This window comes from Dermacentor andersoni, chromosome 10 (genome assembly GCF_023375885.2).
Source record: "Dermacentor andersoni chromosome 10, qqDerAnde1_hic_scaffold, whole genome shotgun sequence".
NCBI lineage: Eukaryota > Metazoa > Arthropoda > Arachnida > Ixodida > Ixodidae > Dermacentor > Dermacentor andersoni.
The window spans coordinates 83,924,679-84,068,857 of NC_092823.1; the positions used below are offsets into that span (position 1 = coordinate 83,924,679).

Below are 144,179 nucleotides of genomic sequence, written 5' to 3' on the forward strand. Positions count from 1 at the left end.
TTACTCGATGAGACGGAATGAACTTGCATGAGAAATTGAAAGGCATAACTGTTTGATTACCAATTTTCATGGAATAAGAAAATATTCGATGTCAAGCTTGCCGTACAAATTCATTCTTGTTCCACCTACACGCGTATCAAAATGCCCTCGCATGCAATGAAGCATAAAAATAGCTCGAAGGGCAATGCGTTTCTTCGCAAACTTTGCGTATAAATATCTCGAAACTAGTGTCGTTCGCAGAATTTGTTCCAAGTGTTTACGTAAGCCTTGCTAACTCGCCGGCTACAATACGTAAATGTCAATGAGTCGTAAACTCACTATTAAGACGATATTTTTAAAGGAAATTCTACTAGTTGACTATGCATTTAAATATATTGTGCAACTAATGTCCGCCTCTTTGAGTAATCACCTAAATGAATATAATTTTGCAATCTGCCTCACGCAATATTTCTAATTTCCCTGAAATTAGGTTGACTGATGCGATTGTTATGTTTCTAGCTAAAGAAAACGTTGTTACCTCGCTGTGATTTCTTCTGCACAAATTCAGAGAGAGTGGGAAATCCGACTCACCTTGGTTCTTGCGCAGAGTGATACTTACAGTTTCGAATGAAACCATGTGCAACCTAATTACACCACTAATGAGTGTATGAAAGAATAGAAATTCTCAGTCCTTGAAGGCCGACTTTTATTACAAGGCTGTACAATAACGTATAATCGTGAATTAAAACGCTTGTCTTTCAATTCAAGCAGCCTAGAACAAAAAGGAATGTTTAGACCGCAACACTCCTCAGCAACTTTGTTTTATATTGGAAATGCCACCTTTGCTTAGAACGATGCCGCACCGACCAGCATAATAACGATTTGAATTCGGAAACTATTATGAAGAGCTTAAAGGGACACTAAAGCGAAACAATAAGTCAGTTTAGACTAATGAAGCATTGTTTGAGAACCCTGCAGGCAGTCATTAAAAAAGAAATAGTTTGATTATTAGATGAGAAAATGAAGGTCCAAGTATGCGTATTTGAATTTCGCGCCGAAACCCCAGCGCCGGTACGTCAGCGTGACGTCAGGGATTCCAAAGTATGTTTTCGCATTTGGGCCGCGTTGGCTGAGTAAAGGTTCCCGAAACTTGCCATGTTTATTAATTGGTCGCTTTAGAACACGATGTAGTCAATCTGTACCGCTATATATAATTAGTAGGCCCTAGAAGATGCTATCAAAATCGAAGACATCACAGCCCCCAGGTGCGGGAACTTCAGTAGGCGTCGCTACCCGTATTTCGATCTTGCGCTATTTCTGGCTTAGCAAACGTCTTATCGTTGTAAGAGTGGTGTGTTTGGTGTTGTAGAACGGTAATTTACTAATGCAGAAGAAATCTTTTTTCACTTTAGTGTCCCCTTAAGAGGAAGCTTTAGCTCGCGTGCTCCTATCTAAATACATGTAAAAGGAGAATTCGTTTTTCTCGGCAACCACTACACCAAATTTGACGAAGTTCGTTGCATTTAAAAGAAAAGCTTAAAATCTAGTGACTGTTGGTTTCCAATTATCGGTTTAGTTCTTGATTAAATATTGCCAAAAATCAAAAATTTTCAAAAAACGAAACTATCAAGTTTACAACTCCGTAACTCATTAGTGAAAAATGATACCACAATTCCGTAGACTGCATCTAATAGTACATATATAGCGGACAAAATTCATATGTTACACATGAATATATGAAAAATTTAGTAATAGGGAAATACAGCTTTTGCAAAATCCTTTTAACCAACGAAACAAATTCAAGTAAGATGTAAAATGACATATCGAATTTGTCAGCTTTGAATCATCTAATGGATGCCGCTTACAGAACCGCGATATCTGTTCTTGATGCAGAGCTATGAATTTGTAAACTTCGTGCTTCTATATTCTTCAAACGGTCGAATATTTGAAAATATTTTTAACAAGATTCAAGCCATAAATCGAAATTCCGCTTCCAACTGTCGCTAGAATTTAACTTTCTCTCTGAAATGCAACAAATTTCACTAAAATCGGTCCAGGGGTTATTTCAGAAAAACGTTTTTTGTTTTACATGTATTTGAATAAGCCGCGTCGGAGCTGGGCCCGAGCTAAAGCTTCCTCTTAAGCAGTGAATCAAGGAAGCGAGAACCATAACAGCAGTCTCTGTGCACGGCGTCATTGCCCCTAGCGATTACAGCGCGCCCACCGTGCCTTTTGCACACCTTCCTGCCACATCTCCGTCCGCCGCCTCACGCAACCGCGCACACTGACTACGAGTCATGAAGGAAGGAAAATCTAAAGAAGGGCCCTGACGTCACTCCTTGTGAAGCAAAGCAACGGCGGAAGTCGGCGTTACTCCGCCATTGTGTCGGGCCAGATTATCCTCTCTTGTTTACATTTCTCGCCTTCGGCGCGCTACCACGGACTGTTAGGATTAGGGGCTCCATCCCATCGCTCGTAATCAGTTGTCAAGATTGGAGTCCGGCATGAATTAGAAGGTAGCTGGCCCACGCCGTCGTCCAACTTATCCACGCTGAGGACGTTGATTAAGGGAAGGACTGCTTCTCATCGAGAACGATTTACAGTATTTACATGCAGTTCATCAGTCTAGCATGACTGCGAGAGAAAGTACGTCAGTCTAACACGACTGTTTGAGAGGGTGTCAGTCTAACATGGCTGCTTGAGAGATTCGAGCATCCGCACAACAGCGGTTTTTAAACACTCGGTCCCCCCTTGATTCCAAGGGGACGGAAACGTTCGTCCAGTCATTGTAAACAGGCCGCCTCTCCGCGGGACGGTTTACACACACACACACGCACACACACACACACAGGTTGACGGTCCGAAACCGACATCACACGAATTTCGTAGAACTCGGAGCGGACCCTCGCAGCGCAGCCCGGGTAGCCATTGTCCCGCGTCTTGGTCAGCACGTGGGAAGGGGCCTCCGTCGACGTTCCCGCGGCAAGTCCCCTACTCATAGCAGAACAGAGCGGCGTTGGTGGGTTCGGTAACAATAGTAGGCCCGCCGAACGAATTCAGTTATAATGGCGATTTAGTGACGCCGTGGCTAGAGGTTTGCGGCGGCGCTCCAGGAAAAGATAACGCCCGCGGTCGCAACTGGTTGGCAAAACTTGCACTGCAGCTGACCGTTCTTAACAGGACGCAACCACGCCGGGCCGCGTGCCGTAGCGTTCTGACTAACGGTCGAGTCGTGGTGAATTCCGTCGAGATAGAACCTATGGCAAGCCCATCATCAGTTTATGAGACAAACACGCATGCTGGTTCTGCATTCATCGGAATCGTTTTGCTTTACTCAACACGTTTTGGGCGGCGCCTTACAGCGGAGGTGTGACGAGCCACAGCGCACCTACGAACAGTCCGGCAGAGGAGAACGGCGTTACGCGTTTAAATACACCGACCGCGGCTGAGGTATATTGTTATCACGGTAGGTGAAGCATCACGGAAACAAAGTTCCGCGGTGCCGAATACTAAAAGCGTAGGGGTGCGGCTGGCGCGTTGACCGTGGCTGCGTGCGTGCAGGCATACGTTTTCCTGTAGAGCCTTGTTCACACTTGCTCCGTATCCACCAACCTTAGCTTCCCTGCACTGCTGGAGCACACAGATAAGATTACTGCAGTAAAGGTTGTTCGTCCCTTTATTGCTCACAGCAGCCGCTTGTTTCTCATCCTTCAACATGGCTGTTTTACGTGCCACAAATGCATCGTCCGTTGTCAAAAGCAGCAACACTGCACAGCTGTCACTGACCTGCAAGGTGCTTAGGACACATACTCTAAAGCACAGCCGTTTCCGTTTGTGATGACACGCTATAGCATGAATCCATCGAAGACGGAAAAAAAACTATCCCCACGTCGTCCTTCGTCCGTGGCATGGTTTACTGCGTTGTACGCGCGCTAGTTTCAGGCTTTTTACTTCTTCCAGTCCCACCTGACTGCAACAACAGCTGGGAGAGCAGAATCTACATAAAACAGCGGTAGAAAACACGGAGACTAACGCAATCCCGCACAGACGACGTCTTTGCCACAGCACTAAACCCACGGACCAACACGTGTGAGCGCACACAATCATAACAAAGCCGCCATTGTGGCCCGAGAACATGGCCGCTACAGCGAAGGGGAAAAAATAAATGAAAAAAAGAAAGCAGAAAATACCACGTGATTTCCTCCACCCTTTTCTCCTAGCGCGCGGAGGCGGTAGGGCCTCTTTCAGTCTTTTTTTTTTCCTTGCTCTACGCTACGAGTTCTTGCTTCGCAGCCACCATTTTTTTTACACCTTTTCCGGCGAGTTTGTTATAGGCTTGCCGCCAGAGACCCACTAGTCGCAGGCGTCAATTATCGAGGCTGGAAATAGGTTGGGAACTCGGACAGGCGATCAATATTTCCCACTCATCCGCGATCTCACGGTCCGCTGAGTGTCCAGGTCGTGTCGTCTGCTGCAGAATCCATCGTTCCCACAGCGCACGCAAATGAGCACTGAAGTGGCCAGCGGCAGGCTTCTTTGCGGACTCAAAACGGCTCTAAAGCCGACCATCGTAGCGGAAGAACAGAACACTGCTTTACAATGAAGTTACCCAGTCGAACTAATCTGTGTCGCGCGCTGGTTCAGTGCCAAGCCGAGCTCATTTTGCGGGCCAGATGGAAGCCCGAGAGGTCCATTCCCAGATTATTTGGCAGGTGGAAGTACGGGCTTGTCAAGACGTGAAAATGTTCGGTGTGCCTGTTAACTGGTTTTAAATCCAAGTATCGAAGTTGAAGTGCTGTTTAGATGAATAATGAAAAAAAAAAATAACCAGACTGGTTGTAACTGTTGTCAGAATATCGTGACAAAGCAGAAAATAAAAATGTACATTACCGATAAAATAAATTGGCGACTGCAATTTCCGAGTACTGTAGTTATGCGCGCTGCTTTTCTGCTGTGTACGTCTTCTGCTGGCGCAAACGTAACTACAAATGCTGCCCCAACTAAATGGACATGAGGTTTAGATTTGTGTGTAATGAAAACTACGACTGTCTGCTAGAAATTTTGTCCAGTGGCGCGTTGAGCTTAAGTACTTCCAACAACCATCTTTTTTAACATTTACGCAATTCATAGTTACGGGGTGACGAATGCGGCATCTAGAATGCTGGAGGATAATTTTGGAAACAGCAAAATGAAGAATTTTCGGTAAGCTAAGTATTGAGAGGTTGGTTCATGGGGCTGCTACGCACCGCGGTAATCTAGTGGGTATGGTGTTGTGCTGCTGAGGTCGAAGTCATGGGTTCGATCCCGCCCACGGCAGCCATCTTTCGATGGGAGTATAATATGGAAAACGCTCGTGTACTTAGTTTTGCATATGCTTGAGAACCACGAGATCGTAAAAATTAATCCGCAGTCCATCCCCCACTACGGCGTGCCTCAAACCAAAACCTGGTTTTCGAACGTAAAACCCCAGAACTAATGGTTTCTTTATTTAAATTTAGGGCAGCTGAAACAAAAAAAAGGTCAAGACAACGCCTTTGCGCTTCATTGCGCTTCGCCCGGGTTGTCCCTGTGTTTAAGAAAGGTGACCGGTTACATACACAGAATTATCGTCAGATATCGCTTTATATAATATATTGCTAATTGTACGCCCAATTTGTTGGAAAATATATCCTGCATTAACACAGCAACAACACAGCTTTCGAAAAGGGCATTCAACAACAACCCAACTAATAACAGCCGTTCATTGATTCGCTTTATCTATTGATCATAACGGCCAAATAGACGTGCTATTTCTTGATTTTAGTAAAGCTTTTGAGAAGGTGCCGAATGATAATCTAATTTTAAACCTTATCACCCTTGGCATCCCTGAAATCTTCATAAACTGAACTTTCGCATACCTGAATAACAGGAAGGCACACACTGACATAGGAGGACAACTTTCTGACGATCTCCCAGTCACCTCAGTGGTGTCACAGGGTAGTGTCCTGGGCGCCCTGGTCTTCTTGGCATACATTAACGATATTGTAAATGTAATAACTCTTGGTGTGCAGTTGCGACTGTTTGCAGATGTCTGCATTTTGTTCTAAGAAATGTGTAGTCCCGATGATCAAGTTGGGCTAAAAACAACCTTAATAACATGTTGAAGCGGTGGAAACAATGGGGAATGGCTCTTAACATAGGCAGAGCTGTATTGCTCCCTCTCACGAGTAAAAAAACATCTCGCGTCGTTTTCTTGCAGACTTGGTCCCTCGTCATTGAAAAAGTCATTATTACAAATATTTAGGTGTTGCATTAACAACTAACTTATCCTGGAATATACATGCTAATAATAGTTGTTCATCTGCCTTTCGAAAACTCTGTTTCACAAAACAAACTTAAAACCACCTCAAGCAATGATGAACTATGACAGTTGCTTGTTGGGCTATTTGGCGCATGGTTTTGCTAGGAGAATGCCAGCAAACTTGAAAAAAGAGAGAAGATTAGAGAGGCAGACATTGACAAAGCGACATGACGAGGTGGCATGACGACGTCTTCATGAATAAGCTTCAGTTGTTAGTCCAGACACCTCCCTTTCGCTTTGTCTATGTCTGCCTCTCAATTTTTTCCCTTTTTCAAGTTTGCTTGCACTCTCCTACCATGCTTCTAAACTGCTGTTAACCTTTGCTATTAATTATGCTATCATTTCTTAATAAGACCCAAAGTAGAATACACTATGCATACAGTGCACTATGAGACTAGCATAATCAATAAACAAGTACCTTGAAAGAACACATAGGAAATCAGTCCGGCTTGTTTGCAATAAATTCTCACGAACTGACTCTCCTCGGAAATAATGACGACCGATTAAATTCCCATTTTTCAAACCCGTCGAAAAGAGTTCAGAATTGATTTCCTTTCAGTGCTCGTTAACTACAAACTTCAGATAGAACCATGATCGTACATATCATCCTTACTAACCAGACCCGCAAGGCACCATCACGCTAACTCTCTAACACCTTATTTGGCTAGAACTGACACTTCTAACTGGTCTTATTTTTTACGAACGGTTTTAAAATGTAACGAATTGATCCTGGCGTCTTAGACTCTCCTATCGCACCAAAGTAGCACTGTCGCCCCATTCCACATCAGTGTCATTGCAGTGCTATTATTGCACTAATCTAGAAACACAATCCGTCGTTGTTTTGTATTCATTTGTATTGTAGTACATCTTATTACACTAATTTTGAAGCAGATTCGATTGTTATGTTGTGTTTTACCATCTATGTTATTACAGTAATCTGTAAACAGCTTCCATTTGTCGCTTTTAATTTATTGCTGCAGTTTTGAAACTGCCCCCCTGATTGGACCCAATGGTATGAATGAATAAATAAATAAATAAATAAATAAATAAATAAATAAATAAATAAATAAATAAATAAATATTTCGGTTTCATCGTTCGCCGGACGAAATGTGTAATTATGCAATATGTCAGATTCTAAAGTATAGGCTGCTGGGTAACACGTTACTGCTGCATTGCCGTAAAATGCTCAGTCAACAGTAGGATGGGCGTAAGAGAGACGAGCATAGGCGCTGGGCTTGCAAGTGAAAGTAACAATGAAGTACATCCATAAAATGTTCAGGTTGCTAGTCCCTCCTGCTAATACCACATTTAACAATTTTCAGCTAGAGAAGATAACTAAATTCTGGGGTTTTACGTGCTAGAACAACAATGTGATTAAGAGGCACGTTATAGTGGGGGAATCCGCTTTAATCTGGCCACCTGAGGTTTTTTAACGGACACCTAAATGTGAGTACACGAGCTCTTCAGCATTCCATCATCATGGAAATCCGGCCGCCATAGCCGGGATTGAACTCCCGACCTCCTGTGTAGCAGCGCAATGCCATAGTCAGTCAGCTACGTGCGGGTCTAGTTGCTTTATGTTAATTTTGAGAGAGCGCTGACTGGAAGGCCCCACACAAATAACAGAGACATAAATACAGGTACAGAGGACAAAGATTGGCTAGCGACGGTTTATTCCTTCATACGATGTCACATAAATGCAGCTGTAAAAATAAGGAAGGAAACAAGGAGGCAAAGAACCGGCGCTACTCATGCCCCAGAAGTGGTCGAAATAAACGTTATTGACCGAATTAAAGACAAGAAAAACGTTTTTTTGATTCGATGGTGATGGCTCCACTAGGTACAGAAAGATGGGTCAGTGCGCCATCGAAGAGTTCATATTCTGCACAAGTTGGTTTGATTGCCGGTGCGCAAGAGAATGATTTGGTCTAGAGGGGGATGTCGTTTTAACTCTTTCTTCCACTCCATTTAGGCGGCATTGCCACACGACAACAGGCAAAATCGTGGTCGTACGACATCACTGTTCACCCGGAAAGCACACGCCGATATCCTCAAAGCTCGCGAAACCGTCTGCTAAAGGCCCGACGTGTGTCTAGGACAGAGCACGCCTACACTGTTTACTAATCCTGCACGTCCAAAAGCAAATGCTCGAACTTGGTAACAGAAGGGATCAACATACATGTCAACAGCAATCCGCGAAGCTCTGATTAAACTGGATGTCCCACGTAACTTGAGCCATTCTATAAAAACATGCAAACGCCATGTAGCTGGATAGAACCATGGTAATGTTATTTGCCATCGCGTGGAGATAGTCAGATTTTTTTCATTCCGCCTAATTAAATCATTAGTCTGCGTTAATTAGTCAACTTTTCAAATATTATAATTAGGTGAAAAGTGTCCATATGAAAATTGTAGAGCAACATGAAAAGTTCCCCATAAAGCTTTCTGTTGTTCGAGACGTGCTACGTAGAAGTGTTTCTCCGAGCGTGAAAGAAGCCTGCGAATACACGCAAAGTGCCACGAGCGGCCAGTCGCGCGGCAATATTGCGTGTATTTGCGGCGACTCTGGCGACACTGGTCATCACGCCTACGACTCGTGGTAGCTGCCAGGGCATATCTAGCAGGAGTTACCTTGCTAGAGAAATTCAGTTCGCTCTAGCTTCCCGTGCTGCGCTGCGCCAACATGTCGCAGCCGCGTGTAGTTAGGACATCGTTCGAATAGTCTAAGCGAATAACTAAACCTTGTTGCACTTGTCAGTGCTTTTTCGAATGTTGCTTCCAATTTCGTTCAAGAACGGGGCCGCCAGCCAAACAGTAAGCCAACCAGTCAACCGGTCAGCAGATTGGTAAGCTCATAGGTATATAGTCAAACTTGACTTTAAATCTATATACCTATGACTTTGACTTTGAATCCATGTTTCGGTGGATTCGGAGCTATCTATTCAAAAGATCCTTCTTTGTGCACAGTGCAGATGGCCCAACTGCTGACCATTACACTTACCGTGGCGTCCCTCAGGGTGGGGTTCTTAGCCCCACTTTGTTCAACCTTGCAATCCTTGGCCTTGCCGACGTTCTACCACATACAGTAAACCTTTCCATATATGCTGACGACATATGCATATGGGCCTCTGCATTTACACGTCTCCAGGTGCGTGCACGGCTCCAAAAAGCAGTGACCCTAATATCATCGTACCTGCGTGCGCAAGGCCTCAGCATTTCGACCGAGAAGTGCGCCTTAGTCGCCTTTACCCACAAGCCCATGACCTGGTACCCCATTTCTATCGACCACCAACCAATTTCCTACGCAAAAACTCACCGATTCCTAGGCGTTATTATAGACAGAGACCTTTCATGGAGCCCCCACATCACATATTTGAAGAAGAGGCTTACTTCTATCTCCCATATACTAAGGTTTCTTGCCGGTAAAACGTGGGGCACATTCGTGGCATCTATGCTTCAACTATACAGGAGGATACTTGCGATACAGCACACCAGTGCTGTCCAATGCTAACAAAACTAACATCCATGTCCTACAGAGCATTCAAGGCCAAGCCCTTCGAACATGTCTGGGGCTACCTCGAAATGCTTCAACCGTGGCAACAATTGCCACCGCGAGAGACCACCCAATAAGGACTTATATAGATATCGACGCACTCCGGGTGCATGTTCGCCATATATCCAGAGTCCCTGACCACCATCTCGCTCGATTGCCTGAAAAAAGACCCAGGGCAGCGTTCTCCAGTTCAATTGCGGCTAACCGGCACTCTTTGTCTTTGAGGCACTCACCCGCAACAAGAACGCCATCCCCTATGTGGTGCTTGAAGAAGCCTCCTGTGTACCTTGCTGTTCCAGGAATAGTGAAGAAAGCTAGCCTGACGACCGCGGCTCTCAAGCAGATCACATTGGAACTTCTGCATTGTTCATAAGCTAACCGAATTCATGTTTACATGGATGGTTCCGTTTCGGAAAATTCTACGGGCGCCGTTGTTCTGCCATCTCTATCGGTCGTCATCAAGTTTAAGACATCACACGTAACGACATCTACAGGCTCTGAACTGGCCGCTCTTCGCGCTGCTGTCGAATACATTGAAGAAGAACCGCCCAACAAATGGGCAATATTTTGTGACTCGAAAGCAGCCCTCCAGAGCTTGAGAAGTTTACGACGTGGCAATTATGAACAGCTGGTGTCACAAATCAACGAAACCTGCCATTGTGCTTCTGAAAGAGGACATGATATCATATTTCAGTGGCTGCCGGGACATTGTGGCATCGTTGGTAATCACCTCGCCGATGACGCTGCCCGACGTGCCCAGGCTGGCTCACCGACACTCCTTATACCTTTATCCAGAGTCGACGCTGCCAGAGAGCTTCGCAGTCTTGCTCTTACAATCACGTTAGGTTGCTGGCATACACCTCAGAACTCTAAGTGTCGTTTACACAGCCTCGACCCATCACTGAAACTTACATTACCAGCGAACCTTCCACGACGTGACGCAACACTGCTTTGTCGGCTGTGGGTAGGAGTAGCATTCACCAACTCCTACAGCTATCGTATTGGAATGGCGGATTCACCAATGTGCGCTAAGTGCAAGTGTGAAGAGACCATCAGTCACCTTCTGTGCCACTGTTCTCGCTTCGATAATCAACGCGAGACTCTCCAGTGTACCTTAAATAGACTGGATGACAGGCCATTTACGGAAGCCAAGATCTTGGGAGCCTAGCCTCACAGTTCATTGGCCCAGAAAGCAGTTCGAGCGCTTTTTCGCTACCTGAGGGCAACAGACTTGAGTGCACGACTATAGACAACCTACACCTAAGTTCTCTCTCTCCCTCTTTCACTCCCCATTCCCCTCCCCACGTGTAGGGTAGCAAACTGGACTCAGTCTGGTTAATCTCCCTGCCTTTCCGTCTTCCCTTCTCTCTCTCTCTCTCTTGACTTTGAATCGGCGTGAAATCATTTGAAACTGTCCTACTTTGTCAGCCCACTGCACATTTAACTTTACGCTTCATTTTTTCCTATATCATCCAGAGAAGTGAGTAGAAGGGTTTCACCGTTTCTTGTGCCGCTGGTCATTTGTGGTTGTCCCCCTTATTGGGGGCAACCCTCTTGGTGGTTGCAACGCGCCCATATAATTTGTTTGCACTCCTCCTCGGTTATTTTCCCATTTACTTAAGCCTCATATTCGCTTTGTCTATATTTCTCTCTGGCGAGCATTCTCTTTGTGTTACGATTCCTGCTCTTGGGGCTCCTAGCTAAAGCCCCGTAGCTCTCTGGTCACTCCATGCCTCTGCCGAAATACTGCGCTCTTTTTTAGCGCGGCATTTAGTTGCCCGTTTGCAAATGCGTCTTCACTGCATCTGTTGCTTGGTTTGTATCGTCCGACATTTTGTTTTTCCGATAAGGCAGCCTGATTCTCCTGCACACTTTTGTTTCCTGACATGCTTGCTTTCTTTTCATTTACGTTTTGGGCTCGGTTGGTCCTCTGGCGTGATCCCTTGTCCGAAAAAGATAAACAGTATGCCTGCGAACACAACGTTTTCATTGGTTGTGGTGGTTCTGACGGTTTTGGTTCTCTTCCAAAGTTGGATGTCAGCCACATAGCCTATCCTTTAATCTTTCAGGCTTTTTCGCTCGACCAGATCTCTTCTACTTCGCTGCTCCAGCGCCTGCTTATGCTTCTGGGTTTTTCTTTTGCATAGATCGAGAGCGCTCGTCATTGTTTGTTTAGTGTTAACCAGTTATTTCAATACCCCTCAGGCTTGATGGTGGTACCTTGTTTGGTTGCCCCTTTCCTATCACAGGAACTCGATAGCACTATGCAACCGGCTTTTGGGTACGTTCATTATGCTGTGCTGGATACAACGCTTGGAAGTCTGTGTTGTTTCTTCTCGCCGAGCCATTCCGTTGTTTTAGTTTCACGGCTTTCTATTCCTAGCTGGAGTCTCGAGGATCCGTGTCCTCTCGATAGCAGTGGAGTATTGCATTGCAGAGATGAAACTAGGGTACGATTGTTTTGGTTCTGCAACTTTCTTTTGCGTGTGTTACTTTGCTGAAGCAATGGATCTTCCAGCTTCACCCACATACTGCATCCTCCTTATTACCACGTATTTGCTTTCGCGTCTGTTCGAAAACTTCTCCTATGGTTATTATCTTCAGTTTCGTTACACGCATAGTTGCTTTGGTTCTCTTCGCCAAATCCGCACACGAAGAGGATGTGGTGGATGGAGAGATGAAATCTCGCCACCTAGTTCACCATCACTAGAGGCTAGAAAACGTGCAAAGCCTTTTTTTTCCTTGTGTTCCTACCAGAGGAGATATGTTGCGGTGATCAGAGGAAGCACCCTTAGCTGGGACGCGTATATATAATGGGACAAAAAAAAAGGAAAGGCAGAGATAGTAAACACGTCAAGTTAGAAGAGGGATGAAGGGGTTTTTGGATTTGAAAGTAAGCAAATTAGTTGTAAAGGATAAGTTTGTAGGGAAGCTGAATGAACCCATTGGAAGAAAGCAAGTGTGACACACAATCGCGCCACCTACACACAAAGGACGGATGAACCAGTGAGTGGTTATTCACATTTCTTCCTTATTTTTTGTGTGTATGCATGTATAGTACAACGCGTGAGTGCTACAATGGCAGGCTTCCCGAGGATCGCAACAGCTCAAAATTGTACGTCTTATCTCGTTAAATAACAAATGCACATATCCGAAAGACAAAGAATGTGAAAGCGAAAAAAGTAATGAAAGCGGCACTAAGACACTAAAAAACTAGAAAATGACACGAGAGTCGCGCAACAACCCAAATGTCAAGCAAAACGATGACAGCTGCATCAAGGGGGAATTTGTAATAGAATTTTTTTTTCGAACAAGCATACAAGAAGGCCACTAATAATGCTCATAAATGCGACAACTGAGCTGGATGGTATAGAGCATCAGAGAGAAAGTCAAATCTCTACAGGACTAACAAACAAACCTACAAGAATCAGTGCAGCCAGCAGTGCCAAAGGTTAATATTTACTGGCACCTTCAATAGGCGCTATTGTGATAAAGCTGAAAAAAAGTTTTAGGTTGATACTAGGTGCTGCTATGAATAATAGGATAGGGCATTCCCGGCTTTCGTGTTTTAGTTTTGCATTGGAAGGAACGTTACCCCTAAACGGAGCTAAGTAGGATACGTGAACGCTGCGGTATTTGTTGAAGACGAACTTCGCACCGAAGCGCGGGATTTTTCACTGCAATCGCAGTTGAGTGCTTGAAACTGGCCTTGTCGATCCATCCTGTCCGTCTTTCCCGTTCGTCCGTGCATTCTGAAACGCTGAAGACGACTAACGTCGCCATGGACGACACACTACGATGATATTTTTTCTTGTCCAGAAGGCCACTTCATCATCACCAAGTTCACCGTTGCCACTGTGCGAAGAATACGGAACATCTGCACAACCACCTTCACTAGGACTTGAAATCACGCCAGGGAAACAACGAGCAGTTGGGAGTCTGGAGCGCTTACGGCGGAGCCGTCGAGCCACAGCAGTTTTCAAAAGATGAAGCGCCAAAAGTGACGGCACGCTAGGAAGGAACAAAGACAGGACAAGGCGCGACAAGACAAGACAGGACAGCAGTGCTGGGCATCTAGTGCCAGGCTTTGTGATCCACACAGTCTCCGTATGTAGCGGATTCTGTGAGTGCATTTGGAAGGCCAGAACGAGTAATCAAGTAGTGCGCCAGGATTACTTTATATGTCATCGCATTGAAGCTGTTTTTTGACAAGATGGCGGTGTGTTTGAAGGATACTGTTTGTTGTCAGGCTCTTGAAAAAAAAGCCTCGCGTCAGAAAGGACACGTACGTGAGAATGATGTTGATCAACCTAAAGCGTAGCCTATACACGCAGTAGAGGATGTGACAAGATTAAGGTTGTTGCTGCAAAATAACGTGGAAAGCATCCAAAACGTACATGGAAACAACAATGTCGCAGCGGCAAAGCCACTCTGTTTACACAGTAGCATGCAGTATTAAAATGCGCCTATGAGCTATATACGGTACTACTGGAAGTGTACTGCAATGTGCTTAAAAAATGAAACTGCTCAAATCTCGTATGTGCAACGATGCGATTTCACCCGTGACATTAGCTGTCGGAGACATTTTGGCCTCAGAGTCCTTGTCAAGGTGCCAGGCAGGGCCTTCAAAACGAGCCATTGAGTCCTAAAACTATATATCCTTCCTCAAAGCTACTGCTTCCTCACCTGCGACTCACATAATGTGCCGCAATTTAGAAATTGGTATAAAGAGACTTCAATTTTGAAAATCCCGGCCAGGGCGGCCGCATTTCGATGGAGGCGAAATGCGAAAACACCCGTGTACTTAGATTTAGGTGCGCGTTAAAGAACCGTAGGTGGTCGAAATTTCCGGAGTCCCCCACTACGGCGTGCCTCATAATCAGAAAGTGGTTTTCGCACGTAAAACCCCATAATTTAATTTAATTTTAATCAATTTTGAGGGTCATTTCAGATTCCGTGTTGCAGTCATGGCGGACAGTAGGCGCTTGGACGTTGTCCTTCTAAACGAAGGAAACAAAGAAATGTGCCATTGTTTTACACAAGACAAATAACAATGAACACGTCGCACAAAGATTATTTGATTCAAACACACACACACACACACACACACACACGCACACGCGCACGCACGCACGCACGCACGCACATAGTTACTTCGATTATACAGCCACATTCCATAATTACAATCTGAACAATTATACCTGCAGATTATACAAAAAGAAGTCAGATAATGGGAAGGCAGCACAATAAATAGTGTAAGCAGTACGGAAAAGCTCGGGCTCAGTCAATGTTCATAGCGAGCAAAGCTTTCTCGAGGTCTTCAGCACAAGCGACATCAGATGGCATGTTGTTCCAGTGAACAATTGTTCGAGGAAAAAAATAATATTTGAATGTGTTTGCCCTAGCAGTGTATGGGAGCAGGTTAAACACATGACGGCGCCTGGATGCGCGTTGTAAGAACGGCTGTGTGTAGCTCTGCGCAGGTATATTTACCTTCCTATTATAAATGGAATGCGAAAACTTCAGGCGCCTGATTTTGCGCCGATTTTCAAGCACGAGAATGCTATTTTCCTTCATTAACTTGGTAGCAGAATCTGTTGAACGAAGCGTTGAAAAACTAGAACGTACCACGCGTCTTTGAACCATCTCAATTTTTTTAATATAGTTTTTGTAGAAGGGGTCCCAAACCACTGATGCACATTCTAGCTTTGGTATAATGCACGTTACATATGCGAGCATTTTCAATTTCGGAAGTGCTTTTTTTTCAACTTGTGTCTCAGAAAACCAAGTTTTCGTGAAGCTGATGCGCAGACGTTTGTTGTATGCGCGGGCCATGAAAGCGTGTTAGTAATGGGTACTCCTAGGTATTTATATTCATTTAATTCATGCACTGCTGTTCCCTGTGCGCGGTAAGTAAACGTGAATGTTGTTTTTTCTTCGTCACGCGTTGAAGGACCGTTTTATCGGGGTTTAATACAATTGACGACAGGGTGAACCATTTACTAACTTTTGTTAGGGTGAAATCCAAGTCAACCTGATTTTGTTGACTGGTTACTTTCTTATATAGAACGCAGTCGTCAGCGAACAATCGGATATTAATATTAGAATAACCATCTATATGAAAACGCTTTTCTGAGTTAACCACTGTGCTGATTTTAATGAAATTTGTTGCATTTGAAAGAGGACCTTCGATACTATCGAATGTGAGAAACGGAATTTTGAATTAGTTCTGGCTGTTTTAAAGGAATTTTCGAAATTTGGTAAGCTTAAAGAAAATAAAAGCATGAAGCTTACAAATTCGCAGCTCTGGACCTAGAATAGATATAGCAGTTCTATAAACTGCATTCATGAGAGCATCCAAAGCGGAAAAATGAGATGAGTCGATTTATGTTTTATGGGAATTTCTTATATCGTTTACAAGTGTTTCGTAAAAGTACTGCATTGAAATTAGTGATAGTCTTGACAGTCATGTACAATATATCAATTTAGTCCACTTTACATGTACATTTAGGTGCAATAGACGAAACTGTGATGTCCTTTTTGATTGCTGAATTACAGATAGCTTCGTTTTGTAAAGATATGCCATTTTCGCCAATTTTTATTGAAATATCGACGACCTAAATAAAACATACGCAACCAATGGTGAATATGCTTTAAAGCTTGTTTTTTTTTAATGCAAGAAACCTCATCACATTTGATGCTGTGGTTGCTGAGAAAAAGGATTTCTCAGTTTCCATGTATTTAGATAGGACACCGGAGCTGAAGCTTTCTCAGCTTCGCGCAGCGCCTGCGAGAGACGCCGTCATGGACGGCTTTTGATTTTCACCTATCGATTTTGTTAAGGTAACCCCTAATATTTCCCTAGAAATGTTGCTTTCCGCGCTAATGGCCTACCGCAGCAGCTGCAAATCGAGAAAAGGTGTGCTTAGGTATTGAGATGGATACATGAAAATAGTTGGTTTTGCACCTTGGGGCAAAAGGTGTGACAATAATTGTGCAGACTGTCTCTTTGTCGTTGTCTATTAGCATGCTATGTCAGAAGCTGCTCACAATATCACGTCACATTTACTGGCCACTGGGCCAGGTAGACCATTGGGCATGAGATATGCAGTAGTTGCATTTAGTTGTCAAAGCACTGCCCTGTCACTGTTATTCACGTGCGTGAAATATGACCAAATACGACCAGTATTTAAGATTATTGTGCAGTAATACATGCATGATTTGTTTGCTCTCCATATGGTATACTATGTTGCCGTTCGGCCTTTATAATATAGCCGTGATGCAGACGAGCGGGTATCGAACGCCAAAAAGGCTGCCCACGTACTCAAAGGTCTCGCGCACGACTCCTCAAACTTGGTTGCATTCAAGAGTTGTGCGACTGTCGAGGACATCATTAAAAAAACGTTGGCAGTTCGATGAAAATGACTATTGGCACATGAGACAATTTGTTCGCATCCTCAATGTGCGAAAATCGGTGTCAGCCTCCGAAGAATGACACCGTAGGGTGCATTGTAATTAGTGTGATTAGTAATTAGTCCACGTCTGAAATTTCTGACCCATGCTTCACCCTGTGAGCACTCACCCAGTAAGACTGACGACTAAGCGTCTCGCTTATATGTGTAATCATGTGATAGTAGCCGGGTGCTGGCGCTGGCCTTAAGAACTACTGAACTTCCCTGCAACATTTGCCGAGATTCTCGCCTCATGTTGTACCACAGGGTTTCAGCTGAACTCTCTCAACAGCCAATTTATTTGTACGAAAATATGGCCTCCCTGTCAACGTACGTTATGCGTTATGGTTTTCTAACTTTAAGTTTTCTTTATATTTAAGTTAGTGCTGTACGGAGATTTCCATAGGTCTCACCTTTCCAAAAATGCCCGCATTTTTGCTCAAAAGCGTTGCATTTATGGCGAGTTGGTTGCACATGGTTCTTATTAGACTTTTTCTCGCACAAAGACAGGACGTCCAACGAAGAAGGGACACACAACATGTGCAAACTTCAACTGGCCTTTATTGTGACAGCGACATATATATACACTTCCACAATCAGAAAAAAGAACAGGATGGCAAGAAAACAAACAAATCACGTGAAAAACTGCATAGCCACATGTGCCGGTGAAACTAAATCTTGTCACTGTCATTCCTTTTCGCCATCCAGAAACGTCACTTCCTTATCACTTAATGCTACAGACGGGGCGCTAACACAACTCCGATCATGCCGAAGTATTTCTCTGTCTTCAACTATCTCCCTGGTTAACCGATTTATGTGACAAAATAATATCGTGCATATCTGCTGAACACGAGGTCGCGGGATCGAATCCCGGCCACGGCGGCCGCATTTCGATGGGGGCGAAATGCGAAAACACCCGTGTACTTAGATGTAGGTGCACGTTAAAGAACCCCAGATGGTCGAAATTTCCGGAGTCCCCCACTACGGCGTGCCTCATAATCAAAAAGTGGTTTTGGCACGTAAAACCCCACAATTTAATTTTAATATCGTGCATATGTTAAAGATAGGATAATAACCATTGCACGACTTGCAGTGTTCTACCATGTGGCCTTCGATGCCTTGCTTTACCTTGCGGCGATGTTCTGCTAGCCTCTCGTTTACGCATCGGCTGGTTTGGCCGATTGCCGCATGACAAAGGAACCCGATATACTACTGCTTCTTTGCATGCAACGAACTTGTCTTGATGCTTAATCATGCATTTTGGGTTCTCATTCTGAATCGGGCCGCTTTTCCTGCAAAGTCTTTCAAGTTTTTGGGGGAGCCGAAAACACGACTTTGACGTCAGAGCGACATCCTATCTTCTTTAGGTGATGTGAAATTTTATGGAAGTATGGAATGACAACCATTTGTTCTTTCCTTCTAGCTTCTGTCTACTTTGCTATTGCTGCGGCGCGTTGTTCTGTTTTCAACCTAGCCTCATTTTTCTTTTTGCGGCACATGCTTTCAGTGACTGCTACAACAACCTGTTTCGAGAAACCTGCCTCTTTCAACCGCAATACTTGCGAGTGAAAACGTTGCTTCATTACGTGATGACATGACTTTTCAAGCGCTTTCGACAAACATATTTGCGCAATATTTCCTTTAACCAATTTTGAGTGCACGGATGAAAATGAAAGCAGAGGCTTTTTTGTTCTGTGTTCATACATGCAACACGGGTGATTTGGTTCAAAGACAATTCTAATGTCGAGAAACTTGATGCTATTGCACGCACGCATTTTATGAGTTATACTCAAAGGTTCTAGACACCTTTCGAAACATGTTAACATATTTCCAATTTGTGCGTCAGTGTTCTTAAAAGTTCTGTCTAAAGCAACTAAAGATCATCCATTATTGACCACGGTGTTGTAAAAGGGTTTCGTTTCGTGGATGATTTTTCAATAAATGCTCTCTGAAAGCGCAATTGACGCAGAAAAGGCACGTCTGTAAAGTCAACCTGACCGTGGTTCGCCTTTTGTGATATTGCCATGAAATAGCATGGCTCCGAATATTCGTTGCGGCCCAGTCCCTTTTCATTGTTATTCGCGTTGTTTTTTCTAATGCAAGGAGTTGAACGTTTTAAAGTCAATATAGCAGTGAACGTGTGCCGCCGACAGTTTGCTTGGCCGCAGAAGCGATAAATGACGCAATGATGGTGCAGATTTGGCGCATGGATGGCAACAGGACACTGCGCTGCCGCCGAAGCAAGGAAGATTACGAAGGTGAACAGCAAGGGAGCTGCTCACGGAGCCGTGCCGATGGTGACGGGGCCATCGTGACGAAATCTGGGGCTGCGATATTGGAGGCTCAGGCGCGTTTTTTTTCTTTTTTTGCGTTGATTTCGCTTTCATATAGAGATAATGCTATAAATGCAGTGGCATTCGTTGTTGACTCATAGATTTAAATATGGTTTTCAATGAATTATATATCCTGTTAGCCTCGTGAGCAGATATAAGCAGAGAAATGCTCGCTCGCACGCACGCACGCACACACGCACACACACACACACAGATACTGCACATTTACAAGTGCTCACACATGCACACGCGCACAAAAATGTACGCATGCAGGCACATGAAAATACACGCACTCATGCGCACGCAGGCTCAAATACCGAGACATAAAAACGAGTGCATGCGCAAACGCAACTACACACGTATACACGCTCAAGGAGTGCACACGCATATACACCCTCTCCTGCTACCCCATAAACATATGTGCGTGCAAACCGACTGAATGATACTCGCTCTGAAATTGCCATTCTAACTCATGCTGCAATAAATCACCTTATGGTGTTAATTTAGAGCTTCTTCAAGTTGATGTGCCCTCACCCGAGAGAATGCAAAACCATTTGCTGATGTCGTGTCAGATAACCGCCAATCAACGACCACAACATTGCTTTAACGCTCTTCAAATGTTTCGAATAAGTGCCATAAATGCATATGTTGTTAGAAGGAACGATCCTTTCGGCACGGCCAGTTGAAACTTGTTTATACTCGACTGATTTACTGAAATAATGCTTTCTAAAATTTTGCCCATTCATTACGCATGTGTATTGCCTTGAAGTTCCACAGAATAGTGAAGGTGCAATCTCCAGAATTCCTGAGTGTGCCCATGCTACGCAGCACGATAGCTTTTTTTTTTCTTTTCTTGACTTAACACATATTCACGCATATCTTTGTTGTCCAAGGAATAAAATCCGACCACAAATGGGCGACATAACAAATGAGCGACGCATTGCTACCTTTTAGGAAGGAAAAATAGAAAATATAATATGTGAAGAGCACCACTGAAAATGCAAAAACTAAACGAAATCTTGAATTTAGTGTTGCTGCCATCTAGTGAGAGAATGTGGATGTAGATCCTATGTGGCTTCAAAAAAAAAACTTTGGCTGACGGCTTAGCTTGGTTAAGCCTGGAAGATTGCGAAAGCAATACCCTTGGCTGCGCCTTGGTTCGGCTGATGGTGTGGACATGGTTGCCCTTTGTTAAACTTATGGCTATACATCATCCGACATAGCGCAAGGCAGCGCGCCGACCACTGCGAGGAGCCGAGCTGTAGCCCCATTTATCCTCCTAGCGTGACGTCACACCAGCGAGCGCCCTCTCTCGGTAGCGCCGCAGCAGCGGCGCGCAAGGCTTCACTTCCGCCATCGATGCCGCGAGCTGGGGCCCCGTCTCTCGGTCTGGCGTGACGTCACACCAGCGAGTGCCCTCTCTCGGTAGCGCCGCAGCAGCGGCGCGCAAGGCTTCGCCTCCGCCATTGATGCCGCGAGCTGGGAAACCGTCTCTCGGCCTGGCGTGACGTCACACGGTCACGTGACGCACAGCTGTGTAAGGAGGCGCCACGACCACCGATGGGCCGAAAGTGCGAGCACTATTGCTTTCGCAATAAAAGTACCGTGCAGCACGGCATCGACCCGCTGCCAGCATGACGCGGGCGATAGGTACATGCAATTAAACCACTCGGCCACGGCTTCCGACGTTTCCGCAATGATACGCTTGGGTTTATCAAGTTACCACGTGAATTTGCTCGACTGTGTTTTATAAATCGCCTTTGGGAGCAGAGTTACGCCGTGTGTAGGGAGTCACGATAAGCATCAACCGAAAGCTAATTCTCCGGAGAACATACGCTGCAGTCGCTATTACGATAGCAGCCGTAGTTTTATCGCAGCTACCGTTTTCGTCTAGGAAATTGATTACAAATTTTCATCGTTTCCATAGGCTTCCATAGCTGAATTTTTAGCCGCGTTGGGAACAATATTCTAGCCTTTCACAGTATGATCACTATATTTGTCTGGTTTGGATTGTCTTCAAGAACAAGTCCGTGAACTGCCTTTTTCAATAATTTACCTGCCCTTCGAATTATTCGCAAAAAGCCCGCTCGTTTCATTAAAAACGCGCTAGCTTCGTGCCGCGGCCGTTTAGGGCGCTAGTTGATACGTGTCCAGAAAAGCTGGATATGTTTCACTGTGTATTATTTTTTCCTCACCAATCTCTTTCGGTCGGGTGGCGGTTCCGTGGGAAGCCATGGAGCTCGAATCAATTTAAAGCCTTGTTCTCCCAAACGGTCTTTACGATTGCCCTACAGATGTAGCAGGCATAGCCGTTTGTTTGATTAAGTGTGGACTACAAGGGAATGCGAGCTTCTATTTCATGAATTGATTCTCACGAAATCTTCCTAGAAGCAATGCAGTTTCGTAACAGCAGTGACATTGTTTTAGGCAGCAGGAGAAAGAAATAGGCTGCTATAGAAGAAACGCTGGAATTTTCCTTTATTGCTGGCGCCGGACGGTTGTGATACCAACACGAAGGCCTGCCGGTCAGTGAGAAATTGTTGCGACAAGTGAAAAGCTTCTGCGAATGCGGTCCTCGATCGGCGCAGTGCAAGCGCGAAGTTGTTTCGTAATTCGCAGAATTGGTCGACGGTCCTCAAAGTGTTCCCGCACACGGTTCTGCCATTGCGCAACAGCCCTGCTCGTCGCCGTTAACGACGTTGTCTCTCACGGCGGGCGACGCTTCGATCAATACTTTGCTGCCTGTACTGTCCACTCTTGTTTCCCTTTGTTGCGATTAGAAGACGGATGGTAGTGTGTTCGGCGGTGTCCCATCGACGCCCGCATGCGTTACCTCAGCAACACTGTTTATTTCGCCACTTCCCTCGTCTACCAGTTCAAGCTTGAATGGCGCAGCTTGCTCCTTGCGTAACTCTCAGTTCGCCATGCCATAAGGAGCTCATCCATTCTGCTTACACCCCCTTGCTCTTTCTTTCTCCGTCAGGTGTCAGGACATCTGTTTTCGAGCGAGGTTTCGCTTGGGGGTGAATGGGGGCGTGGGTGAAATTGTGTTACTATATACTTTCTACAAGCAAACGATACTTTTATACTGGTGACTATCTTTGTCAAGTTTTCAGATATATAGCGGGGCTGTAAAAAATGAATCCGTCAACAGTGTTTCTTTTCTAGTTGCTGTTTAAAGCTATACGATGGGTTTAAGGTAAATTATAACTGCTAGAAGGAAGGCAGTTTCCAGTTCCATCGTGATGTTATGTCATCTAGACATATTGCCTTGCGTTCTTCACGTATCCTAACATTGGGTTTTTATGACATGGTATCTTGTCTCTATTTTCTGACTTTTCCCAATGACAGTCTGCGCCTGCAGTTGAAAATGTGTTATGTTGCAATTATCTATGTGCCCTTACTGCAGCTCTGACAAACAGTCACAATTACCTTGCCATAAAGCGATTAACATAGGCCATGACAATGTATTTCAGTGGCTACTGGCTCACTGCAACTTTACTGGCAATGGAAGTGCCGGTAAAGCTGCCGGGTGGGGCACTCGGAGAAACTGAAACCACCTCGATTCGGTTGTTGAGAAAGGATGCAGCGCGGCACCTCAGCGCTCTTGCCCATACCATCGCACTACGACAGTAGAATACGCGAGCGTTCACCAAGAGGCGCCTATATGAGATGGACCAAGATGTGAAGTTAAAACTTTTACTCGATTTTACTACAGGAAAAAAAAAACGTTACCATGTCGCCTGTGACTAGCAGCCTGTTTAATGAATGCCTACTCATTCCTAATTGAAATGTGGAACGCGCACATTGCAACACGTGTGGCGTATGTGGACGTGACTGTCCAAAATATGGAGAAGAAAGGCTTGCCCTTCGGGCAGGTTTAGGGCACGCAGGTCACCGGGATTTCACGGAAGAGAAGATTACGAGAGAATGACCTCATGGGCACCTGCGATGTGCAAAGCTCTAAAGCACTGCCTCCGTTTTTGAGGTGCACCAGCCTTTATGACCGCTTGTGGCATACTGAACGATGAACGCTCCATTGTATGTGTGCCTGTGCAACGTATGAACTGTTCTCTTCTTCCGCTCTTTCACTTCCCTCTCCACCTACCGCAGGGCAGAGTGGCCTTAGGACCACGTTGACGGCGACGACGACGAAGTGTCCTGTGTGGAACGCTGCCTTTTTGTCTCTGAGAAATTGAAGCTACTTTGTGGGAGACGCCACTCCCTTAACTACGGCGATGGACGTGGAGTCGCCTGGAGAGGTTCCTGGTCCTTCTACGTCAACAGCGACCGCACCGAGAAAGCGGTCTAGTCACCCGAGTGACACCTACAGCGAGGACACTGTGATCTACTCAGGGACCAGTGATGAAACCTCGGATGACAGCGACTTCGTGCCCGTAGCGAAGCACAAAGCAAAGAGAAGACTCGTCAGGACGTCTCCTTCCACAAGTAAGGCAACTGTGATCCCGACGCGAAAGCTATCAGACCTCACCATTTTATTTGTGCCTGTGGCTTCTAGCGACAATCTAAACCGGATCAACCGCCAAGCCACATCTGTATCGCTCGAGGCACTTGTTCCGGGTCAGATCAAAGATATAAGGATTAACGCCCGTAAGAACATCCTCGCTATAGATGTCACAAACCGCAGCGCGCTAGACATACTGAGCAACGTTAAGGTGCTGGATAGCATCAACGTACGCTGCTATAAACAAGACCATCATGACACTACGGCCGGCGTTGTGTATGACGTGGATAATTCCATAAGCGATGCTGACCTGCACATACTCATCAAGCCGGCGACAGAGGGAATTGCCATATTGCAAGCCCGTCGCCTGGGAAACTCGCAGTGTGTCAAGTTAACTTTCAAAGGAGACAGCCTACCGTCCCACGTCAAGGTCGGTCACTTCCGACACATTGTACGGCCTTTTGTGCCAAAGCCGCTTCAGTGCAGGAAGTGTCAAAGGATAGGGCACGTTAGTGCAGTTTGCACAAACGCTGCCGTGTGCTCACGGTGCTCTGGGTCGCACAGCTCCGACGCCTGTCGTGCAGAAAACCAAAAGTGCGCCAATTGCCAGGGCTCTCACGGTGCAACTTCGAAGAATTGCCCACATGTGAAAAATGAGGCGAAAGTCTTGAGGCAAATGGTCAGGGATGGTTCCTCGCACAGGGAGGCTGCCGCTAAGGTGCGACGTCGACGTTCACGTCGCAGGAAGTCTAGGAAACCCACTGCTATTGCTAAGGATTCACCGTGTCCACTGACAGCCCAGAAACTTCCGCATACAACTAGCAATAGCAGCAATGAGATTCCTCAGCAGAAAGTCTCCAATATCATTGCCTCAAGCGAGGAGTGGTCGCCATTGCCACGGCTAGATCCACCAGCGGAGCGACAAGATGTAGCACGCTGGCCGAATCATGCTTCACCTTCTGGCAGCAACCAAGACAACGACAAACAAGTTGTCACCATGATAAGGGCCCTTATGAACACGCTACGAGCACTACTGACCGCCATACACACTCCGGCGGCTCGAGGCGCACTTCAAATACTGGATGCCCTGAATCCGGTACTGTCCGGTCTTGAGAAGCACCATGGCTGCTCCTCTACATTCCTTCCTTAAAGAGGTCAAGGAAGCGTCTATCTTCCAATGGAATGTCAGAGGCATTAAATCGCGCATTTCGGACTTTCGTCCGTTTGTTTTTAAGAACAAATTTCCAATAATCGTCATTTATGAACCAAACGTTGAGAGCGCCATCCGCCTATCAGGATATGAAGCTTTCATGTCTGCTACCTGTAGCGACCGCAGCAAAGTCATCGTTTATATCAGATGCGATTTCACATATGTTTTACACCCAGTGGCACCTGATGACGACAATCAGTATGTGTGTTTGACTATAAAATGCAAGAACATCGCACTCACGCTCATAGGTGCCTACATTTCACCTTCGAGTCGATTTGACAACGCCAGACTAGGTGCAATTTTAACAGCGACACCTGGACCATGGGTTATTACTGGCGACTTCAATGCGCATCATCCGCTATGGGGAAGCTTAAAGATGGACTGTCGAGGAAGACGTGTACTATCCTTCACGTCGGACCATGAGCTCTGCTGCCTAAATGATGGCAGTCCCACTTTTCTGCGGGGATTGACATACAGCAGCTGCCTGGACCTGACTTTTGTTTCAAGATGCCTCAGTGCCAGTGTGAAATGGTTCACGGACAACGAAACGCATGGTAGTGACCACGTTCCAACATATGTTAAAATCGACGGCATACGCAAGTCACACTCTACTACAGTTCTTCATCACATCGACTGGCCTAAATACACGTTGCTCATGGAGAAGAATTGCCAAGAGATCCAGGACTGTCTGCCTGGCAACATCGAGAAGCTAATTAACGCCGCTGCTCAAGAAGCCACAAGATCTTTTATGCCTATACCTAAATTTTCTGAATTCGAAGCAGAATTGGAGCGGCTTCGAGCAATCCGCCGTCGCGCGGAAAGAAGGTACAGGCGCACCAAGTCCATCTACGACCTAAGGGAGGCGAGACGCATACAGAAGAAGATCCAGCGTCGGATAGACTCCCTGCAGTCTCTAAGATGGAAAACATACTGTGATACCCTTGATCCGCATAAACCCCTGTCACATATATGGAGAACAGTGCGTGGTCTTTGAACATCACCGCAACAACGCCACCCCTTCAAACGCCTAGCTCTCTACCAAGATCGCAGAGAGATCGACGTAGCGGAAGACTTCTGTTTCAAGGTTGCTGGTCTACCGCCATCGTTCGCTACACGTGATCCCCGTGATGTTCCGATCTCGCGGGATTCTCGTATGGACAATCTGTTTTCCATCGAGGAGTTGCAGGCGGGGTTGGCAGCGTGCAGACGTTCCTCATCGCCTGGGCCTGACGGGGTGACATACGCAGCTCTTGGAAACCTCGGTCACACAGCCCGGCATGCACTTCTAGACGTGTACAACAATTCATGGCGTGAAGGAGAAGTTCCTGCTGCATGGAAGTCCAGCCGCCTTGTGCCTTTGCTTAAGCCAGGTAAATCACCCCTAGACGTGGCGTCTTATCGTCCCATTGCTCTGGCCAGTTGTCTAGGAAAGGTGATGGAGAGGATGGTGCTGACGCGTCTAGAGTGGTATCTAGAACATTACAAGTTATATCCTGACGCTATGGCAGGCTTTCGACGCGGACGCTCTTCTATAGACAACGTCATAGATCTTGTCTCGTCCGTTCAGCACGAAAAAAGCCTCAGAAGACTGTCAGCGGCGATGTTCCTGGATGTTAAAGGCGCATATGACAACGTAACCCATCAAGCCATCCTGGACGCCTTGGGCGATGTCGGCCTAGGCGGCCTTGTTTTTCGGTGGATATCTAGCTTCTTGAAGGACAGGTCATTCTTTGTGCAAACAGAGGACGGTGCGTCATCACAACGCAACACCTACCGAGGCGTACCACAAGGCGGAGTCTTGAGCCCCAGTCTGTTTAACCTGGTGCTCATGGACCTGGTTCATACCGTTCCCGAATCCGTCCGTGTGTCGATCTATGCAGACGATATATGCACTTGGTCATCAGGAGCGACGCGTCCTCAGGTGCGCGACAGACTTCAAAAAGCGGCCACACTAACATCAGGTTATCTTCGAGCACGAGGTCTGGAGCTGTCCTGCGAGAAGTGTTCTATAGTCGCTTTCACGCGTAAAGCAATGAAACCGTACGTTATCAGAATTAATGGACAGCCAATTGCCTACGAGAAGACGCACCGCTTTCTAGGAGTGATAATAGATCGAGACCTTTCCTGGAGTCCTCATATCTCCTACCTAAAAAGGAAATTAGTCATGATAACCCACGTGCTCAGATTTCTTGCGGGAAAGTCATGGGGTGCTTCTGTGAGTGCGATGCTCCAACTCTATAACGCACTGTTCCTCGGTCTCCTGCGCTATAGCTTACCTGTACTGGGTGGGACCGGCAAGACCAACCTCCGTGCCCTCCAATCTGTACAAGCTCAAGCTCTGTGAATTTGCCTTGGTCTTCCCAGATGTGCGTCCACGGCAGTAACAATAGCCATCGCGCATGACCACCCTATCAACACGTATCTTCAAGTCGACACTTTAAGGATGCATATCAGGCACTTCGCCCGACTTCCATCGCATCATCTCGCCTCCCTTCCTGCCGCTCGACCTCGTTCAGCGTTTAGCAAGATTATTGCCGCCAACCATGGAATTTTACCGTCAAACTTCACGCCTGCAGCACGACCATCTCAACCGCTGTGGTGCCTCCATCCACTCCAGGCTCTTCTTGTTATTCCCGGTATCAAAAGGAAAACGGAGATGTCAACTTTCGCCCTCAAACAAACCATGCTTTCAGTGCTACATGAAAAGCACAGAGGACGCATCCACGTTTACACGGATGGTTCTGTCTCCTCTGATAGTTCAGCTGGAGCAGTGGTGATTCCAGCAGAGTGCGTCACCCTCAAGTTCAAGACATCTCACATTACATCATCGACGGCTGCAGAACTCGCAGCTATCCGTGCTGCTCTGGAGTTTATTGTTCACAAATCATCACATTCATGGTCCATCTTATGTGACTCAAAGGCAGCTCTTCAGTGTCTGATGTCCCCTTTCAACCATGGACCAAATGAGCAACTAGTCGCAGACATCCGACTACTCCACCATCACGCAATCAACAAGGGGCACAACATCATCTACCAGTGGATACCGGGTCACTGCGGAATTTCAGGAAATGACAGTGCGGATGACGCTGCCCGGTCGGTTCATGGTGGTGCCCAGATTATACCCATACCGCTGTCAAGAACAGATGCAGCCACAAGACTTCGCTTCCTCGCCCGCGAGCTTACACAGAATCTGTGCAACACCAGTGAATTCACGAACGCACGTCTCCACAAATTGGATCCACGTCTGCAACTCCGCCTACCACCAGGGTTGCCACGAGCGGAAGCAACACTTCTGTGCCGCCTGTGGCTCGGCGTGGCCTTCACGAACTCCTATTCATTCCGCATTGGAATGGCCGACAGCCCTACTTGTGACACCTGCGGCTGCGAGGACACGATTGAACACCTCGTTTGTGACTGTCCCCGTTACGCAGTGCAAAGAAAAGTGCTCGTGACTGCTCTCGCAAAACTGGACAATCGCCCCTTTACAGAGGAAAAAGCTCTAGGACATTGGTCCAGACGGGCTTCGGCACTCAAGGCCTTAAGGGCTTTGTTGAAGTTTTTAAGGACATGCGAATTGTGCGACCGCCTTTGAACGTTGTAGCGCGTAGTTTCGCGTTACTGTGTGAATTTTCTTTTTTCAATTTTTTCCCTCTTCTTCTTCTGTCTCATTTTATTCCCTTCAGCCCTTTCCCCAGCACAGGGTAGCCAGCCGGTACTTACACTGGCTAACCTCCCTGTCTTTCCTCTCCTTTGTCTCCTCCTTACTGCCTTTCCCTGATGACTTCTCTTTATCCTTCTCTTTCTCGAACAATAAAAACATCCTCGGACTGAAGTGGCAGTTCTACTAGCTTAAATGAATAACTTTAAAGAACAATTATGACTTGGAACCCATGATACATTTAGAGACTTCCACGTGACCTTAAACACTACATCAAATATTGTTATGTAGGAGACTGCGAGACTATTTTAATGTCTCTGCACAGATTTTTCTAAGCACCTAACGCAGGAATGCTGCATGAGAATCTGAAATATCATGCAGACTGCATGCAGCAGCGCATACGCGTAATTCAGACGAGCTGCACGCCACACCATCCTTCAATTGACAAGCAAAACAACGAAAACGCGCCAGGTTGGCTTAGTCCTCTGTGATGTCGCTCTAACTCCCGGCGCATCTACTTTACGAATCCATAAACCTAGCAGACGGCAAGCGAATTGCAACACGAACGGGGTTGGGCGAAGGATAATCGGTCCGCAGCACACCTTTCGATCAATCTTATGGTACTGCGCAGGATGCGAGACTGATGCCGGCATCTCGCAGCGAGCAACGCAGTTACTGAAGACTCGCTTTGCAAGTACTCTTGTCTGCGATGCATAAGCAGTGGCCAACGTGCATTAATTAAGTAGGCTGAAATGACTCCAGCAGCATCAAGATTCTCGTGATTGCCTAAATGACGTTCATTTTTTAAAAAAAAGGAAGTTCATCGTCAAAGAAGTTAAGATGCGTACGTCACTTGTTGGACGCAATGCCTCAATTGTGATTTATGGTTTTTGCGGTTCCCCCTTTTTATTATTTGTGACAACTTTTCATTGCCTTTAGTGTGGCCACTCCACCTTGTGGGTGTGATCCATGCGTTGATGCCACGACAGCTGCATTCACAACACTGGTTACTGCGCACTTTCACTGCCCTCGTCCTATGCTTGTACCGAAAACCACACACTCGGGCGCGTACCTACACCATAGAGTAATATAGTAAATGTAAAGAGTGGACACTCCCGTAGGCGCCCGCGGCCGACTTTGGCCCTCAGCACACCTAGCGGAATTGATGAAATCCATCAGCCTCCAAGATGGTCGCCGCACGCCGCCGAATCTTGGAAGCCATGATTTAAGTTTTTTTTTTTTTTTTCGACCCATACCATTGCTTAATCGAGTGATTTCATGCAGTCGCTTGTGCCGCTGTTTATATGTTGCGATGACGAACTCGCGAAAATGTTTCCCTTGATGTTAGTTTTATTTAAATTTATATTTGCTGTGTCAAGCTGTCACTTAGTGCAACATTCATGCCAACTGTTGAGGAAGTAGAACTTTATCGATTGTGATATTGTACGTCTAGTAACTCACGCCAAAAAGTCTATCGTAAATAAATGTGCCATGTTCCTAAAATATAAATAAACCTTCTGCACAGCCAAGAACACGAAAATAGCGGACGACAATTTATTGCAGCAAGATTGTAAGAGGTAGGTACATGAAGACGGGAAGAAACTGTGAAATACAAAAAAAAATACGGATGTCACACGGCGCACTTTGAATAGTGATCAAGCCCGATCCGATTTGAATTTCTCGGTCGCGATTGGTTCTTTGCGCAAGCTGTGTGAGGGAGTCAATCGAAGCCTAGAATTTAGATCCGGATCGGGCTTGATCGTGATCGAAACTGCTCGTGAGACACCGGTATAATGGAGAATAGTTGGGAATTAATGGCGTGATGGCAATGCCTTTACACAAGCAAAACACATACAAGACGTGTTGCAACTATCAAGATAATAAAAAAACCGCACAGACACGCCAGCAATTAATTTGCTCAAAATGGGATTTAAAAGGGAAAAAAATATGACACTTTTTCTTGTACCTCTGCGAAGGGAGGGTGAATTAAGTAGCAAAATTCTGTGAATGGTTCGGTGCCAAAATAAAATGGCTACAAAAATAATTGGGCGTGCACCAACATCCTCATCTCGAATGTGCAAGCAACTGCGTCCGTCATTAAACAGCTGCAATTAAGCATTCTGCTTTGAGGGTCTTCACCTGCTCACTTCGAAGCCTTGCAATCGTCTTCTGATACTTGGAAATTTGCCCTTGAATATGCACGATGTCCTTTGGCTGTAGAGTGCATTTTGAGGAAATAGTGGAGATTCCTGCAACACGTAGAACGACAGGCAGAAGGTAAGCAAAACTGGAGCCTTCAAAGCTTTAGAATGTAGATGCAGCGTTCCTTTGTGTAATGCATATTTTTCTGATCTAAGGTCAAGAGAGCACTGTTATAAATGCTAAGAAACAAGGAACTTTCTACGGGAAGGACTCCATACACAATTAAAATATGAAAACACGTATCTTCAGCTCAATGCAAAACAGCTAACAATGCTCGAGCGCACATAACCTGCTACAGAGGTTGAGGGAGCGTGTATTATTGCCATACTTCAATTATTGCACGTGTACCGCTTTAGAAATAGCGACATTTCTTTTGCAAAAGTGGAGCACCGTACTTTTTCAGAAGCCGCTGCGCGTAACCTAAAGCTGTGTGCACCGAACGACATGTGTTGATAGGCGGCATTTCTTAACGAATCATTTTATTTTCCAATTTCGTCATTGTATCGAACGTGCCTCGCAGCTCGGACGCTGCCGCTTTGCTGTTATCGCTAGCATCACTGCTCATTGCTGCGCATAAAAAAAAAGAATGCGAAATGAAAGTCAGCGTAGCAAATGGGCAGCAGCTGTTTATGGCTTCAAGGCCGCCGTCACTCGTTAATGCGGCCAACAGTGACGTAACGGAATACGAAGAGAATAAGTCTTTGACAACGCGCAAAAGAACTTCCTGTGCCCTTACCACGAAACGGCGACGAATCAGTAAGGTCAGACGCTGGCAGAATAACCCAACAGCGATCTTTGGGCGAATTTTACAGAAAGAACCCGACGACGGCACCTGACCAGGGTTCGCATGTGTTGAGTCGTGCCGCCTGTCAAGCTGCTAGCCTCAGCCGCAGACACAGCCACATTTTTCCTGATGTGCTCTGCCACCTAGCGGAATCGGCGAAGCTCCATAGCTCTGCCATAGAGTAACATAGCAAACGACCAGAGTGGGCAATCGAGCCGCTTCGCGGCCGAGCTATGGAGCTTCGCCGAATCCGCTAGGTGGCAGAGCACATCAAGAAAAATGCGGCTGTGGCTGCGGCTAGCAGCTTCTTTATTCTTTATTCTATGGCACGACCACGGGGCACGATCCAACACGTGCGAAGTCTGGTCAAGCCGCGCCGCCGAGCTCTTTCTGTAAAATGCACCTGAGGTTCGTTGTCGGGTTCTTCTGCCAGCGTCTGCTTCGTCTCCGTTTCATGGTAAGGCCACAGCAAGTTCTTCCGCACGTTGTTAACGACTTATTCTCCTCGCATTTCATTATCTCACTGTTAGCCGCATGAACGAGTGACGGCGGCTTTGCAGCCATGAACAGCTGCTGCCCATTTGCTACGCTGACTTTCGTTTCGCATTCTCCTTTTTTTATGCGCAGCAATGAGCGGTGATGCTAGCGATAACAGCGACGCGGCAGAGTCTGAGCTGCGAGGCGCGTGGGATACAAAGACGAAGTTAGAAAATAAAATAAAGTGGTACGTTAAGAAATGCGGCCTATGAAGACATGCCGTTTGGGGCAGAGAGCTTTATGTTACGCACAGCAAATGCTGAAAAAGGTCTAGTGCTCTACTTTTGCAAAAGAAATGTAGCTATTTCTAAAGCGGTACACATACAATGTTTGCAGTATGGCAATAATGCGCTCTCTCTCAACCTCTGTAGTAGGCTATGTGCGCTCGAGCGTTGTTAGTTAGCTGTTCTGCATTGGGCTGAAAATACGTGTTCTCATGTTTTAATTGTGTATGGAGTCGTTACCATAGAAAGTTCCTTGTTTCTTGGCATTTATAACAGAGCTTCCTTAACCAAAACATACGCATTACATGAAGGAACGCAGTATGTCCATTATAAAGCTTTCCATGCTCCAGTATTGCTCATACGAAGGAACGTAGCGTCTGCATTCTATAGCTTTGAAGACTCCAGTATTGCTTACCTTCTGTCTGTCATCCTACGTATTGCAGGAATCTCCACGATTTCGTCACGATACACTGTACACCTAAAGGACATCATGCATACTCAAGGGCAAAAATTCAAGTATCAGAAGGCAATTGGAAGGCTTCGAAGACAGCAGGTGAGACTCCTGACAGAAAGTGCTTAATGGCAGCTGTTTAATGACGGACGCACTGGCGTACGCATTCGAAATGGGGATGTTGATGCGCGCTCAATTATATTTGCAGCCATTTTATTTCGGCACGCAACCATTCACATAATTTTGCTACCCTAGTTCACCCTCCTTCGCGGAAGTACAAGAAAGAACGTCATATTTTTTCCTTCTAAAAAAAAATCCAATTTACAGCAGATTAATTGCTGGCGTGTATGTGCTGTTTCTTTTTCATTATCTGGACAGTTGCAACACGTCGTCTATGTGTTTTGCTTGTGCACAGTTATTGCCATCACGCCATTAATTTCCAACTATACTCCATTATACCGGTGTCACACGACCAGTTTCGATCGCGATCAAGTCCGATTCGGATCGAAATTCTCGACTGCTATTGGTACCATCGCGCAGCTTTCGTAAAAGAAGCAATCGCGACCGAGAAATTCAAATCAGATTGGGCTTGACCGCGTTTAAAAGTGCGCCGTGTGACACCCGTATTACTTACATTTCACAGTTTCTTCCCGTTTTCATGTATCTGCCTCTTATAACCTTACTGCAATAAATTGGCTGCTATTTTCGTGTTCTTGACTGTGCAGCAAGTTGATTTATATTTAAGGGACATGGCACATTTATTTACGATACACCTTTTGGCGTGAGTTACTAGAAGTACAATATCATAAGCGATAAAGTTCTTCTTCCTCAACAGTTGGCATAATTGTTGCGCTAAGTTACAGCTTGAAACAGCAAATATGAATTTAAATGAAACTAACATGAAGTGAAACATTTTGCGCGCTCGTCGTCACGTCGTCACATCATATAAACAGCGGCACAAGCGCCTGCATGAAATCGCTCGATTGAAACAACGTTTATGGGTCAGAAAAAAAAAAAAAAAAACGAAACTGAAATTAGGGCCTCCGAGACTCGGCGGCGTGCGCGACCGTCTTGGAGGCTGGTGCGTTTCCGCCAATTCCGCTAGGTGCGCTGAGAGCCAAAGTTGGCCGCAGGCGCCTATGGGAGTGGCCACTCTTTACGCATACTATTGGCGGCGAGGAGTTATGGAGTCGCCACCTATCGGAAGCGCCTCGCTGGCGTAGTATGAGGGATCACGTGGCGAGCTCCTCATAGGTTTTGCTGTCAGCGCTCACTGAAGACACCACGCGCGAGCTCTCCCGGACATTTCTGTAAGTACTTTCGAAACGAGAGAAGTTTCCTACTGTCTAAATAATAATCTTGGGCAAACTGAAAGCACACAATCGTTTACAGACGCTATCTCTTTACCGAATACGTACAGTGAACGCCACTGTGCGCGGTCACTGCGATGGAGTCTCCCGAACCGGCTTCTTGCGTGAAAGGTAGGTAAACGCTGAGATCAAACTATGTGAAATATGTTCTTATAGTGTTTGTATAACTAAATGGAGTGTAATAGAACGAAGCCTCAATGCAGCGATCGCGTAGATTCGCAGCGACCAACTGCGCGTCTGCATGCTTGTCCGCGCACTGTTTCGCTTTCTCCGCGCGCGCGTTATCGCACCGTGCCATGAGCTTCAGGCCGCAGAATATGAGCATTTGACAGTATACAAGCAACCAATGTTGCGTGGGCGTTATCAGAGCTGTTCAAAAATAATTTCATTGTAGAGACTTCGATGCCTACGGGGACTGTGATGTGCCGTCGCGACGATTCAATCTTTTTTTTTCTTCTAAATTCTTTGACCTTTCAATATTATTTCTCGAGTTGCGTCGCACTGTATGTTTATCGGTGTTCTCAGCGTGCAATTTCCCGCTGCTCCTTTTTTGTAATCCAGTGCATTAATTCATAACACGAAACATGACCATATGCCATGGTTTTTTAAGATGTGCTTCTTACCGCTGCCTTTCCACTCCACTGAACTTGCCAGTATCTATAGCATCGACAAGTTCATAACCAAACCTTCATGACATTAGTCGGGCAGCGGACTCGGGCGAGCGTCTCAGTGCGCGTTTTCAGAACATCGCAGACCGGGCGCCGTAGCAGAAATCTTCCTCGCGTCTGTGCTTGCTGCATACCCGAGTTGTAGCCGATGACTGTTTGCCGGTTTTATGTTTCGCGAGCCAAGCTTCACGCAGCTTCTTGTCCTGCGGCTACGTGTGAATAAGGCTGACACCGGCCTCCGTTACGTGCGTCCGGCCCTGCGGCACCGAGCAGTAGCCTACCATGTTGCGCGCCTTCAAGGGCAGCCACTACCTATTGTAGTGCTTTCAAGCGTTGTAAAGGAGACACTCGAAGCGGGAAAATTTCGCCACTAAAGGAGGACCGCAGCGTACGAGCGAATTTAAACTCGTTTTCAGCTCGCTTCGGCGCGCCCGAAGCAGCCGACGCGGCCGCTATGTCCACGTGATCCCTCCTAGCACGTCACGCCGACGGTGGCGCCAGCTTTTCCAGTGGTGGAGCTCGAGGCCAATAAGTCGGATACAAGTTTAGAAAAACGGGAGGCTCCGCCCAGATGACCGAAGCGCGACAGCCGATTGCCTCCGCGACTAAAATAGTCCCGCTCGAAAAATCGTGCTCCTGAAACGCGCAAGTCTCGGTATAAATAAAGACTTTTGTATTTTGATGACTGGTTTAGTAGAGCTCTCATGTGCTACAGCACATGCCGGATAGCGACAGAAAAATAACCCCGAGCCTTCTAGAACGCTGCCGGTCGTCTGCTCCTTAGCTTCATTGCAAGTGACAAAAGTAGAAAGAGCAGCTCTGCAGGGCTTCTGCGCTTGTTCGCATGTACATGGCGTATCTACTGCTCGTTTTCCAGGTTTAAAATGAATCAGTTGCTATTGAAAAAGTACTTCTATAGAACAATGCATTTATCGCTGAAGCACATAGCTGACGCGACTTGGCCCAGTTCGAAGCGCGGGCGGCCATCTTCTTCGCCGGCGGGGTCACCGGCCGTCCGGCTCATGACGTCAGTCCAGAGTGCGCGCCGATTGGTGGATGCTCGTGTGCATCCGCGTCGGAGGAGTAAACGCCCCCTTTTTTCAAAAGTTGTATCCGTCTATAGGTTACTGTATGGCTCGGCCGCGAAACGGCTCGAGTGTCCACTCTTGTCATTTACTATGTTACTCTATGCCTACACTTCGAGTCAGTTCACCGAACATCCAACAATTGCTGAGTGGCCTGTTCGATAGCTCAGCAGACACAAAACAATTGTTTGCAAACAACTGTAGCGAGCCGAAAGAGGAAGCTCCGGACCGTTGAAAGTGACCTGAGAAAAAATGCATGCCCCCGGCCCTTTTTCAGCAGCACAACCGTATCCATAATGAACTACCAACAGACGTCCAAGTAAGTGAGAAATGATTGAGCATTAAGAAAGAAGCGCACCGCTCTCCCATATATAGGGATTCCCAGCTGACGTCAGCCAAGCGGTTCAGTGAAAAGAAAGATTAAAAAAACACCGTGCTAGATACGATTTTAAGAGCTACAGTGTTTAGTCATCAGACGCCTGACGACCGAACCCCGCAGGCCTCAAAATTGCATCTTGCACTACGGTTTTTATTCATTGTTTTTTTTGTTGTTGTTGTTGTTGTTGAACGCCAAGGTTAGCGTTAGCAGGGACGCACGGAACACGATGTGTGAACGAAGCCTTATCTCATGTTTTTTTAGGAATCGTGGCTCACAGATAGCGAATGCGCCAGCAAGCATGCATTATTACTTAGTAAACGTGACGGACTCACTCCCGTGGGCACGTTTTCCGAGACTGATCTACGAAATTTTGTGTGCCGATGGTGAATCGGTGTATATTGGTGATAGCGAAAATTTCTGCAGGCGTCTCAAGCATTTAGAAGATATCGCCAAAATACGCGCATTCACAAATATCCTGGAGAGCATGACGAAAAGACGGGTCGGGAAATAAACTGACACCGCATGGACATCATGGCAACAGCGACGAATCTGACAATGTCTAATCTTAAAAGATAATTCATGTAAGCCACTAGAAAAAAAAGAACCAATCATCTGGCACCACCAGCCACGTGTGCTCGCTTACTTTGCGTGCTGGTCTCAAGGCTGCTCAAGAACCTTCTGCGTAACCTGCTTTCGCTTAATTAATTTTTGACCTCCAGTGAATCTCTAACGTGTCCCCAATGCACGCTACACGGGCGTTTTTTACTTCGGTCCCGCTGAAGCACGGCCGCTGAAGCGGCCGGGCTTTTATCCGGCGACCTCGTGCTTAGCCGCGCAAATCCATGCTCACATCTTTATTATGATCAAGGGACCCGTACGGGACCGAAAACGTCCGTTCTTTATTTTTCTTTTATTTTTGGCGAGTGCACGTTTTTTGGCACCAATATGTTTCCTCGCCAGACGAGTTTGGTCAAGCACTTGACAACGCCACAGCCACTAAGCCGTAGCGGCGGGTCGAGAGCGATGCCTACACTCGGAAACACGAGAAGCATCTTCACTCGTTCCTAACAGAGGTGGTGCACCCTTAATGATGATGTGTGGAGTTTTATGGCGCAAGGGCCAGGTGTGGCCAAAGAGCGCCATGTCTGTGGTAATGAGTTTGCGGTGTAATTATGATTGCTATGAAGTTGGTGTGAGGTGGCTGTAAAGAGGCCTTAAAATATACGCGCTAAAGTGCGTAAAATCTGTATGATAAAATTATGGCGATGACGTATGACTTCTTCTATGAAAATTTAGATGCATATAAAAAGAATGATACGATAAGTAAAATATATCACGATTATAAGAAATGCCAGAGCACTACTGCCTCCTTAGAGCCCTTGAAACACAAGGGTCTGGAGGCATGTGCTATACCGTACAACTATCCCAGCGGCGTCCTCTAAAGAGAGGAAGCGCTAGGAATGCATGGGGCTAATAACATGTAGGACCACATCTCTCAAAAAACCTAGGACTGTGTCTGTGTTAAAAAGCGGTTCTGGGCCGAGGAACATTACTGGATGGAGAGGGATGTGCTGTCTGTAAGCTAAGGAAAAATGTTTCATTCTTTCAGATTCGGCTTCGCGACACTCCAGAAGGACGTGGAGCACGGTCAGCCTCTCCCCGCATCTACCACAGGTTGGAGGCTCACTTCCGGTTAGTAGAAAATTATGGGTGCCAAACGTGTGTCCTATTCTGAGCCGACAGAATAGGACATCTGTTCGGCGCGATTTTGTAGTAGAGGGCCAGAATCCTAACTGTGGTTTTATCAGGTGGAGCTTATTATTCGTTTCCGCGTCCCACATGCGTTGCCAGTGGTTCCGCAATCTCCTTCGCAAGAAAGGCCTCAGATCTGTGACAGGCACCGCAGCGGTAGGGTTAGCAGTTTGCGATGCGATTGACGTGGCCATTTCGTCCGCCAGAACGTTACCCTCAATGCTCCTGTGGCCAGGCACCCAGCATATAATGATACGCTGGTTAGATATGTACGCTTTACACAAGACGGTGTAGAGTTTACTAAGTACAGGATTTTTGTGTGTATAGACTGACATCAAGGCCTTCACGACGCTTAGGGAGTCTGTATAGATCGCTGCTTTTGACAGTTTTGATCTTCTTATATGTTTCACGGCAGAGAGTAATGCGTAGGCCTCGGCCGTAAAGATGCTTGTTTCGGGATGCAGTACGTCGGATTGCGAGAAGGATGGGCCGACTGCTGCATAGGATACCCCGGCATTTGACTTCGAAGCGTCTGTGTAGAAATCTGCACAGGAGTGCTTGTGCTGTAGTTCTAGGAAATGCATTCTGATTTCAGCCTCAGGAGCGTGCTTTGTAACTTTTATAAAGGATATGTCACAATGTATCACCTGCCACTCCCAGGGAGGTAAGAGCTTGATTGTGTGCATTAGGCGATGCTCGAGGAGTGGGACATGCATTTCATTGCTAAGCTCCTTCACACGCAGCGAAAAAGGCTGTCTTATGGAGGGACGGTTGCTGAAAAGTGTAGCGCACGTCATATCGGTAACGGTATCAAAACATGGATGTTCAGGATTAGAGCGTACTTTAAGGAAATATGTAAAGCTGTTGTATGATCTCTGTAGGTGGAGAGACCATTCATTCGATTCGGCATATAAGCTTTCAATTGGGCTTGTTCTGAAAGCGCCCGTGGCTAAACGGATGCCTAGATGGTGAACCGGGTCTAGCATCTTTAGCGCGCTTGGGGCGGCAGAGTTATATACCACGGCACCATAATCTAATCGTGACCGGATGAGGCTCTTATACAGATTCATTAGGCACTTCCTGTCACTACCCCACGTAGTCTGGGATAGAAGTTTCATTAGGTTCATTGTTTTCAGACACTTTTCTTTGAGTTGTTTAATGTGTGGGACGAAAGTGAGTCTATTGTCGAGTATAATACCTAGAAATTTGTGCTCTTTGTTTACAGGAATCTGTTGTCCACATATTTGTAAGCAAGGATCCGGAACTAGGCCTCTCTTCCTTGTAAACAGCACACAAGAACTTTTTTGAGGATTGATTTTAAAACCATTTTTCTCTGCCCACCCTGACACCTTGTTCAAGCCATGCTGTACCTGTCTCTCGCATACTGCGAGGTTACAGGATTTGAAGCCTATTTGAATGTCGTCCACATAGACGGAATACAAGATGGCTGGTGGTAAGGACGCACGAAGCGTTGTCATTTTAACAATAAAAAGTGTGCAACTGAGCACGCCTCCCTGGGGTACACCAGTTTCTTGTGTAAAAGGACGTGACAGCACATTGCCGACTTTCACCCGGAAGGTACGACTGGACAAGTAGCTTTTTATTACGTTTAACATATTACCATGAATGCCCATTTCTGACAAATCTCTCAAGATTCCGTAGCGCCAGGTCGTATCGTACGCCTTCTCCATATCGAGGAATATCGATACGAAGAACTGTTTGTGTACAAGCGCGTCACGAATATGTCCTTCAATACGTACAAGATGGTCGGTTGTGCAGCGCCCTTCTCGGAAGCCACACTGAAAGGGATCAAGCATTTTGTTTTGTTCAAGAAAATGGATGAGTCGCCGATTTATCATTTTTTCAAATACCTTACACATGCAGCTTGTGAGGGCTATCGGGCGGTAACTTGCCACTGAAGAAGGGTCTTTCCCTTCTTTCAAAACAGGGACCACAATGCCTTCTTTCCATGCCGTTGGAAGGTACCCTGCGTCCCAGATAGTGTTGAAAAGTGTAAGTAGTGTTACTTGCGTGTCATTGTGTAAGTTTTTGAGCATTTCATACATGATTCTATCGGATCCCGGTGCAGAGCTCTTGCATGCGCTCAAGGCAGCTTTCAACTCAGCAGCACTAAAAGGGCAATTGTACGGTTCATTCTGTCGGCATTTATTGACGAGTGGCTTGCATTCTTCTATTTGTTTATATTTTAGGAAGGATTGCGAATAATGTTTTGAGCTTGATACACTCTCAAAGTGCTCCCCAAGTGAGTCGGCCTGATCTTTCAGTGTACCGCCCTGTGTATTTACTAGAGGAAGTGAATGAGTTTGTCGTCCTTTTATCCTGTTAACCCTGTTCCAGACTTTCCCCTCCTCAGTATAAGAGTTGATACCCGATAAAAACTTCTGCCAGCTCTCTCTTCTGGCCTGTCGGCGCGTTCTCCTTCCTTCAGATTTTACTTTTTTAAAGTTAATAAGATTCTCCGCAGTGGGAGAGGCGCGTAGCAACCCCCACGCTTTGTTTTGTTTCTTACGGGCGGTCCTACACTCGTCGTTCCACCACGGGACGCGCCGTTTGCATGCGAAACCACTTACTTCAGATATGCATTTAGACGCGGCATCTATAATGAAGGCTGTAAAATACTGAACGGCAGCATCAATTTCTAAAGAGGACATGTCATCCCATGAGATCCTGGTGAGAGTTCGGAATTTCTCCCAGTCGGCTGTATCGATTTTCCACCTGGGAGCCTGTGGTAGACATTCGTGTTCTTTATATGTTCTTAGTAGTATAGGGAAGTGGTCGCTTCCGTAAGGATTGTCGTTTACTTCCCATTCAAGTTCAGACAGTAGTGACGGGGAGACTAGGCTAAGATCTATTGAAGAAAATGTTTTGTTTGCGAGAGAATAGTATGTCGCTTCCTTCTTATTCAGAAGACAAGCACCAGAAGAGAAAAGGAACTGTTCAACGAGACGACCTCGCGCGTCTGTACGAGAGTCGCCCCACAGGGAGTTGTGCGCATTGAAATCGCCGAGAACAACATAAGGTTCTGGCAATTGATCTATATAGGATTGAAATTCTTGTTTCGTTAATTTGTGATGTGGGGGTATGTAAAGAGAGCTAATGGTGATGAGTTTGTTTAGGAGGACAGCTCGAACCGCCACTGCTTCGAGAGGCGTTTGTAGCGGGAGAAGTTGACACGCAATGCTCTTATGGATAACAATGGCGACACCGCCCGATGATGCGACAGCATCATCGCGATCTTTACGAAAAGTTATGTACTGTCGGAGAAAGTTTGTGTGTTTGGATTTTAAGTGTGTTTCCTGTAAACACAGCACTTTTGGATTGTGTTGGTAGATGAGTTCTTGTAGATCATCGAGATTCCTAAGAAGACCTCTGACATTCCATTGAATGATTTGTGTATCCATATTAAAGAAAAATTTGGTGCTGTGTTTACGGAAACGGTGGTGATGTCTTAGGTTACAGAGCTCTTTCGAGGCCCTGTAACGGGAGTTCTGCCCTTTTTGAAGCGTTCGAGGGAGCCTCGCCGCTCCTTAGGCGCTTGGTGCGCCTTGAGGATAGGTGTTGTGTCCATTGCCTCTTGTGAGGCACCGGACACGTGCTCTTGCGAGCGAGAAATTACAAGAGAGAGTCCTGCCTTGGAGGGCAAGACCCCTGCGCCCACCAGCCCAGAGGTCGATGGGGCACCCTGCGGGATTTGGCTGCGCCGGCTGTTGCCAGCGCTGGAAGGGGCCGGGGAGGTTGGGACAGCCTCGGCGGCGGCCACCTTCGGGGTCGATGGTCCCTCATTCTGGGTCGACGGAGCAGCGCTAGCTGCAACCGCCGCGGGGGCAGATGGCGTAACTGCCGAGTCACTGCCTGTGGGTCGGACAGTTGCCGGAGGCCGTTGTGGCGCTGCCCCCTGACGCGCCACTTCGGCAAAGGTTTTCTTGGGCAGGTACGATACTCGCCTGCGTGCCTCCTTGAAACTTATATTTTCCTTTACTTTAACTGCTACAATTTCCTTTTCTTTTTTCCAGGATGGGCACGCACGCGAGTACGCGGCGTGCTCCCCTTCACAATTTACACAATAGAGAGTGTTCTTGCAAGCTTCAGAAGTATGTTCATGGGCACTGCACTTTGCACAGGTTTGACGGCCTCGGCAGCTCTGCGAACTGTGGCCGAAACGTTGGCATTTGAAACATCTGAGCGGATTTGGCACATATGGCCTAACACGGAGCTTGATATACCCTGCCTCGATTGATTCGGGCAGGACACTTGATCCGAAGGTGATTATCAAGTGCTTGGTTTGGATTTCTTTGCCATCTCGCCTCATCTTAATTCTTTTGACATTGATTACATTCTGTTCACTGAAGCCCTCCAAGAGCTCAGCCTCAGTGAGCTCGAGCAAGTCATCGTCCGACACAACGCCGCGGGTGGTGTTCATAGTACGGTGCGGGGTTACTGTTAGTTGGTGATCCCCAAATGACACTAGCTTAGGCAGTTTCTCGTATTGCTTCTTATCGCGGAGCTCCAGGAGGAGATCACCGCTTGCCATCCTGGTCGCCTTATAACCGGCTCCAAAAACATCAGTCAGGGTCTTTGATACAATGAAAGGTGAAATGGTGCGTACTGGTTTGCCTGGTGTTTCCGAGTGAACTACATGGAAACGTGGGAAGTTGTGGACTTGGCGTCCGAAAAACTGAAAGACTTCATCGGTGCGCCCTCTTTTCTGAGGGCGATCAGGGAGTTGAGGAAAGGAGCTATCCATAAATATATGTGATATTTCGGCAGTAACGCCAGCCACCCACCATGGAGTCCTACAAGGGGACGCTGCAGGACCTGTGAAACACTGCCTGCAAACGCCAGCTGTACATTACCACTATAACCAAATATGAAATAACCAAGGTTGGCTATTCACACAAGGTTAACCCTTGCTGCCTGAAAAAATCGGAATGAAAAGAAGCCAGAAGAAGACAGGAAAGGTGGAAAGTAAGGGAAAGACGAAGGTTGTAGGGAGAGAGAGACAGGAAAAGGCAACTACCGATTTCCCCCGGGTGGGTCAGTCCGGGGGTGCCGTCTACGTGAAGCAGAGGCCAAAGAGGTGTGTTGCCTCCGCCGGGGGGCCTTAAAGGTCCAAACACCCGGCATCGGCTCAACCCCCAGGATCCCCCTTTCCCCGGACACGGCTAAGCCGCGCACGGCTACACGCGGGAGGGTCCAACCCTCGTGTGCTCGGGTCCGTGGTGTCGCAACACACCAAACGTCTGCTGACGCAGACGCCCCTGCGGGGGGTGGTGCACCCTTAAGCTAAGTGGTACAGGGATACGCAAATTACTCTGTGCTCTCTATTGACTGCGAGGGAGAAAATAATAAAGCGCTTGGGTAATGCTTCTCTTTCGTGCTCACTGCACTTGCTGCAGTGTGTCCGCTCAGTATGGAATGCTGCTTACACTTCCTTCTTGTCAAAGTCTGACATAAACACGTACGAGCATGTCCTTTCCCTACGACTGCACGCAACGCGCAAACCGTAGCAAATAACCTTATTTCACTGCTATCGTTTGGTGTTATGCTAAGACGCGACGATCTAAATGACAAAGTCGGGTGAAAATACAGCACAATGTATCGCGGTAGCGCGTTGCATAAATATGATACTTGTCATCAAAAAAAAAAAAAAAGCAGAAGTAAAGCGTCCTAGATGTCGGCTAGTATCTTTCAAATAGTGCCTGAAACCTGCCCCCCCCCCCTTCCAGAAGAAAACGTATAATTACTGAAATCATGCAGAAAGCTTTACAAAGTTGCAACTGCAGTGAAGCAGATGACGCTGCACGCCCATTGAAGCAGACGGAGGCACAGCTGGTGCTCTGACTAAATTATCTCTATGGTATAACTTTGTGATCTGAAATGTGATCGCATTACAGGGGACACACTTACCGGCATTCACATACAGGATGACAGCTGCAGCGCTTTGGGAACAAGACATCGCAGTCGACCACCAACCACAAAGGCATTGTTGCTCCCTACCGCCCGCGCCCTTTTTGCAGTCCCCACTGATCATCATAACTGTCATAACAAAAACATAACGGCCGCATACAGGCGCTGGAAATGTTCGTCTATAGTTGATTAACTACTTTGTTACTAAAGACAATATGTGCGATGCTTACGATACTCCCTAATGCGAAGTTTGAGCGCAGCTGTATACATGTCTTTGTTTCACCTTATATTGAGGCAAAGAATACGACGCCGAAATCACCGCCCCGAATCGCAGTAGGCCAGTGCCGTCAGCGCCTTCACAGGGAGAGGGGCAGTATATGGGAGGGCTGGTATGATGAGCGAAATCGGAGCAAGCTGTGGAAGAAGACGACGATAAACGCACGAGCAGTGGCTCGAGCGTGTTTGCGCGGTTAGGCCGAGGTAAGGCGAAGCTCAACCCAGGAACGAGCGCCTAAGACCTGCGCTCTAATATTATATTAAAGAGCTTTCTTTGCCCCTTCTCCCGTCTTTCCGGACGCTGCTCCTGGGATGGTCTTTCCGCGCGTGCCTCTTGGTTTCTTGCAACACCACCAGATGGCGCTCGTCTCCACTCGTCCGCGCAATAATGGGATGCGAAGGGATTCACCCAGTGGGAACCGCAGGTAACGTGCACCTTCCAGAAGCGCTTGGGTTTAAAGTGGACGGCAGCGTCAACCTGTCAGTAGTCGAGATAAGCAAGAGGCGTTTAAATTATTGGTGAAAGAAAAGCAGGGAAGAGGTCGATACGACGGGATCTCTGACAGTCATAGCTTGCGGTATACGGTAGATTTTGAAGGAAAAGAAAGATTAAGGAGAGGTACATAAAAATGCTAGATAAAAAAACATGTATAACATACCTGAGTAAATCAAGCAGGCTAGGCGACTATTTGTCACCGCCGCGTCCCAAAGTTGATGTGATTAAATAATAATAATAATAATAATAATAATAATAATAATAATAATAATAATAATAATAATAATCCGGCCGCAGCCGCTACGGCAGCGTTTCACAATTTTTGCGTACTGCACCTGCTCCACTTGCTTTCCTATGCGTCCAAAATGCATTTGCTGGGCTGTGGAGGTCGCGTGCTGGGTTGTGATAGTGTAAACATTACAATCGTGCATAGCTTGAACAGAGTGCTTGGAGCTGGCGCGCCAACAGCGTGCTGGCCACACGTGCAGAATGAGAATGTAAACATGCGCCAGAAAAGTGGCTCCGAAGCCCACACTCAACATGCCAGGACACCGAGGCACAAAAGATGCGTCGCGTGGAACGGGAGCGTATTCGCTACGTAGCGAAACGTGGTGCCGACCGCGAATGTACTTATGCAATGTTTACATGCAGTTCTAATAAATATTTGAATTACGCGCAGCCCCGTAATTCAATTAAACTTTGACGCTTCTGCCACGACACGATGTGCCATGTGCGGTAACGATAATGCTCAACGCTATCAGACATTACGAACAATGACGCATAAGAACGCCTCAAGCAAGCACGTCTCCCTGTGTGTTCTGTGGACTACGATGACAAATAGCAATGGTGTACGCAAGGTGACGTTTAACATCAACCCATCACTCTCGTATTCGACTAAACGCTTAAGAAATTACACAGTTGCCGCTAACGTCGCCGCTGATTATGATCAATGAAATCAAACGGCATACAAAATTCGCATGCATCGATTTCCACAGTGCGAGGGATCCGTATATTTTCACCATACGACGCAGTATTCCGTCGAAATCTCAATTACATCAACAGTGATACATATACATATATATATATATATATATATATATATATATATATATATATATATATATATATATATATATATATATATGAGAGTGCCACGAATCTCTTAATGTGCATGCCAATAGAAATAATCATGAATGCTCAGTAGAATTGCTCCTACTACACTGTTCTAGAGTATAGTCAAGACTCATGGTCCTGCTCAAATGCCTGAACGATCCCGCTCAAAGCCTAGCAGAGTAATTGTGAGACAAACACAAAGCGGCGCTTACACAGGGAATAACGAACCTGGTGCCAGACTGCGACGAGGGTAATATGCAGTGCCCCCTACTGTATGCGCATGGGCAAGCTCGAAATATCTCAATGGACTCCTAAAGAGCGACTTTAACTGGGAATTGTTCAGTTCCTTTTTTAGAGCGAAGCTGTTAGCCTCTAGTTGGTCCAGATTCTTTTTTCTGCACGATTTGTCGTGGCGCTCTTTGGCCATACCTGGTCCTTGAGCCATAAAACACATCATCATCGTCGTCGTCGTCGTCGTCGTCGTAGTCGTCGTCGTCATCATCATCATCATCATCATCGTGCTTTCTCGCTGCGCATCCTCACGAAAAGAAAACCTTCAGTGATTAAAAATAGAACATTCAGCAATTGAAGCGAAAAGTGGACACATTCTTTGGTGTCACAGAAACAACATACAGCAGGCCATTCGTTTCAATAAAGAACGAGCACAAAAAAAGCATCCAAACCACATCATTGATGATGAGGCGCTCCAGATAACAATGGGAAGCACGCAGCGCTTCCCACATACGTTTTCCGGCAAATAAAACTGTTTCGCAAGTTGCTGCGGCGACGACAGCTTGCGACGTGGGGAGTGACGTCACTCGCCAATCTCCCATTTGTTTTAGTGTTATTAGCCACCTGGAAAATTCTTTCCTCACAAGACAATCGTTTAGCTGATTTTCTTTTACAGTTGAGAGTGCTAAAGAAGCTCTTATATCGGGTGCGTAAGTTTTTGTTGAAGGATTGTTTCTGAGTTTTCCTCTTTAACTTATCCCGTTTGCGCAATGCTGCTATAACTGCTGTGGTCTCCATAAATTGTGAGAAAATGCAACAGTTTCTCCTTATATTTTTGGAGGGGAGTTTCGTAAGTCTGGTGTAGTTAGTGAAAAAAATGCAGAGAAGACTTTCTGTGGTTCGCTTAGTGATTTCATTTTAGGCTAATATGTATTAGCAGCAACAGTTATGAAGCCGTCTTTGTCAAGAACACATTTAGTATGTGAAAGTGGGCAAGGTCGTACATTAGAATTGATGCGTAAAAACAGGGGTAAGGATCACTGATGTCAATGTGCAAAACCTTGGCCTCTGGTGAATGAAAGAGGTCAGGAGAGTGATCAATCAGTGGGCCTCTTACCATTAGAGAATTCGCGTGTGGGAATGTCAGCTGAGCAGTCATATTCTTAGCTATGGAATAAACAAGTATACTTAGTACAGATGGGTGATGTTTCATCGAGTAAATTAATTTGTACACCAACCATTATAACAACATTTTTTTTATTTCCTGGTAATTTAGTAAGTAAAACATGATCAAAATTGGTACAGCATTCGTTGACAGACCAACGATGAAGGATAACGGCAAATACAGCCAAATATGACATTCTTGCTGTCTTGAGCAAGAAAGAAGTTACTGAACTCAATCCAAGCAGATTCACAGTTAGTAACGGTTAAGGATAGGTTATGCCTTCGATAAGCAGTATAGGAAGAAACATATATAGCAGCACCATAATGACTGCTCGTCACTCTATTGCAGTATTCCGATTTATAGTTAGGGAAGCAACACACATTTTTGTCGTCGTCAGATGACCAAGTTTTACTAATGGCAATTAGTGAAAACGGTCTAGTTAGCGATGCGAGGAAATTGACGTTAGCGTCGAACTGTTTACGAAGACTCCTCGTGTTAAAACAAAAAATGGAATGAAATCCGCTTAAGGAACAATTCAGTTTATCGGGTTTCAGTATAGAAGCCATAGTTATGTCAACTGGTTAAACAATAATCTATGGTCTGTTTTGGTTAGGTAAGATTCGTCTGAAATATGCAGAACTTTGCTCTTAGTAGCCTTCCCACTTTTAATTTGTCAATTGTCCGTCCAAAGGAACATCCAGTTTCTTTCTTTCTTCAAAGTTGGAGCTTTGGAAAAAAGAGCCTGGTTAGATGGGGCCAGATGCTCATTTACACCACATGTCTCATTGCTTCTAGGACCTGGCTTTGTACTCTTTCTTTTATTGAGATGTATATATGTGCTCTTCATTACGTACATATTTAGACGCAATATTGTTTTGTTATGAACTACGCGTACATCAAACATGCTCTGCTTTTGCACGCACACGTATGCAGTTTCGTGTATTGTATGCGCGCTAATGTATACTATGTCATCCTTCATTTATTACCTATTTAAGCAACAAATATAGTGCAGTCTCTCACTGACACAGCAGTATATGTAAATAATAATACAGGCAACTTCATGCACACCATTCGAAATTATAATACAGACATTTATTATTGCTTTTGTTGTTGAGGTAAACCTCCATGTTTTCACCATAGCTCGGAATATATAGTGCTTTGCGCTGTCTCCTTTTTTAAGTTAGGCGGTATTTCATGGTTCACTGAATGCAAAGATTTGTTGACATCCCCATCGTCGACTACCGTTCGAACAAGCCTATGTTCTCGCTCAAGCGAAAAAAAAAATCGTTTAGCCTGCTAGGGTGCTCATTTTGAGGAGTTCGCGTAATTACGAAAGCTACTGGTAGTGTGATGCATTTTTTTATCGTAAAGAATGTAATAATGTTGTTACAAAACAACCTTGCGTTTTTGAAACCGAGTGATATCTAAAACAAAATTGTTGTTTTGATTACTAGGTTTCCTGAAGTGAATTCATGCTCTTCGCATTTAAGGCCTCGTGCATCGGTTGCGCAAGCGCCGTTTCTCGGATTTGAACAACTCCGCTTCTGCATAAAAAAATCTCTCGCCCTTCTCGGATATCGCGAACTCATTTCTGTGACATCTCGTGTTTCCCTATATTTTAGCTATGTTTTCGTCGCGCGGCAAACATGTCCTTGGCGCATGATGACGCATTTTTTTCTCGCAATGCTAAATGATGCTTTGTGGAACAGTGATGTGTTGTGTGCAAATATAATATGCAAGAGCTATTAAGGCTAATTGTATTGTTACGGGAAGATCTACAGAAAAGGGAGCTTGTTTACACTGTGTAAAATGAGACTAAAATTGGGGTAGCAACAACAAAAATGGCGGTCTATAGACCTCCCTTCGTCCTCTTTCTTGGCCGCTCTACACTTCAACATCTTCTATATCTGCAGGACAACTGGTTCATAACACCACCTTCCGGTGGCGAAACACTACACGTAAGAACAAAGGCTACATGAAAGAACTAGCACACAAGGTATTAAGGGGTGTCTTGGGCCCGATAAGGCGTGAGATGAATAATGGTACAATTTTGTCGATTGAATTTTTTGCTCACAACTGGCCCCATATTTCGGTATTTCGACTCAGCACCACCGACAGAGATCCACACCGATGCGAGTCGCGTGAACGTCGGTGGAGTCCTCGTTCAACGATGTGACCGGAAAGAGCACATCATTGCTTATGTGAGTCGCACGCTAAGTAAGCCTGAACGCTATTACAGAGTTATGGAGCTAGAATGCCCAGCGGTCATTTTTGCTGTACAACGTTTCCGCTCGTGTGTGTATGGGCGTCAATTCACGATCGTCAAGGATCATCATTCGTAGTGCCGGTTTGTCAACCACCATGATCTCTCTGGCCGTCTAGTGCGCGGGGCTCTGCGTCTCCAGGAATACAACTTCACAGTTTTATATAAGAGTGGTCGCCGACACGCTGATGCAGACTGCCTTTCGAGAATACCACTAAAGAGGACACTTCGTGATCACCTGATTGCTTCTTTGGCACCAGCATTTTCTGATAAAGATACCTTTGAGAAGCAGTGCAGAGAAGACCTCAGCTTACAGCCGCTTTTCAACGCGGCGCATGACTCCACAAGCCGAGGCTTTTGTGTTCGTGATGACCTCCTCAACAAAAAAAATTTCGCAACCACTGGTGCCCGCTTTCTCCTTGTTGTTGCGGAGAAACTACGCTCCACTATTCTGCGCGCCATGAACGACGATCCTACCTCCGGACATCTAGGAGCAGCGCATACATTTCATCGTGTCCAACAGCGGTTTTACTGGCCCCGAATCCGTCGGTCGAGTGGAGTGTGTGTGGCCGGTTGCGCTCAGTGTCAGGCCCAAAAGAACTTAACTATCACGCCAGCCAGACTCCTATAACCACTGACGCCTCCTAGCTCTCCTTTCGAGCAAGTTGGAATTGACCTCATGGGTCCCTTTCCCGGCTAATCGAAAGGAAACAGTTGGATCACCGTAGCTGCCGATCATCGGACCCGGTACTGCGAGACGGCTGCCTTACCATCTGCCACCGCCCGCCAAGTTTCTCTTTTTCTGCTGCACACGATCATTCTCCATCACTGCGCTCTTCGAGACATCATAAGCGACCGCCGCCGCCAGTTTACTGCAGGTGTCTTAGAAGAGCTTCTTCGAATGTGCGCTTCTAGCTTTCGTCATTCGACACCGTTATCACCCGCTAACAAATGTGCTGACCAAGTGTACCAACCGCACACTGGTAAACATGTTGTTCATGTACGTCGCGTCGGACCATAAAGACTGGGACGAAATTTTCTCCTTTATTACATACGCCTTCAACAGTGCAAAACGCGAAACTACTGGCTACAGCCCATTTTCCCTCCTCTACGCTCCTCCGCCGTGCCAAACACTCGGCGCGACATTTTCTTTCTCAACCCACGACAATCTCTTCATCGGCGAGACTGTGTTTCGCTGAAAAGGCTCGACGCTTGGACCGCATGCTTACTGTGCCTTCGCAAGGCCCGTCAAAAGCACGGTACGACAGCCACTATAGGGATGTCACCTATTCTCCAGGTGATCTAGTTTTGCTGTGGTGGGGGGGGGGGGGGGGGTCCAGTGCGCAAACATGGCCTGCGTCAGAAAGTTCTCGCCAGCTGTAAAGGCCCGTACGTAGTTGTTGACAATCTCAGTGAGGCAAGCTGTCGACTGGCGCGTTTCAACGTAACTGGACGACGCTCCGCCAAGACTGAGGTTGTACACGTCGCTCGTCTGAAGTCCTTCACTCCGAGAACTTAACTGATTTGCCCGGTGGGCTTCGTCTAGGAGGGCAGATATACTACGGTAAATGTAGCGTATGAGTGGAAGAAGAAGTGTGGGCGGAGAACACGAGGAAGCGAGGACGTTTTGCCCCGTCTCAGGCTCACGTTGACTCCTTTTAAATAAACCGCGTTTCTTTCGTGACGTAATAATAACAATATCTTCCTCGCGATGCACCGAGTATATGTATTCTCGGTGGTGAGAGCGGCACTGTTTTCTGCCGTACTATCAGGGATGACAAATAAATTATTTATAGAATTCAATACTCGAGGTTTACGAGCGATATATGAGGCACTCCCTAATGAGATAGCGCTCGAATAGTTTTGACAAGTTAGGATTCTTCAAAGGGCGCGTAACTTTATGCAGACGACCTTTTTTTTTGCAATTCGCCTCCCTCGAAATACGCCCTCCGCTGCCACCATCGAAGCCCCGACCTGGAGCTCCACAGCGCAATGTCATAGTCAACGGGGTACCGCAACGCGTCGGGAGTAGCAAACAAAGAATGTATCGTAGCGGAATTCGGCCTCTGCTTCATTAGCCAAGAAGTGGTATGTAAATAACAATCGATCGGCGTTGAAAAACATAATTCCTAATCACTGTTTGGGTGATCATGAAAACAACGCCACTCCTTCGAGAAGTGCTCGGTTGTACAGATGTTAAATTGAGTTGTGAGTGACGCGTTTTTCTGCCATATTCTTAGCATTAGTTCGCGTCCGTCTCGATAATAAAAACTATGCACCATCTATTTTACCCTAAAATGTAAGTTGCACCTGCTTTTTTGCGCCATGTACATAGACCTTGCTCACCGCGGTACGAAGACCGTATTCTCGGCCAGGCAGTATTATAGCTTGTTAGTGCGAGCACTTGTGTATATTGCTTGTGTGCATGTGTGAAATGTATGAGTGCTTCACTTCATATGTCCGCTAGTCATGTAAAGCCGCATGCTAGACGTATAGACAAGCAAACACCCCCGCATCCATGAGAGAGTGCTTCTTTCTTTTCGATAGCCAGGCAACGGGGAGTGATTATTGCTTAGACGCGTATTTATTTCGTTGTATTTAAAACTTTGTGTTCAAGGTAAAAAAAAGTATCCTTAGTATGACTAAGCATGACTAAGTTTTCAACTTAGTCATGCTGGGTCTCCCCAGCAAACTACGTGAAATCGAACGAATCCACCACGCTATATACGCAGATGATATAACGATATGGGCAGACCGCGGCAGTGATGGGCAAATTGAACACGCACTACAAACGGCCATTCACAAAGTGGAAGAGTACCTCGAAGGAACGGGCCTCAAATGCTCCCCGAGCAAGTCCGAACTACTCCTTTACCGGCCCACGCGCAGAGGCATGCCACCAAAGAGCTACACAGGACCCCGGGAGTACGAGGAAATCGGCCTGTACACCCAAGACGGAAACGCAATCCCCAAAGTAAACAAGATTAAAATCCTCGGAATGGTCATTGAGGCCAACGGAGCTAACGGTGAAACCGTGAAGAAGATCAACGGCAAAGTCATCAGCGCCACGAGACTCATAAAGAGAATAACCAATAGACACGCGGGCATGAAGGAAGACAACGTCATTCGACTGATCCACTCATTCGTTATCAGCCACATCGCCTATGTAGCCGCCTACCACAACTGGTACGTCGCGGAAAAGAACAAGATTAACACGCTCATAAGGAAAACGTACAAGATAGCCCTGGGCCTACCGGAATCGACAAGTACCGAGCTCCTGACTCAGCTGGGCATATACAACACCATAGAAGAAATAGCCGAAGCACAACGCATCTCGCAGCTCGAACGCCTGTCGACCACCACGACGGGAAGACACATTATGAACACGCTCGGCATAACGTACCACAACCAGCACGGCCAGAAAATGCAAATCCCCAACAAAATCAGAGAGACCATTACGGTGGCAACCATCCCAAGAAACGTGCACCCCGATTACAACCGAGGTAGAAGAAAGGCAAGAGCCGAGGCTCTGCTCTGTTCATTCGGCAGGGAGAGAAACGCGCGCTTTGTCGACGCAGCCGAATATGCGAACGGCCAAACATACGCCGCCGTAGTCATAGACGCAGAGTCAAAAATCAGAACCGCATGCAGTGTATACACCAAACACTCGGAAATAGCGGAGGAAGTAGCGATTGCGCTGGCCCTCACAGAACAGGAATGCGAAGTTGTACTCAGTGACTCGCAAACGGCAATAAAGAATTATGCCAAAGGTCGAATTTCCAAGGAAGCCCTGTCCATTCTGGCCAAAGCGGGCAGATCCAAAACCGCGAGCTATGGTTCCCCGCGCACGTCACCACGGAAGGCGATGCGCTCCCGAACCTAAACGAGACGGCGCACCGGACGGCGCGAGACATGACCCGCCGCGCCGAACAGGGCAACGCCTCTCGCACGATAGCGAACGCTTCTCGAGCAGAACGGGACAGGCTCACCAGATACAACGACATCACCAGTGCATATTTGAACGCCAGAAGGATATACCCACCGCCGAGTCCCAAATTGAACAGGAGGCAGGCCGTAGCCTGGCGACAACTACAGACAAACACGTTCCCTAATCTATTCCGTCTCAAACGTATCTTCCCAGATAAGCAACAGGACGACACGTGCAAATTGTGCCAGGAAGGACCAGCAACACTCAAACACATGCTGTGGGAGTGCAATGTAGTTATAGAAGGGATGGCAGTTACTCCGAAGACCCTGTCGTCGAGGTGGGCCACCGCTCTGCGCAGCTCAGACCTCGGAATTCAGATGTGGGCAGTCCAGCAAGCCCGTGAAGCGGCGTTGAGGCAGGGCCTTGACGTTCCTCCGTGGGAGACCTGAGCGCGGGTCGCGTTAAACCTTGCCGGGCATACAAGAAAGTTGTATCCATCCATCCATAGTGGTCGGTCTAAAAATACATGTAATACATCGTTAGGTAACAGTACATGTCTGCTGTGCCTGTGAGGAGTTATAAAAATGTGTTATTTTTTAAACCCGAGAAATATTTTATCAACTTTTGTGGTAGCACTGGAATTTCTCCGACGTGCTCCAAAGCTTGCCGGCCATAGATGCAGGCGACAAAGTTGGCCTCGCATTCAACGCACATGACAGAGAAATCATGTTGTAGTCTGCGTTTTACCGCCAAGAGACGACCGCTCAAACGCAGTGTGGTGTGTGCTTTGTGTGTCCCAGGCTAACCACAAAGACATTACACATGGAATATCTGGATGTGTTAATTTCGTCAGGGAGTCCTGCACAGTGTAAAGCTACGTTTCACGCAGTTTATAAATATGAATATTTGGTATTTCAACGTCATGTTTTCACTGGCTTTACTGAACAATAAAATAACAAAAACATAGACGTTTCGCCACCTATGCGGGTGGCATCGTCAGTACACAAATGGAAACAAATGAGAAATACATACTCTTTATGTATGATTTTCTTTTTCATGAATATTTGGATTTGAGTAGCCATTAAATAAAAAAAATTATAATTATGGGGTCTTACGTGCCAAAACCACTTTCGGATTATGAGGCACGCCGTAGTGGAGGACTCAGGAGATTACCACCTGGGGTTCTTTAACGTACACCTAAATGTAAGAACACGGGTGTGCTCGCATTTCGCCCCCATCGGAATGCGGCTGCCGTGGCAGGGATTCGATCCCGCGACCTCATGCTCAGCAGCCCAACACCACCGCCACTTAGCAACCACGGCGGGTCCTTTCAGATTTGTTCGCCATATTAATAAGATTTTAATGAGTACACATCAATTTGACGTGGTGAGTTTTCGCAGTTTTGTGACGTCGCGTGACAGACAGGCAAAGTCGGTGCAGCCCAAAAAAGTTTCACCAATAGCAATCGTTCAAAGAACGCCTTTTTCGCTAATGGCGAGAAAGGTATCTAATCAGAAATTATTACTTTTCTTTCGTTCAGTCTAATCATGCATAATCATCGTGCGCATATCATATTCGATGGGGAGTTTTCGCGGTTTTCGTGACGTCGCGTGACAGAAAGGCGCATTGGGTGGTGGCCCCAAAATTTCTTTTACCAATCGTGGAGGGCTGATTGCAGAATTGGAACAGAAAAGTTTGGAATAGCTTTACGGTCTAGCGCCCACTGCGACATGCAATGCAGTGGGATATACAGGGAGTACGGCACTTTGTACCCTGCTCCATGGAGCACGATGGCAGTCATAAGATGATGCAAGTAGAAAACGTCTTCATAATTGCAGCTGTAAATCTAGACGAGCGTGAACAAAACCTTATGGTGTTGGGCGTGACCACTGTTCGACAGCCACATCATGCTTGGCAATAAAATTCATATGTGCGCGGTTCAGGATAATGTCCTCAGACGTAGGTGACATGCACTTGTCGCATTCTTGAACAAAACAAAATTTTATTTATTTATTTATTTATTTATTCATTTATTTCAGAATACTGCAGGCAATTGCTTGGCCCAAGCAGAACTGTGTTGGGTAGTAGCCACGGCGCTTAATTTCGCTTGTCTTCGTATCGATAAAAGAAAGCCAGTCACAATTTGTTGAATGATTTCTCGTGCATATTTTATTAGCAATCCCTCCTTGCTGGAGGGCAATGATTTATATATTTATGCTGTCTGCATGATCCACGCGCGAACGATTTAAAAAGTAATTTTTCGAATTAGGAAAATAATGCCTTTTTATAACTTCTCCCATGTATAGCAGACATGTAGCTCTATCTATCGATGTATGACACATATTTTTAGGCTGACCACCAAAACAACTTTTCTTACCTTAAAAACGAAGTTTTTTTGCAAAAGAAGAAAGATTTAGCATTACAGTAACTTTTCCTACGATCTACCGAACCTTAAATCCTTCAAACATCCTTTTTTCGGCTCTAATATGTCTACCGGGCTACCATTCTATATTTAATTTGTGCCTTCTGGATTGGATTGGATTGGAGACAACTTTATTTTTGCCTGCAGGATATTCCTGCGTTCCGAGAAAACCTTCCAAACTTTGCAAATAACTCACTTTTACTAGTGCCAAAAGCACTCAAAGTATTCAAATATATGAAAGATTGCCTATTTTCGTCATCGCAACAGTTAAATGTCTTGCCATACACACTACCTGAATGTACAGATCATACAACATGCCTTTGAAAAAAAAAAGATGTTGATTCGTGCCTTGCAGCTCAGCTGCGCGCGAACAATAAACATTCGCCAAAATGCCACAATGACCAGAAATACAAACGTGGAGAATGAGTGTCGAACGTCAACAAAGATGTGGAAGTTTTTTCATCTTCATGTCTGACGGTCGGAAAAGCGTTGGTTTATATGGCGAGGAATTACCCTTATATATATATATATATATATATATATATATATATATATACGTTCAGGGAGTTGATTAATGAAAACCAATATTATTAAATGTGAGACAATGAGCGCTATTCGCTATACTTTTAAAAACACGCAGTGTACCAATTCTCTTGTATAACGTTACCCTAACTCAGGTTTTCACTTTCAAATTTATATTTCTCAGAACGTTCCCTGGCGAACTCGTATTGGCCACATAACTAGTAATGCTAGTGGTGTGCTTGATTATTTTAAACATAATTTTATTTCAGCTTAAACCAACCAGAATCTTTTGCTTTATAGTACACTAATTAGGTCCAAGCTTGAATATGCATTTTCAATCTGGGATCCTCGTAGCAGTTCCTTTAATCTCAACATAGAAGCCATTCAGAAGCGTGCAGCACGATTTACTTTATTTAACTACTTGCGTATATGGAGTAAGTGTAATTTTAATGAAGTCCAATTTTGGTTTGCTTGACCTGTCACTTCGTCGTAAAATGTTTCGTCTCTATTTCATAAAATTCTATCACTACAATGCTACTTTAAGCGACTCTCTATTTACCACCATTGTGCATTGCTTACAGAAACGATCATTAGTTCAAGGTTGACCTGCCATGTTGCCGCATTAACTTTCATTTTAGTTCCTTCATTACTGCAGAAAGCGCCGACTGGAACCACCTTCCCGCTTCCATCGTTTCAGTCGTCAATGCCAAAAAAATAAAAAAAAAGCACGTGTTGAGATCTTGTTGTAACCCTACTGCGCTGCTAAACTGTGTGTTAATTTTTGTTTTCATACCACCCCCTCCTCTATGTAAAGCCTGGGCTGTGAGAGAAAGTAAACGAAATGAAATGGAACGAAATAACGCGTCGGTAACCCGTTCGTACCTGGGAGCAACCGGCATCCTGACGTCAATACACAGTGTTGCGAACGTCAGAGATTTCTCTTAGATACGGCCAGTCGGAGCAAACGCACACTGTTTTGCGACGTGGCGGTGCAGCGATACTTTTGTGATTATATTCTTCTCTCTCTGCGACCAACTGGATTCCCCGTTCGAACGAAGTACCTTTGACATCACTCGGCATGTGTCGAGGTCTCCAATAAATTCTAGCGGCGCAGCTGGGGTAGCTGTTTTGTCAGATTCATCTCGCTACGCGCAAAAAAGAAAGAAAGGAACTATGGACACAGAATAGTTCAGTAAGATGATCAAAACCGTAATGTCGCTCTAGGGCGTGACTGAAAACTGCTGCTGCGGCCCGGCATCTCTTGACCGGTATGTGGTTAGCGTAATTATCGCAAACCGGCCTCTGTCGAGCTGCATATTTTGCCGCGTTACGCCTGCAGTATGAAGCACTAACAAGGCATAACGAAGGCAAACATGTACTGGCCGTCATCGAACTTCTCTGGCAGACTAGAGCTGTGATCGGAATAAAAAAAAGTCAACTATATCGTGGCTAGGTTAGGCGCCTTGCTAATTAGACGCGGCTGGACCGACAGCTGGAGTACTCACGCGTGAGATAATCTGCATATGCTTCCGCGTCGAGGCAATCTTTTTTTTTTTTTTTTCATTTTCCCATATGGTACTGTTAGCGCCGCTGATAGCTTGAGAACATCGTGCGCAGTCATATGCACGTTAGTCTTCGATTGGAGCTCTCATTGAAATCGTGAAGCTATGTGAACGAGTGCTTGCGTGCCGGAGTTGCGGATTGAACACTTTAATTACGTCGAATATCAGACTCTACAGTAGTTAACGTTGGCTGAACTGGGAATGAAACTGTAGTTAACGCTTCGAGAGGGAGCTTATCTTCGTCAGGGCAAGTCGTTAGTACTGAGGAAGCCAGTTCATATTGCCGAAACGCCGGATGCAGTGATATTCATGTTCAACAACTGTCAATCACTTCGAGACTTCATTTTTCAGTGCACTTCTGCCTGGCTTAGATTTCTTATATGTAGGGCGTTTGCAAAGTTCAGTATCCTGGATACTTAAATGGGACGAAGAGTCAATTTTCTGTGAAATTGCAAAGCGAATAATGTTTCTGCTGTGGCGAAGACTCGGACTGACTTGGCTTGTGGAGATCATCTTACATGTGAGAATCATTATTTACCTGAACAATAAAGCTACAATATATGATTCGCATTTTAAAAAATTACTTCAGAAGACATTCTGCGATTGGGAAGTTATAGGTGGTCAGCACAGAAGGCATCCAAACGTATTAGCAACCGGGGACTAGTGAGTTTTGAGATGCCGTTAGTAAAGTAGAAGAAATGTTCGTTGCCGTTCTAGTTAATATCACTACGTTTTGCGAGTGAAATGTAGAACAGGGGGAAGTGGTACACGAATGTATTTAGTCAGATGTTCGAAAATCTAAAGAGAGGAGTAGCATTTTAGTAACACCTTCGTTTTGCCTTTGCTTTTCTACAAACTTCGAGACCATATTGTAAAGTCGTAGTGACGCTGAGGAACAAGTCAGTACCAGAACTGTGGATTACGAACTTATGTTTCTGTCAGGCGAACTTGTGCCCAGAAGAATAAGCAACACTCCAAGCACAACTGTAGCACGAGCGCAGTCATAAGTTGTCGAAATCTGATCTCACGAGTGCAGTCCATGCGCCGTTCATACATGAATCACGCTACATTCAAGAAGGTACAACAGCATGAGCTTTACGCGTGCACTCTGATTAGACAAGATTGTTTCGCCACAGAATCTGGGGCAACATACGGAAATTTTCGGATGCAGTATGGGTGCGTTTTGTGTCGAGAGGCAAGATCGATAACAGTGGTGGTCCGGTGAAACATGGCCCCTTCAAAAAACAAAACTGTGTACGCGTGATTGTATTTTTTCTCCTTATCTGATATGACCGCTGGAACGGACTAGTTTTGTCTACATGAACCGGACGGGCGTGGTCGAGTCGAAAATCAGGCTGACAGAGCCCCTCGTGGTCGCGTTAACATGAACCTGCTTCTGGTAGGTCTAGACAATGGTGACACGCAGCAACCAGCCGACCCATCAACGCGTTCGAATGGGGCTTCCGGTTTACGCAGACGTCTTCAATGACCCTATTTCGTGACGCTTATCTTTCCACGGATGAGGTTGCACTGCACAGTGCTTATCTTTGCCTTGTCCTCATGCCATTCACCCTGCCGGCACATAGGAACATGCAAGTCTGTCTGAGCGCTTGCTGGTCCGACCCGTGCACGTTTACACGCGCAATGCAAGTTAGTCGGGCTCTCTCAGTAAGCTTGAACTACACTTTATTTATTTATTTGTTGTACCTTCAAGGCGCTAAGGCGTTATAGAAATACAGAACATGTACAGACGACAGGTTATAATAACAAAAAAATAAAAAATGCAGATTAACAAATGCAGATTACTGAAAGTATTCTCCTATAGTAGTCCTAAAAGCAGATGTATCGGTTATGTTAACAATTGAGGCGGGCCGATGATTCCATTCATTGGTAGTTTTAGGATAACTGAATAAATAAATAGGTCGGTGTCACAATGTGGAACGCTCAATTGGTAATGATGGTTTATGATGGTATGCAGGTTCGCAGAAAAGTTCACTTTTTTTAATTTGGGATTCTAGTAATAGATTTGGTGCAGCAGTGATATGCGTGCTTACTTCCTACGGGATGAGACGAGCTGGAGGTCTAAAGTAGCCTTCATAGATGTTACTCTTGATGTCCGAGAGTAGTTAGTAAGAACGAAACGTGTGCTATGATATTGTATATATTCTATTGCATTCGTAAAGTTTTCTAGGCCAGGGTCCCAGACAGAAGAGGCATATTCAAGCTTAGGACGTATTAGTGCTTTGTACAGAAGTAGCTTTGACTTAGCGGAGGCCATAGAGAAGTTGCAACGGAGGTAACCAAGCGTGCGGTTAGCATTGTTAGTGACATCGTTAATGTCTGTTTGCCAGGAAAAACTAGATGTTATGTGGACGCCTCAGTATTTATAGGAAGTGACTTCTTCGAGTACAGAGGGCATCAAGTGATAATTGGATATGCTAGATGAAGCACTATTGCGGGAAATCCTCATCAGTGTACACTTTTTGCTGTTAAGTCGCATTTTCCAAGTGTCTCACCCGTTAGATACCTTGTCTAGGTCACATTGTAATTTTAGTGCCAGAATTTGATGATATTACTCTGTAAATGACAGTCATCTGCAAATAACCTTATGGAGGACGCTACACAGTTAAGCAAATCATTCATGTAAATGAAAAAAAAAGGCATGGTCTGAGAATAGAACCTTGCGGAACCCCGGAACTGGCAGGACAAATCGGACAAATCAAAGAGTCAAAACAGTTAACTGAGACAAATTGTGTTCCATTGAATAAGAATTTTTCGATCTATGAGATTGTATTACGTCAGTGTTGAGTGTATTCAATTTTAGAGAAAGTAATTGGTGAGAGACGAGATCAAGTGCTTTAGAAAAGTGTAAGAAGATTGTGTCAGTGTGAAATCCATTATCCAAAGCGGCACAGATGTCATGTGTAAATAAAATAGGTTGATTATCACAGGAAAACGATAACCCACGCTGACAAGATGAAAAGAATGAATTTGTTTCTGGGAAGTTAATGAAATTAGAGTATATTATATGCTCTAGAATTTTTCGCGGCACACTTGTTAGAGAAATCGGCGTGTTATTTAAAGGTGAATGCACGTCGCCAGACTTAAATAATGGAACCACCTTGGCGACTTTAAAATCCTTTAGTAAGGAGCACGACCAAATAGACTGCGAAAAGGTGTTGCGCAAAATTATGGAATAGTACACGTCGGTATTTCTGAAAAACTTGGAATTCATGTAATCTATTCCTGTGGACGACGAAATTTTAGATTTACGAACCAAGTTCACGAAACCATCGTAATCAATTAACAAGGGCTCCATTCTGACGAAAATTCATCTTACCAACTTTAGGTGGAGAAGTACAGGGCTATAGGTTATTCAAAAATGGTTTAGAAAACACTTCATTAAGTACAGAAGAACATTCTTTGTGCGGAACAACAGCACCACCTACACGAGTTACCGATATTGTGTTACATTCGGAACCCTTGACAATTTTCGAAAAATTTTTAGTATTTTAATTCAGCAGAGGTGGAAGTGTGTTGTAAAAAAAAAACGCGTTAAGCTTCTTTGAGTGCGTTTTTAAACAGTGAGGAAACTTACTGATACGCATGCCAGCTATCAGTTGTATTCCGTTTTTTACCTTGGCGAAATAGCCGCTTCCTGTTGAAGATACGTTTCAGAGATGCATTAAACCACGCTGAACGATGGTTACACCGAACAACTCTGAGGGGTATGTATTTTTGTACTAATTCATTAACTTTATTTTTAAGAAGAGACCAGTTCCGTTCAACGCTCCGTGTGTAAATTTGCGGCATAAATTGTTCTAAAAAAAGCTTCAAGTTGTGTGTCTTTTTTTTTATTGATATGATATAAGGAGATGTTGGCGCGCAATTTAAGGCGCCGGCTACTCCTTATCTCTTGGGTGGTTCCGTCATACATCATTCAGGGTTCACGGTTACATATCAAATAATCATTTCACACAAGCACCAGGACTTATAAAGCAACGTTTCCACGGGAAGACTATGGCAAATGTCTCCACACCTATGTAGTCGAAAGTCTCAAAAGTACAAACGATATACATACAATATACATGGCAAATGTCTCCACACTTATGTAGTCGAAAGTCTCAAAAGTACAAACGATACTGTCGCCTAATAACACATTGTCTAGTCAGCGGGTGGTATATACATCGTGTAAATATATTAGCACATAGAGTCACAACAGAGCAGTAAACATAACATAATTCCCAAACAGATGGATATTTAGTCACATTGAAATGAACAGAACAATGAAAGCACTAATAACGTCCAGCGATGCCGCTGTCTTCAAAAAAAGTCTTTAGTGCTTTTAAAGCGCTCTTCTGCAAGGCCGTTGTTGGCCAAGGGCCCAAAAGTTTCCTTAAACTGAAAGGTCCGCGGTCTCATTTACTTAGCGCTGATTTAAGTCGGCATCTTGGTGTGTCGTGATGTGGGCAATCTAGAAGGAGGTGATATATATCTTCATCTACATATCCACAATCACATTCGGGGGTTTCCGCTCGGCCAATTCTGTGTAAGAAATGCTTTGTGTAGGCAGTGCCTAGCTTTAATCGATGAATAAGCCTTTCCATAGTTCTATCTAATGACAATGAAAATTTGAATTCAATAAATGGATCAATATGATATAAGTCAGAGCTCTTAGAATTCTGGTCAAACCAAGTGTTTCTAGACATGTTGAAAGACGTTGTCCTTATAATGCAGCGTAATTCATTCTTTGATATTGGGAGCGAAGCCGTATCATCTTTCAGGTGCGCTTGTCGTGCTGCTTCATCGGCTGCTGTGTTGCCAGGAATGTTGCAATGCCCTGGTATCCACTGGAATGCTATTGCATGTTTCGCTTCGCTTGCCTTTGTGAGGTTTTTAAGTGTTTCATATTTTATACTGTCGCTGAATGTTTTCCCCTTTGTGCTGCAGAGTGATGTTAGAGCCGCCTGTGAATCGCTGAAAATTACCCATTTTTGCGCTTCTGTTACTGACAATATAAATTTTACCGCACATAGGATTGCGAACAGTTCAGCCGTTGTGGACGAAGTCGCACGAGATAACTTAAATGATTCTTGTTTGTTGAGGTGCGGTATAATGAATGATGAAGTTGAAGAGGTTGCTGTACTGGAGCCGTCTCTGTATAGACGTGTGTGTATCCTGAATACCGCATATATATCTGGTATAGTGCTAGTTGTTGAGCAGCTTGAATGAACATGTCTCTTTTGCTGAATATCCCTTCTACTGACAATTCGATTTTTGGAACTGTAAGCAGCCATGGAGGATATTCGATGTCTGAGTTCCAAAATTCATTTCCTGGCAATATGTGAAGATTTTTTTGAATTTCTATATGAACATAACTTCTATCTCGTTTCATTATGTCTAGAGCCAATGGGTGGTTTTTATGCTGGGTTTGAAGACGGAAATAATGCCGGCATGTTTCTGTAGCTCGCATAACTGGAAATGGTGATTGGCGAGCCTCAGCTACTACAAGAGAACTCGAAGTCGCTCGTGGAACTCCTAGACATAGGCGTAGTCCTCTAGCTAAAAGTCTTTGAAGTCTTTCTTCTGACGTGTGGGAAAGTCCGTGTAAGATGGGCGCGGAATATGCAATTTTTTGTCGTATTAATGCATTGTAAACAGTCAGCATGGACGATACTGATCCGCCCCATGATGTGCCTGCAAGTCTGCGAAGTACAGTCACTATGGCATTGACCTCGTTTTCGAGTTTTTTTAAGTGGGGTGCCCAGGATAGCTGCCTATCAAGTATTATACCAAGAAATCGATGCTGTGTGACAATCATTAGAGGGTGTCCTTCCAGATTAAGAGTGAAATTTTTTAACTGCCTCCGAGTGAAGGGCAATGCAGCAGTCTTTGCGTGTGATAGTACCATTCCTCTTTCTCTCAAAAATTGGTTGATATTTATGCCGTCTTGCAATGCCATCTGGAGTAGTTGAGCTTTAGACCCAGATGTCCAAATACACACATCATCTGCATACAGTGAAAACTTTAACTGTGATGGCAGTCTTTGCGTTAAATCAGCCATGACGCAGTTAAAAAGGAAGGGGCTGAGTACGCTTCCCTGTGGTACTCCCTGTTTGACAATATGTTCAGCACTCTTTCCTTCACCCGTCTGAACAAATATTTTGCGACCTGATAGAAATTCAGACATCCATCGCAAGGACCTGCCAGACAGACCAAGTTCCAACATGCTTAGCAGAACATGAACGTGACTAACGGTGTCAAATGCCCTCTTGATGTCTAGGAATACTGCTATAGTCATGTTTCCACGTGCACGCTCGTGCTCCACACAGGTTACTATATCTAATATTGCATCCATTGTGCATCTATGTTTTCTAAAACCTACTAAGTAGTTGGACAACACCTTCGTTTCATTACACCACCATTGAAGTCGCGCGTCAATCATTTTCTCCATTACTTTGCATAAACAACTTGTCAAACTAACGGCGCGGAAGGATTCAAGGCACAAGGGCGTCTTACCAGGTTTTAAAGTTGGTATGATTCGAGCGACTTTCCAAGAGTCAGGTACAGTTTCCTCTATCCATAAGTTATTATAGATGTCTAAGAGCGCATTTGTACCTGTCGGTCCGAGGTTTCTTAGCATATTGCACGTAATGCCGTCCGGCCCAGCAGCGGACTTTTGGCGACATGATGCAATTGCACATTGGAGCTCGCTTAATGTGAAAGTGTGATCTAATTGAGGATGTTGGGCCCAGTAGCAAGCAGTAATTTTTCGCTTAGCCAACTCTACTGAAATATCAAATTCTGCACATTGTGATGAAAAAGCAGATCTGGAAATAAGCTCACAAAATTCATCTGCAACTATTATTTCACACGTGTCCCGGGCTACAGCGAGAGCACGAAATGGGAAGCTTTGTGTTACAGGTCCGCTTAAAGAACGAATTACTAGAAAAATTCGTGGGACAGCCGTGTGAGGAGACAGTTGTGTGTTCATTAATGCGTAGTCCGCCTGACTGTAGTTTCGAAAGTATTTTTGTTTGCTATTGCGACGGTTGATGTTTCGTTAAGCTGGAAATGAATAAAACAATGATCGCTAAGCCCTGGCAGAATACTTAAAGAATTAACGAGATCGGGAGCCGTAGTCAAAACTAAGTCGGGGATGGTAGCACTGGTTGCTGTAGTTCGAGTTAGTTGAGTAATCAGCTGAGTAAGATGGAAATCTAAACACAAATTGAGAAATACCTTGCTATCGCTGGATAAGTCGGATACAGTTGGCACAGGATAGGACCAGTTTATGTTGGGGTAACTGAAATCCCCCATTAAGCAAATTGGTGGGCGTGGAAACCTTGTTACGGTGGCATTAAGCAGGTCATGAAGTTCAGCTCAAAACGTAGAGGAAGCGCTCGGTGGCCTATAACATGCGCAAAACATAACATCACGGTGGTTGATTTTAATTCAGGCGCAAACTGCTTCTAAACCAGATGAAAGAGGAATGTGGAACGAATTGAGCATGTCAACCACTGCGATAAGCGCGCCGCCACCTAATCTAGTACCACGGTCACACGATAGATAGAATAATATTGTTGGCATTCGGATACTTCTTTATTGGATATTTTTGACGATAGCCAAGTCTCTGTTAAAGTGACAATGTCGGCAGTGCATGCATCGATTAGGGAAGATGTGTCAGCACGTTTATTTAGAACGCTACGAATGTTAGAAAAGAGCAGATTAATATCAAGTGCAAGGCGGTGTGTGTCCGAGTTAAGCTATGTGGGAGGAGTGTTATGCGCAGCAGATGGAACGACGGCTTGTGAAGGATACAAGTATGATTCATCAGCCTCGATTCTGTACTCGATCGCGCAGACACTGTTAGTAGGAGGGTGGTACATATAGGCCTTCTTTTTGATTATCAATTTGTTGTATCGCGCTGAAAATTGTTCACCACTAGATTGTGCAACTTGATTTGTTTTTGCATGCTGTGTGGGTAGAAATGCAGAAATCTTCATTTACTGTGATGCCTGACGTTTTCATTTGGGATTCTGAGGAAAATATTTCATTTTTTGTCTTGAAACTGGTGAACATTGTTATTATCGGATGTCATTTATTTGACGAAGACGTACCCAGTCTGTGGGAACGAGATATGGCCTCATTCGGCAGTTCCATTTTGAGTGCTGATGAAATTATGTCCTTCACATTTTTTGTACAGAATCAGCCCACGTTTCTGTCCGGTCATCAGTAAAGCCACAAAATATCAAGTTGTCGCGCCTTGACCGACCTTCAAATTCATCAAAGCGACTGTGAATGCAGGCCGCTTCCCTATCCACCACCTCAGTTACTGCTCGCGCAATTTCCACCTCGGCACAGTTTTCAGATGCTGCTAATTTTTATTCAGCTAATGTCAACCTGTCATCCATATCCGTCATTTGCATTTCTAGATCCATCTGAATTTCCTTTGCTGTTTAATGTTCTGAGAGCACCTCGCCATGATTTTTGCCCAGTTTAGCATTAAGGGTATTCATAAAAGAAAGAAGCTCGTTAGAAGTTAGAAGGCCCGGGTTTCATTTTCAACCACCCCCCAAAAGCAAAAGTTTCATGACTTACGCACAGTCACAAACAATGCGAAACATGGTGTTTGGGCATGGAAAGAGCAGCAAGCTAGTATTGCTGAATCGCTCACAGTTTTGAAAAGCAGGGCTCGGACTGACCTGCATGGAAAAGCAAAGCAATCTTTGGGACCTCCACATTGTAGCCGCTCTTTCCTGCCCACTGAAGAAGAACAATGAGAGTCCGGTCTTTAAAGGCAGCTGATCCGATCATTTCAGGGACGATGGCGATGACGAATCCACGGGAAGTGGGGTGACGTTCCAAGGGTTTTCCTTCGATGTGGCCGGGCAACAATGTTCCGTCAGTAGCACTGGACTGCACAGGGGCGAGCGGCAGCAAAAGTCTGATGACACATCAGGCTGCGGTGGTGAGTCGTCGGTGACGCCCACCGATACCATCTGCATAGAAAAGCATCAAAAGATTTGGGACGTCCGCACTGTAGACGCTCTTTCCTGCCGACTGGTGGCAACCATGGCGTCGGGTTGGCTCAGCCTGACTGGGAGCTCGCTTAACACGACGCGGTCATATTTAAGCGAACTCGAGAATGATTCATGACCCGACGCGGTGGCTGAGCGGATGTGGTGTTACCTTGCTAAGCACGAGGTTACGGGATGAAATCTTGGCCGTGGCAGCAGCATGCAAAACGCCCGTGCAAAAACGCCCGTGTCCTGTGCACTGGGGTCCCGATAAAGATCCCCTGGTGGCTAAAGTAATTCCGGAGTTCTCCACTAAGGCGTGCCGCATAATCAAATCGTGGGGTTTGGCTCGTAAAACACCAGCATTCAATTAAATTGACTCCTGTACGACATGAAATTACTCGAAGCACTTCTGTCGTGCTCATGAAACGCGCTGGAAATGTGCAACAGTTACCAACTGGAGCTGGTCCCAGGTTTCTTTTCTTCGAATTAACACCTTCTGATTATCAGTCGGCTTGAACTTTGGAATTCAAAGAGGTACCATATTATGAATCAGTCGCATAGATTCAGTAAAGGCACAAAAAAATAAACTTTCAAAAATAGCAACAATTTGGCCCGAAAGGCGAAGCATCGATTGCGAAAGCAAATCAGTAGACAACTGTACGACGTAAAGATAGTAGTTTCATCGTCAGTATAAACTTGTAAACATTCGCCTGCTAACTAAATTACCAAGCATGATATCACGCGCGCACAAGCCAACGTGAAGACATGTCACTTGATCACAACGAACACTCGCTGTCGAAACGCTGGTGTGAGGAAGCACGGCAGCAGCAGCGAGTGAGAATTCACCTGCGTGCGCGGCCGCTCGTGGCGGCGCCATACGGAGCAGTCCCCGGAGCAGAACACCATCACTCCCCTCCCCTCAGTACCTTGCGCGCGACAGAAGGCACATTGCTTCCTCCTCGCCTTCCACCCTTGCGCATGCGAGATTCAGCCGCCATCATCGGCTCGCTCTCGCACGCTTTCACTCGTACATACTGCATACGGCACTCGCCGACCATGTTATCGCCCTCGGACTTTACACGGAACATTCACGGCGACGTAAAAATGCGCCTGAAGTGTCCGTACAATCGCTATCACTATAAAATAAAGCCATGCATTATTCACCTATTACTTCAATATCACACAGCGAGAGTCGCTTACTGTCTCTAGTAACGCTTTGCTCTCCCTCCAGAAAAGAAAACGCAGGCATCATTGCATCTACGGTATTGACTTCGAAAATGTTGGCTCTGTGTTAGGAGTTGCTGGTGTGTTCCTTGTTTGTTGAAGGGTGTAGCTTTATTCAGCAATTATAGGTAAATGGCTAGTGATATTTTCTTTCATGAATCGCTATTCTTCGTAGTTGCACAATTTCACTTAGGCAAATGGCAACGAAGCGCTACAGGCAGTGCAATATGTGTGCACCAAATTCTACCAATGCGACGGCTTGCGATAGTGACGGTGTGCTATGGGGAATCCGAAACAAAACGGCTGACAACGCCTTGTAAAGATTCCAATGACATCTTCAGGCCACAAGTAATTGTGTGCACTAAAAATGTGCAAACTTCATGTTCAGAATTATGAAAAGCGTGCAGCTACAGTACGAATTAAGAATTTTCAATTGTGCAGTGAGCTTCGTCACAGTTAATCAATGTGGATTCCTTGCGATATTTATGTTGAAGAATCTTAGTCTAACATGATGAACTATTTTGATACACAGAACACTGCGAAAGCACGTATCCATTCACTTGAAAAGTGTGCATGGTGTAAATCATTTTGAGAAGAACAGCAATACGAAGGTGAACCCACTACTACGGACAGCACTATGACACGGAGAGCAAAGACCCAGAACTCGTCTTACTAAATCAATTTATTCACATAATAGCACAGGTCGAAGTGTTTAAAGATGCACGCACCGCGTTTTAAATATGATTATTCTCATATAATTATTTTCTTTTTCTGTACCATATCACCGTGCACACACCGCCTGAAGGAGATAAAGCTACAGCGGTGTCGTGCAAAAAGAAAAGCACTTTGATAAAAATGTAACAGATAAAGCTTGTTGGAACTCATTTGCCTGTATCGCAAAAATACCATTGTCATTTGACCACCGAGAATTATTTTCGTCCTCCGAGGTTCGCGCTTTTCACACGGGCTTTTCCCCCGCTTTTCCGCCTGCTCCTTAATGGGAGAGTTGCTCTCTTTCGGGGCCTTATCGCCGAGACTGTTCTTCACTCCAGCGGCGCGGTGAAATGATCCGGGTAAGGGTCAGAAACGAAACAAGAAATCAAGTGGCCATGTTTGGAAGACGAAGCAAAACAAAAACGTATCCCCAGAGAGCGCCGACAGTGCCCGAAAATAAGCGCTTGCATGCAGCGAGAGAGAAACTGCAGTTTTTCCTTAGTTTCTTTTTCTCAGCTCAAGTTCTTTGGAGGCTGAGCCTTCATCTATTTCCGTAGGCGCCGCAGCAAGAAATATTTCAGTGAAATACGCAATTACCGAACACGAAGCAACAGCACAATCGTGCAATTTGGGGCTGAGTGAAAAAAGAAAGCGTGTTTCACGTTTTCGTATTTTTTTGTCCATTTATGTTTGTAGGTGCAGACAAGGAAAAAAAAAGCAGAACACATTATTGTTGAAGCTTTCAAGAACTACGCAGCAAGCTTTTTTTTGTTATCATATTTTTCTTTATAGTTTCTTCCACGGCTTTGGAATATTATTTCGAGACGGCAATTACTCGTTCGCTTCTTTTTTTTTTTCGTGTATCTTCCTCTTAGATCTAGCCCTGGACTGAGGGTCCCTCTGAAGCCCAAGCAGCAAGACTAGCCGGCATGCGTTCCTTTTTTTTTTTTTCTCTCAATAAAGTTATTTCCTGCTCCTCCTCCTCAGAGTGTCTTGTGAGGTCCCAATTCATGAAGGGCACGCACTTAGAAAGCTGCCGCCGCAATTTCAAAGTGGAGGCGAAGAACAAACTAGGATGACAGAGTCTGAGAGAAAGGCGAGTTGAAATCGATCTGGACACAACCTTTTCTGCGGGCGACCGAGATAGCGCCGGAAGTGGCCATCTTGTGTGTGCGCTACTGAGTAAGAAAATAGTGCGCGCGGGCTGCCGAAAAAAAAATGTAAAGGAAAAAACTCTTAGGAGCGTTTTTTTCTTTATTCTTAGAAACTAAATTCTGGGCAAAACGTAGCTACCTGTAGAGAGGATGTTAAGAAAAGGGCAGTGCTTGAAGTCTGGTGTCCTCTGTATGTGTTTTTTTTTTATGAACGCCATGAAAGAGGAAAAAAGAAAGAAATTACAGGGCTATGAAGGATCGCCCTTCTTAAGTTGAGATTTTAATGAATCGTGTTTGAAAAGAGGCCATCTTTTTTACTTCTTTGAGCATCTCTTCTTTATTGAAACTGGCGCAAGCAGATTGTAGGGCTGAAATTTAGACAAAGAGCCTTAAAGTCAGTTTAGTTAAAACTAGGAAAGCGAAGCTGCAAATTGAAATTGGAGACAAATATAACTGGTACGCGTAATGAAGTGCCGATCTTACTGCTGTGCTTTCAGAAAAAAAAATAATTGCTATGTTCTGAGCATTGAAGTTTGTATCGCGTTCTTGTCTGTGTTTTAATGGTAGGACTTAGATTGGTGACGTTCGCATGCAAAGGCAAGCTGCCGTCTTTACCACATTTTTGCATCTTTTTTTCTTTCATCAAGAGCCATGCTTGAAGATGAGAATTCACCAACTCTTATGTATGTCCGGCCTATTGAAAAGCCAGTTGACCTCTCCTTAGCTTAGGCGCTTGGCCTACGTACTATTCTGATAATGTTATTATGCACCAACTCTTAAGGATGCTAGAATAATTGATTGCTTCCTTTTTATTTTGACGAATCGGCCTCGTTTACCGTAGTAAGAGAGGCCCTGAGAAATGTTTTGTTGTTACGGATAATGTTATATCTTGGCGTGCATAATCGCGATGCTGCATGGACAATAATTTCTGCTGTCTGGCCTGACGTCTCGTTGTCTGTTAGAGTTGCCGTATCTTAAACTGCTAAACTTAGCTTTGTTAGCTTTAGGTTAACGTCATCAATGTGTGCCGTAAGTTCGACGCATTGTAGCCATATCACGGACCCTTCCGCCAGGAGCACGGGAAATTACTTTCATAAAAGGTGAACCTATCGACAGCAATTTTACCCTGCTAAGCAGTTATCAAGCGAAAAGTCAGGTTGCCCTCTCCATGATTCAGTGAACCTGCTGAGGTCAGAGGTGCGCCCATGCGGTGAACCTGCCGCGTGGACCATGCTGTAGACGCGAAACAGCAACAAGACCGTGCCGTTAAAACAAATACTACCACTCTTGCGTTCGCAGCGCCGTCAGCCCAGCCAATGCCCTCGCAAGCATCCAACTCGCCTTGTGGTTGCACACGGTGTTTCGGCGCACAGAGCACGCCGCTTTTCTCAAGCGGTGGCGTTGAACTGACACAACATGGGGCATCGCGGAAGCCAGGCTGGCGGAGGGACCTTGATGGCGGGCGTCCTTGCTCGCATCAAAGCGCACGTGAACGCTGCGTGGGACGTCGTCCAACTCGCACTTCTCCGACTAGGCGGAGTATGGGCACTTTGCGCCGAAGCTTTCCACAGCGAGAGTACCACCAGAGCACACGACCATTCCCATTCACTGCGCGTAATACGCGATGGGGCATACACATGTGTGCCTTCGATGTTGTTTGGCGGGCCGTCTCCTTCCGCGCAGCCCTAACAGCTTGTAGTGGTGAGAGTGAGGGGATAAATGAACTGTACAGGATAAATGAATTCATTGTGAACTGTCCAGGCAGTGAGGTGCCTATAGAGGGCGTAGCCTTTGCGTTAGCAACGCAAGTTGGTTGGGTACGAAGAAAAGCTCGAACGAGAAATTCCCACTCTGAAATGAAGGAAAGGTTTCGTAGCGTGCCTGATTAGTCGTGCGTATTTCGTTACAAATTGGTCGAGGCTGGTCGCGCGAGTACGCTCCAACGAGGGTTTAAAGCTAGTCGGCTGGGTTCAGGATGTGAAGAAGCATTGGAACGTATGTGAATTCTGAGGTAATAAGTAGCGTGTCGATGGGACAGAGGCATTTAAGGGGCCTCGTGATATACGTGCTCATGAAGTCAATTAGAAAAGCGAGGTACTATGCGCAATAGTTGGCTAGGGCTTGTTATGCGCCCATCGCTTGTTTCTTCTCGTTTGTTACAATGCATGTCCACTCTAGGCAAGTACATTGAACATAAGTTTGGTTAAGTTGGATTACGTTTGCCTGTACTCTGGGAACACCGTGTAAGTCTTGGAGCTCGCGGTAATAAGAAACGCTTTTCTTCACTATAGAGGCCGTTTCATGATGTGTCACCGAAATTGCACCTGTTAGGCAAGTCAGTTTTGCTGGGACAGAGAAAGAGTTTGTCGTTCGAAGTTTATGTCATGTTCGGCAGTTTGATGAGGCAGGAAAAGAAGGCTACGAAAACACCTTTAAAGAAAGCCTGTCTTCTGCGACTGTACTTCTGCATGAAACTTTGTGAGGGTATGTAAAATAGCACAAAGAATAACGAAACACAAAAATACCGGGACATGCATATTTAAACATTGTACGTCGCCCACTAGGTCGGCGCGGAAAGCTTGACGACGACGCTATGGCAAGATTCAGACCACGAAGGCATCACGACCACAAGCTTATTGACACGTGAAGTTGTTTATCTTTTACGGGTGAGCGCGTTTCACGTCTAACAAATGTTATCGCGCAGCGCAGGACGCGCCTGCATGTATAGGAAGTTTCTGAAATGTTATCGACGCTTCTGTCCGCTGTCTTTTGTCGCCGAACTTTGTATAATTTGACTGCATTTATGTGCGACGCGAGTGGAGTAGAAATCTGGAGGACACGCGCGCACCAGCGATTACTCTGGAACGTTCGATGGCTCGTGCATAAAAGCTGACGTGCTTTACCCGCTGATCAGTTTTTCCACCATCGCCGACTGTGTTCGCCGCTGTCATTGTTTCTTGAGTGAAGCCTATTTTTGAGGACACAGGTTCGCCCAATAAAACACTAGTTTCGTTACTCACGGCTTCGCGGCTTTCTTCACAGTCACTACCATGTGACTATCTAACTAGCATCTCATAAAATGACACCATTCCAATTTGTTTTTACTCCAATCTCCTAAAGTCAAATTTACGTAACCGCCGACGCAAGCATGTGGCAGTGATTCGCAGTGTTCTTTCAACAGGCCAATGAAACGCTCTCCTTATATGCAGAATGTGACTTTTGTTTGCATTCAAAGCGAGTAGCATTGCCTTACTTAGGTTATTCGTATCTAATTGGCTGACCAGAGGTGAGGAGCACTATGAAGTGGAGAGGGGTTCGGTGGGGCTGCGCATGCGCAGTGAAGGTAGATAACCGAGTGAGGAGGGTAATGCAGGCGTTGGCGATTGGCCAGCTTCGCCTTGCTTAGTTTTTGCTGTCTGGTATAATATCGCGGCGGCGTGCTACGGAAGGGTAAAAATGCGGCTAAAACGGATCATCAGGGCAGAAACATTAGCAGAGCGATGTCATGTACGTGCCAAAGGGGCTCAACGACGTTATCCGCACCGCGAGAAGTCCTTATTATAGGCAAATAAACCATTCTCCCCGTTACCTCCGAGTAGACAGTCGGGTAGGCCATAGACGCATAGTCGGCGAGGCCGTAGGTTGTTCGTCATCCTATATTCGTTTCGGAAAGGAGCAGTCTCCGACTATTCAGAAAAACAATTCAGTTTTGTTCGGCATATTAATGCACCTTTGCTGCGTAGAGGTAACTTTGACGTGGTTTAGTTTTCGCATTTTTGTGAAGTCACGCGACAGACAGGCGAAGTGGGCGCAGGCCCAAAACTCTTGACCAGTAGGGGAGGGCTGATGGTGAAACAGGCGCCAGAATCGGAAATTATTTTTCTTTCTTTCGCTGTAATCACGCATAATCGGTTTGTAGACGTCTCATCAGATGACAGGCAAGCGAGTCTGCGGTGGCTCAAAAACACTCCACCGATCGAGGAAGGCTGATTGCAGAAATGGAACAGAAAAGTTTGGAACAGCTTTACATTAAGCACCCCTAATGGTTCAAGCTGGTAGGCAACTTGGGTCACTGGGTCGGCGTAAGAGGACGGACGGACGGACGGACGGACGGACGGACGGACAGGCAGACTTAAAATGCCAGAAGTAGACAAAGAATGCTAATCCTTATTAAACAATACGGGTCATTCGCGTGTATTCGCACCTGTGGGTATGTGCCGCTCTTTAATGAACCTCTGTGACGCCAACTTAGGCCATTGCTATGTTCCACTGGGTATGCAAGGCTATCACGGTGGTGCCGCTGAATGCCGCAGCGAGTCCAGGCGATGATGATTCACGAAGACGATGATTTATTGGCATCCCCTCTGAGACGGGGCGGTGACAAATAGCCACCAAGACTGTTTGAGTTAGTCAGGTGTACTATAGATGCTTTTCGTTCTATTATTTCTGCATACATCTCTTCAATCTTTTTTCTCTTCGCCAAAACTTCTGTATCTACCTTGTACCGCTACATATGCCTCTAATGGATCCGGTCGTATCAATCTCTTCCCTAGTTTTTTTGCACCAATACTCTAGACGTCTCTTGCTTGTCTCGACTGCTGACCGGTTGATGCTTCCGTCCGCTTTAAATTCAAGCGCTTCTGCAAGGTTTAAATTATCTACGGGTCTCATTGGCTGAATCCCTTGGCATTCCATTAGGAAATGCTGAGTTATCCCCGGATTTTTGCTGCAGCATCGACACCTGCCTCAATTTGTTGCGAAAGGGTGTTCCGGTATGATTTTGTCCTTAGGCAACCAGTTGGAGACTCAAATAGAAATTGCAAATATTTTTTTTTGTATTTGTTTCTTCTTATTTTTGTAAATCTCCATGGTCTTTTCTTTCCATTCTTTGAAACCAATTCGCTATCTCTGTCTCTCTCACTTTCTGTCCCATAACTCTTGGTTGTCTACTAACACTTTCAATTACCCCGTACTTGGTTGTCAACTTTCTGGTCGTTTCCCTCCATGCTTTGTCCACGATTTTCAGGTACAGCTATTGTGCACTTTAGCCACCCATTTATTTTGATCTATGTTACTGAGCCTTCTTTCAAAACCAATTTTGTCCACCGCTTCTCTGACATAAAACAAGGCCCAACCCATGTCACCGTCTGTTGCCTCATTTGTGGTTTTGCGGTGGGCTCCCAAAGCCAACCGGCCTAGCGATTTTTGGTTAACTTTCACCTCTCCGTGCGGCTATTAATTTCATTCAGGATTCCTCCTGAATGACATGAATGAAAACCCCATGCATAATAAATCATCGGTGATTCCAAGGCAGCTTTCCAGAGTTTATTCTCAGCACTGCGCCATGGATGACATGAGCAGCTTGTCGCAGAGATCACACAAGCACAACATCAAGTCGTTGACGAAGGGCACGATGTACTATATCAGAGGTTGTCTAGTCACTGTGACATGCACGCATGTCAGTGATCAAGCGCACGCAACTGCCCGATCGGCCCATCACGATCTAAAAAACTGCGTTGCCATTCCTCTTTCGAGAGCCGACGCAGAAAAAAAAAAGGAAAAAAAAAAACTTTCTGCCCGCTTGCGCGTAACCTAACGTTTGTTCAATGGAATTCATCCGACTTCAAAAGTGCTCTCCACCATACCCTGGTACCAAATTTACAGCTCAGCATTCTGTCCGACCTTCCACGACGTGACTGCATCCTTCTACTCGATCTATGGATTGGAGTAGCACTTTCAAATGCACACTCCTTTCTTATCAAAATGGGCAATAGCCCACTTTGTGACTTCTGCGGGTGCAGCAAAACGATCGCGCACCTTCTTTTCGAGTGCCCTCGTTGCAGCCCGCAAAGGAGGAGCCCTCTCAGCCATCCTAGACCAACTGGACCAGCGCTCGCTAAAAGAAAACAACGTTCTTTGAAATTGGCCAACATGATCATCAGCGCGAGTCGCTATAAAGGCAGTGCTATGTTACTTAAACGACACCGAACGTTGTGACAAATTATGACGGTAGAGTATGTGACACAGAATGCATTAGTGCGACATTGACACAACGTCCGCAGAAACAGTTCTGTATTGTATGTGTGTGGTGCATTTCTTTTGTTGTCTTCCTTGTCATCCATGTCCTCCTTCCCCAGTACAGGGTAACCAACCGGAGATAATCTCTGGTTAATCTCGCTGTCTTTCCTTGACCTTTCTCTCTCTACAGCCCCGACAAGATATCCGATTTTAAGTACAGCTTTGGATTTGCGAGCTTTATTGCTGGCACCATTACTGCTTTCCAGATTCCACGCATGACCTCTTATTTATTGTGGCCCCAGAGTGCTGCATGTTTCATTATTGCCACATTCAGTTTCCCCTTTATTTTCAGATTATCTTGGGGCTTGAGTAAGTCTTCCCTTTGCTTACGTATAAGCCGAAGTATTCTTATTACTTGACTACGGCTGTGACTTGCTGTCGAATTGACACCACGTAACTACTCGTCTATTCATTGAAGACCACAATTCCCGATTTCCCTGTGTTAGACTTAAAGGGCCCTTCAGGAGGTGCGGCCATTTTGAGTGGACAAGCGCTGTGCATGCAATGCCCGCTAACGATCGTGTCTTCTGAGTGTTACGTCACTACGCGCCGCGGAAAGAGCTGAAATTCCAAACCGAAAGCCGTTTTCCCTTCTTCTCGCGGCCGCCGCGCTCCAAGCTGGAGGGAGACACACTTGGCCCTTGCGCCAATAAACACGACATATCATCATCATCATCATCATCATCATCATCATCATCATCATCACCAAGCTGGAGGGGAGACGTATGCGGGCTAGTGCGCCTACGCACATGTGTTTGGGCTGTCACGGCGCTCATAGTGACACGTGACTTAGAGAATTGAAAATTCAAGGCAGCGTCTGTTATTTGTGTAATCTGCTGTTTCTATGGACAAAATAATCAGCGAGAAATAATAAAACAGACCAAGTGAATGTCTGCGTGTTTTTTTTTTTACTTCGCACCGCAGCAAATCTGCTGGTTCTCACGTTCACGCGCAGACAGTGACACTGTCATTTTCTACCGCGTTTCAGCACGCCATCACGCTCTGTGACCCGCTTGTGTCTGCCTCAGCATTCAGGTGCTAGTCAGGTGCTAGTCAGGTGATGTCAGGTGCTAGTCAGGTGTCCTCGTGCATAGCGCGCAAAATCGAGCGCTGCGCGCAACAAGCCCGTCTTTCCAGCCGAGGGCCTTGCTGGACGGGCGTCAGACTTCAACTAACTTTATTTAGAATCTACGAAACGTACGAGAGAGGAGGTGCCTGCACACTGACACGAAGGGCGCTGCTTTAGTTTCTTTCCGGTGGTCTTAACCAAAACAGTTCGCGCACGACGCCGTAAGCGCAAGAGCGCCGCGCCGCAAAATAGCGAGAAAAAAAGAAAATGAGGCGCAGGGCCCCTGACGTATGCGTCCCGCGATCCTCGAGATCGGGCATGGGAGAACGCAGGGAAGGAATTTCGCTTACGGAGGCTAGACGGGGCGAGTGGAGAGAGTGGTGCCTCGCTTGGCAGTGGCGCTCGCCTCCTGAAATCGCGGGTTTCGCCGCGCACTGATGCATTTCTATCTCGGCTATTAATGAACCGATTGAAAAAAATTTAGCGCCAGAACGCTCCCTACAGGACACGTAACAACTTCCAGCGTGTAACCAACATTTTCTATGGGGCCTGGCGAGGGGCTTCTTTAAGGCCTAGATTTGTCGCTGCGTTGCCGCACATATTCGCAAGCGTCTGTAAATCTCTTGCATTGTCCGCTAGTAGCACTATGTCGTCCGCATACATCCGCGCAGAGAGCTTCTGTTGGACCATTTGTCCATTATGCACGTATGATAAATCAAACTCTAATGCGCTGTTTTCACTCGTCTTTTTATGTCCTTGACATAAGCCTGAAGAACAATGGAGACAGAGGACATCCTTGCTTCAGTCTTTGGTGAATTTTCACCACTTCGTAAGATTTGGGCGTTCCCATAAAATTTGTACTCGGTTGGCTGTATACATCTGCCTTAGCACTCCACGAAATTGTCATACGTGCCTTCGTGCTTGAGAATACCCCATAACAATTCGCTGTCTACGTTTTAGAAGAACTTTTTCGCTGGGCGAGTTGGCATGACAAAAAGAGCACGCGCTCTTTTCGTTTACCTTGCTTTCTTCCTGTGTTTGTTCTTTCTTAGCCGCAACCCTTCCTAAAACATAGCTGTGTACGTTGTCGTAGCTTCTCCTTATATCCAATAATGCTGTCCATAAAGGTCTACTGTGAACTACTGACATCACTATGCGCTGAGTTAGTACAAACAGATTATCATCTAAGCGTGTATGTGCCTGGTCTGAACCCATATTGTAGTACCCCCAGTACATCATTTCTTTCCCCCCCACTTCGACAGTTCAAATTCTATGGCTTGCATTGCCATTATATATATCACCAACGTTACTGTAACTAACCTGTACGACCTCGTCTTATCCTTATCCCCTTTGCCTTTGTAGCTAAGGTTCACCTTGCTTTCTCGCCATCCAACCGGAGTTTTCTTCGTTCTAATCACTTGCTCTATGGCATTAGTGAGCAGTGCCTTGCCTTTTGGATCGAGGTTTTTGACTAGCTGTATTGGGATTTCATAGGGTTCTGCGGCCATGTTATCACGGACATTTTCTTCAGCGTTTTCTTTCCAGTAGGAGTTTTCTATACCAAATTTTGATTTCTCAGGCTTACGCTTTCTTTCGTGCCTAACGTGTCCCTAATAACGTCTTCGATGTACCGCAGCGTATCGTCTCCTTCGAAGATGCTATTGTATTCATCTCTTATAGCCGTTTGCGAATTTTTAGTTTGAGCTGCGAGGGCTCTTACATGGTTCCAGAATCTTGTTGGTGCGCCTTTGTCTATTTTCCGAATGTTATGCACCGAATGTTCACTTGTGCATTTAATTTTCTCTTGTACGAGCTCACTCGCCTCCCTTTTCCTTTGGCTGTATTTGTTCCATGTAAGGAGTACCTCTTGTTCGTGTAATCCCAATTTTTTCGCCTCTCGATTATCGCCGGACGGCTGCTTAGGCTCTTCTATAGCTTGCTTTATTTCCTTGTTCCAAGTCTTAGTTGGTTTCCTCTTTCCAATCCAACAATTTTGCTGCCGTGCCTGTCTTATCTCCTGCTACCTAACGTCTACCACTTTCTTATATTCCCAGACTGTTGCAGAAAACACCTCCATTTTCTTCCATAAACCTCTGCGTCCTTTATTATTTGTTTTTTCACTCATCTTTAGAAATTCATATGCTATTGCTTCGTGTTTTGGTTTAGTATCTCTGCATACTTTTAGGGTTAAACGTTTACGGTTGCTACCAAAGCTTTCTAATCCATGGCCATCTATTATCATTTTGTCTAGTCATTCGCAGACCGTTTCTGAGTTTAAGGCGTAGTCGATAGATGACTACCCATTTCCGCACTGCCACGTTATCTGTCCATGACACTTAGTGTCCCTGTTAACTACTAAAAGGTTCTGTTGGTCGCACACATCCGGCACTACAGAACCGTTGCCATCGATGTATCCATCTAGATCCTCCATGTGCGAATTCATATCTCCCACTCATACCACCTTCTTCCTGATTTCTTGAACTCATTAATGTCGCTTCTCATGCAATGCATCAATTCTCTATCTCTATCTCTGTTATTACTACCTGTCCACAGGTAAGCTGATCCAAGCTACACCTTTTTGCCTTCGAATATGTGCCGCTAATCCATGAATGCTCCTTACATGCCTCTTTTGCCCTAAGCCACTTCATACCTCACCTAATTAGTATGCCTTCGCATCTGCCTTTCCTTGACCCAGTCATTCTGTTGCACCCTCCCCGTACAATTTTGTCAATAACAGGCGGCTGCTCGAAATCTCGTAGATGCGTTTCTGTCAAGGCGTACACGCTAATCGCTTCGTCATTCAGCTGCCTTCGCATTTTTAGTAATTTTTCCTGCTCGCAACCACCGTGCTTGTTTATGTAACAAATTTTACCGCCTCTATACTTTTTTCTTTGTGCGTCTGTTCTCAACTCCTTTTGGTCGAATTCTGCTCTTTTCTGGTGCGTCGCTGCTTTCGATACTTAATCTTTTTTTTCCCGATTGCCTGGGACTCGCCTAGATATGCTAATGCGCGTGCCGCGAATTCGCGTTTAACCGGCGTTGCTACACTGTCGGTCAAATGTACACCGCCGCGCACACAAGTGCATTTTAGAAGAAATGCGAAGGTAATGCGGCGCCTTAGTGGCGCTTGCGTTCAGCCGCGCAGGAATAGAATGCGAAAACACTCGCGTAGCGTGCTTCTAGTGAGTGGTATCCCTTGACCTGGCTGCCCAACAATGTTGTTGACCTGAACAGTATTTGAAAAAGAAAAAAAGGCTAATTACAATACTAGTATGTGCTTGTAAGTTTACATTTCTCTGTGTACCTGGTCAGCACTGAAGTTCGCAAAAATGTCACCCGTGAGCGGCAGTATGTAGATATTCTGGTGACAAAACTCGCAGGCTTCGTCGGTCCGTTCATTGCGCACGTGTTGTTCGTATTCTCGCCACTGCGAAAATGTTTTGGTTTGTTTCAGCAAGCGCTTATTTTTTATCACCGAAAACGTTCAACTAAAAACACACATTGACCCTGTCAAAGCAAATACCAGTCACCAGCCTTGAAGCATACATTTACCTTACACCGGCAGGTCAATAATTCTTTCGCCTACTGTATTTCCTTTAGGCTTTGGGGAAACGTTATCGTATTTCATTTTGTATGTATTTCGGCGATATGAAGAATGAATAAAGCGGCAAAGATTATAAGCCATGTATTTCATTTCCTGGCTGTTAAATGATCTAAGAAGATCAACTGATAATCGGGTGGGTTGGCAATTCACGATAAAATGGGCACACTGCTGAAACCGGGGACGCAAAACAAAAAAAAAAAAAAAAATCTGGAAAGACACAAAAAGAAATATTTCCGCCGATGCGTATTGGCGATGCAAAAACAACAATTAAACATTTTTGTAAGTGTCATGGCTGTCTTTACTATTCTAGTTTCGCTAAAGAAGATGACGAGGTCAAAATAAATGATGAACTTTCAATTATGACGTCAATCAAAGCTCACGCTTGCCTTCTGTAAGTTGACCTGCGTAATATAAACATAAACTTTTCACTTCAGCCACTAAGTACTAGACGTGATTTTGCGATAATATAATTATTTCACAAGTGCGTTCATACAGTTAGGAAATCTTCTTTACGGCTGCAAGTCGCACCTTGCGCATCTCGCAGACTATATAGTCGTCTCAGCTTCACGCGCATATACGGGCACACTCATGCATTCAATTGGTCGTCGCTTCCTCATGCCATTCGATTGTGGAACGCTCTTCCTGACTTGTTCGTCTCCGAATCTAATCTAGATAAATTCCGCCAGCTCGTCGGTTCACATTCCACCACCTAACTTCAATAAAATGCATGATGCATTTTCTTGTTTTCCAGTTATGTGCTCTCTTGTTTATGAGCTCAATAATTCGCTTATTATTCTTGGATTTTTAGTATTGTTGAGTATTTGTACTGGAGTGGCTACATTTTTTTTACAATGTTAATCAAAATAACTGTATCGTTTGTCTTTCTTCTATGATGTACATTACCGACCCTGTTATTTTTGTACAATGCTTTAATGCTTGTATAAAATGTGTATCCATTTTTCCACTGTTAATTAATAATGTATGTCTATTATGCGTTGTTATATGCCCTATATACTCTTTTATTCCTTCTGTAACCCCCCCCCCCCCCCTTACCCAATGCCTCATACGAGGTTTGTAAGGACATTTTAAATAAACAAAAATATGTGAGAAACTGACTTCACTCATATGGCATGGCAATCGGAAGCCATTACCTCGCAGCCATCAAAAATGCTGTAGTTCCGGAATAAGTCACTAGGTGATCCGAGGACGCTGAGATTCCCCACAAACCTTTATAAAAAATTTGACTTATTGATTACATACACGTCGCTTCAGCATTCCCAAGAGTTTATTGCCAAGCGTAATTTCGGTTGTTATGAACGTCGGCGCCTGAAAAGAAGAGATTCTCAACGCGGCTTCTCCAGTCATCAATCTTGGCAAGGGGTGCACTTTTCTTTTGAAGCCGCGAGCCCAGCCCACATAAAGTGACTCGAATGACGACGTGATGGCGATAATAAAAAAAAAAGATATGCAGGCTCGGAAATCAGAAAGCCTGGGCCTGCGGATTGGCTTCTTACTTGATAATGATGCGAACGCGACGAAAGGAGACACAAGAAGCAAAGCAACGAGGACCGCGGTTCAGTGTTTTCATCGAAGTGACAACAAAGGCGGGTTCGCACACGTGGCTGATGAAAAAGGTATCATCTAAGCAACTATTTCCGGAAACCAGAAGATAAGAGCTTGACCCGGTTTATCGGATCTTGTTTTCCTTCTAACCTAGTCGTTTGACTTCATGCTCTTGGTAAAGTTTTTAATCTTGATTTGGTTGTAACTGCTTTTCAAATTATGTGCCTCGAGTCATTGAGGTGGCTTGTGCATTTAGAGGTGAAAGAACGGAAATATTATTAACTTAATCTGAATCACAATCTCAAAACTGACTGATAAACAAAAAAGACGCGCCTAAGCGGTCTCTGAAGACCAATTACGCTCTGCCTTCTTTGTTACCATTTTTTGTTCGTGGGTGTGGGAAATTATTTATTTAGTATTTATTTAATTTCGTTACCCTCAATCGCCCAGGCTTTGAAGAGGGGAGTGGGTGACCATACATAAACAAAGAAAAAAATATGGAACTGAACGTGCAGCATTGTACGGTATTAGCGACAAATTGTACATGTTAAATCATACAACAGAATGAAACAACAAAAACAAAAAGTACAGAAAGTGAACAGAAATAAACATAGAATGTTATGCACTATTTGCGGCAAAATATAAACGTAAAAGAAATATTGTAAAGGCATAAAAAAGAAGAAAAAGCTTGAGAAAAGCAAAAGGAACTTCAGCCATTCATAGAGAAAGAGAAAGGGGTGGGGAGGAGGGATACATGAGATGAATAAGCAGGGTTATCACATTGGAGGTGCGCAGATAAAGAATAGCGAAAAAGAGATTGATCAGAAATGGAACCAATATAGTCGTTAGATATGGGCAGTATGAAGGAAAAATAAAATGTATTTTTGTTGCAAAAAATGCCTTTAAACTTTGTGTTTATGGTCAATCTGTGATGAGCGATAAGTGGGTGGTGCGATAAGCAGAGAACGTAGTGACGAATGATGGAATACATTATAAAAGAGGCAAAGGCGGACATACTTACGACACAGTGAAAGAAATGGCAATATTAGGGCTTGTTCTATTGCTGTTATACTTGATGCACAATGGTAATCAGAAACAATGAAACGTAGGCCGTTATTTTGGATTAAGTCTACAGACCTAATTAAATTTTCCTGTTGAGGGTTCCAGATTGAAGCGGTGTATTGTAACTTCGAGCGTACAAGTTTTGTATAGAAGCATTTCGAGGGGAGGTGAGGCTTTATTGATGTTACCTCGTAAGTATGCCAGTGTGCAGTTAGCAATATTACTCATCATATTGATTTGTTTACTTTATGATCAATTGTAGGCAATGGTAACGCGCAAGTACCGGTATCATGAGACATGGTCAAGCTTGATGCAACCAAGTCTGCACGTTGAGGAGCTATCGCAATGCCAAAAAAGAATCCTTAGTTTGCACTTGTTAGGATTTGAATTTATGAGACAATTATCAAACAAACTTCATCTTCGTCTGTCTGCAAGACATTTTTATCGTCATCGTCACGTATTTCTAGGTAACGTACACGGTCGTCAGCATACAGATGCACAGAAAAAACGCAGTCAAGCAAATCTTTAATGCATATTAAAAAAATCGCCGTCAAAACACTCCGCGCAGATGGCTAACCAGCGAAGCTGAAACGTGCGGCCCCAGTGTTTATCCCTAAGTTAATCCCGACGGTTCCTTAAACGATCGCTTGGTAGGCTGCCGGATCCTCGGTACGGAGTTTCTTCTTGCACTCGGCCGCACGAGCCTGTTCAGGTGCCCGGGCTGCAGCATCGGCACGGCCTAGACAAGCTCGATCCCGGTTGCATTTTACATTTGCTAGTAGTTACAGCGGGGCGTGGCGTTTCTCGCGGTGCTCGACGTTTCTGCGCAGGCGCGAGTAAGAGGAGGTGCGAGAGAGAAATTCTGCGGGCCTTTGCTCAATGAGAATGTGACTCTGCCTAGGCACTACGGTGGAGAGTTTCCTTGCGCGTGTAGCGTGCGTTTGTGCCTAGGCGTGCCGACATGGCGGAGGGGGGTCGAGTTTGCGCTCGGACGCTGGCTACCGGCGCGTTGAAACAGGTGAACCAGCGCGCCCTGACACCCCATTTGGGGATCGCTGTGCCTAAAAGTACGACGGAGAGACTTTCTCGCGTGTGCGGCGCTGGTGCTGAGTCAGTCATGCCGGATTATAACTTTGTCGCGCCTTACGGTACTCCACCTTCAAAAAGAAAAAAAACTATGATTTCCCCGGGGGAGCAATAGAAGCCGTAATAGAGGCCTAGCCTGCTCTCCTGGACTTTTCAGGAGCATTTTTGAGTGGTCCCGTTTGGGTGAAATAAACGCACAGCACCTTAGCAACCACAGTTGAACGCAGTTGCGTGATGTCACGCCGTGAGGATTACTGGCTTTGCGTCTCGTCCACGTTAGGTTAGGTTAGGTTTACGTTAGCCTAAGTTACGTTAGGTTAGCGTAAAAAGCGTTAGGGTGCCGCGGCGTCACAGCTGTTATGCCGTGCGGATTATTGTCTTTGCGTCTCGGCCACGTTATGTTACGTTAGGTTAGGTTAGGTTGAGTTACCTTAACGTTGCGTTACGCTAGGTTAGCGTAAAAGACAGCGTGGCGCGCCGTATTTTCACAACGGTTACGTCGTGAGCATTGTTGTATTTCTGTGTCGGCCTCGTTAGGCTGGGTTAAGGTTAGGCTAGGTTAACGTTAGGTTAGGTTAGCGTGAAACGCGTTAGGGAGCGCGGCGTATTCTTATACAGGTTGCGGGGCCGTTGAGTGTCGCCGGCGCCCTTAAAGCCACTCGCGTTCAACTGCGGTTGCTAAGGCTCTGTGCCTTTTACATTTGCGATATATGCGCGATCGGCCTCTTCCACGGTCCCTACCGCTCCCACAGAAGCATCTGCGATGTTATCACCTGTTTCACCGGGCCGGCAGCCAGCGTACGAGCGTGTACAAACTCGAGCCCACTTCGCAATGCCGGCACGCCTAGGGACAAACGCATACAACACGCGCTAAGAAACTCCTCCGTAGTGCCTAGGCACAGTTATACATTCAAGGAGCAAAAGCCCCCACATTTTCCCTCTCGCACGCGCTCTTACTTGCGCATGCGCGCCAACGTCCGGCGCCTCCGCAAGTGACACGCCCCTCTGTATCAACTAGTAATTGTAAATACACTTCCCGGTTATGCTCGCAGCTTTGCTGATCGAAAGCTGCCTGCGCCTCAGAAGTACTAGATATTGAAAAGTTGTTAACGTTATTAAAACGACCTTCAGATGAAAAGGGTCTTCCGCACGCGCTACATTTGTCTGTGCAGTATAAAGACATTCAAGCTGTCTACCGACGAGTCGAGTGAGCGTTGGCCATCCCGCTGACGGAAATTGTGAGTCGTTAAATCTCGGTGACTACTGTTCATTGGCGTGATGAATAAAAAACTCATAATTCATCTTTGCTGACGATGTTTCAATCCATGCTGCACGACCGAAGTCCAGTTAAATAACGCTGTGTTTCCTATTGTTCTCGGTTAGACAGTGCGAGCTGCCTGGGGCTTCGCGAGGTGCGGAAATCAGTTGAAGGGGCACTGCGCAGGCGCAAAAGGAACTGCAAGCGCTGTTTTCTTCGCGTTGTCTGCTACGGTGCCAGGCACATTTTAGATTAGGAAATGAATGCTTGTGTTGCCAAGAACAAACTGTTCGTCTGCTCCTCTTCACCAGATATTTACCTGCGATGTGCGATGTTCGCGGTTGTTCACTGAAAAACTAAGCAGACGAGCATGTTTTGGTGACAACGAGCGAATGTACATTCGATGCAAGCCGCCCTGTTCATTGTGTACGAATGCTCTTACGTCGGCGCCTAGCGAGCCACTCGCTGCGGTGTGTCCGCAAAACTTGATTCCCCTGTGCAACACAAGTTCTAGAGTAGGAAATTCTCGTGGACAGTTGACCGGCAGCTGCGAATTTTTGGAAGCTAGGCTTCTTGCACTTCCGGAAAGTAAAAAGACCGCGAGTAAATAAAAGGTTGAAGAACCTAATACTTCAGTGCCTCATTAAGTGAATGGCAAATTCATAGACTCAGATAATTCAGCTATAGGAAACTGGTAGCAAGTATTTTCAGACGGCTGTTGAGGTAGAAACAGTACGGAAACTTTTACTTCAGTACACTAGTAGCTAAAATTAGAACTGGGCTAGTAGGAGGTTTTGTGGCATACCTTTAGCATACCTTGCACAAGACAATGAGAGTTAACCCGAGTGAATTTAAAGCACTGTTTCGCGGAAACAGCGCTGAAATTCATTCCAGCGATTGTGTTGTGTTCAAGCACATACCTTCTTGCCTCCACTTTCTTTTTCAGTCCAGGCAACTCCACCTCACCTAACTCGCTGTCTCTTTTGACGTGACGCCCCTCGTGCGCGTTTTTCCGTGTGCGGTTTTCTTCTTTTCAACCGGCCTTGCTTATTATTTTCTTGCAGATGTTATCACAAATACTTGCTGCGACAAGTTGACTTTGCGGGACTGTCCCATGCAAAGGAAAAGAACGCGCCTTTTACTATCCATAATATATAAGAAGCTTTGATGTCTACTTACGCACCTACAATATGTTGAAGTTTGTATATTGTAGATACAACATATACATAGCTCTGAAAAACTTGTTCTCTTCATTGTATCTCTTGCGGCGGAAACGTTACTAATAAACCTGCGTATTGAAGCACATTTCTCTGCCTTTCAGTGTCATGCGGAAACGCGTCAGTGCACTACGGCGTGGTGACTCTCGTATGGCAGCGGAACGGGATGAAGGTTTAAGATGCGCTGCTGGCGCTTACTTAATACGTGGACAACCGTTAACACGCAAGAAATTGTCAACACAAGGAAAAAAAGAACGCCGCTGAAAATGACAACAGTTAGAGCGAAACAGATTCCAACAGAAAATGCTTGTTTTCTATTGGACTCGTACTTGTTTCCTCCTGCGTACCCCCTTTCGCCCCCCCCAAAAAAAAAATAAAAAAAATGGGGCGCGCTAGTCGAGCGCATAGCAGACGGCGAGCGGGGTGGCGTCTCCTCCTCGAGCATCAACAAAACCGTTGTAATGCCAGCTTTATCATTTTTCTCAGGAGCATAGCCTATCAGGTACCAGGGGAGAAAGTGGAGTTCGGGACGCCATTGCAGTTTACTCGGGTGGTATACCAGCTGAGATGGCCGCGGGTTAAGTATACTTCCCGCGCAGCTCAGACGCACGTTAAGCTGTCAAACACGCGCGCCGAATCGCCTGACAACGACGAGGCAGCCTATGCATGTCGTTACAGTAATGACAGAACCCATCGCGGCGGCACGCTCCCATCACACGTAGAAGATGGCTGGCAAATTTTTCGCCTGAAGAACTGTAATCGTGCATCCGGTTCGGCCGCTGGAACGTAGCAATTGGTCTATATTTCACGTCTGCAGCATGGGACCATTTGGTTGCAATGTGCGCTTTTTCCGTCTGCAACAACAGAATACCAGTGCGAGTTTTTTTCCCATTTGGGTTTGCACGTGTCATAACGCCAGAAGGGAGCTAAATACAAGCATGCAGACCCGTTCTATTGTGACACTGCAACAGAGACTTATAAAATGTGTTGTTCATAATCCATCGAGTTACGAGACTTTTCATCCTAGTCACGTCCGTGGCGTGAACTATGGCGCTAGTGGTTTCACGTGTTCAGAACACGTGGCTAACCTAACTTTCTACTCCTGCAAGATAGCTACTGCTCGCCTCATGTGCAACAAAGGCTCCATAGGCATAGGCCTCATAGGCAACAAAGGCTTTCACATAGGAAGGCTCCAAACAGACACGCAAAATTAATTTTTATAGGGTGCTCTTAGCAGTGCTTTCAGATCAACCAAAGCCTGCAATCTGAACTGCGCCATAGAATATCCGGCATAGGAAATAACCGTGCCCAGCTGCCAATCAGCATCGGCGTGACAGCAGCGGTCGCCTCGTGCATCGTGAATTGTTTAACTGATCAGAGAAGGAGAATCCGCTTTGCTGCAACTATGGTGACAAACATTTAACGACAAATCGAAAGTGTTCTGTACTGCCAAAGACTATCAGGCGCATCAGGAATGCCACACGCCAACAGATTCTAGCCCAACAGCAACAAGACCGCGGCGAACTACGGCAAGGTAATGAGAGCGCAGAGCGAGCTAGACCCGGAAAGCGAGGTACGCACACATGTGTCGTCTTGGGCTTTTAGCGCTCTGTGGACGAACTTCCTTCACTATAGCAACGCATACACAGTCTCAGTTACAGGGGTTTACATTTAAAGCGAATGCCCTCGAGGGACGTGCAATACGTGATGCCCCGGCAAGCAATGGTGGCGGCGGCACCCTTAAGGGAAGCTGAAGAGTTTTCCAGAAAAAAAATTGTGAAGAGCTGTACGTAATGGTTTTCAACACTCCGAATTCAAATATCGCATTGAAATTGGGCGAAGGAAAGCGCAAAGATATTTTATTTCGACGAAAAGTGCAGCAGCAGACTCGGGGCAGCTCGCGCGCCTCGTTGCCGCCTGTGATTGGTCGGGCGCCTCGTGACGTTAACAGTGGTGTTCGCTCGGACCGACCGCTGCCGCCACACATGAAGCACACTGGAAGGTGGTTTGGCGCTGTGGTTTGGTGAAACGGTAATGTCAAATTTCGAGAGCTTGCGTTTCTATAAGGAGTTCGGCGTTGCTCTCCACATGTACGTAGCCGGCCTCTCCAAGAAGCAAAGGATGCTGGTAGCAAGCAGTGCTTTCGACGCAAACGAAAGCGAAGTCTTAGCATCTCCTCGTGTTAGAAATGTTCTTTGGTGAGTATGTTTTTTTGCAAAGCTGCATTCAGCGATCCAGTGGTTTCGTTTCCGGGCAAACAACCGTACTGTTATGTTCGTGCATGCCTCCTCGTGGAACGTAAGCAGGGATGCGATCGTCGGCATTTGTGCGCTGCCCCAAAGCTGTCGGCAATCTACACAGACGGTTTATATGCGGGCAAAGTTTTCCGTCTCTTGTACAACTTGTAGTGACCTTCATCAGCGCGTCATCCGCACGGTACTCGTAACCGGAGCCGTAAAGGCGGCAAATTCCGTCGGCTACGTGAGACTGCCGGTTTCTCTCTGTACGCGAGTTGGAGCGCAGCGTCCTGGCGTGCGCCGGCTTTCAAACACATGCAAACTTTACACTTGCACTGCGTTATGGTAGCTGCTATTTCACAACACACGTGCGAATAGAAAATTAACGGCGGTTTGCGACGAAACCTGCGTCAAGGGCGGGACATAAACATGTACCTTCCGTTCAGCGTGCTAACACGAAGGAGCTAGCAGTAAGTCAAAATCCAGATTTGGACGAGTTCGTGTATTCATAAGGTCTTCCAAGACCAGTTAGTATCCATCCACCCGCACCTGTCCCGCCTTTGTGCGTTCGTTGTCCCGGTCTTCTCGCGCTGCGTTAGAAAGCCTGCTAGCAGCAAGTCGTACTCTCACTCATTATTGATAAACTGTGGTAGTAATCGTCGTCACGGAAGTGGTTAAAGCACAGCAGTGTTGTTCTTGAGCGCTTGAAATTCTTTCGGTTCACAGCAGCGTCCCACTTAGCTCCAAGCTTCTTGTCTTGCGGGATGCAATGGAACATAGTAGCGGCCGCTGGTGTTCGTGCAACTGCAGGCTGCACAGTACGCCGGCATGATCGGCCCACCACTTCAATTGATGCTGCGCACGTCAACTATACCACTCTGCATACACACAAACAAAGGAATGCATGGTCGAGCGAAGCAGATTATGACGGCACGCACGCAGAAACAAGCGCGGTCCCGCACGGTCGTGGAGACTTCGAAGGAACGGAACACCAGTGCTGACGTCACTACGCCGCGCTCGCATCGTCTGCGCCAGCAGCAGCGCGCGGCGCTCGACGGGTGGCGGAGCGACAGCGCAATTTCAGCCGACGATTACGTCACTCATAAGTGAAAAAATCCCCCCCCCCCCCCAATTTTACCTGCATGGTTTATAAGGTTCCCGCATCCGTATATGAGCGTCTTATTGAATTCGACAGATTTTTCAGCTTCCTTTTAACGCACTAACAGGAGCACTGTAAACTCACCCACCATTGACGCTTCCGAAGCGTACGCATGTGTACCGCATATATGACAAAGTCCTTCGCGTCAGCGCGACAACGCGCGAAAGCGCCTCTCAGGACGGATACCTCACGCACCATGCGTGTTGAGGAGGCTCAGCTGAAGCAAATAGTCGAACAGGTCCCGGTGGTCGAGATCAAGTCGATCCTTCATCTAATGAGCGTGCCAACTGCTCCCATTAAACAATAGTCTGGATGAGTCTCAGTACAATCGTCACATCCATCATCCCGTACTGCCACATAAACAGCAATTCATGCAGTCAACGAGCGTGGGTCAACCTACGACCCACGCTCAAAGCCGAGTGTTACCCACTGGGCTAAACCAATAGCAGGCTTGTGCACTCTGCTTCATGACACCATGCTACTTGGACAGAATTTTCCATTGCCATGCCCGGCGTGGCGAAAGCGGTGACGTCACAGCCATGGCCAAGCGTCTCAATGCACTTAGTTGCCCACTAGGAGTGCATAATTCAAAGGGCCGCTCAGTGCAGTTCACCTATACGTTAGTGCTTTCGCGTTCACAGCTCATAAGGAGTACTTAGATGTCCTCGCATCTTTTTTATTTCAAATTTACAAACAAATTCCAAAATAAACGGAAGTGAAAGTTGTCGTATAGATAACTTGCCACAGCCGAATTCGCATCTTCATTAGGCAGGCGGTGCACAATTATTGACCCATACCACGGCGGCCAACCGCCTGTCTACTTTCTTGTATAGTTCTGTATACGCACAGTCCGCACAAAACTCGAAACGTTGAATTTCGGATAACCTTCCGGTAACCGTACACCACAATGTTGTTCGCATGCACTAGTTGAGCCTCGAAATGCAATTACCGTGCTACGTTGTGAGGATGCGGAGACATTAAGCTTTTTCTCACATTCCGTAGTGCGGAAAATTGTGGTCGACCGAATGAGATTTGCAGTTGTAGGAATGTTAGCCAGCACTCCTTGGCTCTCCTCAGCTAATGTGGGACATACTTTGTGCTTGCGTAGTCCAGCTAAATACAACACCCGAAAGTCTAACCGACGATGACGCGGGTTCAAAGGCTTAACAGCGCAGGGATGGGAAAGCGCAAAACGTCCTATGTGCGAGCTTTGCTTTTATTTTTTATTTTTTTGAACAATTGCATTTGTTGCAAAGAGATTCCATGACGATGTTTGAAGGCTGTTGCGTTGTCGGCTAGAAGCCGCACGGCTGCTCGTACACTGGGTACTTGGGCGCCGAGCTGCAGTTCTCGTCGTAGATGAACTCACAGCAGTCGTTGGGCTCGTCGAGTGTGCCCCTGAGTCGCCACAGGGAGCAGCCGTTGCCTGGAAAGTCCGAACCATATAAAGGCGCGAAATCGAGACCGTCGAGGGTGCACAAGCTTTGCAAATCATTCTGCACTTAGAACGCGCGCCGTCTCACTAAAGGCACGGCGTGAGCGGACACAGTTTGCTCGAGTCAATATTCATGCGTACCTATTGATAGAAACTTACGCCGTTACTAGCTAGGATGCGCAGTAGTTACAAGAAAAATACTTCGTAAGTAAAGAAAATTAAGTTCTATAATTGACTCCCAGATTTATAGAAAACATTATTGCCTTTTTCCTACATTTAGTTCAGTACTCTAAGCGTTCTTTTTTTTTCTATTATTGTGAATGTGTTCGAAGTTGCAAGTTAGCGTCATTTTAACACGAAAGCGTTCATGCCGGGCTCCGCCGAAAGTTTTTCGGCTGTACTTACGTCAAGCGATCATCATCACGCTAGTTTCTTGGCATCGAGCCAACATGGTGAGCGGAAAGTGGGACCGTCGGAGAACGCCACCAGCTGGCCGGTGCTGCCGTGCGCGCATCAATATCTTTTTGAACCAAGGCTGGACATGAGGCAGTACGATAACAAGAGCTTGGTGGCACAACCCACCGGCTTATTCCAAAGGGGACGCTCGTAACATCCATCGATCTCGGCGGAACATGTGCGCGGGCGGTCGCGATGGGGACCAGCACAAGCGCACTCCGGTGCAACCATACTAAATAAAAAAACGAAAAAAAAAATTGACAGTGGCTTAGCTCAGCTGTGCCAGCATATACGTAGCGTAAAGGTACGGTTACGCTTGGTTAATCTCTTGCCTTGCTTGCTAACCTTAGCTTAACCGGCTATGGCCTTGTTTGGCCTTGTAATTCAAATGCCACAGTCTTTCAGATACGTCACAAATGTGTCCAAACGGATTGTTCACAAGTCTTGGGATTGTCTGTGACACTCTCTTGATCCTGCCGCTGTTGTTGGGAGGCCATAGCACGGCGTTGAGCTTCTTGGCGACGTTTTTTGGCTAGGCGTTCTTCGCCTTGCTCCGGTGTCTCGACCGCACGTTTTGTCTTGGCACGCTCGTTCTTTCGACGTCCGACGGCCAACTGCGAAGCGACAACCTCGAGCTCTGAAGAATTTAGGTTTTCCAGTCTTCTGCGCCGACTGGCGGCGGCTCGACTCTCCTTAACCTCCATGTTGAGCACGCTGCATCAACAGTCTCTCCCGCGCATTTATACGCACGGTGCGCCCTCCACGCGCATGCGCAGTGCCGCGCGGCGCCGGAATCGTAAATGCAGCAGCGGGCGCACACGGCGCCGGCGCCTCTGCGGAGACTGCGACGTCACACCTCTGGAATCAGCCGCAGTCGGCGGCGGCGAGGAGCGTGCGCTGGCTGCGGCCGCGGCGAGGGCGACGCAGCTGCGCCTCTCGTGACGTCACGTAGCTCTCGCGCATGCGCAGTATGGCAGGCGCAGAAGCTCGCGAAGCTCGGCTCCAACCCGCGTAGTGTAGCTTTACGCTACAAAACAATACAAAGCGCGCTCAGGCATCAAGATGCAAGACGAGACCGCGCCGCCTTTTCGTTTCAATCTGTGCGAATGCTTTTGCGTCCGCGGTGGCGCGGGCGTTTGAGACGCATCGCGTTTTCGCTCGCTAAAACGCGCCATGTGGGAACGACGCCGTTTCGTCGAGTATGCGGAATCACCGACGCGTCTTTTACACGCCTGGTAGCCTCCGCAGTGATATTAAAAGACGCAGCAGCACTGGCCTCGTGTGCACTGACCACTGTTATTGCCTCGTTCTTGGAGAGAAAGTGTAATTCACTATAGAAGACTGTGCACATTTACTGACTTTACTGTGCAACGAAGCTCGTCATTGCTTCTTAGATTACACTTTTCGCTTTAGATTTACGAGTAGGTATTGCTCATAACACTGAAGGAAGAAACCAACTTTCCCCTTTCTTTTTGCATTTATTTAAGTGCATTTTCATTTAGAGGTTTGCGTTGTGTATTGTACTTCTGTTTTTTCTTTTGTTTTCAAGCTGTTTAAGCTGTTTATATTTGTTCTAGAAATTATTTTTTGCCTGGTTATTCAATTTTTATTTTAATTGCTGTTGAGAATCGCAGTGAAATCTCAGATTATGAGTCCGCCTTTTGTATATTTATAAAGACCGAAAGTCGGGCTGGATCGTACGAATTCATGTTTTTACTGCGCGAAGAAAAGCGGGCACAACACGGGCGGCACAAAATCCCATGGGACTTGGTCCACGGTTAGTGACAAGTCGGTCATCGTTCTCCTCTTCCATAAAGGCAAGTACTCTTGAATTAAAAAAATAAGTGTTCAAGTGTTAAAACAACACAGTAAGATTCTCATTTGCCCGAAGACTTACGCGTCATCCGGTTGTAGCTAACCTTGAGATTCCCAATGTTCTCAGAAAAGGCTGTTTTATGTGTTCTTCATAGCCGTGAAATGTAGCATTGTTGGTGAAACGCATGCATTTAGGCTCCTCTGGGTCTGAAATGTAGTATAATATGGCCAAGCATTTCGACATAAGCGATTCTACTGCCTCTTTGCTTCTCAATTTGCAGGCTGCGTCGTTAGCTAACCATTCCAAATTCTCAATGCAGGATGTGAATTCCATTGTAAATCGTTAGATCGTCAGCATCCACAGAAACAGGACGCACTGACAGGCGGCAGGGAGGTTAGGGAAGGGCGTAACTAACGGACTTCACTGAAATTTAGTGAACTGATTTTTGATATTATAAGTGTACAAACTTTTCACGGTACATATATGTACTGCCATATATATACTGACATATAATGCCAGAGGATCGACCACGTGCCTCCTTTTGTCAGACAGTCCTGCCCTACCGTGCATAACTTCCATCTGGTTATACAGCTCCTGCGAGAGTTCCGTTTCCCCCATGGTACTTGGCTCAAGCAAAAGCTCGACTAATGGTACCAGGAATACAAACAAATGCACAACTTTCGTCTCCAGCACTCAAGCAGCTTTCGCTGATCTTTCTGTACGAGAAAAACAACGAGCATCATCATCTATATTGACATGCGTTAGTAACGCTGGAAGCCGAGGATGAAGAAGTGTGTGTGGTAGCTGCTGCAGAAACGAACAGTCAACGGCCGTTCGCTTGGAACTGACTGCTTGCCTTTTCCTCTCGCGACAAACTGTTGGAAGCGCTGGATACCCATCCGCCCTGCGCCAGAAGCTGCCGACGCCAGTACCTCGGGGACGGCAGAAATCCATCGAAGCAGCTGTCGCCTCCGATGTCTTCCACCGCAATACAGTCCCCTGGCAAGCTCCGTGAGGAAAATGTCAATAACAACCGCAAGCCGAACCGAGGGGATCCCAAATGCTGCCTAATGATGCATTGTCAACGCACCTCGCACGCCTAACCTCTTCCACGGCGACGCCTTTGAGGACGTTGAATACTTGTTGGACCATTTCGACCGGGTCGCCGCCTTTAATGACTGGGACGACCGCCGTAAGTTGAAGAACGTCTTCTTTTCCCTTTTAGACGTGGCAAGAGTGTGGTGCGAGAGCCACGAAGCTTCTATTACCAGCTGTCAGGCGTTTTACCGACTGCTTCGCGACGCCTTCAGCACCCCCGAAAGGAAAGAAAGAGCCGAACAGGCACTGTCTTAGAGGTTCCTAATGCCGAACGAAACCGTCGCCATATTCATCGAAGACATGACGTGATTGTTCCGTCGGGCGTTGGGCCGACCCACTAATGCCAGAAGACAAGAAGGTGCGTGTGTTAATGCGATGCGTCAAAGGACAGCTTTTCGTGGGCCTAGTGCGCAATGCTCCTACAACAGTCTCTCAGTTCGTTCGTGAGGTAACAGTCATGAAACGCATGCTTCGGCAGTGGCTCTAGCAGTATGAATGCCAAACCGCCACGACTGCTGCAGGCTCTCTTGTACCTGCAAATGATGGCAGGGAGTCCCTTACCGAACTAATACGGCAGATTGTTCGAGAACTGCAGAAGTTTTATGCATCAGCTCCGGCACCTCCGAGTGCCGCGGCTCTTACGGACGTCATTCGGGAGGAAATCCGCAAGGTGGTTCATCCCTCGCCACCAACACGTACCGAATGGCAGGAACCGTGCGAACGCGCTCCTGCCACTGCTCGCGCCTTCGTCGTCGTCTTCCGCAGCTGGCTCCGATGCCGCTCATCATGCCAGCGTTCCCACAATGCCCCCCCCCCCCCCCCCCCCCCTGCGAAGGCACCGCAGCACTGGCCCACTGCGAGTCGGTGCGGGGATTTCGGTCTCAAAATTCTTTGCCTCTACATATCGCGAAAGGGAAACACGTATAAAGCTGCGCTCAAACTTTGCATTAGGGTGTATTGTAATCGTCGGACATTTTTATGTCACCAATTCATTTTTCTGTGAGATCCTTCAATAGCGTGAAATAAAGTTTCAAAGACAGTTACTCATTTCCTTGCCTTCATTGCCTTCGCTAGCGAAGAAGCTATAGATGGCGTACTCAAATTTATTAAAAGAACGTAGTTTTAGAACGAGTTGATGACGATTTCTCCTTTCTGTTTCTATTCTTTGTAGCCTAGAATATATAAGGTACTTACCGTTATCAGCATAGCGGTGACGAAGAACAACACAACTTTCGCAATTTACGTAAATTATGTGGTAATCCTCCAGAGGGACATCAGCTACGAAAAAGCGTGAAAACAAAAAGGCCGTCAGAAACACGTCGATGAACCAGTGTTCCACCAAATGCAAGAAATGCCAACGACGTGTTATTGTTGAGGCCCGAAATTCTCTGAATAACCATCATAACCTCAATCATTCTAGATTAGCAATTCAGAAACCAACCCTGAACCTCGATTCCCTTAGGAACCACTCTCACATCTATCGTGCAGTTAATCATCGTGTGTTTCTCCATACCTGCCTCACATCGCATGCAAAGGCACGGGTTATGAACTAAGAAATGCTCCGAGCCTCGATTGAAACGCTGATTTGTTAGAGTCACAAATAGGTGTTTCTGAATAGCTTATGGGAGTGTTAACTAGTCAGCCATCGAAACAAGCATGAGACGTACACCCTTAGCTGGGTAACCCTTAGTATAGGTGCACAAATTCGCATTTATAAGGTACATTGTAACTAATATATTATAAGTTACATTGTAACTAATACAAAATATAAGGTACATTGTAACCAATATAAAATAAAAGTTACATTGTTACCCTTGAAAAATATGCACCTTTAGAGGTTACGCTGTACACTCTTAGCTGGGTAACCCTTAGTATAGGTGCACAAATTCGCATTTATAAGGTACATTGTAACTAATATATTATAAGTTACATTGTAACTAATACAATATATAAGGTACGTTGTAACCATTATATTACAAGGTACATTGTAACCAATATAAAATAAAAGGTACATTGTTACCCTTGAAAAATATGCAGCTTTAGAGGTTACGCTGTAGTCCTTTATTTTCTTAAAGCAAATGTAACCTCTAAAGATGTGTTAAATTTAGGGGTTACTTCAGTAACTTATACGGATATATTCTTCTTGATTGCATTCTATTTTTATAGCCAAACTAGAAAATTTGCACTGTTCCACTACAAGATATTGCCATATCGAATTGGGGCGATATTGTCATGCCTGCCAGCTGGCGATGTTCTCAACTCAGATTATAGTTATGCTGGTGTTTAAACTGTGGGACTATAAAAGAAGAGACTTTCACTGTCAATGCATTTCATTAAAGCTTTAAAGAGAGCATGTAATTTCCTCGGGTTGGTATCGACCCAAACATTTTTCTTTCAGTCCCATAATTCAAACTTCTACATGACAATCTGTGGCGAGAAGAAATCAGAGGCAACTGACAGGCATCACAATGTTGGCCCCATTCGAGATGCAGAACATTTTCAATCATGACGCCATGGTAGATTTTATAGATTAGCTATAACAATACAGCGCAATCACAATAAAGACATCTGAATAAATAGCCGAAGTAACCCCTAAATTTAACATAGCCTTTGGGGGTCAGTTCCTGCTTGACTGCCAATATAACTTAGCTGTAAGTTTCTAACATATACTGCCTCTGAGTTAATGTCCCTCTAAAATATGTGGAAGCCAAAAATACCTTCAGTTCCTAGAGTTTTACATACTTGTGCAGAAAAGCCACTATTTATTAAAAATCCATCTTCCAAAGGCACAAAATTACTTGAAGTACACTCAATGAAGAAAAACACTTGGGGAAGCGACATATGCATGAGTATTGTGGATTGGCCATAATAATTTAGTTCAGGTGAGCAAAAGCATACTGCAAAGCGCTGCTGGCAATAATATTGTGACAATGAGTTGTTTTAATGTAGCTGAAGGCAATGTCATTATTTCACTTCCTAACTATGCACCTAGCCTTTGTAATAAGCTGTTCCGTTTAATATTCTGTGAATGTTCTCGAAAAATAAGTTGGAGTACTCTCTCAGGTACGAAATTCTTTATTACAAGTTTATTGTTCAACAAGGTCTGATACAAAAATACCATCCATGAGACCTCCCATATAGTCATTGAAGCACAACTGTGTGAAATGACAAACATCAGAATTGATGCTATTTAATAACTGCAATACTAGATTTCTGCACAGGCACAGAGATATATACCGATCTGCTCATTGAGCAAAGGGCAAATAGAGTGCATTACATTTTGCAAAACAACAATCTACGTGGGTGAGTTAAATGCTTAAGCTATGTTTATAAGAAATTCTGAGGCCTATGAATACACAAATGAAATAAAATTAACCTGCCTTCACCACAAGGGAGAGGAACAAATGACTAGAGCAAGTAAATGCACTGCTTGTGACTAGAAGTAAACAATGTATGACGTGAAAAAAACAGCTGCTTATGGTGTAAGCCTCTCCCACCTTTGGAGCTAACCAACCGCATTGAAGTAAATCACACACCATGTTTTTTTTTTTTTTTTCTTTCTTTCACTTCAGAGTTGGTGAAAAACATGGAAAGCAGCGCGAACAGCACTACTCCATAGATTACATTTTTACTGCTTAGGAGCGCAAGGAGACGTTTCAGACGGGTAGAAAGCAGTCCTTTCACTAGCTTGTCTCCTGGCAGCACTATCTTTTTGCACGAGAGCAAGCATTTGGTAAAATGCAAATGGATATTCTAGGTTCTTAACATAATATGCCAAAAGGCAAAAAATAAGTGCCCGTTGTATTTCAGACGTGGAGACAGTGATGACTTCGGCTTGGCTGCCAGCAAAAATACATATCTTGTCAGGAGCGCTGTAAATGTGAGGTGCTGTTACTTGGAGCTCATCAGCTGGCAATGCCATCTATGAAAAGAAATTAAAGATGACATAAACCACTGCCCGAAATTTATTTATGTAGTTTAGAGCACGGCATGCATGTCGCATTTTCCCACATAATAAAACAAAGAGATGTACGAACAAGGGCAAAAGGAGAGAAGTCAGCTAGGAAAGCTGGCACTAGTAAACCGGGCAGGTGTGTTACTCACAGTCAACATGGATTGACTGTGCCTTAGTAGTTTGGATTTCCTAACTCACTGAAAACAACTAACGCTCAAAACTCTCATCTCTAGCCTAGTGTAGGTTGAGCCAGTTCCCCTGCGTTGTTTTCTTTATTGTTCGCATCTCTTACCAAAGTTTTCGTGGAAGAAATATCTCCACAAAAAGAATGAATAAATTGCCCTCCTATCTGTTTAAAAAATTTTATTCAGCCCAGGATATAAGCAGAACTTATTTATCGTCTGACATCTGTAGCCCATTATTTTAATGCTCGTAAATGAAAGGCAAGAAGAGGTCGCACAACAAGCAAGACAATGCACAAGATCTTCTCCCACGGCATAGATGTAAACCACATATCGGCACCATCAATGGCATATTAACCAATATATATATATATATATATATATATATATATATATATATATATCGGGCTGGTACTGGTAGTATAAAAAAGAAAAAAGATCGTACGCCACACACTGTTATTGCACAGTACATTTTCCGAACGTTTCGCTTTGACAAAGGCTAGTCCACCAGTCAAAATGTACGTCGCACTTATTTTTTCTTTATACGCACTCATGTTCACTATACTGACGTCACTACATATAAACGATCTGTCCAGACCAACATTAGTTGCAAGAAAACCTAAGCAACAACTATTACTATTAGAGCCAATTAGATCAATTTCATTTTATACACATTAGGACACATGATTGTATATGAAAGCTGATGAGAATCGTCGTAAAAAAGCAGGGCTGTTCAAGCAGCAGTACTTTCATATCGAATTCAAATATAATAGAAAGATGAGCCCTGAATATAAAATCAAATCCATTATATATGCATAAACTAAAGTACAGTGCGTAAATTGAGATTTTCTGTCATTTGGTTTCAAAGTTGTTGCAGTTGTCAGGATGACAAGCAACTTCAGAGAGAGGCACTAACTCAAATTCCTTTCATTTCTCAGGACACCTGCACTGTACCAGCATACCTCAGCTTATTCTGGAATATTGTGGTCACTTTGGTCTACATCTGCATTCTTTTCAGCAAAGATGCATCCCAACGACACCACACTAGCGGTAAATATCCCTGAACGGCAAACCGGCCTCCAGTGACGTAGAACGTCTACCGCGCGAGAGGTGTCTAATGTAGACGGAAATTCGGCCGGCGCACCGCCCGCCGCCAAAGCCACCTTGCCGCCTCACGTCCGACGGGCCAATCGACGACCGCGAAGCTGCGCGCCTCCGCCACCGGCAACGCAAACATCGGCTGCAGCTTCTGTTCCACGCAAATCCCCGCAAAATAATTTCCACTACATAAAGTGATGCGTACATTGTACATGTTACGCAAAACAATATCCACTGTCAAACGTTAAACACGAACGAGAGCACGGATACCTGTCCAGCTCCGCTGCACTGCATGGCTCCCGACGGCAGACGACGGGCGCGGCTGTGCTCGCATCACTGCCAACGGCGCCGCTAATATTAGCGTATTTTCTGCATTGTGCATAATCATTGCGAAGAGCGACAGCAACGGTATGAAATATTGCGGCTTGTGAGCGTCGGTGATTCATTCCGAAGCGCCATAAGCCTTCGCTTCGACGTGAACCGGAAAAGGCCTAGCGACGATATCGGCGCCGCCGATATCGATGAGGGGCGGTAAGGCTGCCGACGTTGCCAGAACGACCACTCCTCGGTCGCTACTTCGCTGTACGGATGCGACACAAATGGGTCCCGGCAACATCATATTATCACATCCTATCTACGGCGAGTAAATCTCGCCGTTCGCGAGGAAAGCCGCCGTCGAACGGCGGCCCGCGAACGGCGCGCGGCGGCCTGCCGTGCCGGTAACGTGCACGTGCGTCGTTTTTGAGCGTGGAAGAAACACGGATGCATTTCCGCGCATATCGCTGCTTACCCCTTTGCTTTCTCTCTCTCTTTTCTTTCTGCACTTCCCTGACCTATAATGAAAGAAAAGCTGCAGCCTAGCTATATGCTGAATACAGACAAACCAGTACAATGCAAGTACACTTACCAAGTTCGTCTATTTTCCCATGCGATCCGGGGCTGTCGTCGCAGTAGTCACAGCGAAGGTTCGCCGAAATGAGGACACTGAAGCGCTCACAGTCACAAAATGGCTCTTTGCAGCGGCCGCGCATTATCCCAAACAAGTCTCTGTTCGCCACTGCCATTGCCACTGACAAAATTGGCGCCGAGACTATAGCAACAAAACACACATACACAACTCACAACGCCATGTTTGCAACTACTTCCCGTCATGCAATGCTAAAAATATATACGGAAACGCGGAGAGATGACATAAGAACATGGCCGCTGCTTCTGTACTGAAGTACAGTAACTGAAGCACAATTCGGACATTCTGATCCGGCTGCACATATTCAAACGAAAACATGTTCGTTGAGAGTAAAACGAAAACACAAACTTATGGACATAGTGCGCTCTTGGAAACAATGCTGCTGCATTGAACAGAATTATTCTTTATAGCTATCATGGTGGTAAAACTTCAGCCAACTGTACTTTTCATCTGTCTACACGGCTCCGTGGTAATGGAGTGGCTGTATGCGGCTTTTCCGTGCTGGGTTTGCTGCGCTGACATGCATTGGCGCGTTGCATCAACCGTGTTGCTGCTGTACAATATAGGGAAATGTGGCGTGTTGCAGACGTTGACTCGTACCGTTGCTGAGTGCACAAAAAATAATGGGAGAAACGTGCCAAGCGTTTTAATGATTGCATTTTGTTTGCTCCGAATTCGCACCTCGGCTGCAGAGATTCTTTGCTAAAATGCTCATTTAATATATCTTCCGTTGGGGCAACACTCATTAATTTCTTTGGACGCTTTCTAGGCAACGACGCATTGCGCTGGATGGCTGTAATATGAGGAAAATGTTCGTACATCAGTCTGCGATTGAGCTTGCTCCATGAATGCACCCAACCAAATTCGCATTGAGTAAACACGGCAAAAGGCCCTTCCAGGTTCCTACCATACAATAATAATAACCATGCTTCTTTTTTCTCGCCTCATGAAGAAGGCAGAAGTGCGAGAGGAGCATTATTTTATGATGTTATAAGCTAAACGTATGTCAAAAGGGCTCCCCAATCCGTGAATGTGAGACCCATAAGAAACAACAAAAACACTTGCGGCGGCATGTGTCGGCAGCGGCATGCGACGGCAACGAGATAGATTTCTGCAGGACACATGTAGGGTCTGTGAAAAGCGCTAATTGTATATAATATTTGCTCAGTCGGTGGTTGTACTTCCGGCAAGAATCGTCATTAGTCTTGCAGAGCGTTCTTTTCCCGTGGCCTACATCCGATATGCGGCTCTGCCGGTTCGATGAGTAATTTGCTCTCAGTCAAAATTTGCGACTGAACACCCGCACAAGTGCTCATCAAGTGGATCAACCATGTGTGCACGCAGGTAACTTATCCTTCGCTTTGTTAATGTGTAAATTGCGAACTTCCCCTCCCTATATAATGTCTGCGTGGGGTCTCGGTTAAAGGTTACTAAAATTCTATAGGTTACAATATAGAGGTTACATGCTGGCAGCAGATCAATGTAACTAATAAGCAGCACCCGTCTCACTCAGTTTCGTCATTGTAACCCTTAGCATGAGCAATATAATGAAAACATCAAAAGGACGGTCGAAGTAACCGTTATTTTATTCGTTACTCACGTTTATAGGTATACTTATAGGTTACCAAGATTAGAGTGTAGTATTAGTACAACAAAATCAAGCACGATATTGACTTAGCGGGCGCCATTACAGGCAGAGGTAACTTAACGATATAAAGATAGAATTTTAAAGCAATGAAAGACCATGGAAATGTCAAGGAGAGATATAAAAATGCTAGACCGGGACAGGTATATAAAATGCTCATTTGATGAAGAACGCTAGCTGACCTTTTGTCACCGCCGCGTTTCAAAGGAGATATCATTAAAAGTTGATCTCATCATTATCACCATATGGTAATGAAATAGAGCATTAACGAAGTATCAGATAATGAGGCGGATAGCCCAGAGATTGGAAACCTCGTACATCCGTTGTTTCTATTGCCAACCTAAGCACATTCGCATTGGTTACCTTTAAATGCCAGGCTTCAGAGTTATATTGACTTCAATAAACAAACCTGGCATATTACTTGTTAATACTTACGGCTGTCGGGAGTGAAGCTGAGTATGTTTTTTCCTGTGTAACAGGGCAATGACTCCAGCACGAACTTCCCGGTTCTGAAATACATAAAGCAGACATGGATTTACGGTGCCTTGTTCGCTGAGGAAGCGAACGGCACGCGAGTTTCCCTACATCCTATTTGTTCAGACACGGCAGAAATGTCACCGTGAGCATTCTGCACAGATGGGCTCTATTGCACTAGATTTTGAATACGAAACAACGAATTTCACAGGCTGATGAATTCATTTTAGCACGTATTAATTATAGGTGCAAAAGCAGGTCATCTGCTACAAAAAAAAAAAAAAAGAGAAATGATAAGACCCCCTAACATTTGCATCGGTGAAGAAAAATTGCTATAGTTGGGAATCGATGGTCTCCAGCGGCAACGGAAAAAGAATCTTGGCATTTTCAAGTACTGACGAAAATTGGCATATGATTTCAGCCACCCGATACAACTTATCAGAACCCACTTGAGAGAGGAAGAGCACCTAAATATGCCATCTATTGTCTTTTTTTCTGCCATGCCCGTTCTTCACTTTTTTAGCTTGCTCGTATTTTTCGACGAGACGTACTTTCGTGCTTGTTGCTTTCATTTCCCTATACCACAATTTGCACTTGACCGGACACCCCTAAATGCAATCAGTATTTTAGGTCCTCCCCCTCATCTTCCCTTTTTTTTTTTCTAGTTTTTTCCTGCCTCTATTTTAAACATTGCAATGATTATCTTCCCGCTTTCTGAGAGACCTGAACCCACCGTACTGACACTGCCTGCGTTCACGTGAAACTAAGTCCACCTCTTTTTTTTTTTTTTTTGTAATTCCTCTTCGAAGAATGGGCAGTATTATCATGCCCCTTGTTCCCTCGCTGTCGCATCTGAACGCTTCACCCCCTCACCCCTTTGTTCTTTCGTTTCTTTTTGAGCACTTCTACTTCCCTCATTCTATTGTACGCGCTCGCTTATTCTCTTTCTCTATTTATGGCGATGGGGTTGAACGACATATAAATGCTCTCAAGGAAATCACTGTGTTCCCCTTGTCAAAACTTCAGCTGCAGAGGCATATTTTGTTCGACCACTGATATTCTATTGTGCTGCTTGTCTTATAAAGAGGAGAGCAAAAATTCTCACGTGTTTTGCTTTACGTGCTTCCCAAAAGTGAAGACGACGCTTGTCGTAAAGTTCTCGTAGGTGCCGAATCTGTTATAACGGAGGCACTTGGAATGTCCTCCGAAATTAGGATCTTCGTAATAGTTTCTGAACATGCAGATCCATTCTCCTATATCTGGGTAGCACTGGACACAACGAATTCAAGAAGTTTAACAAAATTATACAACTATATTCGGAACGCTCGTATTTTATATTCATTATTGTCCAGAAATCGTGGTGGGTTCTTGGAAGTCATTCTTGTTTCGCTGACTAAAGTAATTCCGCGCTTGCACGTAACCGAAACAAGGAGTTGCTTTCCTAAATATTCTCTCTGCCATCCGACCAATATTACTGACATGCGTTCAAAACCGTTATGCATCTTCTTGCCTGGTACTGCTATTGACGATTCCAGCATAGAAAGAATCAAGGAATGTCACGGACTGTGAGACCTATCGCTATATAAAAAGCTCCATTGGTATATGACACCACGATAGATGAAACATTTAGAACTGGAAACTACAGAACGAGCACCGACTTCCAACTGAAATTTTAAGGCCAAGCCCGTGAAAATATACATACATCTCAGAGCGTGCGCACAAAGCACGGGTATGAAAAGAAGAACATTAAAACGTTTTTAAGTACTCAAGTTCATTAGAATGCGAGGCAATTGAAGGCTGCGCATCGTATGCTTCCGACAGTCCGCCCGTCCGAGCTGGTTCAGCAGTTTGCCGTTGCCAGCAGTTCGCCATATCGTGGTGTTGGCAAACATGGGGACATATCCACAATCGCCACACTGGTGTGACCGGCGGGAGCTAGGTTGACCTTCCAGGCAATTGCAGGGCTCCCGCAGGCACGCATTATCGCAGCGCCCCAACTCTCAAACATGCACGCGATTGCTCGTACGCTCCGTAAATTCCCCATCTAACATCGTAAGATCAGATGCCATACTGCATAAAAGGCAAGGGTCCATTACGAACATATTTACATCAGTAAAGAATACGACACACACACGTGAGTTGCACAGGCTGGGCTCTGACTGCTCATTTGCGCACTATTCTGTTTTTTGTCTTTTTTTGTGTGTGTTCTTGCTTCTTCGTTTCTGCTTGCTGCTACCCTATCCCTTTTAGTGGGCACGCGCCATAAATGCGGATGATTGTCACCATGATCAGCTAGCATTTCGTGTTTGTGTTCATACCTTAGCTTTGTACCATCGTTCATAAATACAGTCACCAGCTCTCCCAGCTTTCAGCAATAGCCCCACAGGATCGCCTGGTGTTACCAGACAGAGAACTACCGGCATACTTTCTGACGTCAATACCAATGACACCGATGAGTCTTAACTTGCTGAAATGCGAAAACACCCGTGTACTTAGATTTAGGTGTACGTTAAAGAAACCCAGGAGGTCCAAATTTCCGGAGTCCCCCACTACGGCATGCCTCATAATCCGAAAGTGGTTTTGGCACGTAAACCCCCGTAATTTTTCTTACCTTGCTGACATCCTGATATTTTTGCAGATCACTTCGAGCTTCCGGGTAACTGGGACCCTGTGCGAGCACTCCTAGTCCATGTGCGAGCAAGGCGATTGCAGCGAACAGAATTTTTTGTTGCATGAGGGCCATGCTTCCCTGCTTGGGGGAACGCAGAGCGCTATGAGCGTTTGTGGCTTTTGTGTTAAACGTGAATGCACGCGAACACGATGTAGCAGTCCACGTCCTTTCTCATAAATCATGTTTGCGCAGGTGTTATAGGTACGATAGACACAGGAAGTGGACGATAAACTCTTTGAGCCGAATTACCCGATAGTCAGGAACTATCGATCGACAGCCGATACACCTGACTGGAAAGGTGTTTTAGAGAGCATGATACGAAGGAAATGGCTGCACTATTTTATGGCACAATGCCTGATCGATTTCTGAAATATAGCGGCAGAAATTGAATGCGTCCACGCACATAAACTCAGCGTTGCTCTGACGAAAGTTCTCTAATGTTATTGCACATGTACTCAGCTGCACCTGAAATATTTTGTCAGTGCCCGGTAACAATATTTGGGCCATATTGTTGGTCTTGTCGGCTCGACGTGTTACTCGGCCAGAAGAAACGAAACTAGTGCTGTTCAGTTCAGTCTCCACTTGGAAATATAGTGATGTTTACTACATGTTTGTGCAGGTCGCCCCATGTTAAAGGTGCAGCAGCAGTGGCGTAGCAACAGGGGGGGCCGGGGGGCCGTGGGCCCCGGGTGCAAGTGGCCAGTGGGGGGAGGGGGGGTGTCATATCCGCCTGAAGACACCCTTTCCGCCGGCTACACCTGGGGGGGGGGGGTGACAGAAGACCTATGGGCCCCGGGTGCCAGACGACCTAGCTACGCCACTGTGCAGCAGTCACAGGAAGTGGACGATAAACCCTTTGAGCAAAATTACGCAAAGGACGGGAAATATCGACAGTTGGTTACAGTGTTCACGAAGTGTGCGGATACTATGTACCATATTAGCAAATATGTATCAAGCCATAAAACGAGTTGTCTGGCCATGCACACATCGAACCCTCGAGAATGTCCAAAACGCTTTGCCAGCAATTGTCGTGCAGGGAGTGATTTCCTTTCGTTGTTATTTATTTATTTTTCACCGCGAATGAATGAAGCTAAGAGTTCCCCTCTTATTTTCTGGAATTAGATGATTGTTTTAATTTACGTGATGTTTAGTGTTGGAAGACAACGGTGAGATATAGAAGATGAGTCCTGCGGAAGCCCGAAAAGCGGATGAAAGGTGCTGTCCGGTAAGGCGTTGGTTCCGAGTTTGAATCCGTAGACCAGGACGAATTAATCTTCAACTACGAAGTTTTCTTTCTGAGAAACCCGCATGGGTTTGTAGCTCCGTGCTAGAGTCGGGTGGATGATCTTTTCTTTTTCTTTTATAAACCTCAGGTATCATCATCAACGTGGGTGATAATTCACAAATGTTATACGGCATTGTGTGCAGATGCGAGATCATTCGGGAGCTAGCAGCTAAATTCACCACTGATCATGCTTGGACGAATTAAGCACTTAGAATAAGTGTGGGTTTAAAGCTGAAGGAAAAGTGGTTTGAAACAAAGGCTAACTGATTCCCAAAGCGGTGTACAGTCGCGAGAAAAACATTGAAGACCATGTGGCATCAGTAAAAAATTTTATTTCCTATAGCACAGCATGGCAATATAGAACTGCTTCCATTCATTGCGTTAGTCAAACACGCGCACGCAGGCTATTTCAGTCAGCGTGGTCAGACTGTGAAAAGGAAAACTTTGAAGACAAACCGCACCATGAAAAACTTTTGCTCGTGGCTGTGCTTATAGTACAACGGGGTAACACGCGAAACAAGTTTGACGCTTTATTAAAGCTTCAACTGCACTGAAAGGTGAAAACAAAGCAAGTTGTTGAATCGGTTTCTCTACCCTCCTGACACAAAAAGAGTTTTTATCAGATCATCCTGCTCTGCAGCGCTGCGTGACCATTTGGTTGACCTACAAGGAAAGCAAGAAACACCAATCCAGCACAGTAACATTATTTGTGTCTGTTTGTTTGTGTTCCCAATTTACATGCGCAGCCCTTCACTGCTTTTAACATCCCGTGTTCGTCTTATCTGCATCCTTTTATGTCATATCTGCACCTGCCTTCAACATTGAATATTCCATTTATGTTTTACAGCTACTGCCGCACGAGGGACACTTAGTTACTTTGTTAGTCTGCCACACGCTGGCTTCTAGGCGACAAGGATCCAGTTGCAGTTGTCAGTTTTTTATGTCTTATGAGCCCTATTGCCTCCTTTCTGCAAATCTCTCGCAGAATGTTCCAGAACGCAGAATTAGCACTCCTACTTTAGTGTTTCCATTGAAACTCTTCATTGAGTTGCGGCTGTTCTCAATTTCCAGCAGTGCTGTTGCAACCGAGTTGTGCCACGAAGCAAACAAGCACTTTGAAGCAGATTTGCGAGGAACAGTCGAATGACGATAGCGAGTTGTGTGTCCCAAGCTACATGGCCGGGTGTAATACATACTGCACTGTGTAAGGCGATGCAAGCCTGAAAGAAAAGCACTTGTTCATCAAAAACGGACAGCGAAACATGGAAGGTGAGTGTGCTGAGCCCCAGACACGACGGAGCCTAGCAGGTATGAGTTGGCTGTTGGTTTGTGCTTGTCTTTTTTTTTATTGCCTGGTTTTGGTATATAACTTTTCACAAGAGAGAACAATCACCATAACGAAAACTAAAGTAGAATATACATTTGCTGAGTGTGCACGTATTCATAAAGCGTCGTGCTGGCTCAGCCTCATCAAAGTTCGCAGCAAATCCACCAACGGCTCTGCTCTCGGGTGGTTCCTCTGCCGCTTTATGGATAGCTACAAACCAGTGCATGTGTTCCCTGAAATACATTCGTGCAGGCTGTGTACCTTTATCAACATGGTTTCCTGTCATTCTCGCGTGCCAAATACAGTGGAGGTCCCAGAGTATAATTAGAACAAAAGGCATGCCATCCTCATTATCTATGCTTAAGTAACGAATGCCATACGTGTAGAGTGGAAATTCTTTCTTTAGTGTCCTCTGCAATACATTCCAGAAAAACACGCCTTCCCAACAGTTTAAAAACACATGATATGTTGTCTCTGGCTGCTTGCAAATTAAACAGTGCGCTGCCCACGTTAAAAATACTTCCTTTCCATCCACAAATTTCTTGACTGGTAATGTTCCCGTGTGTAATTTAAAAAAAGAAGGTTTTTGTACCTGGCGGGACCTGCATTTTCTTTACTCTCTTTAAAACATCGCTGCTTGGGCCTCCACCATACACGGACCTGTACAATGGCACTGGGAAAAGAACGCCGCACAAAGCACAATACAGTTTCTTTTGTTCACACCGGACAGGTAATCATTCGAGAAGCGCACTGAAAGAAATCTGACACTCGATACGACTTCTTTGCAAAAACCTCGAATCCCTCCCGAAAACTCTTCAGTTGAAACCCCATACTCTGGCAGCCGTCTACTCATCCTCATTTGGCATACCGTGCGCAAAGAGGTAGCCCAATCCCAGCCACCCGTCTTTGACCCGCCGGAACAAGTTGGTCCGGCTACAGCGTACCCATTCCGATGCCCAGACAAAGACGGCAAAAATCCTGTGTAGCTTCTGGACATTTGACCGTGAACAATGCAATACCTGCATTACGTACCAAAGCTTGCTGGTAAAGAAAAGGTTGCAAACGGTGGCTCTGGCAAAAATAGAAAGGTTAGTGCTCTTCAACCTCTCAGTTCTCTCCCCTGTCTCCTTGGCCTGCCCTTTCCAGTACTGCTCCCAATCACGATTAGCATCGAGCGGGAAGCCCAAGTACTTGCCCGGGGTCGTCACCCAATGCACGTTCGCGAAATAATCTTGCTTCGTTGGCCACGATCCATGCCAGTGTCCCAGGCACTTCGACCAGTTAACTCCACCACCAGTGACATGACTAAATTTACGGACACATTTCACAGCCTCAATTATGCTTCCCTGATCCTTTGCGAAAACAGCGACATCATCTGCATAAGGCAGCAGCTACACTTCGACTTGTTCTAGCTTAAATCCATTAATTCTGTTGTTTTCCATCTATCTCATGCACAGGCTTTCAATGTAGATGCAACACTTGTCTTATACATATGCCATGTCAGTGTTGCTGTGTTGTGCATATTTTTGGGAACAATCGCGGTGCCTCTTCATCTGTGCTGTAACAGGGGCGTATGGGTTGGATCAGGTATAGCCGGCACCTGGAGTAGCGATTCTTGGGTGAGCTGGTTAGCCCATTTATTTTCTGACAGTCCCACGTGTGCAAGTGACCAACTTATTTGTGTTGGATTATAGGCTACTTGGGGAGCGTTTCATGAAAATTGGTTGCATTGGTTGGTAGGGAGCCGGCTGGCAGTATTCTGCAAGCGCGTTTAGAGTTTGTGTACGTTGTGATAACTTCGAAATGGCTTGTACATGCTGCGCAGCCTACAATACGGATGTAATCGTGTATTTTCCTGCAGTGCTAGGCCACCCCGGTAGAGTATCCGCCTCCTAAGTGGCAGGTACCGAGTTCAAATCCCGGTTTTGCCGGAAATCCACCATTTCTTTCAAATCGGTGCAGATGATCGCTAGCCTGGTCCTCGGCTCTCGTGGGGGCTTACATTTTCAAAGAGGGCCCGATAAAGATTTCCGGGTTGTCTCTGGGCGACTCGTCCTACCACAGACGACCTTGTTGGAAAGCATACGCCGTGGCCGTGGAAGGAAGGTGCTGCCACCGGGAACTTACCGGTAAAAAAGGTACAAGCGCGCTGCCGACCTGGTGCTCGTTCATACGCGACCTCAACGCTTGGATAGGAGTGCTTGCACCCAACCTGAACGCGTTGCTACCTGAATAGGTGCCTTTGGGACAGCGCCACATGGGAAATGGTGGCTATAGGAGTGGCCCAAACCTTTTTTATTGCGATAGCAATTATATCGACACTCGAGGAGCATTCTTGCAGCCGTCGCTGCCATGATCAGCCGTATAAAGTCCAAGGACGATAACACCGTCGCAGCGCGTCGTATTCTGTGTGTGCGAATGAAAGCACGCGAGGGAAGCCGAAGATCGTGGCTCAATCTTGGGGGCGCGAACAAAGAAACAGATAGCAAACGCGCCGTCTTCGTTCCCGTGAAACGCCATTGGGGGACGGCAGGGAGGGAGGCTAGGCGGCGTTGTGATCCGGCAGCAACTGCGCTTTTCGCGACCCGGTGGCGATGTTACACTTGCTAGTAAGTACAGCGGGGTGGGGCACTACTGGAGGCGCCAGAGGTTTGCGCGCTTGCGCGAGTGAGAGAGGGCGTGAGAGAGAAAATATAGGGGCTTTTGCTACTGGAATATATGACTCTGCCGAGGCACTACGGAGAAGAAGTTTATTTGCGCGTGTTGTATGGGTTTTTTCTAGGTGTGCCGGCATTGCGGAGGGGAGTAGAGTTTGTTTACGCTAGGACGCTGTCTACCGGCGAGGTGAAATAGCTGAAGCAGACGGCACTGACGCCCCATTTGGTGACCGCTGTGTTGGACAGACTGTCTCGCACCTGCGGCGCTCATGCTAAGTCAGTCGTGCCGGACTATAGCTTTCTCGCGCCTTACGTCTATGTACCTCGTAAATAACATCACAGATGCTTCCGTGGGAGCAGTGGGGAGCGTAGTAGAGGCCGGGTCGCGTATATTGAAAATCTAGAAGGCCTTAGCAATCGGAGTTGAATGCAAGTGGCTGAAAGGCCGCCGGTGACACTCGACGCCTCTGCAACCGCTATGAGAATACATCGCGCAACCTTAACACCTTTTACGCTAAGCTAATTTAACGTTACCCTAATCTAACGTTAACCTAACCAAACGTTCCCGAGACGCAAAGGCAATAATGCTCACGGCGTAGCGGCCGTCAGAATACGCCACGACACCGTAATGCCTTTTACGCTACCCTAAGTTAACGCGATTTAATGGGAACATAACTTTACGTGGACCATTGTTTCACCAGCACCCATTGTTTCACCCACACCCATTGTTTCACCCACACCCATTGTTTCCCCCTGAAGTGTTAAACAATGGGTGTACAGCTTGTAACACATGTTGAATCCTGGGAAAACACGTGAAACACAGGAGATGGAAATTCATGACAATGAGCCATCTGTCGAAACGTTGTCTCCTGCTTTCACCTTGTTCAGGTATTGCTCATCATATTGAATTCTGTGGTTTTACGTGTGAAAAGCACGATTTGGTTATGACGCACGCCGTGGCGGGAGACTCTGGATTAATTTCGACCCCCAGGAGATATTTAACGGGCCCCGAATGAACGGGGCAGGGGTGTTTTTGCACGACGCCGTCGAGGAAAGGCGGCCGCCGCGGCCGGCATTCCATCCCGCGGCCTCGTGCCTAGTCGCTGAGCCATCGCGGCGGGTGAAACACATATTTAGCGTCCTTACGTTAATCTTTTTAATGTGTTATGTTCTCGCATGCAAGCTTATTATGGGGCGTTCTGAGTATACGTGCGGTCTAAATAGACGCAACGTCATATAAAGCAAGTAATGCTTTCGTATCTTGCAAAATAAATGAATGAATGAATGAACGGTGGGTGTGAACTCAAAAAGCGCCATTTTTATCAGCTCAAAGAGCGCTGATAGTTTTACTTTGTACTATAAAATTATTTGATCCGGTCTTAAGTGCCGCAACCACAATCTATGAGGCACGCCGCAGGGGGGGGGGGGGGGGCTCCGAATTAATTTGGACTTCCTGGGGTTCTTTAACGCGCGCCTGCATGGTACGCGAGCATTTTGCATTACGTCCCCGGAACCTCGAGTTCAGTAGCACAACGTCGTAGCCACTGGGCTACCGCGGCAGCGACATTTCTTTTACTCTGTGTACTGCGCTATTTTCTTTGATACTAATTACATATATAGAGTCTTCAAGTAATACTACACAACAGTAGGTTTCGAACTATTTTGCAGGTTCACTGCTCTCCTAAAGTTACTCAGCATGTTTCGGAAGCGCCGTAGCAATGACCGCATTTACGACCGGATGTTTGCCCATAAGCTTCCAGGAAACCTAGGGGGAACGCTCGCACAAAATTTGAGTAAATCACTTAATATCCACTCCAACGTACATGCAAAAAGAAATGCTACTCTTCCTTAAATAAGCGTTTATTTTCTTTTGCAACAGCAATAATGAACATTTCAAGAAATCTTCCCTTCGAGCTCAATTCTAGTACTGCTTGTTTGGAGCACCATTTTATACAATAGAAGCATAAAAGTAGAAAATTTACACAACAAAGTGCCCAGGCAGGTGGCGATTGTTACCTGGCACGGGCCCATAAGTTAACTCTTGACCTTGCGTGAGCGAAGCCGAGCGGAAGCGCGGTTCAAAGCGGAGTAGATGTCTATAGTCCAGTGCACGGATAATTCGTCGGTAAATGTCGCTGTGGTCGTCGTTCAAAGGAGACTCGGATAAAATAGACTGCCGAAGGGCAGGCTATGCCAATCATCGAAAAATGAACTCTAGCGCTTATTAAATGCCAAAGAACACAACTAAACAAAAGCAGACGGGAGAAATAGCCACGAATTCAAACAAATATCTCAGACTTATTATCCTCTTTCTATTTTGCTGCGCGAGAGCAATTGTAGGGACACTCCAGGCGCATTTATGCCGTGGCCGTGATGTTCGGTGTAAAGTACAAGGGCGATAACACCGTAACCGTGAGTCTTATATGCTGTATGTGCGTGTGAAAGCACGCGAGGGAGAGAGGCAGCAATTGCGCATTTGGCGACCGGCTGCAAGAGGAACTGACGATCGCGGCTCAATCTGGCGCGCCATATATGGAGGAACATGGGGAGACAGTGCCAGAGGTAGAGGGGGAGGGGAACTCCGATTCCGCCAATAAGTGTGTACTTTGCTGGGCGGCGTCGTATCTTGCAAGCGATTTGCAGACGGTTCATACCTTTGCGCGCGCAGTCTTCTCGCCGCTCTTGAGTTGAAGCGATAGACCGCACAGTGGCCACTTCGCTCTCTGCTGCTGCCGTGCTTGCTCACACCAGCGTCCAGCGTATTGCAGCGAGCGTCCGCGCTCATAGAGTATGGGATGTGTCCATGTTTGGTTGTGCGCGCTAACACCATGCTTGTTAATTCATTTAGTGAGCGAATGTTTCCAAGTTTATACGGCCGATAAAGCTACTATGCTCACTTCGTTTGGCTGAGTATTGATTTGCTGTCGCAATCGATGGTTCGCCTTTCGGGCAAAACTGCGACATCTTTTTCTTTGAGTAACATTTTTGGGATTTTGGAATACCTAGCTCTGATGTAGCCTACCTTCCAGCGCCTTCTACATCTAAATGAAAGAATGCAGCGCCTACAATACTATCCAAGATGTTTCTTTTGAAGAATATGCAATTTAATTTTTGTAGAAGGTTGCACTGCAATTTGAAATGTGGAATTGTTTGGTGGCTTAGACAGTGAACACGAGAGGCTACGGGCGGAGGGCAAGGTGGGCTCGCAATTGATTAGACAGCCACATGAGCTAGCGAAAGCGGTTTTTTTTTTTGTGGGAGTTGCTTTATGGGGCAGACATACTTTGCCGCTATTACCGTAAGATTTAAAAGGCAAATATAACAAGAAATATTCTGACTACCTTTCGTATTGGAACTTTGGTGGCAGTTTATATGTCAAATTCACAGGCAGTCATTTCTTGTATCTCGAAAAATACACTTAACTCGAGATATTCATCAACTAACTTCACCGCTCAGGCAGCCCCACTATTATGTCATACGAAAACCTCCCGCTTTTCGAAGTGTGTGGTGGAGTTTGAATGATGACATTATGTTGGCAGACATTGATATAGCACGTCGCAGGAGAGATTTCCCCGACGTCTCGGTATTATATAGATACTTCTTGGCTTCTTAGGATATAATTAATAAAGATCGGGTCCCTCAATTTTATTTCTTCTCGTTCATGTATGTATGTATGTATGTATCTATGTATGTATGTATGTATGTATGTATGTATGTATGTATGTATGTATGTATGTATGTATGTATGTATGTATGTATGTATGTATGTATGTATGTATGTATGTATGTATGTATGTAGCGACGTACAGTAATTAAACCTGTGTCCCACTTTTTCGCCATGGGGCGTGATGGAAACATCCCTGCCTCTTTTATCTCTTACTCTCCCTGGCAGGAGTCGAACTAATGGCTTTCAGGTTCGAAACCAGCTACTCGAGCCACTGCACGCCTACAGTTTTGTTGAAGCGACACACCAGCAGAAGCACGTTATTCAAGTTCACGCACGCGTGAAATTTTCGCGTGCCACCGTTCTGCTTACCATTTCGTCAAATACCGTTGTGTGTGTCACTTGCGTCTTATCGCCAGAGTCAGCGATCTGATTATGAGGCATGCTGTAATAAGGGACTCTGGATTAATTTTGACCACAAAGGGCAATTTACCGTTCACGTTATTATTAGTACGCGAGCGTTTTTCATTCTTTTGCAATTTTACCATCATATAAATGTTGCCACCGATACCGGAATCGAAGCTGTGATTTCGGCCTCAGCAGCGCAGCGTCATAGCCATTTCATGGGCTTTCCGCGACTGGTGGAAAACAGCTTCAGATGTCTTGGATTTCGGGCTGCACTTCAAGCCCCGAAACGAAGCACTGGTACAAGAGAGCTGACACTACATTATTCAATATATTGTTCCTAAGCTTTCCGTATATGCGCACCTATCGAGTTTCTTCATTTGTCTGCTTTGTCTGTGAAACAGAACGATTGGAAGGAATAATTGAAAGGACATATCACTATTGCTTTCCAGTTTCCTGTTCTACTCTATAAACGCCAGCATTCCAGCCTGAAATCAAAACATACCACAGCGTTTCGAAGGCCCGAGCATGTGGCATTTACAAAGGTATCTGACCGTGGCAAATGGAATCATTTTGTTTTCAGCGTAAGCTACATTTTATGTTTGATTTTTACAACCGAGTGTTTCTTGTCAATCATAGCAGAAAATTTCAACGAGTGCTTTCACAAACATACATGCTTTGCCGCACCGGGTACGTGTGATACTGTAATCGGTGAATACCTTGCGGCCGAAAAATATCCTGCGGCGGTTCGCGTGCGCTGGGTACGTTTTAGCTTATAAATACACGCGGCAACCTTGGTATTTTAACCTGAACATTAGGAAGAAACCACCCATAAAGATGGTCTTGCTTTGCGGGTGTGACGGACAGTGCGAGTACCATGGACGAAACAATGTTCGCACATTTCTATACTTCGGTGCCATCACGGCGAAGCGCCATCACGACTGATCAAGCATCATATTGCTTTGAGATTGGTCCTTAATTTTCTTTACAATTTCCTTGGGGGAGCTGCACAAAATATTATTGCGGAATTGGCGCCTGTTCATATTGACAATTTTCAGGCGGAAATGATGCAGCTTCAAAGCAAGAAGAGTAGGTGAAGATGGTACGAAACTGCAAGGCGATACCTTAAATTGTCCTTTGAAATTTGTGCCCGTCTTGGGCCATGAGACTTCACTTCCTGGTGAGAAAACTCCGGCCTCGAACTGTACTTTGGTATCCAATTTTACGCCTCGAAACTCGCGAGACTGATAAAGTCACAGTATTTTATTTATTTATTTATTTATTTATTTATTTTATTTATTTGTTTATTTGTTTAAATTTTGAGATCACAAGAAGAAATCATGGCAGGGTAGGAGGATGCAACGAATAATAGTGCAGATAGTTTGCGGGAAGAAAGAAAAAGCCGGTAAAACATATCAGAAGCGAACATTAACACCGGGAACACTGACGTTGCAGTCGGTGTGACTTGCAATGAAGGATCACGTGGGCGCATCTGCAGCGTTGGAAATAGCGGGACGGGCTGAGAACGAAAGCTTTATCAACCCCCGGGAAGTCTTAGCCACTCTGGTTTGCACCTCACCGATGACAAAAATGAGACATCAAAAGTAACGCGGAAAAAAATGGCGGAATTGTTGCGAAGGGTCATCGCATGTCTCCAGGGGCGAGGATGTCTCTAGCTGCAGAGCGAAAGTATTTTACAACACCTCCGGAAGTGTTCGATCTACGATGTTTGAGTTTCTGCTGTCGAATGCTCCTACGCTGTCACGCAAAGCCCAGGAGGCGGGGCAAATGTGCGGGTTGCGTGTAGGCATGCTACGTTCATGGCGAAAACAAACAATAAAGGAAACTGAGAGGTAAACGGGGAAGGAGCAGGCAGGACACCCGCTAGTCTTGTCCGCTCTTTATAGGTCAGCTTTCCGACTTGTTTTTCCGTGATAAAGCTGTTTACCAAGCTTAAACTTACGAGTGTTGTAAGTGTACCGTGTATATTTTGTTAATGTTAATGACTTCGAAAACGTCATTCCGCCTGTTTATATGGATTTCCTAAAACTGCAGACATTAATTGCATGGCTAATTGAATCTCCATGGGTAGTTGTAATAAAAACACTCCTTAATAAAGTTTTAGTTGTCTACCTTATGTTAGATATTCAAATTGGGACACTGAGTAGTTGTGAAATCTCGCTTGCTTACCGATAATTTCATAAGACTACCATTAATTTTGATATTTGTGTAGCAGTGTGATATAATATATGTTGGCGATCTCAGTAACACGTTCACAGAAGCCTCCCTCTAAAATTTCCTAACGATAGCAGCAACGCCCAATGCATATTTTAGCCCACTTTGAGGGCGGATACCTCGAAAGTGATACTACAGTCTATGATTTCTGCTGGGCACTTATGACATCATCACGGCTCTGTTGCCATTTCGCACTTTCAAAATGTCAATAATTAAGAGAGTTTTGTTAGCGTATCTTTTTAATTAGCCACATGGGCATTTCAATTCGTCCAACCATTATTGCCCGTCTTTTGGTACAATCCACTTGAACAGACCAATTTGCCTTACTTTTCACCAGCGATCCTGAAGATAGTCATTCTAACTAAAAAAAAAAAAAAGATATGAGATACACAAGCGGTGCCGCTCGCAGTGAGATGGAAATATGACGCGATAAATGGAAATATGTCATAATAGCGCACCGCGAAATCAGAATATCACGCAATAACATACATGCGTACGTAAGACCGCTCGTTGAGAATACGTGAAATTGCTACATTCAACTAACCTTGGTTGAGGCTATGCAGATGGCATACAACATGGTTGCTTATCTTGGTTGCTTGTCTTGGCATGGTTGCTCGGTTGCTGGTTTCACGAATGAAACTACTTCGGCGAACTTCACTGCGACGACTGCGCACAGTGGCAATGCATTGCATTTGACGAAGATACGATGTGTGTAACGTGTTCTATGTTTGAAGTCTGAAACGGTGCGGCGGTTTGTAACGGCATCACGCTAGTTCAATTGGTTAGAGCATCGCACGCGTTATGCGAAGACATGGAATCGTTCGCCACCTTCGGCAAGTTGTTTTCCATCCACTTTTGTTGCCATTAACTAACAATTTCTTGAATTCACTTAGTACGTACAAGTAATTTTCTCGATGTTGTCCTTCGTGTCCTTGTCGGCTTCTCATGATACGATTAATGAAAATCGGGCCCCTCGGTTAGCCCCATTTCTTCTCGGTTTAATATTGTCACGCATGCCATGGTGCGTTTACTGGCTTTCCGCAGTGCACAGCCGATGCTATGGCCTGGTTGCGATCGCCGTGTGTGCGGCTGTAGTGTCTCCAGGCTGACGGAGTGACAGTGACACGTAAGCCATGTGCAAGCTGCCTGCGTCCTGCTCGCAATGGCGATGCTAGATTACGCCATTTATCACCGCGGCAGAGGCTCGCAAGGCGTTTATTTCACACTGTGCTCACCGGCCTTATGCACTAGCTTCAAGACCACCCGCTATACGCCACTAATAAATATACTAGCGCCATACAGTTGCGATGTATATAGTGAAGTGAAAATTATTAAAAGGCCCAGGATGGTTCAAGGCGATTGCTTATCCCAAACATAAATGGCCTCCCTAATGCAGCTTTTTCTATGCCAAGGCCGTTATATTGCCTATAGCAAAATGCACTAATTTACCCGTCAATATTTTTCTCTGAAAACTTAAGAATGCAATAATGTGTACTCATGAACTGAAAAGTAACGACAACATGCTATTGCATTCTTAAGTTTCCAGAGCAAAAAAAAAAATTGATGGGTAAACTAGTGTCTGAACAGATATTGCGCTAGAAATTATCACGGACTACCTTTCAGCGTGCCCTAAGAACACAGTACGTCCGCTCACCACCTTAGTTCTTCTCTGACATGCTGAAAGCAATACACTGTTTTGCTGAAGGCCCTATATAGTATGCATAATTCCAGCTCGCAGCCAAAACTCAAAGAAGAAACAAAAAACATTGCGTGAAAAATTTGAAGGCTGCCTACGGAATTGTTTGAGGTCCAAAATTTCATAATGATAGTGTATCATTTTGTTGCATACTTCAATTGGTTGGTGAGATAAAAAGCACCAATATTTAGGGTATTCTCGGCCACCAGTCAGAGAAAATCCGTGGACCTCTTCCAACGTGCGTTTTGGTGTTATGTTACCACAGTATTGGTAAATAATCTTCTATGCACGGGCTTTATAAGATCATCGCGCCGATTTTCGGAAACTTACACGGCCTAGGAGATGTAACGTAAGTTTTCATTTGCTGGCAATTTTTGTAGGGAATGACATTTGCTGGCAAGTCGGAGTAGTTTCTTTAGCGCTTCGAGGGCAACGTTCGTCGTCTTCTGCCTGTTCAAAAAGCACCCGTATCAAAAATGAACCCACTCACACTGTTACGGTTACTTCTGACGACTTATGTCAACAAGACGCCTACGTCTTTTCAATTAGACTGTCATGTTAATCGGCAGAAAAGGCACCGTTATGTTCGTTCTGACGTGCAGTGACCCAATAGCACCGGGCTGAGAAAAACATATTGCCCTCCTGATGCCGAATGGAGTGCTTGTAGGCTTTCCAGATACTCTTTCATCTCAGTGCCACATTTGCCGCACAATATAAACACCGACGACGAAGACCTATGCCTCTAACGAGAAAAGAGAAATACCACGCAAATAAACAATATCAAAGCAAAACTTTGCCCTATACGTCTACGAAGGTGTTGGTGCGCAGAAAGCTGAAGGAGGCCATAAATTTTCAGTGCGGTTTCTGAAGTTCAAGCTGTTCCTTTTTTGGCCGCTGTCTCACTCCTGCGAGAAAATGTCAAATGCAGCGGTCTTTCACATCGCTGTTTTCTAGACTCCTCGGAGTTATAAGACAGCAGTCGCAATGAGAAATGAGGTATAAAATGGCAGTTATAAATAACAAATATTCCACAAATAGGTAATTACAAATTTTAAGCCTATATTGAAAAAGTAACAGTGGACCTAAGATTAGCTTAGACCTTTAACTAACATTAGGGGTCACCGTTTTGACTATTTGTTTTTTTTTTTCAAAATCTCAGGTGCTTTCCACATGCTTTGTCCCCCCAACCACCTTGAATCTGTTTATCTTTGTACAGGTGCCTTTCTTCCAAACATATTCTACTACATAAACTTGTGCAGGTTTCATTCAGTGAATAATTCATTGCTTATTTTTTGGCAAAGGCTGACAGGACGATGGAAAGAAAAAGTCGAAGAAGAAAAGGAGCTGTATTAGTGCATATTGTTTCATTAGCGATTGTAGTTGCACTCATTAAACAGAATAATAAGGTTTCCAGTAGGTCGGAGGAAAATAAGCGCACTGGAAAAAACACTCACAACAGCCGAGAAAGTACAGGACAGGTGCTTCCTTTCTCGACTGTTGTGCGTGTTTTCCAGTGCGCTTATTTTCCGCCGATCTGCAATACACCGTCTAGTCCGTATGCGGTGTTGTTAAAGTTCCCAGTACGTAACGTATATGAGCTGCACGAAGCCATGTGGCGTTGCGCGTATACAGGAATTAAGAGTGACTGCATTTGAGATTATAAGGTCGATGGAATGACGTTTTCGGGAACAGAGGGGTAGGGAACGCCAGAACAAGAGGACCAGCGAAGCACGCTTCTAGAACAGAAGTGCCCGTGCAGTGCTTGTGCATCCAGCACGCGGCGCCCACCTTTATTTTCCTCATCTTTCGCAGGCGGCACCAAGGCGCCGCCTGAGAGCGCTGGTGAGTTCTACAGCGCCCTCCGCTCAGACGGAAAGGCGAAATGTATGCATCGAGGATGCAGAAACAGGGCTACTTTGGTGACAAGCAGAAGGGCGGATACGCCGGCGACATCCGCGGGGAGCTCCGTGGGAGGCCTCTCGAGATTGGCCGGTTTGACGTGGCGTAACGAGACGACCTCTTCACGGCCATTCAATTGGATGGCGGCGAATTTAGGTGTCTTGTGGAGGACACGGCACGGCACGTCGTAGGAGGATCTAAGAGGTGCCTTTACAGCGTCTTGTCTGAGAAAGTCATACGTCTAGGACTCAAGGTCCGCACGCACGCGGAGAGGCTGTGGTCAGAAGGCCGAGGCGGCGCGTGGCGCATTTGCTGAATGCAGTACTCTAGGCATTGCAAGCACTGCAGCGGCTTGGCTGAGGGGGCAGAAAGAACGAACAAGTCACAAGGAAGCCACAGGGGTGAACCGTAGACGAGTTCGGTCACTGAACTGCCAAGGTCCTGACGAAGGACGGCGCGTAGACCAAGAAGCACCATAGGAAGGTGGTCGACCCACTGCTTGCGATACCGGCATGCTGTGAGGGCAGCCTTGAGCGGGCGATAGCCCCACTCAACTATGCCGTTCGAACAGGGATTGTGTGCGAGGGCACTGCAGTACTTAGTGCCAAGCAGGCGGTGGAGGGATGTGAAGAGAGTACATTGAAATTGTCAGCCGCGATCAGTTCTAATAATGTTGGGACATCCGAAGTGGGGAGCCCATGCTGAAATGAAGGCATTGGCGGCCGTTTCCTTAGTGATGTTCGAAATCGGCATGACTTCGGGCCACCGGGTGAATCAGTCAATCAGTGTCAGAATGTACCGGCAGCAGTGAGACGGAGGAAGCAATCCAACCAAATCAAGATGAACGTGGTCAAAAACACAGTCAGGTGGCAAGAAAAGCTGCGCGGGAGTCTGCATGTGGATGGTCACATTGACGGTCTAGCAAGTGAAGCACTGGCGAACATCAGTGTTCACGCTCGGCGAGACGTACCACTGTGTAATAAGGCTCGGCGTGGCTCGGATGCTTGGATGGCGCATGTCGTAAAGTGATTGGAAAACTGCACGGCGAAAGGCAGCCCGATTGGAGGGGGAGGTACAGCCACTGACCGAACAGCACAAGAGTGAGCTATGGACAAACGGCCGAGGAACGAGTTGTAGACGGTAGGAACGGGAGTGGTCAAGCAGAGTCTGCAACTCGAAGTCTTCCATCTGCGTCCGAGCTAAGAATTCCCAGTCCACAGAAGATATAGAAGTACCGAAGGAGATGATGCGTTAAAGTGCGTCAGCTGTCGCGTTTTAGGTGTCTGATGTGCCAGATATGCGTTGTGAACTCTGATATATAGGCCATATGGCGAAGTTGACGAGCGATGTACTTGGAAGAGTTGGTACGAAAGACGTACACCAGAGGCTTTTAATCGATTAGAACGTAAAATTGCTGGCCCTCCAAGAAGTGCCCGAAGTGTGGGATGGTTGAGTAGATGGCGAGCAGCTCACGAGTGTCAGCAGGTGGAAGCTCTTGAGAGAACAAACCCTGCGGGTTCCAGTTGGAGTCAATTTTCTGTTGAAGAACAGCGCCGGTGGCCACACTGGAAGCATCTACATTGAAGAGAGTGGGCACTGTAGTCGTCGGGTGGATGAGAAGTACTGAATCATCGACGACTTGTCTAACAGTCATGAAAGCAGCTTGAGCTTCAGGAGACCAGGAAATCGCGGATGAGGAGCGTTTGGTTTAGGGAAGAAGGTCAGTCAGTGTGCGCAGAAGCTCGGCACAGTGCAGAATAAGGTGGCGCGAAAAATTCACAAGGCCCAAAAGCTCATACAGCTAGTGTAGGATAGTGGGTGCTGGTAAGGCTTTCACGGCCTGAATGTGAGAGGGCAACGGACTGATTCCTAGCGCCGAGATGTGGTGGCTCAGGAACTATAGCTCGGAAGACCCGAAAACGCATTTCTGGGAATTGATAACCAGGCCAAATTGTTCAAGGTGTCGAAAGAGTTCCTGAATGTGACGCTCATGATCTTCTGGAGTGAAACTCACTACGAAGATGTCGTCAATGTAGGCAAGTATAGCAGGGAAGCCATGCGTTACCTCGGCAATGAATCTTTGGAGCATTTGAGCGGCGTTGGTGTGCTTAAAGGTCATGCGCGCATACTCGAACTGGCCGAATGGAGTAGTGACATATGTTTGCAGGGTAACAGGAGGCTCAACATAGATTTGGTGTTGCACTTTGACAAGGTACACTTTTCTAAAGATCTTGCATCCTTTCAAGTGGTCTGTGAAATCTTCGGTGTGTGGAAGGGGATCGCTATGGTGTGCCATGTGAGCGTCGAACACCTGGCTGTCGCCGCAGAGACGCCAGTCACCCGGTTCTTTCCTGGGTACCAAATGGAGTGGGGAGGCCCAAATGCTGGACGAAGGAAGAATAATGCTTAGCTGGAGCATGTGATCGAATTCGCGTTTAGCAATGTCCACACGCTCCCCGAAGTCGCGGCGCGGGCGAGTTGCAACCGGTGAGCAACGCGTGACAATGTGGTGGGTTACACTGCCTGGGTGGCTGATTAAGACTGCAGGGCATCAATGTTTCAGAAAACTCTTCGAGATTTGTAGCGTCCGGGCAGGGTGGGATTAACGTGCAGGCGCCAGTGGTAGCGACAGCCTACAGAACGCCAGGAATGAAGAAGTGCGTCTTGCTGTCGATCAGGCGATGGCGGTACATACTGACTATTGCGTCTCAGCACGGCAAAGCGCATTCCTTAGGTGTCAACTCCGAGGCCCCCCCCCCCCCCCCCCCCCCATTCATCAGGGATTACGCAAAAGTCCTCGAAGCGTCGACGCCTACTGTTGAGGCGTCGACAAAAAGCCACTTTACCTAAACCTGACCCCGGCAAGCTCGGCTAAATTAATAAACGGGGCCAACGTCGAAGGTTACCACGAGAACAACGTCGACCTTGGATTCTCAGATTACTATGCAGTTGCGCCCTATGCGGGGGCGAATGTGACACGTACGAAGCGAGTCCAGCGGAAGGGCGCGGCAGCTAGGGCGGGATTTTGCCAAGGCATTCATTCCAGAATGCCTTGAGCTCGGGCCGCTTCCTGGGCCCCCGCTCTCAGCCGTTGCTGAACCTCGATGTCGGAGCTGGCCAAGGCTCTCTCCCAAAGCTTGTTGGTGGGGTAAGGGTTCGGAAGATTTAATGGTGCCGCTCTGCAACCCCCTACTATGTGCCGGAGGGACCCGGGCTCTGGGCAGAAGCGGAATTGCGGAGAGAATTGTGTAGGGGCTATAAGGTGATTTCTGGTTGGGCGGGGGAATGTATTAACCTGTAGAGCTCGGAGGAATCGCTCCTGCTCTCTATGTAGTGACTTGTCTGGGGGTGCATATGTTCTGCGGGTTAGCTTGTAGTGTTGTGTGATGTCTTAGTACGAGACTAGAGGGTGCATGCTCTCGGGTTCAGATTCCTCGGCGTTGGCAAGGCGGGTCAAATCTCGAGCCAACAACTATTGAGCTATTGAGCAATGTCAAGGCTTGTCTCAGCGACAAGTTGCGCCTAATTTGTCGAGTTAATGCAAGCGTAAGTTATATGTCATCTATATCTACGCTTCAATTAGCCCACCCATCTGCGATTCACTGTAAAACGTGCTGTGATTCTTGAATTATGGGCAAAGCAAATATTGCAGCAGCTCGACCGCAATTCGAAAGTTGAAAGTGGCTTTAGTTACAGAGGATGAAGGCGAAAGCTGACGCGCTCAGGAGGTATTCATTAAAATGCTTCAAGATTCTCGTTCGAATGCGCTGTTACTTCCTATTACTTGCTTTCTCTTCACTTGTTTTTCTTATCACGTGTTCTGTTTTTCGGTCACCTAGACATCGCCGCTGGTTCTGCGCGTGGCTAATGGCACGTTATAACGCTCGTGGAAAGTTAAGGAATAGCTTTATTTAAGACACATGCGCAGGTTCACTGAAGGATCATTAATTTAAATCTTTTTCCAACGCGAACAGAGATAATCGACTTATTTTATTGATACAGAGATTGATGGCTTACTGGCGAGTGCGCTTCGATTCTGGTGGCATAACGCCGTACGTCCGTCCGATTTTTCGACCCAGGAGCCACCTAAGGCTTTTGCCTTAAAATACAGCCCCGTGCCTGCAAAATCAGCAGGCGGGGTGCAACGCCGCGGTAAAGGGTTGCGTATGCTCTCCCACTGCTCTTCCACTTTCTTCTCTCACTTCGTTTCCTCAGCAGTTCGAATGAAAGAACAAAATGGGAAAGGACGAAGGGCCGCGAGCACCACTAACGTAGTTTTGAAGCGATGCCTTCCGCTGGTTTCTTTGTCACTCTAACGTTCGCCATTGACAGCAGGCAGATCCTACTGATAACGTGGTCGGAGCGTCGCCCCAACCGCATACGGATCGTGAACAGCTCGAAAAGCAATAGCATAATAAAGAAACTTTGCCTCCGGTAGCGAATGTCGCGTGCTCTGACATCGGTGGAAAGATAAGCAGTGCAGGCGGGCCTGCTAGCAGCCGCACTGAAAAGACGCACGTGCATATCACTCCCAAGAAATTCCTTTTTCTTAGCCGGAATTTTTAGAGATGCGCCCACGAAGCATAAGCGACACCACAAGCGTGCTCTCCGACGCTAACGCCCAGCACATTCGACGCTTCTACACACCAAGCAGGCACGAGAACCCCGGATAGACGCGCCTCTGACGCCAGCATGGCGGACGAAGAGTCTGCTTCAGGCATTGCCACCTGGTCTGCTTGAGGCATTGCCACCTGACATGCTGGTATCAGCATGTCAGACAAGTCATCTCCATACGTTCCGGCCATACCAGTGCCCAACCCCTTCTAGGTACTCCACGCTGAAAACATGGCTCTTTCGAGGTAGGACCGAACACTTCTTATTCAGCTAAGGGTGCTAAAAGACCCAAGGTAGGATTAAGCACTAGATGAACAGCTAGACTAGTTTTAGTTCTCGCAGTTACAGTCGCCGTGTATCTGATGACCAAAGGAAAACTAAATAAATTTTGTATATTCATCTTGTTAGCATCTTTAGAACCTACTGAGAATGTGAAATAACGGAATTACGCGCCGAAATAAAATGCTTTTACTCCTATTTTCTCTTTTTTGACGTGCTTTCTCGTGTATTTTGGTCGCGCCATTCGTTACGAAACGGCCGGCGCTTTCGCTGTTACCGCTTCGGCTGCCATTCTGTTCGTCTGCTGATGGCGCCCTCGCCAAGCGTAATTGTGTTTGCCTTCTGCTGTGCGCTGCAAGGCTTTGCTCCTTCATGGCCAGTGTTTCTGCGATTTAAGGAAAACAGCGGAAAGGCCACATCCGGATCTCTGCGCGGCTCTTTGATGGGCCACCGCGTAGAGGGACAGCATGTCCACTTTTTCTCTGCTTCCAAGCGAATGAAACGTAGGTGCGCTTTTTATGTTGTCGATAGGTAGTACGTTTGAAGCGTGGCCTATCCACTTTCGAGCCGGAGAGAAACTGCTGCGCGCACGCTCGGCTGCGACGGAGAGGAACGTTGTCACTACTGGCGTAGCCAATCGCGCGCATCTTTTTCTCTTTTTTTGGCGCATGCGCATGGGGTTGCAGCGGAGGAGTTTTTGGCTTTCAATCGACAAGTGGACGGACGAATCGGTTAGTTATATACAGCTTCGCTGTAGAACAAACGTGTGCCTAAAACTGAACCCTGGGATACTCCCGATGTTAGGTTTATATCAGGTGAGTTATGACCGTTGATTGTGAGGCACCGGAGGCGGTTTCTTAGAACATAAGATGGTATCTTAGAGTTGAGAGTGGGTGAGGAGAAATTACGCATTAGTAACGCATGATTAACTTTTTCAAAGGCCTTCGCGAAGTCTAAGAAAGTGCAGTAAATCTTGGAGTGTTTGTCAAGTGTAGTATGCAGATTATGTGTGAACAGAAGTCACTGGGTTTCACATAAAAATGTACGCCTAAAACCATGTTGGGCCGATGTGAAAAACAATATATTAGATTCTAAAAATTCAGCCATGTACGAGTACAACATGTGTTGCATACGTTTATAAGGAATGCTCATTCATGAAATGGGCCGGTGGTTGAGAGCGGAGTGTTTATTACCAGACTTGTATATTGGAACCACCTTACCAATTTTTCAATCAGGTGGCAAGATTCCTTGATCAAAAGATTGCTGAAAGACAATGTGCAAAAAGAGAGAAGTATATGCGCATGTCTGTTCGAGAAACCTTGGGTTAACGTTGTCAGTATCAAATGGTGAAGATGTTTTTAAGGAGTTAATTAAATTCACAATTCGGGGAGGTTGAAGAATAGTAGGAAATATTGGGTAATATTGCCGGCGCACAACTGCGTTAACAAGCAAGGCAGTTTTTCCTGAGAAATTGGAGAAAGAAATATAGCTAAATAACATTGTACATTCATACTCTGGTAGCAGTTCACCAGAGTCATCATCATTGGTACTTTCGTTAGAATTTATTACGTTCCGAAATTGCTTCGTGTTTCTTGATAAAAGCTCAGGCAATGTATGGCTATGAAAAGGAGTCCTACGAGCATGTACAGCTTCCGTATTCTCTACTTCTGCATTGTGCTAAGCTTCCAAGCGATCTGAAGAGTTTTGCAACTTGGCCACGTGGAAAAGACGTTTCTTGTATTACAAAAACATTTTCGATTCGTATTATAGCATTGCATTTTTTTTTTTTTGCTGCTTCGTACACGCCAAAGGACCACATACGCATTTGTGAGATCAGAGGCTTGGTTTCTGAAGAAATGTCAGTTTTTTTATACACAATGCTTATGAAAATTAGAGCAAACAGTATCTTAAGTACTCACTCATTGCCTGGTTATTATCAAGAAAATTTGCCTTCTATCGTCCCGGATATCTTCTGTCTTCTTTCGTTCCCCGCGAAAATGACATCATAATGTTGAAATATAGCAACAAATAGTCACTCAGAACAGGAAGATAAGTAATCGGCGATGTCAGATCAGGGTGTGCTGTCAAAACCAAGTGTAAGGTATTGTCTTATTGATTAGTTACTCTCGTAGGTTTGGTTACAGCCTGCGTGAAATTAAAATAATCACACAAATCCAAGAAAAGTACAGTTTGTGTTGAAAAGGGTTGTAGCAAAGGAATGCCAGTGAGCCAGCTAATAGTAGAAAAACTGAGATCGCCAAAAAGAACAAGAGGTGACGAAGGGTACCGAGTTACGACATATACGAGAAAGACATGCAATTCGTCGACGAATGGCGACGCGTATTCCAGAGGGCGATAGCACACGCCTAGTATAATTTTTGTGTGTTTACTTGTTCCTATCCATACCCTTTCTAGAGCGGACGCAACTTTTACTTGAAAGGACGGAAGTGTTCGAGATACGATCACGCTACCACCCTGACTACGTGCCCTATCGCAGTCATAAACGTCACAAGTGTTATCGGTCTCCAAAAATTCTATGCTTTCCACACTTGAGCCATGTCTCGGTTAGCATAATTAAATTTACATTCAATTAGGAAACAATAGAGTTAAGCCGATTTCGGTATTTCATAACGCTTCTCATGTTTGAAAAAACAGGAAGGTTGAAAAGTTCCGAAACATGATTATCCCTACCCGCTGCTGATTGTTAATTGTGAGATTGTTTGGAATGAGGAGGAGGCGGATTATTTTTGCGGCGGCGAGTGCTAGTAGTGGACCCAGTGCTACTACCAGGCGGCTTATTTTGGACGACGCTATCATTTCAAGCGGGAGGTGTATTGTGTGTTTGCCATATCTGCATGCTATGAGTTGCGCGGTCATAAATGTAGCAGGTGTTACCTACATACAACTGATCATGCCGAACCGTGAAGGCTGGCGACTCGGGCACTAAATTTGCAAACTCAAATAGTTTCTTTCCGGGCAAGCCTTGGGGACAGCAAAAATTTTCAGTAACGGTAATATCACTTCATTTAAACTTTGACTCTATGAAAGGACTTGATACTGCGAATTAAAACGAATAAAGTTGACAACAACAGGTCTGCACCTATTTTCTTGGTAGTTGCAACTAAAGTGGTGCGCACGCTCAGTGATATCGTCAGTTAGGATCGGGTCGATATGTTGCGTCATTAGGCTTCCAATTTTTGTCTCCGTTTCTTCCCATGATTCCTTGTTGTCCGGGCACCATGAAAAATGAGGTCATCACGAGGAGGCCTCTCTTAGATGTCATCAAGGCGTGAGCAGCTAACACCGCCTTTGTGTTCAATGGCTCCCAGAGCTGCCGCTTATGCAAGATTGTGCTTTGCGTTTTTCAGGTTGTATGATCGGATGAGGTCTAAGGTGTTGACCTGAGCATGATTCATGATAGACGTTATCCTGAGTAACCACTAGCGTTTTATGTATTCGCAAGAATATCATCAACAATTCCCAAACATTCACCACGCGAGTGTTTTGATGGCAATTTAGATAAAAGAGTGGAAGAAAGCATATCAGACAAAAGGCGACATATAGTAAATCGAATCTTTCTAGGCAAACACTCCCGGATTCTGCGACCGTGGCTATTTCTGCTGCTATGTTTCGAATAACTCACATGCGTCACTCGAATAACGAGTCGAATTGTTTGTAGCTGCATCTGCACTAGCCCTAAATATGTGCCGGTTTCAGGCTCTGTTGTCTAAAGAATTACGCAGTCAAATAACAAACGCTACCTATGTAGCATCACGGTAACAAATAGACACCTTCAGGGCACAATTCCTTTATCAAAGCGATGCTTTCTTTGCCTTCATCCCCACATTTCGGCATACGTGCACGTTCGGCTTCTTGTCGAGTGTAATGGGCCAGCCCGAGAGATAGGGCAATAGCAACTTGGCTCACCTCCATGATGGCGTGACAAAAAGTGGGCCGATCTCGGAGGCAGTGTAATCCGCGGTCACGTGGATCGCGTTGGTCGTGCAGCGGGAGTTTCCCCGTATTTCTGATTTGCCGGCAATACGCGCAATCTCTAGGCTGCAAAAGTCGCTGCAGAGGGTGAGCCGCTTTCCGCCGTTTAATTGATGGCTTCGCGAGATCTTCGTTTCACATAGATTCTAAATGTGCTTTGTATACGAATACGTCTATTACCTTTTAAATGCGTTGACAAGAAGTTTCCGGCTGACCAAGCGGGTGCCGTCCTCAAAACAGGCCCTAATAAACGCGACTTATGAATAGACTCAACAAGCGGCACATTGATCCTCTTAGAGTGCTGTCACCCTTTACATTGACAGCGAAACTTCTATCTCAGAAATTCTAGGTTCGGAACGTTTCGTAGGACGAAGAGTTGTCCGAGGCAATCAGCACGCCTTGGAGTGAATGGTGCACGGACGTCTCACAGCTTGGTTTGATTATAATTCCGCTCTGCGTAAGAAGCAGTCTCGAATCAATCAGGGATACGACAGAACTCCACATTCTTGTGTATGCTAGTTTGGGTGCGTATGATGCAAGCGAATTTCTAAAGGCAACCAAGCTGAAAGGTGAGCTCATTACTACTCTCACAGAAACAAAATGGCGAGTTGTACCGATGAAAATGCCCACCTTGCCGAAGTTAGAGCTAAGAGACGAAGGTGTAGGAGCAAAGTTGTTGAAGTACATCCAATGTGAATGGGATTTCGCACACTTTCATAAGAAGCGTAGAGGAACTTGTTGTTGGGCGAGTTGGTGCATATTGGCAAACATTTTTTGAACTGCGCGAATAAACGATCACAAAGAGAGCACACAAGGACAGTCGCAGATAGGACTGTGCCTGTCCTTCCGTGCTCTCCGTGTGATTGTTTATTCGCGCAGTTAAAAGAAATTTTGCTTTTATTATGTGGACTGACTTTTCTATTGTTATCAGCTGGATCCGAGGAAGCGGGGATAAACTGAATCAGTTTGCCAAGAACAGAGTGAAGGAAAACTTAAGTCTAACAATCCCCGAACAATGACGGTACTGTCCAGTACAAGAGAATCCGGCAGACATGCTAACACGCGGCATATCTGCAAAGACTCTTTTGGAAAGTCCCATCTTGTGGAGGGGTCCAGAACAGCTCACGAGAGTGAACTCAAAATAGCCTGCAGAACCAACTATAGCATCAGGGGAAAAAGTAGAGCTAGGATGTGCGCTTACAGTGTTTAGTGTTCTCGTACAGGCCCAAAAGAAAGATAACACGTTCATCGCTTATCAAAATAATTGGCGGGCACTACGCGCCAAAACCGTGATCTGATTATGAGGCACGTTCATCGATTTAGCGAGATTCTTTGATTAACAGAAGTTACTGCGTATTACTCCGCTGGTATTACATTTTGTTGACAGATGCCGTCGTATGCGAAAACGCTGTCAAGGAAAATTTTCTGCAGAAGAAATTGGGCAAGCTGAAAAATTATAAAGTCTACGGGTTCAGAAAGAAGTTTTCAAAGGTATCTGTCAATTGCCACGCGAAAATACCACTAAGAAGATTTCTGCGCTCATAGTTCTGCATTCATTCTTTGATCCCAAAGGAGCACTTCGCCTTGGCTGGAGACTTGAGGAGATAGATCATATCTACTAGGAGAACCACGCTGTGATTCGCAAATGTAAGCGTATGTTTGCAACCCTGATTGTTACAGACTTACATGGTTTTACATGGTAACGTGTCATGCAAGTGCAACAAAGATTTTGGGTTATACAGGCTAGGCAAGAGAACAGAAGAGTAATCGACGCCTGTTTTTTGCGCAAACAATACAGTACAAAACCAACAGATGTGATGTATGCTCCTATACCCATAGATAGGATCAGAATATCTGCTATCCTCCGAACTTGTGGGAAGAGCTTTCGCAGGCCCGCTATACGAAAGCCGAAGGGAACTTGAGTCTCGCGCCACTATGTACTTCGTTTTGTTTTCCATTTGCTCGGGTACCACAGCAGTGCACCTTGAACTGGCTAGTGGTCTTCTTCCTCGCGTTTCGCATCTTTCTATCGCGCAGAGGAATTCTCATACTATTATTCTGACAACGCCCTGGCATTCAAAAGAGCATCACGGGACTTGCAACACTTCCGAAGGGTTATGAATGATTCACCTTTTTCCACTTTCCTTGCTTCCCATTGCATCGAAAGAAAGTTCATTGCACCGAGGGCACCATGGTGAGGGAGGTTGGTAAGGACGATTGATACAATCAATGAAGTCGGCGCTACGCAAGACACTAGGAAAACAGACGCTCAATAGCGAAGAGATAACAACATTACTGGTGGAAGTGGAGGTCGTAATTCATTCAAGGCCGCTGACCTCTACGCACACGGACGCAACAGAACTGGTCCCGATCTGTCAAGCCAATGTTTTAGCCGGAAAATCTTTGTACGTGGAACGGGCGTACGGTGGCGACGAATACCAGAGCCGAATTTTTTAGACAAGACCAGAAGACCTCGTTAAAACACTACGATATCGGAACAAACTTCTCAAACGCCTGTGGCTTCGTTGGAAAAAAGACTATCTACTCGAACTTCGTTCGCTTCATCACTACCCAACAACGACAAGTAAAGATTTAAAAAGACATGATCATCGTCGAGCAACTCAATGACTGACGATCGGTCACCCGGAACAACAACTGAAGTCTATCCTTTACGTGACGTATTCGTACGAGCCTGCCGAATCCGGACTCTGGACGGGAAGTTAACAAGGCCTCTGCGAAGACTATGCCCAGTAGAGATGACATCTGCTTCTTCAGGCCGGGAGAATGTAGAACAAGAAGCGCTATAATAAAGAATGGGCGCTCGTAGAGAAAAGTGGAGGAGGTTCACGCGAGCCCTCGGTGTTCGAGTCAGTCCCTCGCGTTTTTATTAGGGGGTATGCAATGCTTCATTGCCTTATTATGATCATCGTGCAATGATATGTAAATGCAATGATATGTAATGCTGTGACCCATGAATGTGTTTACATTTCTTGTTATCTGTGTTATTGTATGTCTTGTTCCACTCCCCTCAATAATGCCCGCAGGGCTATGAGGGTACTTGAAATAAATAAATAAATAATGGTAGTAATGGGAGTAACGGTAACATTTACAGCACTACACCGCTTGTCGTATCGCCGTTTCTTGTTCCCTTTGCCGCTCCTCGTATTCACGCTGCCCCTCGGTAGTCCTAACTATGCTTTTTCTACCCATTGCAGTGCCGCAACAACAATCAGTTGCTAGGCCGGTCCTTTTATATACGAAACGCTAGTGACGTCAATCCCCCCATCGCAAGCTGCCGTCGCCGCAGCATATTGCGCAACAGTAATCTTTTACAGGTAACCTATGCGGAGCGGGGAACGCTACGTGCTTCGCCTTGGTATCAGTATCGCTTTCGGATGCCTGTTTTGTGCTTGCTCTTTATTGAAACGATTGCTGTTCTGTAGGCTGTAGGCGCGATTCCAAACAATGTACGCAGTTTTCGCTTCACTTTGCCGAGTGCTTATAGCCTGCTTCACCTCCGCCGCGTGTCGGACCCCTATTTCACTACCTCCGGTATCGGCCCACATTTTTGCCCACGGACATGGACACGAAAAACGCCGACCAACGAGAGGCTAACAGCTTCTCGGACGCCGGTTCAATTCCGCTCAGCACCGGAGACATTCGAGAGAATTTTGTTTTACCATGGAATATAGGCGCATGCCCAGTGGTACATACTCAGTGAACCAAGTTGTCGTGGAATACGTTCATTGAAGAGAGGCTCATAGCGAGTGGCACATACGGAGTGGTGCAAATCGGCGTGAAAGGGGTAAATGAGGAGTGGCTCATATACACTGACTCAAGTTGGCTGCAATTTTGTTAGAAACAAACGCTGAAGCCAGAAAATTGGTCAAGTTCCCCAAGGAATGCTAATCGCAATGAAAACAAATCGCGCACACAAATCTGTACGCCATGGTTGAAGGAAATATAGCGAACCTGGAAGCTGATAATAGTTGCGCGCAGCATAGAACCAGTGCTCCGTCGAGCGACATAGGGATACCAAGATAGAGAGATCGATGAACTCAGTCGCGGTTGTCGGAACATCAAAGCAGTGATATTAGGAAACCTGCGACTACATGATTGACTCAGTTGTAGAGAGATAAGGGCAACCGGATATTAACTTGCTTTGGAGAGACGTGGGCAGGCTAGGTGATCGGTAATGATCGCCGCAATGACAGCACATATGGACGAACGTTATTGGTCAAATACAGGACCGCTGAACTGCAGCTCAAGGCTTCAGCTGAATTTCGGAGAGGCCTTTGTCTGGCAAAATAGACGGCAATGACACTTATAGTGGCCATTTTGAGAGGGCATTCACTTCACTTTCGCGGTAAAACTAGAAAATCCGAGCTTCCCTTGTTGATATGCTCATCCCACAGGAATTGTGGTTCAAGCAAACCTTTTCCTCAGAATCCACTTATCAAAATGAAGTCGTTCAACCGACGTACTTCCTTTGCGAGATGCAGGAGGAAATAACATTTACTAATCCCGTAGGATCTAAGGGGCAAGACCGAGTCTTCTTAATATAGATCATGCCTCACGGACAAGCACATTCTCAATGCGCTACCAATGCGCTAAAATAAGTTACCGCCCTATAGAGGAAAGCGAAAGGCAAACTACACAGCCGGCTATAGCCACCGCTTTGTGGTGGCTGACGAACATATAACAGAGATATTTAAAGGGTCAAACAGTGAGCTTTAGTAGTGAGCCGACGTTTCAAACGGCGAGCTTGGTGGTATCTGCAACTGCACCGTTTTAAAGGTGATGCGGAAATCATCATCATCATATAACCATCGTGCGTGACGAACATACAGATAAGTGAGGAGCGTGATACAAAAATACAGGATGTCCCGCGTAACTTCACCCAAACATTAAAAATATGCAGATGCCATATAGCTGGACCGAACCAAGGTAACGTTGTTTGCCGTCGCTTGGAGATACTCAGATTATTTTTTTGATTTCCGCCCAATTATATAAATAGTCTTAACTAATTAATCAATTTATCACATATAGTTTGTGAAATGTGTCAATGAGAAAATGGTAAAGCAACAGGAAGAACTCTTTACAGCTTTCTGTTTCACAATACGTGCTACATAAAAGTGTTTTCCCGAACTTGAAAGAAGCCCGTGAACGCATGCAAAGTGCCTAGAGTGGCCAGTCAGAAGGCAGTATTGCGTGTATTCGAGGGCTTCTTTCACGCTCGCAAAAACACCTTTATGTAGTACCTACTGACTAACAGAAAGATGTATTGGGGGCTTTTCATGTCGCTCGACCATTCTATCCATGGCACTTTTCGTCTAGTTACAACATCTAAGAAGTTGATTAAGTAATTGTACGCTAATTATACCCTTAGGCGGAATAAAAAAAATAATCTGATTATCTCAAAGCAACGCCAAACAACATTACCTTGGTTCTGTCCAGCTACACGGCATTTGCATAGTTTTAAAGTTTGGCTGAGGTTACGTGCGACACCCTGCATAAGTGAGCTCGCCAAGAACGTGCTAGAGAATGGCTCCTAAAAAAGCACCTCCTCCATTCTCGTCTCTGTCTCGCCCCCCCCCCCCCCCCCCCCTCATTTGCAGCAGACACATCGGGTTAGGGCGCAACTTACCGCCACTTTCCTAAACTTCCCTCCTAGTTGTGCTCTGTGTCTTTTTTTCTTCCTGAGTAAGTCAAAGCCGGAGGTGGCCTTAGTGTAAAGAAAATTGCCTATCAACGACGTTTTGCCGCCGACTGCTGTGACTAAGGGTGTCCCTGGAAACGTCAATCCAGCTCACAAAGTTGACAGCGTCGTGCAATGCAATCATAGGCGGGATGTGGCTCCCGTTGCGGCGTGGAATAGGGCGGCTAGCATTGCCTCGAAAGACGCGCATGTTCGTGCGCGGCGTGTGGGGTTTAGCGAAGCAAAATGTGGAGCTGAACGAGCGCTGAGCATCTTCTTCGGCGGTATTAAAGAGTTCACTTTCAGTAAGTAGCTTCTCGAGTATTAAAGTTTTTAAAATGAAGCATCTGCAAATTCGCCGCGTCTTAGTTGATTCAAGGCATATGAAGTGGACATAGAATGTACCGTCTGTGGTAGAGTAACGAAGCTCCGTCCATACTTCCACGTGAAACGCATCGATGAAAATAGGTGGATGAATGGTTTAAATTATTGAAAGTACCTGGGAAGGAATACGGGAGGAGTAACGCATATAAAACCGATTAGTTTTACATTTGTGCGCCATTTATTGTCGGCAGACAAAATTTGTAGTGAGTGCTACTAAAGCATCGCATTGCGAAGTATTCTGCTTAAAATAATGGTCACCTAATATTTAGTTTTTCCTAGAGTTAGGCCACTGCAAATCGTGCTGAAGTGGCGACATTCGGTGACCGGTGTGACGACTACGCAGAAACCGATGCAGATAAGTGAACTGGCATTTTAATGAACACTTGCTCTGCTGAGGAATAGTTTGCGTCTGTACCACCTCAGTGTTCGGCCTGGAAACGCATCGCGCCTTCTCGTTATCCATATTAGCATTTGTTATGTTTGTTGGTAACGTCGTGATCTGGGTTACCTTCGTAGCGTTCCAAACTAGAACTGCTATGAAAACACAATCCTTCATGAGTCCTGCGCGGACTGCTTCAACGTTCATCAACATAATTAATTTTCTGTTTTAAGAATGCCTTACTTTATATTTGGTCAACTTGCATCGACCGTTCTGCCTCCCAACGCTTAATTTTAATTATTTATTTATTTGAAAGCATCAATTGACACATTGAACAAAAAAAAATTGGCTGACGGCTTAGCTTGGTTAAGCCTGGAAGATTGCGAAAGCAATACCTTTGGCTGCGCCTTGGTTCGGCTGATGGTGTGGACATGGTTGCCCTTTGTTAAACTTATGGCTATACATCATCCGACATAGCGCAAGGCAGCGCGCCGACCACTGCGAGGAGCCGAGCTGTAGCCCCATTTATCCTCCTAGCGTGACGTCACACCAGCGAGCGCCCTCTCTCGGTAGCGCCGCAGCAGCTGCGCGCAAGGCTTCGCCTCCACCATCGATGCCGTGAGCTGGGGCCCCGTCTCTCGGTCTGGCGTGACGTCACATGGTCACGTGACGCGCAGCTGTGTAAGGAGGCGCCACGACCACCGATGGGCCGAAAGTGCGAGCAGTATTGCTTTCGCAATAAAAGTCGGCGTCTGTCGTCTGTACAAGCGAAATGCGGCGCCACGTTACGAGCACGCCTCAACGGAGCACAGCGGGCGAAAGGGAATGCTGCCGCGATAACTCACCAGCTGTTGCGTAAGGGCAGAGGGAACCACCGTGACGTCGCGTTACCCTCGCTCTCGGAAGCCTGTGCTATCCGAGCTTTCCTTGTCCGCTCTGCGTTCTGACTGTGCCTTGGTAAGGCCAAATCAAAACGCGCCAAGCCAACTCCTACTAGACAGCTGGCCTGTGCTGTCTGCTTTATGACGCCATGCTAGTTGGACCGAAATATTCATTGTCAAATATGGCGTGATGACATCGGCGATGTCAGAATCACCGCGGATTGCTGGGGGGCATCTCCATTACATTCTATAGCAGTCGGGCAAATAAGCATGACGTCACAGATCTAAGTGCACCGGCCTTGGGCTATCTAAGAGGCGTTGGATAAACCTCTCAACGTGGTCGCTTATATAGATTTATGTTTATTTATTTCATTAATTTCTTCGTGTATTTTGTACTGCCATTAAAAGTCCCAGGCATTAGGCAGGAGTGGGTTGTACAGAATGTGATACCGTTCAGCCACCAAATAAATAGGAGTTACAAAAAGAGATAATGGAGCTCTGGGCAATACAAACTGTATGATGTGACTTACATGTCAGGTACAGCACCAAATACAATGACATGATAAAATAATTCAGAAAAATTAAATGTAATCTAGCAAAGTACTCGATATAGCATTCAAAAAGCATCAAACAATCGAGAATTCATCATCATCATATTCAAACTAGTTTATGTCAACTGTAAAATCTGTAGATATTTTCTGCTAAAAACGAAAGCAAAAAATCTCGGGCCTTCAGCCCACTGCATTACGAATGCTTCTCCCTAAGCTCTCCATTACCCCCGTGTTGGGCCCGGCGATTCCAACTTGCGCGCGCAATTTTCCTCGAGAAGTCATGACGTTCTAAATGACACGTTGTTAGACGTGTTGGCGCTTGAAATTTTACAACGAAGCTGCTAGGCTCTAGTTGGTCAGCATTTTTCGTGGCGTGGTCACGCAAAATACGGCAGCTGGAAAGGGGTCCCTGTTTGAGTTTCCGCGTAATACATTCATATTTTCTCCTATATACTGATTGGAATCGAACGCTATCATGTCTGTACGCTGTGTGTCAGTCGAACTTCACGAATTTTCTCACGCCTACTATGAGAAATTCACTCAGTTCAATAACCAACTTGCGCTAGGTGGAGGCCCTATAAGAATGAGGATGTATGCTGTGCTAACGGTACGGCCACCTAGCGGACGCGACCACTCAGACAAACCTGAAACGGCAGATGGAAAAGGGCTTTGTTTTTCGGCTGAGGGTAACAGATTTGTTTTCTCATATATTCGAATAAAAAACCGAAGCTATCATGTGTGCAGCTTGTGCGTAACTCCTACTTTACGCATTATGCGGAGGCAAATTACATTTAAATATTAATTTACTTCAATAAGGCACTTGCGCTTGGTGGATGGCCTAGAACAATGAGGAGATGTGCTGCACTTCTGTTCACGTGCGTGCTTGCGTAAAATACGTCGCTAGTGGCGGTTGTCTTGTGTAATGTCATCAATCGTCTGCGCCAGCTTCGCTGTACATACTTTCACAGGGTAGAGTGAAAGCGGATATTTAGTTGGTTTTATCGAATGCGATCGTGAAACTGGAAATAGAAGGTCACTCGACTACTTGTCTGAACAAGCCGTTCCGTTCGCCAGTAGTTCGGGGGAAATTCGAATCTTTACGACTGATGGTTCTGCATGTGAAATGGCAAAATTTTTCGGACTGAACAACAAGAAAAAGAAAAGACGAACGGGTCACTGTGGAAGAGATGTGAAATGCAGGCTTTAGGGAATTCTAGGATTATGATGATATATCAAACACAAGGTTTTCAGCCTTTCACGATAGCCCCCCTTATTTGTAGCCAGTTCAAGCTTTGAGAACATAAAAAAAGCAGTTGACGACGTTACGTAAACAGTATGAATAAAAAAAAAACCCTCTGGGATTTTCGGCTGACCATCTTCAAGTTCACTGTGTGTGTGTGTGTAGAAATCCCAGGCTGTCAACGCATACTCGAGTATAGTTTCAGTTTATTATGAGTGCTACGCTTTCGGTAAACCTATTCCCTGCTAAGTCCCTATGTAATGAGCATCCATCCCATACTTTCCTCTGTATGTTGGGGAAACTGCCTGCAAGATCCGCGACATCGAGGGTTGCGCCAGTAGGTAGGAGGACGAGACGAGCGCGAGTGGGGGGCGCGAACCCTGGGTGGGACGCCGCTGGTCGGAACTGAGACTGGCGGGCCAGGGCGGCGGGGCCACGCTGCCCCCCCCCCCCCCCCACTGGTACCAAAACTAGGGCCCCGGCTGTGTTTCAGGACAGACTACGGTCGCGGGACAGGCCCTGACGTCCGTTCTACAGCGAGTAGCCACTTCGGCCCTGGACTACGGGACAACGTCCGTGGTGCGAGCTGCATCTCTGGCTGGCAATGGGGAGCATATGCAGCTCCCCACGCATTCAAGATAACTAAGCTGATTCCATCATAGAGAACACCTGATGAGGCGTTGGGACCAGGGCGAACTCTTATTCAAATTCAATTTTTTCCCGAGAAACCCACGTGGGTTCTCTTTGTAGCTTCACGTCACAGTCGAGTGGATGAAAATTTTAATTTTTGTATACCTTTCCCACTTTTCAGATATCCGCCGAAGTGATCTGCTTGGCAGCACATGCTGTTGTCCGGTTCGGTATTGGACAAATAACTTCATATTTATTGTGACACAGAAGTGCTTTGCTACAGATGATAACAGCATCTCCATTTTTACTTTTTCTTGCGCGCAAGCGTACGTGCACCGCCTGTGAATTGCGCGAAAAAATGTGCGTCAAAAATTAGCGCCGGAGAAAGAAGGCACCTGGACGTGGCGAAGAGAATCGCGCGCCGGAGAAAGTCAACACGATCTCGACTAGCTTAAAGGGACATTAAAGTGAAACGATAAATCAGCTTAGACTAATAAAGTATTGTTTGAGAACCCTGCAGGCAGTAATTTCAAAATAATAGTTTGATTATTAGATGAGAAAATGAAGGTCGAAGTATCAGTATTTTAATTTCGCGCCGAAACCCCAACGCGTGTACGTCAGTGTGACATCAGGGATTCCAAAGTATGTTTTCGCATTTGGACCGCGTTGGCTGAGTAAAGGTTCCCGAAACTTGCCATGTTTAATATTTGGTTCCTTTATAACAATATGTAGTCAATCTGCAGCGCTACGTAATTAAGCCCTAGAAGATGCCATCAAAATCCATGACGTCACAGCGACCAGGTGCTGGAACTTCAAGGAGGCGTCGCCACCAGTCTTTCATTCTTGCGCTTTCTCTGGTTTACCGAGCGTCTTATCATGTTAAGAGTGGTGTTTCTGGTGTCATAGAAAGGTAATTTAGTGATGCAGAAGAAATCGTTTTTCCCTTTAGTGCCTCTTTAAGGCCTCGTCAACCTTCTCTCCACCGCTGCGCTACATCACAAAAGTTGCCTTGCCGTGCCCGTCGTCTCCACTCCTTTGACCTCGTCGCCTTTTCCATTGCGCATTGACTGTCACTGAACATTCCGTCACTATCGCGGTGGGGTCAAAGTTGCACGTGACTCGCTCGTTTCTCGAGCATTCGTGTACTTTCTTCAACTTCGTTTACGTTTGTGGATTTAATTGAAAGTGATACTACGTAATTGTAGATTTGTGATACCACTGCCATCGAATGCGGTGAAGTGAAATGCTGTGTGACCTCCGTTGAGTGAATTACTCAGCCCCACGTGGTTGTGCGCTTCCTGCAGCATGTGCCCCTTTAGCGTTCCCGGTTGAAGGAAAAATTACGACCGTGGGTGAAAGGTTCACGTGTTTTCATTCCCAAGAGACGGCAATCGCAAGGATGAGTCGCCACGAGCCATTCCAAGGAAATATTTTACACCTACCGCATCTCCGAAGGTAAGTAGGTAAACAAAAGTACTAGTTGTAAGCAGCGAATGCGAACGTTCGGGTTTTGCCTCACGCAGGTAATTACGTGGGCCTCGCGCTTAGTCGACAGGGTTGTAGATTTAGTAACAGCTCTCGGGTGCGGCTGGGTGAACAATGTTTAACTAAAATTGAATAGAAACGTCAATGCATATGGTTGATTGGATGGGGAAGCTGCTGAGTGAACATTTTTGTTGCACTTTGCTTATATAGCCGCCGTGAGTTGGTCAGATGTTATTTTAGGAATATCACTTTTACACTTTTTTTTTTGTCTTCGCGAAACAGATATGCAAACTTCACTCCGAAGAAAACTGATTTCATCGCAATGTCGCCGCACTGCAATGGCACCAAATGAAGAACACTTGAAGTTAACAGCTATAGAGCTCGCCCGAGGGAAGATGTTGCATCCGCAGTTTTTCCCAACTGTCCTGCTCACCTAATCACAACACCTGCTCGTAGCGAGTCTCCGGCCCCTAAGACAGCAATGGTTGAGAGCGACGCGTACGCTAAGGCTATTAGAAATTCTTTGGAAGCAGGAAAGGCCTGCGAAGCCGCCTTCCAGGTCATCAAACGATATCTCTCTTCAGGGCCAGGGCTCCGTCATTTCGATGCCACCGCCTCTGCTATACTACGCAATGATGCAAGTGGGAATGTAATTGGCGTTTTCCTGCTGCAACCGAATCAGAAGTCTGAAGAGCAAGTCGTGGATTATGCAAGTCGTACTATTTCTCCCGCCGAGCGTAACTATAGCATCGCAGAAGCGGAATGCCTTGCATCGTGTGGCCAATACGAAAATTACGACCCTAACTCTACGGCGGCCATTTCGCAATATTGATGACCACTGTGCTCCCTGTTGGTTGCCGTCCTTGAAAACTTGTCTGGACGCATCGGCCGTTGGGTACTGCGCTTGCAGGAATATGACTTCACTGTCACGTCTAGGCCCGTCAAAGAACATCAAGATGCCGATGCTTTGTCGCGCTGCCCCCTGTCGCCAGACGGCCATGCTTCACATTCGGTCTTCAGATCACCATCTAGTCAAGCATACAAGCACACGCCCAGTAGCCCGGTACAGTCGGTCGCCTCAATTGACTTTCTTTCATCTACTAAGCTCGTCTCGCTCCAACATACTGATCCATACTGCCGTACGCTGAGCGACCGACTCACTGGCTTAACATGACCCCCGAACAGTCGCTTAAGACGACAACTTTCATGTTTTAGCTTTCAAGGTGGGGCGTTGTTTCGAGTAATTTAACATCCTTCCTGTAACCGACGGGTCCCAGTCATACCTCGCTCCCTTAGACTCCAAGATTTAGAAGAATTTCACAATGACGCGACGGCCAGCCTCTTGGGCTTTCACAACATGTCCACATCAAAATGTGCTGTTTCTGGCCAGGCCCTTCCACCTCCGCCGCCAAATACGTTGGCTTCTGCGCGTTATGACAACAGAGAAAACACTCGACATCCCTTCCCGCTGGTCCTCAGCAGCCTTTACAATGCCTGTCTACCTCCTTCTAATTTGTGGGCATAGACTTATACGTACACCTCCCACTCACGCCCGCTCGTCACCGCTGGATCGTTACTTCAGTGGACCATCTAATGCGCTACGCCAACATAGCAAGTCTTCGCTCTGGTACTGCCTCCGAAGACGCCGAGTTCTTTGTGCACGGTATCGTGCTGCGCCACGGCGCGCTTGAGCGACTCTGGGGCAAGACGTTGCTTTCGTATGTGCTTTGTGATGTCCTGCAGGCCTCTGACAACTCCCATCAGACCACATCAGCATACCATCCGTAAGCAAATGGTCTTACAAAGAGTTTTCATCGACCTTTGTCTGGCATGATTTCTATGTATGTGCGGCCTGATCATACAAACTGGGACATCATTCTACCTTTCATGACCTTTGCTGCCGTCCAGCGCACAACTAATTACAGGGCCTTCTTGCCCGTGTACGGTCCTGCACCGTCCTTAGTCTTGGAGACCGCATTCTTTTTAGCACGTCCTGCTCCGTCCGCCTCCTTTCCAGAAGAATTTGCTGCTCGCATCGCCCGCTGCCATGAAATTGCCCACCTCAACACTGTTACCATTAGGAACAAAAGGAATGTTCGCTACGATGCGACGAATTACGTTGCTTCGTTCCACTCAGGTGACAAAATTATTTGGTGGACAGCTGTTCGCGCACCGGGGCTCTGTCAAAAGTTTATTCATAAATATCTCGGCCCACACACAGTTCAACGCGCCCTTCTTCCAGGAGCCACATTTCTAAAAAAAATTTCCGCTATTGCTTTTTTTTTCT

The 144,179-nt window shown here is 45.9% G+C and overlaps 3 long non-coding RNA genes across 3 annotated transcripts; 1 reads left to right on the forward strand and 2 right to left on the reverse strand.

Annotated features, from left to right (window-relative positions):
* Positions 1 to 30,519: 30,519 nt before the first annotated feature.
* LOC129388344 (uncharacterized) lies at positions 30,520 to 32,049 on the reverse strand. Its single transcript, XR_008615313.2, has 2 exons — positions 31,929 to 32,049; positions 30,520 to 31,239 (listed from the first exon to the last, which is right to left on the reverse strand). It is a non-coding gene; the product is annotated as an uncharacterized lncRNA (long non-coding RNA).
* A 120-nt stretch (positions 32,050 to 32,169) lies between these two features.
* On the forward strand, positions 32,170 to 70,288 carry LOC140213537 (uncharacterized). The gene is made up of 3 exons (XR_011890397.1): positions 32,170 to 32,433; positions 33,181 to 33,290; positions 70,182 to 70,288. It is a non-coding gene; the product is annotated as an uncharacterized lncRNA (long non-coding RNA).
* A 21,693-nt stretch (positions 70,289 to 91,981) lies between these two features.
* On the reverse strand, positions 91,982 to 106,662 carry LOC129380709 (uncharacterized). Its single transcript, XR_011890579.1, has 4 exons — positions 106,531 to 106,662; positions 103,881 to 105,188; positions 96,793 to 96,876; positions 91,982 to 92,219 (listed from the first exon to the last, which is right to left on the reverse strand). It is a non-coding gene; the product is annotated as an uncharacterized lncRNA (long non-coding RNA).
* Between the last annotated feature and the right edge of the window lie 37,517 nt (positions 106,663 to 144,179).